The sequence below is a fragment of the Pleurodeles waltl genome, chromosome 9 (genome assembly GCF_031143425.1).
Source record: "Pleurodeles waltl isolate 20211129_DDA chromosome 9, aPleWal1.hap1.20221129, whole genome shotgun sequence".
NCBI classification, from domain to species: domain Eukaryota; kingdom Metazoa; phylum Chordata; class Amphibia; order Caudata; family Salamandridae; genus Pleurodeles; species Pleurodeles waltl.
The window spans coordinates 1,120,758,288-1,120,902,466 of NC_090448.1; the positions used below are offsets into that span (position 1 = coordinate 1,120,758,288).

At 45.5% G+C, this 144,179-nt stretch overlaps 1 protein-coding gene across 3 annotated transcripts; it reads left to right on the plus strand.

Moving 5' to 3' along the window:
• The first annotated feature begins 17,335 nt into the window (after positions 1 to 17,335).
• Positions 17,336 to 99,138, plus strand: LOC138258788 (serum amyloid P-component-like). Of its 3 annotated transcripts, none has more exons than XM_069206028.1 (4): positions 17,336 to 17,433; positions 20,801 to 20,872; positions 45,563 to 45,610; positions 97,117 to 99,138. In XM_069206028.1, the coding sequence occupies exons 2-4, from the start codon at positions 20,815 to 20,817 to the stop codon at positions 97,782 to 97,784; spliced, it is 774 nt and encodes a 257-aa protein (XP_069062129.1). In that variant the 5' UTR covers positions 17,336 to 17,433; positions 20,801 to 20,814; the 3' UTR covers positions 97,785 to 99,138. The 3 variants fall into 3 exon arrangements, with proteins under 3 accessions (XP_069062129.1, XP_069062130.1, XP_069062131.1); XM_069206029.1 differs by having other exon boundaries at positions 45,569 to 45,610; XM_069206030.1 differs by lacking the exon at positions 45,563 to 45,610.
• Positions 99,139 to 144,179: the final 45,041 nt, after the last annotated feature.

The window sequence follows — 144,179 nt, forward strand, 5'->3', positions numbered from 1 at the left end:
GGCCACCTGACCAAATGGACAACCCTCACTAGAAATGACACAGCAGCAATCATACAGACCAACCACTCAGAGGCCCCACCGGACCCATGCCCCCAGCACATTTACAATCTGGGAACATCACCAATCAGCACAACTCTGAATCATTATCAGCACCTCCATCACGTCTGCCACTTTCCCAGATGAATGGAAAAATTGCAGAAATCAACGCCCTCCTCAAGAAGCCCACAGCTGACCCAAATTAAATGAGCATCGTCTGGCCCATCTCTCTGCTCCCCTATTCAGCGAAAGTGATTGAGAAGACTGAGAAGGCCATTAATAAGAAACTCACAACCTACCTTAAACCTCACCATCATCTAGGATTCTGAATGAACGACCGCACCAACACATCATTCATTGCGGTCATCAATTTCATCAATGACATTCAAAACATCCTGAATCGAGGAGAAACAGCGGCCCTTATCCTTCTCAACCTCTCCATGGCCTTCAACACTGTCTCACGCAACAGCCTCATTGGAAGACTCCACGAGATTGGCATACAGGGATCCACTCTCAAATGGATAAGTTCCTTCATCACGGAATAAACCCAAAGGGTCAAGCTGCCACCCTTTGCATCAGAGACCAAGAAACTTATATGCGGTGTCTAACAGCCCCACTGTTCCCAACATATACATGACACTGCTTGCCACCGTCATCTGATCACAAGACATGACCATCATCTCCTATGCCAATGACACCCAACTCATCCTTTTCCTGATGGACAAGACCACCAGAACCAACTTCACCAACTGCATGACCATGGTAGCAGACTGGATGGGAACCAACTACCTGAAGCTCAACTCCAACAAGATATGAGTACTGGCCTTCGGCAGCATGGCCTCCCCATGGGAATCCACCTGGAGACTGACTGAGCTAGGATCAACACCCACAGACCACACAAGAAAACTAGGAATCATCCTAGATCACATGCTCAGCATGATGGCTCAAACCAACGCAGTGTGCTCCTCCTGCTTTTACTTTCACACTCTGCCCCTCTCTTACTGCCCTTGTCAGATGAAATCAGGGTGCAGCTTTGGATCTTGCACGTTCTGGTCTGGCCAAGATAGGGGTGACCCATTCTGGCAGCCACTGTGCTACTGACAAGGTAGGTGCCAAGGCAGTCTGTGCCCTCCAGAAGGAGTCCCAGAGGAAAAAACTCCAAAGGGGAAAAAAACCTCTATGCAGGAACTCCAAGAAGCAGGGGAGAGAGAGAGAGTGTCAGGATACCAGGACTTCAAGGACTGGGACAACAGGAGGCTGCAGAGAAAACAAGCAGGAAAAATTATACAGGAGTAACAAGCAGGGGAGAGGACCACCACCAACAAGAAGTGTCGCAACGCAAAGAAGAAAAGAAGCCAGGCTCCTTATATACCGATGGTTAGGAAGTGACAAAAAGAAAAAAGCCATATTGGATTGGGAACGTGCCATAGAGAAAACTGGACAGGAAGCCATCTTGAAAAGGGAAAAAGAAAAAGTAAACAGTTCATGCTTGGAAAAGAATGCCGTTCTGGGAAAGAGAAACATGGTCCCAATGTCCGGGGGAGAACCGAGCCCAAGAACCCAAGGAGGACAGGTAACTAATTATGTGTGTGTTGCCGGGAACACCTGCGACGCAAGAACAGGCCGTGAATTATCCGTGTTGAGATCCGCGGCCCAAACCCAGGCCGCCCATCCTCGCGGCCGGGAAAAAGAGAAACGCTGCAGCCAAGTACGAGTTCCGCGTCAGGTCTGACGGGCCGAAAAGCAGACTGTGGACCTCACCACAGGCCGAGAATGTAACTGTGCGGGTTGAAAAACCACCCACGGCATAACATTTACATCCTAATTATGATGGGAAAGATCTTCAAATGTTTGCCTCATGACACCAGATGGACCAACACACAAGCACTCATCACCAGCAGATTAAACACAGTCTATGCCAAAATCTCTAAAGAACTCCTACATAGGCTCCAGACCAACCAGAACGCAACCATAAGACTCATACTTGACCTCCCATTCCACACCCACATCACACTGCCCCCCAGGATACTTTACTGGCTCCTCATTCATAAGCTCAGCCAATTGAAACTTCTCATGCACACATACAAAGCTATACACATCACAGGACCAGAATACCTGAACAGCCGCATACGCTTTCACCAACCCACCCGACACCTAAACTCTGACGCACTGTCACTCGCTCACACACCCTGCATCCGTAAAAGCAAAACTGGAGGTCGCTCATTCTCCTAAATCACACCCAAGACATGTAATGACCTCCATCAACACTTCAGAGCCTTCTCCTCAATTGTTGAGTTCCACAAGAAGCTGAAGATCTGGCTCTTCAGATATGCACCTTGGGACCACACACTTACACACCTTCCCAAGCGCCTGGATACGCTCTTGGGTGATTAGTGCACTATTCAAATCAACATAACAGAATAGAAGAGGGGGTAAGGGTGGCGCTGTGACTATGGTCACCATTAGAGATAGCAGTGGGGGTTGGAGTAGGAGTAGGGATAGGTATGCTGCAAGTGCTAGAAGTCAAGGAAGGAGTGGGACTGAAAGAAGCAGTAGGAGTAGGAGAAGTGATGGGATTAGGAATAGAGTTAATGGTAGGAGCGGGCAAAAGGGTATGAATGGGGATATGTGCAGGATAGGAATAGGTGTAGGGGTGCACCTCTGTTCAAGGACATGGATGCTTCACTGTCCCGTCATTGCAATGTAAGCACTCTTCGTATAAACAAATATTTCTAATATCAATCAATCAGTCATTTTTTGAGCCTGCTACTCACCCATAGGTTTACAAGGCTCTGATGAGCTAAGGAGTATGTCCTCAAAGTTCAGTCGAAGAGGTCCTTCCTGAATTGAGGTAGAGCTGGCAACAGTCTGAGGTGAAGAGGTAAGGTGTTCCAACCTTTTTCTGCCAGGTAGGTGAAAGATCTTCCTCCAGCCTTGAACTTCTTTATGCGGGGTATGTTGGCGAGAGATTGCTGGGAGGAACGCAGAGGTCTGGAAGGGGAGTACCAGGTGATGCAGTGGTAGAGTTTGCTGGGTCCAATGTTGTGGAGGGCCCTGTAGGCATGTATGAGGAGTTTGAAGTTGATCCTCTTCTCAGCGGTGAGCTAGTGGAGGTCTTTCAGGTGTTCTGTGATGCATTCACAGTGGGGGATGTTCAAGATGAGTCTGGCGGCGTTGTTCTGGATTTGATGCAACTTGCTCAGGTTCCTCCTGGAGGTTTCAGCATAGAGGGCATTGCCGTAGTCAAGTCTGCTCATGATTAGAGCGTATGTCATGGTTTTTTAGCACTCAGTTGTTATCCATCTAAAGATCCTCCGCAGGAGTCTGAGGATGTGGAAACAGGTGGATGCAACAGAGTTGACTTGTCTGGTCTTGGTGAGCATTGAGTCGAGGAAGACGTCAAGGTTTCATGCATGGTCTGTGGGAGCGGCAGGCTTGGCCAGTTTTGAGGGCCACCAGGAGTCGTCCCAGGCTGAGGGGAAGGTCCCAGGATTAGGATCTCGGTCTTGTTAAAGTTCAGCTTTAGGCAGCTCTCCTTAATCCAGGTGGTGACTGATTTCATCCCGTCCCTGAAATTATTCTTGGCTTTTGCATAGTTCTCGGCCAGGAAGATGATCGGCTGGGTCTCATCAGCATAGGAGACGATGTTCATACTGTAGTTCCTGACGATAGGGGCAAGCGTGGTCATGTAGCTGTTGAACAGCGTGGTGCTCAACGATGATCCTTGGGGTAATCCACAGCTAACCTCGGTGGGTTCGATAGGTATGGCAGAAGCCTGACTTTCTGTGTCCTGCCTGTCAGGAAGGAGTGTATCCATCTAAGGGCCTTGTCGCATGTGCCTGCTAAGCGGAGTCTGGCGCACAGGGTGCAGTGGGACACTGTATCGAAGGCGGCTAAAAGATCTAGCAGGATGAGGCCTGCTGTTTGGCCACGGTCGAGGAGGGAGCAGATGTCATCTATGGCGGTGACCAGAGCGGTTTCAGTGCTGTGGTTGGTTCTGAATCCTGATTGGGAGATGTCCAGGAGGTTGTTACCCTCAATGTGCTGGTTCAGCTGACTATTGATTGCTTACTCGGCAACCTTAGCTGGGAAAGGCAGCAGCAAGATGGGGCAGTAGCTCTTGAGATCCGTTGGGTCAGCTGTGGGTTTCTTCATGAGTGTGCGGATCTCGCCATGCTTCCAGGCCTCGGGGAAGGTTGCTGACTCTAGTGAGCAGCTGATGGTCTTACAGAGCTCGGGCGCGATCGAGGCGCTCGCCTTGTTGAAGGTGTAGTGGGGGCAGGGCTTGGTAGGGGCTCCAGAGTGGATGCAGTTCATAATGGAGTGAGTCTCGTCGATCGTGAGGGGGGGTCCAGGCATGCAGGAGTCATGGTGGTTCAGTAGATCCTGGAGGTGAACGCGTGGGGGGCTATGATGTCGATGATGGAGTGGCTGTAAGCTGGACTTGGTCCGGGTGGTCTGTAGATGAGGGTACCACGAATTGTAGTCTTAGGGGTGGTGTGCTCTTGGAAGTGGAGGTGCTCCATGAGGGGGGAGAAATTCTGTGTGTCGATCGTTAATCAGAGAGTGGACTTGTGGGCAATAGCTATGCCGCCTCCTGGTCTGGATGAACACTCCTTGCGGAACAGCTTAAAGTTGCTGCGGATGGCGATGTCCTGTCCAGATGTTGTGTTAGTCCATGTCTTGGTGAGGAACGCGATGTTCAGGCGGGTGGGGTCTGGCAGGTCTTGAATCTCCACAGCGTGTTTGGGCAGAGAGAGGACTTTGAGGAGGATACACTGGAGGTGGTCTCACGGCCGTTCTGGCACCATGAAGTCTGGCATTTGGTGTGAGGAGAAAGTGAGATGGCAGTGGCAGCAGGAGAAAGGTCCATGGGTGTCCTTGGAGGAAACAGGATGGCAGGTGCTCCCACATTCTGGGTTCAGTGCGTGGAGAGTCGCAGCGTCGTATCAGTGGATGGGGAGAGATCCAGAGTCTGTGGCGCTGGGCGCGGTCCAGGCGCGGACAGCGCAGACGGGCTTACCTTTGGTGCGCCTTTGGCTGGGAGGTGGGAGGGTGGAAAGTTCTACGAGGCCGGGGCAGGGCTGCGGGGGCAGCAGTGGCAGGGAGCAGGGAAAACGCGGGAAGCGTGCTACTGGTAGCACAGAAAAAATAGAGAAAAGAGTGAAAAAAGGCAAAAACAGCAAAAGATGAAAGAAAAAGGCAAGACAGACCTGACACAGATAGCCATTAGGCCACCAGGGTTGAGGTGAAGGCAGGTGCCTGCAGGTGGAGGTGGGTCTCGAACACAGAGCCGGCAGGCTCTGTCTGCCGTAGCAGCAGTGGCAATGCAGGGGGAGCGATGGACACTGGCCAAAAGGTCAGTGAAGGTCACCCCTCACTGCGCTGCGGCCACCCCTAAGAAGGGGAGGGGGGGATTGGTCATCTGGGAGGTGGGAGGGGGGAAGCGATGTGAGGGCGAGGGTGAGGCCACGGGGCAGCAGCGGCAGGGAGCGGGGAAAAGGCGGGAAGCGCACTACTGGTAGCGCAGAAAAAAAGTGAAAAGAGTGAAAAAAAAGGCAAAAACTGCAGAAGATGAAAGAAAAAGGCAAGCAGACCTGACACAGATGGCCACTAGGCCACCAGGGATGAGGCACAGGCGGGTGCCTACAGGTGGAGGACGGCCTCGAACACAGAGCCGGCACAGAGCATAATTGTGAATAGGAAATAATCCTGAACACTAATTTAAAATGTGTATGACACCTCAAGAAATCGCTGAAGGGGACTGAGCTAAAGCAACAAATTGCTGAAGCAGGCTGACCCAAAGCCTTTCTCTTTATATTTATTTTGTTCATCACATAAGCCCAGGCAGACAGCTAAAGCAGTCTGTAGGCCAGTCCTAGGAGAGGTGGCAGGAAGAAGGTGTGCTTGTGATGTGCGTTTTTCAGAGCACAAGACAACCGTGGGAAGTCGTTGACTAGTGCTGTGATTTTACAGAGGTAAGCATTGCTGTTTGGTATGCACAACCATATAGTGGTCCTCAGTGACTATGGTGTTTCTCTTTATACCTTCGGCATTAAATAACACAGCCATATATAAGAAGTATCTGATGCTGAACTCTGCCATAGTTGTGTCAAGGCCTTCTCAGAGGAACATAGAAGCCCTGGCCAATTGCAACTGGTAAGCTCTCTAACCCTAACTTTAATACTAAGATATAGACCACTGGCCTTCAATGAAATCTAGGGGCTGGATATCAAAGTGGTGCAGGTAACGTCCGGCAGGAGGAATCCTTAGTGAGTCTCAGGGTCTGCAGAAAAACTCTGAATCATAAAACAAATCATTCATTTAAAATAAGATAGTAGAGAAAGCCTTGTCTAGTCTGTGATGATCAATCGGTTATGCCTTATGAATCATCAACTGGACACTGTCCCACTATTAGCAGTTAGTTTCTGTATAAGGATTTTCAGAAACTCAAGTAAAATTATTTTTTGCAGTTTGGATGTCTACCCTCTTTTATCAACAAGTCATTGTTTTTGGCCATTTATTGCAACCTGGCAAACTCTAGTGTCCTTGTTTAGATGCCCTCTGAGCCAAATGGCCCAGTGGTCCTAGTGTAGCAGATGTCCTGCTAACAGTAGGTGGGGGCATTACTAGTACTGACCTGTTTATATATTGCATAAAAAAACATAAATTATTATCAGAATGAAATGACAGAATATTCAATGATCTATTATTTTGTGACAAAGAGATTCTGAATTCAGGGGCTGATTAACAAAGGCATTTTGAAGTATGTAAGTTGGACTCCTGTTAGAAATGACCATCTTTTGCATGCCATTCATCCGGATTTGTCTTCTGTGGCTGAACCCATTTTTGTTGGCTTGGAACTCTATGCACTTTACCCCCTGCCAAGCAAAGTTCTTGTGCTCTCCATTCTAAACACGGTAAAACATGCATACAACTGGCATACAACTGATTGACACATTTAATTTGCCTGTAGGTCCCTAGTATATGATACCACTTTCCCCCCCAGTGCCTCCAAAATAAATGGTACTAGTGGATTGCAGCTGCATTGTGTCATCCCCTAAAGTGACACTGTAAAACATGACTGCAGACTTTATTACGCAGTTTTACATGACAACGTGAATTGGCCTCAACAGATCTAAATGGAAATAAAATGGGAATGTTCAGGAAATGTTCATATACGCTTTCTACAAATAGCAAGAACAGCACCCTCTTAGCACTTTTACTCATAGGGAGTTAGTCGTTTTGGAGCTGATTCACAAAAGAATGTAAAAGTGCATAAATGATTACTCATGTACTACTACTTCCTACACAAATACTTTTGTGAATCCACCCAGGCGTGTGTAAAATATATAAACTGGCCCTGTTAAATCATTTTCTGGTAGTGCTGACATGCCACGAAAGTCTAGGTAGTCTAGCATCTTCCAGCAACTGACTATGGAGTCATATAGCTCATGATTATACATTCCATATGACTTAGTAAAAAATGTCCATCACAGAAAATATCAAAAACGGCCATATTTCCCCCCCCCCCCCACCCCACCGTGCCATAACAACTATATATAAGATACATGATGTCTACAATTCTGGGTGTTTGGAACATGAGTAGTATGGATAAATGACAGAATAAAACAATAATAAGTATACTTAAATATATATAAGCAGAAAGATAAGGGCCCTGTTCTCTCTGGGACTCATCACAAAGACCAAGGGACTAATTCACAAATGCATTTTCCTCGGAAAACTGTTGTGTATAGCCGTAAATACCTCATTTATGCCTTCCAGCAATTCACAAAAGGATTCCTAGCAGGCATACATTGATTTACTATTGCAGATTCCTTTGCCATAATGGCAGATACATCTGCAGCAATAAATCCCGTACACGGGGCGGGCAATGGCCATTATAAGGCATGATTTGCTTTCTAAGTTTGGGAACGCTCACACACGTTTGCACCACACTCTGATCCAACCCTTTCCCACCCTGGAAGGGAAGACAAATAGATCACATCCAGATTTGGTGGTGGTAGAGAGGAAGGACTGCCAGCATGAGTGCAAATGTAACCTTCACAGAGAAAAATGTGCATTTGCACAGCAGGCACCATTTCCTTTATGTTTAAATTTCTGCTATGTAGATGTCCATATTTGGAGAATAGGAATCCTTGGGATATGTCCTAGTAGTATGCCTGGAAAACTCCTCCTTAAATGGCGCAATCACATTATGGCCTCTTCCTGATTTCTGCATAAATGTCTTAGCTACCTCCTTCAACCCAATCCTTTGCTCAATGCCTTTTAGCAACCACAAACTAACATTTTAGGACGTTTCTTCTCAATAATATCACAATTTCTAGCCAGGTGGCCAGCATCACTTGCTCTTGCTAATTGTTATGAAGGGTTATCCCAAAATCTCTCGTGTTTTCATCCAAGTAAATGCTCACTTCGTATTGCCGCGTGCATCTATCCCACAGTTTTCCCTCATCCTTGTATATCCAATTAGATCATTCTTTCTCTTCCCACAACCTCCAAGATGGATGTTAGGTGTCAACAATTCTATGTTTTCCACCCAAAACACTTTTTGGATTATTGTCTAGTATAGTGAACTCAGAATCAGCGAAGGTTAATATCATTTTCATCTTACCAACTTCAATCTCACATTCTGATACCAACATATTTTCCTCATGCATTTCAATTCCATCAACACTCACTCACAGAATAACCATTTTCGTTCCCTCTCGTCACCTCCTCCTCTCGTTTTACCCTACTATTCTTGAACACACATGTATAATGGCTGTATTGGACACACGTCATGGTGGACAAAAGAACGATGGGATGGAATACTGCTCTGAGCGATTGCCAGTGGTTAGACTTATTACAAGAATTCCTTTGATCACCTTTTGTGAGTCTGATGTAACACCCTAAATGGCCAAGGGTATGCCTCGACACGGGGCACTTGCTCACTATGCCATTGAAAGCAAGCTACATCTGACTAAAGAGGCCTAATCAGGCAGAAACCTGTTTTGGGTTGCTTGAGTTCTGGTTTGCAGTGGACCTGGCCTGGCCGTTTGGGCTGGATTGTTCCTATTGGAGCAGGACCAATACTGATTAGCATATGACTGGGTCTAATCTGAGATGGCATGGTGGACAAAAGCATGATTGTTTCGATGCTACCAGAGCAATTGCCTGTGATTATACTTATTTCAAGTATTCCTTCCATGTCATTGTGTCACCCACTAAAGTAGCACTGTCAAACATTACTCAAGGCTTTATTATGCAATTTGACATGCCAATGTGATTGGCCACAACACATCTAAAAAGGGAATAAAATGTGAATATTCAAGTAATATTCATATATTTGTCAGGGCACACCTTCTACATAACATCAGCAGTAGCAAATGTGCCTTGAGCTTCTTGTGCCCAGCTGCCATCCAAGGAAGACCAGAGTTCACTGTTGAGCATCAGCAGTGCTGGTGAAGACTTAAGCAGAGTCAACCAATGCTTACCTTGTCCACCTAGTAAACACTAATGGTGGTAACTCTTGTTTAATCCATTCACCTGCTGAGATTACACTTTCAGAAAAGCTGCCACTCTGATATGCACACCGTACCTCACGGGTGTACCTTTGTCAGTGAAATTCAGGAGGGGGATATGAATCTCAAATTTTCCAAGATAAATAAAGCATTTGGCTGCAGGGTTCAGGGGTGTGATGACAAAGGTTTGGGATGGACTATTACCTGACAAACAGGGTCAGAACAGATTTGCATTAGGTGGGCCTCCATCCAGAGTGGCACAGTAGGAAACAAACGATGGGTTGGAATGCTACCCTGAGTGATTGCCACAGGTTAAACTACTTGTAAGCATTCACCATATCATCTTTACAGTGTTTGATTGCCAGTAGTATGCCTGGAAAGGTGAGACTGATCCAGCTTTTCAAGCCTACTACTGCCAATGTTTGTGAAATCTAGAAAATAGTAAATTTGCACCCATGCGAAAAGTATTTCTACAGGTGCAGATTTACTACTTTTTTGTTAAACCGGTCACTATATATATATTTAAGACCCCGATCCAAAAAATTAACAAGTTAAAACCGCTTCGTGAAATGAGAATGAGGAGAAAAAACAACACATGCATAGAAGAACTAACTCAGGGCCCAAAGGCCCAACAACCGAACCAAGAATGCATTTGAGGGGTGTCACGCTCCAAAACACATCTGCTAAAGCTATGCTCCTACCCATGCCACCTGTTCCTGGTGCTTCTACCTGGAAGCTCATGACTTTGTTAATATACATCAAGGTTGCTTGGAAATGCTGCCCTGCTATCACTTAATTTAAATGTATTTTCACTGCAATCTGTGCATGTAGTCACAACTCCGTGTTTCAGGTACTCAGTTTTCACAAATCATTTTATCAAGTGATTAACAGCCCCCATGTACTAAGCCCCATGTACTAAGCCTGAGTCGCAACTATAGACACACAGACAAATTAATAGGGCATGCCAAGCCAGAGACAATCCATTTGTCTGGCTTGGCTCTAAAAGTCCTTGCACGAGCCGAGGTGTAAAAATATTTGGCAGGTTTATCATGCAAGAAAAATAAAGTAAAAGTGTGATGCAACCTCTTCAAAGTTCAAGAAAGTGTATTTCTTTGACATGCAGAAGAGTTTCACCTTAGTACATCAGATTATATCACCACATAGACATTTATTACAATTGCGAGTTTTTAGAAACATTCATGGCTCGCCCCACAGCGACAATGCCATTAGTGAACTAAGGGCCTTATGTTCGTAAAATGCATATGTAAAAGAGGTGACAATTTGTCAGGCCAACTTTGTATTACGATCACCATCATTGTTCACACAATATGCAATGCAGTACAACTATTAAGCCGTGACTACCCCTAGATCTAGGGTTGGTCCTTTACAACAACATACACACAGACACAAACACACAAAATTCTATAATTATTTTTACACATATATTCTGGGGCGTGTCCCATTCTAGTTTTTTTCTGCACCCACCTGAATCATGCTACTTTGCTAGCTTCTTTTTTAGGATGAGCTAGGCAGTGCGCAGGCGTTGACTTCGACATGCTCCCATCTGATGTCCATCGCTTTCATTCATTCCTTGGCCTGCCTTTCAAAATTCCCTTGATTTCATAGGAAAATACTTCACGTTTGTCCCGCCTTGAGGCGGCTTTGTTGCCTCCTTGCGGACTGACCCTGTTACGTGGTTGATTGCAGCGATTGGCCATGTCTCTAACTGTGGCACACTATTTTTTTATTTTGCCTCGCCACTTCGCGCTGTGTTGCCGCATGCTGTTTCTTCCTCTTCCTTGTTTTGGGCATACCTCTGTTTCTTTGTGGTATCTGAGCGCTTCACATAACAACGAGGAACTTCATATAGCGCAAACTCGATTAGAAGAGCGCTCTACATAACTACGCACACAGTGCAAACTCAATCGGAAGAGCACTTTACATCACTATGTGAAGTTACACATAGCGCGACTTCCGACTTATTTTTATTTTCAAACAGCATATTACTCTTGTCTCCCCTCCCTCATAACCTGAAGGCATTGTGTAAAACTTTTCAGAAAACGGGCCCTGTGCTTCATTTTTCTTAATGGCACCTGAAAGTCATTAGGGATGTCTTCATTTCACAATTGCAGGGTGCAGTACCTTATTTGGCCAAAAAAGGTCCCAAGCGACGCCTAGGGTCCGCCTGTGGTACTGCAGCCTTTCCCTGCTTCGTGCACATTAAAACAGTAAATGTGCCACGTTTTTTTCAGCCATTTGCTTTTATGATTGTTTGCTTTTACATAGGATTACAAATGCTTGCTCGTATTTTACTTGTATTGTTTATTTTGTCTAAATACTCAATTCACACATTTGGAAACAGTTTTATTACTGGTTTCGGAATGTTTCGTTTTTGCTGGGATTGTTATTCTGTGCTTATATTGAGGCAATTCCCAGTCAGTCGGTGCTCACGTTGCTACAATTCCGCCACAGTAATCATCTTCTGTGCGTGCCTTTGTCTGATTTGCTTTATTTCAACATTTTTCTACCTTACAATAGAGTCAAAACTTTCATTAGACAGATTTTCAATCCCTCTCCAGAAACAACATTAATCACAGAGTTATGTTGACATTTTTAAAGTTGCCTGAAAAAAGCAGGTGGTAAAAAACACCAACAACAAGGTGCTTTTAAAATTAGAATAAACTTGCAAAAACTGCACCCCCACCCGAAGTCAACACCTGGTGTGGTGGCATTGGTCACACCTCCGTTCTTTGCAGCAAGCATATTAAACCTCTGTGTTACTTTGCGATAGAGTCAAAACTTCCACTAGACAGATTTCAGATCTCTCTCCAGAAAGAACATTAATCTTGGAGTTATGTTGACATTTTTATTGATGCCTGAAAAATAGCTGGTGGCAAGAAACAGCAACAGTAGGTGCTTTTAAAATTATAATACACTTGCAAAAACTGAGCCCCCACCCGAAGTAAACACCCGGTGTGGTGGCACCTGTCGCACCGCAGTTCTTTGCAGCATGAATATTAACCCTCTGTGCTACCTTAAGATGGTGTCAAAACTTCCACTAGATAGATTTCTGATCTCTCTCCAGGAAGAACATTCATAACAGAGTTATGTTGACATTTTTATTGTTGCCTGAAAATAGCTAGTGGCAAGAAACACCAACAGCAGGTGCTTTTAAAATTATTATACACTTGCAAAAACTGCGCCCCCACCTGAAGTCAACACCCTGTGCAGTGGCACCTGTGGCACAGCCCTGGAGCCAGCACTGTTTACAGCCTATTCACTGATGGAAATTTAGCAGTCTCTCGGGCAGCTTCATTTCATACATTTTTAGATGGAGTTTTCAGCTCAGTAGGCTATATATTTTTTCAAAACTCATGTTGCTGTACTTAGAGCTTCCCGTTTGTGTTGTGTGTGTTTTTTAGTCTGAATTGCTTTTTTAACACTGTCGCTGTTTCTAATTCATTTTTTGTGTTTTGCAAATAAACTCTACTGCTTACATTTTTAGGATTTACCAGTTTCAGGAACAGGGCGTTTTACAAAGTAAAGCACTTGGTTGTTAAAATGGACTAAACACTCTTTTTTTCTGTGTTGGTGTCACTGTAACATAGTAGCTTATGTGGGCAAAAGAGGTCCCAAGGGACACCCAGGGACAGCTTGTGGTCCTGCAGCCTTTCCCTGCTTCGTGCACACTAGAACGGTAAATGTTGCAGGTTTTTTTCAGCCAGCATATTATAAAAGCGTTGACATAGCTGTTCCTGCTTACATTTCACATGCTTTACTTAAACTTACATTCTGTATGAGTGTTTGCTTTTTCCAGGATGTTGTCACTTACAATTTTTTGTCAGCCAGAATATTACTCTTGTTTGCCCTCCCCCATTACCTAATTCCCATTTTCTGGTTGTCCAGAGCCGCAAGGTCATACGAATGGCAATAGCGCTATGCAAATATCATCACTACACTACTTACAAAAAACAAAAGTATAAAAATGCAATTTTCAACGCCAAGAGCTCTAACTTTCACAAATGCGAGACCGATTGCTTTCCAAATGCCTGTTCCCACTTGATTCCCATTCACAGTGCATGGCTGTCATGCCTCACTCTCCAAGGATGCTCTTCAGTTCCCCAGTATGTCTCAAAGCATGCCCTATGTCCCCCCTAAACGTATAGTGTGCTATCCCTAGACCCCCATACTTTCTATTGTAAAATATAAATATCTCAGCCCACTGGCACTGTCACACACTTTGTATGCTCCATATGGTGACATCTCAGCTCCCCAGCACTGTGTTTAACTTTTGACAACATTGCAGTGTATGAAAACGAGCTTCCCTGAACTCCTTAATGCATGCCTGACCCACAATATGTTTCAAGCTCTTGCAAGATCGCAGCAGATCTCTGCATCCATCTTGGGTGTGGTCAGTATTTAAACCATGCCCAAGCCCTGCTCACCTCCATTGTCTCAAGACTATTCCGAAAGAAGGATCTCTGCTCCAGCACTTCTTACCAAATGTTCAGGATCAATGCCCCTCTTCACAGGCATAGCTATGGATAAAGAGACCCCGAAAGTGAGATATAACTTTGTTAAAGATCTACCAGGGTCTTCGTTGGAAGGTTTCTGCAAGACCATCATTCAGTAAGAACAAATTAACAGAAACTATAAGTTCAAGGACACTTGAGAAGAGGCTGCCATTTTGTTAAAATGAACTCATTTGCTGAATTTGTGCAATGTAATATACTTATTCAGTTGTGTTGGATAGGGATTGCTAGAAATGGGGTCTCTGGTTGGCAGTCAGTTTGCACTCTGTCCAAGCAGAGACCATCACTCTAGTCAGGGCAATGGAGAAACGCACTTATATAACCCCTGCTTACCCCCTTGGTAGCTTGGCACAAGCAGTCAGGCTTATCTCAGAAGAAATGTGTAAAGTATGTGTACCAACACACACAGTAATACAGTGAAAACACAACAGAATGGACACAACACCAGTTTAGAAAAATAGGCAATATTTATCTAAATCAAACAAGACCGAAATGACAATATTCCAACATACACAAGTCAAGATATGAATTTTTAAAAGAATAAGACTCTTACTCCATAGAAAACAATGGAAATGTTAATTTTACACAAAGTACCTGGTTTGTGTCAAAAATAAAGCTGCACGGGAGAGCGTGCGTCGGAAAAGTCAGCAATGCGTCGATTTCTTACTCACAAGTGAGGCCGTGCATTGGTTCTTCTCTGGTTGGGTAGGCAATGTGTTGTTTTTCTCCCTCACAAGAGAGCGGTGCGTCGATTTCCGGACGGGGCAGCTCGGATCGGCACAAGTTCACAATGCGTGAGAAATCCAGTTGCACAGTGTTAGAAAACCGCACTGCGTGGGGTTTGAGTCATTATTAGGAGCCGCAAACGGGTGTTGTGTCATTTCTCCAGCTGAGATGCGTCAATTTCCCAGCCGCGAAGCAGGTGGTGCGTCAAACATTTCCACGCATGGTGTTCTGTGCGTGGATTTCAGTCCTTGTTCTGCTAACTTCATCTTTCAAGGGCCCAGGCATTGGATGGGGCACCACTTGGCAGGGCAGGAGTCTCAGCAGAGAGTCCAGGTGCTGGCAGTGGAAGTCTTTGATAGCTCTGAGACTATAAAACAGGAGGCAAGCTCAGTCCAATCCCTTGGAGATTCTTCTCAAGCAGGAATATGCCACATAGTCCAGTCTTTGCCCCCTTTCACAGGCAGAAGCAGCAACTGCAGGATAGCCCAACAAAGCACAGTCACAGGCAGGGGCAGCTCTTCTCAGCTCTTCAGCTGTTCTCCTTGGCAGAGGTTCCTCTTGAATCCAGAAGTGATCTTGAAGAAATCTAAAGTCTGTGGTTTTGGGTCCACTACTTATACTCCTTTCTGCCTTTGAAGTAAGCAAACTTCAAAGGAAAGTCTCTGTTGTTTACAGGGTCCTACCTTGCCCAGGCCTGCCCCCAGACACACACCATGGGGGGTGTAGACTGCATTGTGACAAGGCAGGCACAGCCCATTCAGGTGTAAGTGACCACTCCTCTCTCCACTATAGCATAGTTGGCTCATCAGGATATGCAGGACACCCCAGCTCAATTTATGTCACTGTCCAGAGGATATTCACAAACAGCCCAACTGTCAGTCTGACCCAAACAGGATATCCACAAACAGGCAGAGTCACAGAATGGCTAAAGCAAGAAAATGCCCACTTTCTAAAAGTGGCATTTTAAATCTAACAATCTAAAAAACAGCTTCACTAACAGGTGTATTTTTAAATTGTGATTTCAGGGACACCAAACTCCATATTTCTATCTGCTGTCAAAGGGAAACTGCACTTTAAGGATGTTTAAAGGCAGCCCCCATGTTAACCAATGAGAGAGATAGGCCTTGCAACAGTGAAAACTGAATTTAGCAGTATTTCACCGTTAGGACATGTAACACACATGAGTACATGTCCCACCTTTAACATACACTGCTTCCTGCCCATGGGGCTACCTAGGGCTTACCTTAGGGGTGCTTTGCATGCATAAAAGGGAATGTTTTAGGCCTGGCAAGTGGGTACATTTGTCAAGTCAAACTGGCAGTTTAAAACTGCACATACAGACACTTCCGTGGCAGGTCTGAGCCATGTTTACAGGTCTACTAATGTGGGTGGCACACGCAGTGCTGCAGGCCCACTAGTAGCATTGGATGTACAGGCCCTGGGCACCTCTAGTGCACTTTACTAGGGACTTACTAGTAAATCAAATATGCCAATCATGGAAAAGCCAATTACACATAAAATTTACACAGGAGCACCTGCACTTTAGCACTAGTCAGCACTGATAAAGTTCCCAGAGTAGCAAAAACAGAGTCCAGCACACAGTCTAAACATGGGAAGCAGATGCAAAAAAGACAGGGAGATCATGCCAAGGGTGCCAGGTCTAACAGGGATGCTATCTAAACTAGTTGTTATATCCATTGTAATCCACTATTTGTCGTTTGTAAGAATTTTGAGATCAGAATTCCCATACTGACCCAGGTCCATGGAAAGTATCTGGAATCTTATTTATGACACACACCCTTCCCATACAGAGGAACCAGAGAAGATGTTAGAACCCTTCTTACTACAGACGCCTCCCACAAGCCTGAGACAAGGGATCACAGATAGGGTATGGGTGAAATTTAAGGAACCATCACAAGTAAGTGAAACAAGGGACGAAGGGGTGACCTTACGGTAACTATATCCTCCTTACTAAATAAGGTTTGACAACCACTTTCAGAGAGCATAGGACAATGTCCAGGCCAAAACCCTCTTCCTTAGCCCTGACAAATCTCGCTCGTTGATTCAAGAAACTACGAGTGAAGAAAGCAGGCCTTTTTCGGTTGGATCCATATTGTTTCTGCAAAGCTACAGTGTGGCTCACAAGGTAAGAACCGCATTGTTCAAATCTGACAATGGCAGAGCTTGTGGATAAGCTGATTACCATGCACTGCCTCCAGCAGGGGTCACTGAGCCCCCGTTTGATGGCAACACACCACAGGTCCACATAAATATTCTCCTCCTCACTGGGTGACTGATCTGTGCTCATCAAAAAATGTAAAACATAAACCCTTTCCAGAGAAGTACATACATCGGTTACATTTCTCAAGAAGGGATCAATCAATCTGTTTACATCCTTGTTATCTTTAACTGGCTTGTTCCTATCTAAAGTCCTAAACTTTCAACACTTCCTTCTACATGGATTAAATAACATGCCCCTTTACCCCTGTGACGTGTACTAAGCAGATTGGATGACCTGTTCCTTTTAACTCTCAGCAGGACACTTTGCTAGCAATTTCATCTTTGACACTGAGAGACTGTAATTGAAGAAAAGACGGTTGTGGAGCACCGGATATGTAAGTCGTGATATTACATTAGTGTCATGTAATATGTATTTTGTATGTTCATTTTTTGTAGTAAGATATTGAGACCTAAATGTTCTTGGAAAGATGCAACTAACTGGTTCTTCCGGTAGGACTAGCTGAGAATACTCTGATAGTTCACTCTTGGGAAACGAAGTTGCTTTAATGCATCCCTTAAGAGCCAACAGATTACAGAAGCAGGTGTAATGATGGTCCTTTGCAATTAATATGGTGCAACACATAAACTTTAAATTCAAAGGAATTCATCTGGAAAATTGATAGTAATTGCAGAAAACTGATAGTTCCTCAGATACTGATTTTAAACTCATTCATATGTTACCCACGCCTCTGTTTGCTGGCCACCCACAAGCTGGCTGAATGTATACTTTGAGAAAGCTTGTTATTAAATGTATATGGATTGGTAGATTTAGCACGTGGTGAAGACAGAAAATCAAACAGAAACCCAGATTCAAAGGTCAAGTAGAAAATACACATTTGCTATGTTTGGAGAACATTTGTGATTCTGCAGGATCTCTGAGCACTCCCGCAAATCTCTGCCAGTAGTAGATTGCCAGGAGTACTAAATGGTGTAACATTTATCTATGCAGAATTTTCACTGTTTGGAATGTTCTGGGTAAAGAAATGTGACACACATGTGCACATGTGCATTAAAATGTTCTTTTGTTCTTCTTGAGGAAACTATTTTTTCCTATGGTCAAAGCTGTTTCCTTAAATCCCATACGATTTGAGGATATTGAGTCACAATTCCCAGTATTCCTACCCATTAGGCAACTGTAGGTATGGCATATTGTAAGATGTTAAGTACAGATTATCACCTGAAAATGCAAAACTTCGAGGGGTTAACTCACAGCTTTTGCAGCACAACATTCAAGAATGACACCCTGTCTGCCGCAGTTGTGCCTGCGACCAAGAGTGGGCTTCCCTCAGCTCCGACATTCAGAATAATATGATAAGGATAGGTACGAGCTACTAACCATACACTTGCTTGTCATGTTCCATAAGAAATCATATAGTTCCACAGAAAACTCCAAAGGCAATAGGCTGTATAAAAAGTGCCTTTTATTTGGATAATGTAATCCTCAGCAGCACATCAAACAAACAGCCAGTGTGTTTAACTCTTTCAAAAAGAGCTTCTTCAGTGCTAGAAACATAATCTGACCCTTTTCTCCACTCAGCTCCCTCCTTAATCTATTTTTCAGGTTGTGAGGCTAGAAGTGAGATTTACTTCGGTTTTTGCATCTGAATGCCTGTTTGGTTGGGGTTGCTTGCAACTTTTCTCTTTTCTGTAGGTGTGGTGCATGGGACTTATAGGTTGTTTCTAGTCTTCTGTTTATTGGTGACCCTTGCTGCCTCTTATCAGTTATATGTTGGTTTCTGTTTACCGTGGGAGTTTCTGAAATGACCTGGTTAGTGTCTTGTCTTTTCTGGTAAGTTTCAGCTTTGATCAGCTTGAGTTTTTGGGTTGCGGGTTGCTGGTGGGCTTTTCCTGTGCATCTCTAGTCACTAAGCAGAAATTAATTCTAGGTTGTTCTCCCCCTATTCCACTGCCTCTCCAATTAGTTGTTTATGGCCTTTTGTGTGGTCTTTTCTGGGATTCACTTGCCTCCCTTTTTATTTTTTTCGAGCTTGGGGAATGTCATGTTAAGTGTGATATTTTTGTATGACTTCTTTAACCTGTGCTTTTTTAAGCCTTCCGGTGCTGGCCTTTTGTGGGCCTTTGGCTGCTGTTTAAGCCCAGCCTCCTTCATTTGGCCCATCTCTGCTTCTGATTTGCCTTATGGGGGAAATGGGGCTATCTAGGACCTTGCTCCTTGGGGACATTCTGCATTGGACCGTTTTCCCTTGTCCCCCTGTCCTTGAAAGGTTTGGGGAATATTCAAACAATACTTGTCTTTGGCTAGTTCTCTCTTTTTAAAATCAGTTTCTGTCCTTCTGTGTTAGCATATGGGTGTGTGGGGGTTCTCTGATGACTTCCCTCCTTGTTGGGGGACAGTGGTTTGCATTGGAGAATCATTGTTTTTATTGCTATGTTCTCCCTACTGTCTCCCCCTCTTTCGATTGGGGAACGCAGCAGGAACAGGAACGCCACACAACCTGTTAGGGTTGTTGGAAAGTACCTGTGAGTTTCCGAGTTTCCCCATGAGTTCTCATGCTTATGGTTTCTGAGGTGGGTCAACACAACCCAATTAGTTGAAGTTGGTTCTTCAAGGCTTGCCCTTCTGCTTCCCACTGTGCAGTACTTTCTTGATTTGTGCTGTGAGTGGCTTCTCCAGTGGGCCACGACTTTGTGTGGTACTTCTGGTGGGTAGAATAACAGCTAACCCCACATCATTGAATAAAAAGTAGCAATACAGATAAGTGGAAGATGTTTCCTTCCATTGGATTTTCTAAACAAGCGTATGACACATACCTTCGTAGTTGGTACAATGCTTTATCCCATGGAGTCATAGATTATTGTATAAACAGTGTATTAAATTCTTAAAATTGATCTCCAAGAATACACTGAAATGAAAGACGATGCTGCTGTAATCATCACACAAAGTCTATACAATTAAGATAGCGGGACAAGAGAGCAACATATAGAAAACACATGGAGATCTGTGGCCCAGTTTACTAAACGTTTACTCCACAAAGGAGATTGCTGCACTGTGTTCCGTGAAAGGGAGAGAGCAGAAATAAGCAGTATTTAATGAGATATGACACACTTCTGCCCTCTCCTTGTGCTGGCACACTTGTGACAGCCTAGCGCCAACAAAGACACCTTTCCATCAAGCCGCAAGGGTTCCTGCATTGTGGTCAGGATAGTTTTTGTGCCGGAAGGGATATCTTCATGCACAAAAACTATCCTTAGAGGCATACTCCTCTTTGGATGTGCACTGCAGAATGCAGCATGCAGGAAATAGGAGGTAACGGAGGAAATATAAATATTATTCCTTATTACGACAAGGTGGGTGAAGTTCACTATTTGGGTGCTAGCCCAGGTTTCCTGACTTTAGTAAATCTGGGTTTGTGTCACAATCCATGAATGGATGCATGGGAATTCCTGTGCTCCACCCATGTCACACTTCCGCGACGCCGGTAATGCACTGCCTTGAGTTATTTTGCGGGTGCAAAGTGATGCAAAGCCACACAAATATCGATTTGCGTGGCTTTGTAAATGTAATGTCAGCACTTGCGTTAATTTGGGCGATGCAAATACAACACAAATGCTTAGTAAATCTGGCCCTGTGTCTTAAAAACCACAACCCCGGTGAGTCAAGATTAAATGAGCATGTGGTCATACAGATCGTATTTACATAAATATTCTCATTAATCAAAACATATATGCTTTCTGTTGTAGAAACAGATGAGAGAATGAAGATGTATTTTCTGCTACTGATTAGCATCACAGGAGCCATTTCCCATGCAACAGGTAAGTTGTATGAAAGCACCAGTGGTTAATTTTAAAGCCTCAAATTAAGTGCTAAAAATGGGCTCAAATTTTATTTGGGCTGTTTTCAACAATAGCGCCAATAACAAGCTTAGTTAGGCACCTCCAGCAGGGCATTTAGAAAATATATGGGACGTTTCATATCAGAAATATGATATATTTAGCCCATGAAACTGATTGTTTTATCTTCACAGAAATCTGGAAAACGCAGAAAACTTTGGAACAAGTATTGGCAAAACCTACAGTTCACAGCTCCCAAAAGCCAGGCTTCTGGTTTGCTAATTCCTTTTGGAGACATCATTAAGACGCATGCACAAGAGCTGCACTTTTTCAGAAACCATGATTCTGGTATCCTATTATACTGTGCATCATATCAGGCTTTGTAGAATTAACAGAACAGAGGGGGCACAGATCCAAGGGAGTAGCCAGAAAATTTAAATACCCTCACCCCCACTTTGAATTAAAGCTCTACTATTGGCACCAAGCCACTAAAGCAAGTCAGCCCAAACCTCCCTCGAATAGATCTCTTGTCTCCCTCATCCAAGCATCTATGCATTTATCCTTTCCCCCTTTCACCACCCACTGATATCCACTATTTCACCTTTACATTGTGCCACTTATTCGTTCTTCCATCTATCATTCAATCTTTCCCTATTCATCCATCCACCCTCCCATCCATCCATCCACTCTGCCGTCCTTCAATCCACTCTGTAATCCACTCAGCCATCCACTCACTCAGCCATCTGATCATCCTTTCATCCACTCATCCATCTATCATCCCGTTGCCATCCTTTCATCTGTTCAACCATATTAGAAATTGGGTTATTGTTTGACTGGGGTCTGAGCCCTGGTCAAGCAGCAACCACAATCTGTGTCAGGGTAATGCACAAGAAAACCCCAAATTACCTGTACTCAATCCCCAGACAGCTTGACACAGACCATTCAGATGTAACTTAGAGGTAATGTGTAAAGTATTTGTGCAACACTTCAAACAGTCACCTATGAACACACCACACAACTAGATCCCACTCTAGGTTGAAACATAGACAAAAATTTTAATAAATAAAACAAGACCAAAACAATAAAAATCCAATCATAGAACCAGAGTTATGATTTTTTTTAAAGAATAAATTGTACAATAGCACCTAGAGCCAGCAAGCACCAACAATGGATATCTGGTTGTGCTAGACCTGGTCAAAGTCAAAAGTTCAGGCCGACCACGATGGACCATGGCTTGTATACAGCTCCAGATTAGTCCCACTGAAGGATTACCTTCTCAAGTTTTGTGCCAAACGTTCCTTTCACATGGAAGAAAGTAGCTGGGAGAAAGGAGAGTGTTTCTGGCAGTGATCGGCATGGGGCAAAGAGCAGGGCAGGTGTCACCGACGGGTGGGCTGGAGCTTTGCACTGGTGGTCCCCCAAGGGCTGGCAATGGTGCTGTGTGAAGAGCCCACCTTGCTGTGGCTCGCACAGATTTTCCGTGTGAGCAGTGCATTTTGTGGTGCAAACGGGCCCATTTGCGTTTGCAAAGAGCCCACATGCTTCAATTTGAGAGCTCAAGAGCCACTCCAAGGCTCCAGTACCTCAGGGAGCACCTGAGGATCAGGAACCTGCTGAAGACAGGTCCAAGAGCTGTGGGAAGCCTGTTATGTTCCTGAGGTTTAGATCAGGAGAGCAGCAGACAAGCCCTTTAAGTCACTCTGGAGTTATGGGTTCAATATGGAGTTGCAGGTCCAGTACTTCTTCCCCAGGCAAGAGGGCAGCAGGCAACAGGTCAGCACAGCAGTTCTTTGTAGAGCAGCAGTCCAGAACAGTGGCAGTCCTTGTAGCAGCACAGCAGTACTATCTGGTAGAGTATCTGCAGGTCCAGAAGTGTACTGAAGTGGCGTGTCTGAGGTCCTTCTTTTATACACTGGTGCCTGGTTGTGGAAGGTGGCAGAAGCGTCTAGACAGTGGACTTGAAGTGTAGGAAATTTCCTGCCTCCCCTACCTCAAAGCTGTCTAAAGTGACAATGCATGGTTGGTAGGCCTTTTGTGGGTAGACAGGACACACCCTATTCAGGTGTAAGCAAGGCTGAGCTCTGCTCCTCCCTCCCATCCTGCCAGTATAGCCCATCAAGTCATACCTAAGCTCACATTGTGTGTGGCTGTCTAGAAGGATTAGACACAGCCCAACTGTCAACTACACCCAGTCAGGTGACCTAGGCAGGCTGCAGGCACCAAATTGCTAAGGCAAGCAAATGCCAACTTTATAAAAGTGGAATTTTCAGGATTTTAAATTAGGATTCCAGAGACATCAAACATGAATGATTCATCTTTTACCATCTGGAAATTACACTCATAAAATGTAATAGGCATCTCCAATGTTAACCTAAGAAAGCGATGGTCCTTGAAGTAATGAAAAACGATTTTAAGAGTGTTCCACTACTACGACTTGTAAGACTTAACATGCCCCCAGCGCCCTCCAGGGTCTACCCAATAAGTGACCTTTGTATAAAAAGGGAAGGTTTAGTCCTGGCTGGAAGCTTATTTTGCATTGTCCAACGGGCAGTTAAAATTGCACACACAGGCTCTACAGTGGCAGGCCTGAGACATGTTTAGAAGGCTACTTAAGTGGGTGGCACAATCAGTGCTGCTGACCCACTAGTAGCATTTAATTTACAGGCCCTGGGCAACTGTACTGCCACTTTACTAGTGACTTACAAATACATTAAATAGGGCAATTGGGTTTAAGCCAATTCTAGCATGTTTTAAGCAGAGAGCACAAGCACTTTAGCACTGGTTAGCAGTGGTACAGTGCACAGAGTCACAAATTCAGCAAACTTTAGGAGGAAGAAGGCACAAGGTTCGAGGACCCTGCAGAAAGGGCCAGGTCCAACAATCAGCCTAATTATCCTTATACTCTGCCAACCTTTCACCTGCTCATTCACCTTTCCATCCATCCCTTTACTTTACCATCCATCTATCCATTCACTCACCCTTTCACCTGCTCATCTATCTACCCACGTATTCATCCACCCACGCATTCATCCACCCACTCATCTACCCATCATTCCTTTTGACTTTTCTTCCAGTTCAATATTCCTTCCTTCTTTCCCTTTTCTATTTACCCATCTTTCGTTCTACATTGCTCCTGCATTCTCTTCTAATGACGCGGTTAATTATGAGCTTTTGTCTGCACATTGCAGACAGAAGAGCCCCTTAAGGAATCGCATTGCCGCTGTAGCTGCTAAAGGCGGGGGGCATACAACGCCCCTACTTAGATCCATCATGATTTGTCAGCAAAAAATCTGTCCTACACCACACCTGGGGCAGATGGTACACCGGATGCCAGCATCACTTGCAGGATTGTTCATATTTTTTTCTTAATCAATCTTTTTATTGATATTGTCACTCTTATATATATATAAACAACTGTGGTATCTATTTTGCCCACCTGGAGCAGAGTTCTAGTGCTGTTCCCAATAATGTCAATGTTTACTGAAATCACGAAGGCACGGACGGCCATTTGGCTTCTCGACAATCACTAATTAACTGATCTGTTGAAGGCATTGTGTATGAGTATGCGGCATATCTGTAAGATTCTTTTCTCTTCAGGGGGTTCATTGCTATATTTCTGAGGACAACAAATGGGCTAATGCGCACCTTTATTCTTTAGAAACAAAGAAACTTTTCCGTCTGATTAGAATGAGGAAATATTGGATGATCTATACCACATAATTAACATTTCACACGTTGGAAGGCAACAGTTTCTATATTTTGTCTTGAAAAAGTTCCAGATTGGAACTAAAGGTGGGCTGAAGTGTATTTTTATATGATTGAATAAAAGGCATGGATGGAAACTATCATCAAATATATGATGACTCTGAGTTTTTAGCTGAAGTCGAACCATGAATTAAAAAACTATTAGAGAGCACAAACCTAAGGAAATAGAAGGAAAGGAACTCATCCGGCAATAGTCCTCATACTTGTGGACTGGGATGCCTCCTCCATCAGGACCTAGCTCTAGGAAGGACTTCATTGGGTCAAAGTCCCAGACATCGCCCACCCTTGATGTACCTATGGTACACCAGTGATGTCCCAACTGGAGAATCTACATAGTCTATTGACTTATTCCTGCCATATCCTATGACAATCAATCAATCAATCAAAAAATGTATTAAGCGCACTACTCACCCAATAGGGTCTCAAGGCGCTGTGGGGGGGAGGGTAGAGGGTTGTCGTTTACTGCTCAAAAAGCCATGTTTTGAGGTGCTTTCTGAAAGTTAGGAGTTCCTAACACGATAGAGCAGTGTCGCTCGTGTCACACGCTCATTACAACCTGTCTTCTTATGCCCATTGTGCCAACAAAGACAACTTTAGTGATTTGGGGCAGGAACATTGCACTGTCCTCCATAGCCAGTCCATAGCCAGTTCTGCCTGCTTTACACATGTTGCTGGAGCCGTTCTCTGTCCAAGCAACCAGTCGTTAAGCATGGTCATTTGATCTGACCAGTAGCAATGAAACATTAAGAATCGCTTGTCCCTCATTATACCCTGTCAAAAACATTTGTTAAACGCTACACTGAGTATAAAGGCCCAAGAATATTCATGTGGGTTCCGAAAAAGATTTTGGAGTTTTGAAGGGATGGTTGTGAAAGACATTTAAATGTTGAAGTAAGAAGAGCATCTTAATTGGGGTACCCTCTCAGCGATTAATATGGGGAGAGAGGACCAGCAGAGCAAATGCACATGAATAGTCTTCAAGAAATTTGAAGCTGTTATGTGCTGTAGTCAGCCGGGTTCACCAGTTTATTGTAGGCCTCCTCTTTGTACCTGGTAGATGACCAACATGTCCCGATGGACCAATCAACACAATACTTACCCGAAATTCTCAAGCAGTTGTCTCCCACCCACGCTTCCTCCCGCCTCCACTCATTCACTGGGCCATCCATTCTAATCCATGCAGCTAGGGCTTTGATGGGCAGTACAAATAATAGCTGTGAGAAGTGCAGGATTGTGTATCTGATACTCTACCTTTCTGCCTATGTATCCCTAATTCAGATCAGTCTGCAGCAAAATGCTCTTGCATGAAGGAAGCAGGCAGCTACAGGCACTGTGGTCACTGAGCTGCTTCTGGGCGTGAATTGTTAATGGTACATGCAAAGGCAGTCTATCATGGGTTTATGTTGTGCGAGCTGAACCCCAATGTTAAACTGCACCCCCAATATTTTCGTTATCCCAAAATTTACCTTTATGCTCAGCTCCTGCGCCGTCGATTTTGCAATAAAAGTCCCCACCCTCCTCGACATCCAAAGTCCATTTCAAAGGCGAGGACGCTACCAGGTTGCTTTTATACTCTCCATCTGTGGTTTAAATAAATCCTACCAGCACAAGAGAGGCTTGGAGGGGGCAGAGTTTGATAACAGTAATAAAATAACTAGCACAGATTGCAAACAGCAGGGAGAGGAGTTACAGTGCTTTGTACCTTTGCATCCAAAGCAGACAGGTGAACAGAAGGATTTTCTAAAGTAATATCAAGATTACATTTTATGCAGGAACAGCATTCTTCCAGCACAAAATCCTAAGCTTTGACAACATTAGCACTTTGTATGTGTGCTGCATGGTGCAGCGCACATGCAAAATTGGAAAGATTTGGAGAAAAAAATATTTTCTCCAACATTTCACCTTCCCTGAGGAGGCATACTTTTTTATGCAAATCTCGTTAAAGTTAGTAGATTAGCATACAAATCCATGGATAAGTGCATGGGAATGTCCCTGTACCTCCCATGGTATGCCTTCTTGACATAAAGTAGTGCTTCGTGCTAAGTGTTACTTGAAAGCTACTGTCCAATGCAATGCAGGATTTTAGCTGAAAAGTAAGCCTCAAAATAACACTTTGTACAAGGTTTGCTCCCTGTTTGTTATGCAAACAGGAGAAAATTGTTAGTAAACCAACCCCAATATTTTAAAACAATGAACGGGGTGTTAAACTTTTAAAATTGAATCACTACCCAACAGAACCCTTTTTAGCAACCATAGAATAAGGAAAGATTAAGGGATAAAACAAGAAAATTCTAAACCTATGCCTTTCAACTTGCCAGTTCATAAATCACTGTGCTATTTTAGAAGAATTTTACTTATGAACTCCAAATAACAAGAAGATCTCTGTTACAAAAGCAATAACCCAGTAAGCTTTACTTTGCAGCAGGAACATTAACCCCCTATGCTACAAAATCATGAGTCAAACTGATTAGACAAATATCTCTCCTCTAAATCCTTTAACCACCAGAGTTATCATGATGTTTGTAAACATCCCCTGAAAATTGCTGGGCATACAAAGATCTCTGCAGGCTGCTCTTATCTCAGATTAGTCTGTCAAGCAGAGGGAGTCCTCTAGGCCTTGGCACTCGGTGCACTGGTCGCACCGCCCAAAAGCTGGACCTGCATGCAGGTGCTTTTCACTTTCACCAAAGCTGTTTTACAGTGGGAAAGGTTTTGCCACTACACTGGGAGTCCTGAGCTTGAATCCTGATCTCCCATCTTCATAATGAATAAAAAATTAACCAGGAAAGACTGAAGTGCTCGATAAGAAGAAATGCTTTGAATGTAATGTTCTTAAGAGCACTAAAGTTTATAACTAAGGCAACAAAACCTAAGGGCACTTACCAGAACCAATAAGGGGTAATTGACCCTGCTGGTTTCCATGGAGGTAGGCGTAATAGAGTGGATAAGGCATCGCCTTTCCCACAGGAGACCTAAGTTCGATCCCCAGCCTCTCCACTTCTGAGCCTAGGGAGTCAAAATAACAAACACAAAAAACCAGGGCGAAAGGGAAATGTTTTTTTACTAGGCAGCTCCAAACAACAATAACCTACTAGGTAATGGCTGCTTCTAGATACATGGAAAGCCAAAGAATCTACAAACAACAAGTCTCTGAGTGACAGCAACAGGACTTTCAGTATGCTAAGGTGAAGTATCACCTAAGAGAGAAAGGTGTCAGAGCTTGAATATTCACTCCCTTATTCATTCACCTATACATTCCTCTCAGTGAGTTAAACACCCGCTCTAGAAATTTGTCTGTAACCTATGTGTCACTCATGCCTTAACTGTGCATGGTCTGTGAGTGATGAGCACTTTTCCCTGCTGAATGAGTTCTGCAGGGAATGATTGTTTGGACGTGTTGCTTTATGTGAGAGAGGGAGGCTTGCATCACTACCTGCAGGATGTATATAATCTATGAGGAAGTAAAGTCGACAGCACTGCTACCTCATTTGTACATAGCATGTGATGGGGAAAACCTGCTGCTACTGTCCTAGCTTCACCTGTCTTTTGATGGAAGGAAGTTTGCACTGTTTCTGCCCAAAGTGTACAGGTACCATGAAGACAAGGCTTTTTCCTCCACTATTGTCCCAGACCGCTTGTCCAGAGGAAAGCAACAGCTCATGTAGGGGCAATACTTGCATGTCAAAACATTTAACCTTGTTTCTCTATATGGTTATGGAACTCCTCAGTGACTTGCAATATCCTTATAATGTATGGCAGGGGGATACTTTACCTCCTATGTATATGAGAGTTTACCTTGTAGGAAGGCTTATAAACAGCATAGTGGGTCTCAGTTGGTAATGATGAGAAGACAGCGATAACAGACCCGATTGGTTCACTAGGAAAAATTTATCCAGTGCCATAGATCTACTCCAGTGCTTCCTAAACCTTTTAGAGCCACAGCTTAATTTTTAGAACAACAAACCTTTGCAACCCACCTAGCTTTAATGGACATGAGGCAGGTGTGTTTTTTAATACAGCTAAAGCATTGTGTGGTCTTGCACTGTTAATTACAGACTCCACATTTTCCATTGAATTGCCCACCATATTTGCACAGAAATACAGTTTTAGTGCTAAAACTATATCACACAGAAATGATAATGTGTGGAAATTGTTTTGCATTTAATATTTATCATTTGTGCATGTGGAAATTGTTTTGCATTTAATATTTATCATTCGTGCATCACCAAGTTAAGTGGCTTGATTTGTTCCAATCCTAATAAAATCTTTGTTTCCATTACGCATCAGCACTGCAAACAAAATATGCTTTGTTTTTTCTTTCCAAACTACTGTATGTGTACAGTTCATTTACAGGTATTTATATTTTGTTGTGTATTGCACAAAATGACATCCTACTTTCCTTTCACACTACCTGTACCTCAGAAAGATTGTCACATAATTTCACTTTACTTTTCATTCTAGGACTGCAAAGAGAGAGTTTGTAAACACCGACCCCCATAATAAAAAACATAAGACGCAATTTGTCCGAAGACATACCCTGACATTTTACCTCTGTCTTTAAAGTGCACTAAATGGGACAAGATAAATGCAGAATTTAAAGGCATCTTTATTTATTGTTTGGACTTACCCGATCCACCAAAAATGGTCTCTTTTCCAACTAGTGGATGGTAAACCCACAATTCGGGAAGCACTGATTTAATCTGTTAAATATGAGAAGTTATGATAAATGCAGTGCGTCTGACATATTGATTGTGAAGTGTATATGTTAAAGCCAATAACCATTTATGGATGAATTGTTATTTCTCTGTATTAAAGGCATTTTGTTAGATGAAATGTCACAGATTATCACAGAATACCCTTTTAAGGAAGGATTTTGATGTTTGTTACCGGCTTTGAGCAGGCCTATGGGGAGAAGATTTTCACTGTAATAATTCTTGCGATAATCTCTTCTTAGCTGTCTGCCAGGATCTTGTAAAAATGAAAATCATTAACTAATATATTCCTAATGATGACTAATCATGACTAATTGAGTTCGGAAATCGAACAGTGACACAACAGACACTTTCAATTCATAAGCCAGACCTGGTGTCATTGCCAATGCTTGTTTAAAATAATCTCCCCAGTTGTTAACATTCTGCTGGGCTCGGGACTAAAGAGAACAGCTTCCAAATCTTGTCTGTCATAAAACAAGGTTTTATTACTGAGCAAAATCTTGTGAGAGTTCCTCCAGGAAGAGTCTTCGGTGCCTAGAAATGGGAGAAGAGGAGCATGGCTAGAGAGATGGAGGGTGAATCTGGTACAAAAGCTGTTGCTAAAAAATAATAAGTAGATCAAGAGTTTGTGACTTGGTGAGATTTCTCTTCAAATCCTTATACTTCACAACAGGAGCTGCAGGATATGATCAATAAAGCTGTGGCCTTAAAGAGCTTGAAACACACGAAACTGGGGAACAATATTATCCTATTGTTGAAGAGTCTGAGCAATTAAGTCATTACACAGACGGCCTTGACATCAATAAAGTTCTCATGCATATTATGCAAAATTAAAATTTTCATGATCCTTAAACATTGGAGGAAGATTTCTTTAATCACTATCAATGGAAGGAGCTTAATTCCATGCCTGTGTATGCTGCCTTCAACAAAGTCCTTAGAAAATAGTTTAGAAACTTCGAAAAACAACCTTGTCCTTGTATTCGGGTTAAACTATACCCCTTAAAGAATTTCCTTCTTCTGGTCAATTGGACTCTCTTATAACTGAATTAGTGCCTCAAGGCTTAAAACTGTGGGAGGAGGCCACTCTTACCGACTGAGGTGACAAAAAAGTGGAAGCAGCAGTCAAGATTTTATACAACCTCTAACTTTGCTGTGCAAAGGTTCTGACATCCTTGAAATGGCATTCCCCCAAACTTTTTGCCTTCACCTCCTTATCTTGCTAAACTATTTTCTGTTGGCATTAGCTCTGCTAACCATTGATAAAGTGCTTGTGCTCTCTCCTTCAAACTTGGTAAAATTGTACTACACCTAATTGGTAATGAGCATCACTCATTATGCCACCACTGACCACCACTGACCTAGCCTATTGAAATATGTCTCAGGCCTGCTATGTCTCGGGTCCTTAAATGAACCCTCATTGAGAACATCAACAGATCCTTGTCCACAGGAGGTACAGGCTGCACAGCAAGGCACACGATTGGTGCACATTCAGAGGTACACCAAATGCAGTGGAAAACCAGCTGTACACAGCCTAGGATTGATCTGAATGCCATTGACCAATTATGCTCCAGCTCTTCCAGCAAGGAGGCTCCGAAGTACTGCATCATGAGATCACAACACATCCAAGTTGAGGATAGCTCCATTACTCTCCTTTGATGGTATAGGGCAGCCTCTCCGTAGAAAAAATAATAGCAGCAGTGTACTGCCTATTAACGACAAAGTAACTGCAAATCCACCAAACACACCAGAAAAAAGTGAGTGTATGGCCAAAAGGGATGACTCCAAACATGGTCTGGAAGATACTGACACATTCAGAACCGACAGCCTTAAAAAAGTGCACAATCCCTGTATTGCTCGCCGTGTTAAAAATTCTGCTGACCAACTATCCAAAGTACTTGGGGAAATTGGTATTTGATAGGGACTGTATCTCGGCTGATGACCTTGCTATCTGGAGACCATACGTCTCTCTGGCGGATGTCAGAGTAACTTGTTTGTGGGACAATAACGCCCTCAATCTGCTAAGCTTGACAAAATTCACAATAAAAGTAGCAATGTGAAGCCACAATTCCTCTTCTCTTATCTCTTGTGTGGGGGGTAATTAAATATGGCTGCATCAAGTTACAATTTGAGAAACCAAAACTTCATAAAGAATTTCAGGCTTCATGCCGCAGCAGCTTTCTTCATTCACAACCAAATAACTTCCATTTGAAAGTATCTGAAATACTGGACAAATCATAGGGACAGGTGTACCCTTCGGATGGCATGCCAAGTTGGCGACCTCAGCATTGCAAAGGCCTTGCAAGGATACCTGCTTACAAATCATAGAAAAGACTCAGAAAGACCTCTGTTTCCTCATTTAGACATTTGAATTTGAAAGGTAACTCCCACACTTTGTGGATGTGACTGTCGCCTAGCTTCTCATATCAGCCTACAGCAAAATGTTTCAAACTGTTTGTGAAATGAAAGGTAGAAATGGACAGATTTATAACCCCATGTATTAACCACACTGCTGAGGGAATTTCCGCTACAGTGAAAGGCAACTTTTCTCGCTTTTCAATGTTGAGCATGGTGAAACTAGCTTCTTTATTAGCCATCGTCTGTTGCTGTCTGATAAATCAACAGCGGCGAACAAGTCACTACTATTAATGAACTGCCATGGCAAACTGCCATGAAATCAGAACTTGCAATGTCCAACATAACCGCATGATGGAACACAGTTGACTCTGCCTGTATTGTAGAAAGGACATGTCATTCTGAATGATGTCAATTGGAGATTGCACTATATTATTTAGGGTGTATATTCCGTTGGACAAAGTGTTCATGCCATTATCGGCAACAGCTAAAGCCTGTTCCATATTTTCCTTATCTATATGCCTTAAAGGTGCAGCAGTTTCCATCTGAGAAAGCTTTTAAATCTCACTATATATGGCTTCCTAGGACATACCAAGAAATCTTTTAAGTCTATGTCCCCAGAAAGGAGGCTAAGATGTTGTTTCACAGCTGCTAAGTAGGAAGAACGTAACCACTGTTGGCACAGTTTACCCACACTGTATGTAGTAACAATACCAGAGTGTTCTTCCGAGACATAGTGAGGGTCTGGACGGCCTGCTTTGATGCCGCCTCAGGAATTAACAAACTGTGCCTGGCAACCATTTGTGTCCTTTGGCCACAATTACCACCCACTGGGACTCGAAAGTGAGAAATTAATGGTACCGTTCTGAACCCAAGCTGTTAGCTGATCCTCCATGATATTTATAAGTGTTTGCCAATTTTGAAATTTAGTAGGTGTGGGGATGCTGGGCACGTTCATTTCCTTTATTTTTGCTAACCCAAGCATGACGTTTGTTGGACTGTTTCATTTAAAAATACAATTTGCAAGGGAATAAGGGATGCTCAAAACAAAGCTTCTATACCATGTATTTGCCAATCTTTAGTTCCCCGTACACTCTTCACATCAGTAGTATTTTTCCAATACCCATAACCTGAAACAGCAAGCCGGGAAACAAAGGAATCTGAATAAATCAGTTTTGTATCTGTTAGCAAGATTTTCATAATTTTGGAAGGTAATAATTTGAAATAGTATGTCTCGTCTTTTGTAGAGTAATGGCCACTTAAGTATGTAAACTTTTCAATGTATGTTTTTGAGCTCCTCAATTGCGGAGTTGGACAATGCTCTCACTGTGTGTAATTGAAAATTAGGTTTACTGGCTCGGTGCAAAAAGTAATGTCCCCAGTGGTTGTAACAGAACATTTCCCCATAATTCACTGTATTCATATAAACATCATCACTTTCAAAAACAGTGTAGTAGACTAGCTCAGCAGGCTTAGAATCAACCACTTTAACATCCCATCGGAAACACCTGGTATTAAGATCAGTCATTGATATTTTAAATACATACCAAATTTGAATTACCTCAGTAGGGCCACATATGTCAAAGGGCATCTCATCCCAAACAATCCTATCAGGAATCGGAACTGCTGAAATGTTCACTAGGGACAGGCCTCTCCGAACTCTATGAGAAGATAAGTAAGGTGCTAAAACCTCATCCACTGGCTCATTGGCAGAACGTTCAGGAAGATAATGTCCATTTAGCAAAAGAAAGAAAACAATGACAAAACCCACCCAAAGCAGAAGCCCAGCAAAGTCAACAGTATCCACAGATAATAACATGGGTAAACAAAATAGTCATTTTTAAGCTATATGTACAGCTTACATGTGTTTGACACAGTTTCTGTTGCAGAATCAGATGAGTCAGCAGAAAAGTCATCAATATCAATGAAATAGCCAGAAGCAGTCTGTGCAAACACAGGAGCCAGTGCAGAGCTGGTAGATGGTTACACTTGTTTTGGAGGTTTAAAGTAGACAATGCTGCCTGTCTGTGTTAAATTGGAGTATAGTCCCACATCTTAGACATCTTGTGACTGGATCAGCAAAAGCTCATTCTCCACTCTCCCCATGCTCAAGAAGGCAATTGTAGCATTGTTGTACACATTGGTGCTTGCAAAAATCTTGTTTGCTGCTTGTAGATGTATGTCCTGTTGGGTAGTGAGAGGGGTTCGGGTACTATCCAAAGGACCTCATGGTCTACTGTGCAGGATCAGCCACATGATGCATTTTGATGTTGTCAAGAGAGATGATTCTGTTCCCTTTGGATCTAGGCAAAAGTGGTAGGATGACAATTCAGATACTGTGTATTCCCAGGACTGGAATTGGTGCTCTATGGGATGGGCCAAACTCCTTCTTCACCGCTGTCTTTTCACGAACCAGATACCCAACTTTAGGAATCCAGCCGGGAGAGGTTGTTGGCAAATCCCTTATTTCCAAGGTTGTGATACAGGCAGATGAACTGTCATCTTAAAATTGCTGTAGCTCTTGTAAAACAGCAACATGTTCATTCATGTCAAATGGTGTGTCTGTCGCAACCAATCCAGGACTATCAAGATCCGGGACATACATAGGTGTCTCAAACAACACCTCATATGGAGTGTGGCCTCTAAGGACCTTCTGGGCAGATTATTTAATGCTCTCTGGACCCCATACAGGTGATGAAGCCAACTATGGCCTGAACCCAATACTGTTGCTGTTAAGGATTACTTCAAGTCCTGGTTCCTCCTCTCCACAACTGAATTACCCCCAGGATGGTAGGGTGAGGAGTAATGGAGTTCAACACCCATCGTGCTCATGGTGTCCCTGAATGCCGTGGCATTAGCCGACCGTTGTGATCATACCCACAGGAATCTAGAAGAGAAATCAACAGCGACTAAGATTTATTTGTATGCACCATCAGGTTGTAGGGGAGCACAGTGGTCCTGGGACACACATTGTAGTGGTCTATTCAACACAAACAGGGATGCCTCCGGTGGGCTTTTATTGTTGGATCCCTTTATTTGTTGACAAATATCGCAACAAAGGGGATCTTGCTTGGTCTGTTAAGGGCTGGCCATCAGCCGAGGGTTTTACGGCAGCCAGTATGTCATCATCCAACCTCATATGAGAATGAGCAAACTGCAGCAACGGAAGTCGTAACTACTGTGGATTTGGCTGCTTCATTGACCAGGGTGTTTCCTGCAATGTGTATTCCTACACGTTGGAGGCTCAATGTATGCACTACATGAATATCTGGTAGTCTGTCCTTCACCCCACAACGTTCTGTGTTTGATGGTGTTCCCCTTGAAATCTCTGAACCCGTCCAAATGCCAGTAATTAAGATAATCATTGTAGGACTGGACACAGTCATACGAATCTCACAGAATAAGTGTTGGCTTTTTTGGATCCATATGTTCCAGTGCCAAGATTAGAGTCTTAAGCTCTGACTGCTGTGCAGGGCAGTCCCCTAGGGTCTGCGTGTAGTATTCTGAGGGTGAAATACATTATCCCTCATCACACCGCTTACGGCTGTGCAAGCGGCTGAATATTGATGTTTTGTGCTGATAGCAGGTTGTGCTGAACCAGCAGTATAAATTGTAGTTTAGCATTGATCATGTGGAAGTATATTGGTAGGTATGGGGTACTCCGGCTCATATTGGAGGAATTCTTGTGTTTGTAATTTCAGGTCAAAAAGGTCATTAACATCAGCAGCAGTCAGGGAGGTTGCCCACTGAATCCAGCGTGGATGTAATGCTTTAGCATTAGGAACACTTACTTTTGTAACAGCCCCTAAGGCTGGCACCGGGGTAATGACACCAATACATTTCCTAGAGGCTAGTGGCCTCTTTTTTATGGCAGCCATCTGTACATCAGTTAATATTTTTTTTGGGTGCAAAACGTTGTTCTGCATTAGAATACAAATATGATTTGTATGCTATGGGTACCGTATCACCCTCATTGAAAGTGACATAGATAAACCCAATAGCACCAGCAATTATTTTGATGACCAAGTTTGTTTTGTTGTTGGATGTGTGTCAGTGTTTTGCTTCTAGCATGTCCTGCTGGAGGTATCTGAGGATGCATGTGTGTTCAAGTGTCCAGTGTATGTTTGAGAAATCTGGACAAATTAATTCATAAAGAGGTATTATGCCTTCTGCAAAGTCTGGCATGCATGTTCTGCCAAACCCAAAAATAAAGAAACCCAGCAATGACTGTAATTTCGTGATGTATTTGGTAGTTGAAGTTGTGAGCATTTCTCTAGAAAGTGTGGGGCCTGGCTCTTACCTTCATCTGATAACTTGTATCCCAGGAACAGGGCACTGAGGAAAGCAATTTATATATATTTTTTCATTGAATTTATAGCCCTGGGCAGCGAATCCAAGAATGATCCAATCGACCCTGGCAAGATGAATGTTGAGGTCATCATCTGTGAGATAAATATCATCCACATAAGATGATGCCTTTGGGTCAATATCATGTAATACTGACGTTACACCAGCTGAAAACAACCCTAAGCTGTTCTTAGACCCCTAGGGCAAACAACAAAAGTGCAGCTGTGAGCCTTTTGTGCTAAAGGCGCTATAATCACGACTTTCATGTGCTAGGTTTTGGCAGAATAAAACGTTGGAAATATCCAAGGTTGTTTTGTATTTTTTGCGTACTATATTGTTAAATAGTGCTGTGGCGTGTGCATTTTTCATTGCATATGTGCGTCTGTGACTGTTTAAATGTCTGTAATCTAAGACTATTCTATACGAATGGTCTGGTTTTGCAAGGTGGAATAACGGGTTATTCATTGCAGAGACACACGGTTTAATTACTACCTGGTATTTGAGTTTTGTGAGAATCTCTCTCACCAGGGCTTTAGCCTCATGTTTAATACCATATTGAGGTTGAGGCTGGGGTGTGGACCTAATAGGTATTACATGGTAGGGGAAACCTTTATCCCATCCTACATGGTTGAGCTACAGCGCCGGAGCCTGTGCTAAAGCCCATTCAGCAGCAAAGGCTTCCTTTACCTCATCTGGAACCAGGGCTGAGAAAGAAGGCAAAATGACATCTTCCCCATGTGGGAGCTTGCGGACAAATTCAGGTGGCCAATCTTTTTCTGCCAATGGAATATCACAGTTCAAATTTTCCCAAAATATTACTTCAATAGTGCGCTCTAAGGGCCAGATGTATCAAGCTTTTTTGCATTCACAAAAGGTGAAAATTGCAAAATTCGGACGTTTGCGAATGCAAAAATGCCTTTCACAATGTATGAAAAGCATTCGCAGTGCAATTTTAAGGAATCACTAAAATAGCAATTCCTGAAAATTGCGACCCCATTTAGAGAATCACAAATTGCGATTCTCTAAATTGGAAATCGCAATTAGGGAATTCCTATTTGCGATTTCCAAATCAAATGTATCAAGCATTTCCAAAAAATGAATTGGGCATTTAGGAAATGAAATTACCACAAATAAAAGTTTGGTGGTAAGCATTTGCGAATGTTAAAAATGCATTATAAATGCATTTTTAAAATTGACATGTAGCGCACACATGCCCTAAGGCATGTGTGCTTCACATGTCCGTAAAAATATTTTTGGGGTGCAGCAGAGGGGGCCTTAGGCCCCCAGCACCCTGGGATTTGCATTTCCTAATTTGTGAATTACTAAATAGAATTCGCAATTTGGGAAATGCAAAAACATTTGCAACAGGCCCATAGGTGCGAATGGGGTCGGATTCTCTATTTGCGATTCGGTAATAGCATTTGCGAAGTTTTAGAAATCGCTATTACCGAATCACAAAAATCATACATACCATTTTGCATTTATTAAATAGCGATTTCTTAAAATTCGCTATTTAAGAAACGCAAACGCAAATTGGTTGTTTAATACATCTGGCCCTTCAATTTGGATGTTTAATTCATAAACCCTATCGGGTGGGGAGACGTTCCTATCTGCTGTCTCTATGAGAAAGTTGTTAGTTGCTGTCACATCCAGATAATCTATAAGACTCTGGTGACAAATCGTGGCTTCTGACACGCTGTCTAGCAGAGTCGCTTCCCATGTCCCGTTCCTCAGTAATGTTCTCAACATTGCTGGCATGTTTAACGGAAACTGCTGCCACCTTTTTCTTTTTGCTTTTGTTGGAGAGATTTAGCCTTCTTTTTAATGTAAGCTTCTGAGGAACGCTGTGAGTCCTTCTTCTGTTTTGTGTAGTTAGCATGGTGTTCAGATTGGCCCACTCTCTCACTCCATTTATCCGGCATGTCCTGAAAGGAAGGAGAGAGACGTGTATCAGTACATTGATATCTATCAGTTGTTTTTAAAGTTTCTCTATCTCTGAGATTATACCTCCTTTCAGAGGTCTCCAGGTTGGGAGAGTCTTCTGTCTGACTTCTTTTGTCTTTGTTTTGTTTTTGTTTATCCCAGCGTTTTTTTTAACCTTCTTGTGCTTGTTTGGTACCTTCCTTAGGGGTGGTACTTAGGATTTGTAGTTTAGTTGGTCTGGCCCCGTCCCCCAGACTGTCCCTTCCCATACTACTACAAGTTTCGGAGATATTCTTTAGCAGCTCACACTCCTAATTCTGTTGAGGACTCTCCCACAGCCGTTGGCAAATTGCCAATGCTGCTGCTTCCCCTTTAATATTACTTAATATAATTGAGGAGAGTGTGTTGAAGTTATGCATCATTTTCATCACCAAATCCAGGGCCAGGCCTGCCCCGTTTTCATTTTGAATTTGTTTTAACACTTCTAGGAAATCGGCAAGTGTCGGAGTACCATGTGTTGTTGTGTAAATTGTGGCGAAGACTATACCCCAAGTGGCACTGTCCTTTACTGAGGGAGCCATTCCAAATGGCAAGCACAGAGTGAGAATTCTATGTTTATCTTGGGGTCCCGTATGGGGAAACACTGCTTCCAGCTGATTTGTTTTTTGTGCTATCCAGGACGGAATCTATTGCCGTTGCGTGGATGCTTTGCCCATTATTGAGTGTACTGTTTGTGGATCAGGGGCCAGATGTAGGAAAGCATTTGCGAGTCGCAAACGGCAAAAATTGCTGTTTGCGACTCGCAAATCGCATTTTCCTATTCAGAAATGCATATTGCGAGTCGGGACCGACTTGCAAAATGCATTTAAGAATCGCAAATAGGAAGGGGTGTTCCCTTCCTATTTGCGATTCAGAGTGGTGTCGCAGTTACCATCCACTTCAAGTGGATGGTAACCCACTCGCAAATTGGAAGGGGTCCCCATGGGACCCCTTCCATTTTGTGAATGGACCCAAAACAATTTTTTCAGGGCAGGTAGTGGTCCAAGGGACCACTGCCTGCCCTGAAAAAATACCGAAACTAAAGGTTTCGTTTTTTTTTTAAAGTGCAGCTCGTTTTCCTTTAAGGAAAACGGGCTACACTTAAAAAAAAAAAAACTGCTTTATTGAAAAGCAGTCACGAACATGGAGGTCTGCTGACTACAGCAGGCCTCCATGTTTGCGAGTGCCCATAGTCGGTATGGGGCCGCAATTTGCGACCCACCTCATTAATATTAATGAGGTGGGTCATTGCGACCCCATACCGACTCGCAGAAGGTGTCTGAGACACCTTTCTGCATCCCAAATTGCGACTTGAAATTTGCAAGTCGCAGGGACTCGCAAATTGCAAGTCGCAATTTGGGAGTTTGCTACATCTGGCCCTAATTCCTGTAACTGCCAATTGATGGACAGCTGGAGGAGCCCTCGCTAGGGAGGTGTTCAAGGTCTGCATTACGAGCTGAATTAGTCATCCGTATATTACTACTAGCTCATTGTAAAGTGTGCATACGTCAGCTGCTTGCATAGCCTGCACTTCAGGGTGTGGTGTATATGTGGGAAACGTGGGGCACGTTGGTACGTCATTACTTAAAGGACCTAATCTCATGGGTTGCATTACATGTGGAAGTGTGCCATTGAACCATTTTTGGTATTCTTGATAAGAAAGTGGCATTTCCAAGTGTTGATACGCTCGGTACCTCTGTGGTTCATTCGCTATTCTGTATGTGTGAAGTGTGCACGAATTGTCATTTAATTCAGGAAAGGTGACCCAAGAGTAAAATGTTTCTGTTTGGTATGCTTCATGAGCTTCCACAACCAATGTGACTTCCCCACCCTCATATATTAAGCCATTGGCTAGAAGAAACTGCGTGAGTGCTTGTCTGCAGTTCTCCGGAATGTTTACAGCATTTGCCTTGTTAGGTAGGAGTTAACAGAGTAGGGAACCTCAACGGGGAAAAAAAAACCTTTTAACATTCAAGCTCGAATGACCTACAGCTTAAATAGGTGCTCCCTATTCAGCTGAGGAGGATTATCCCTAAGACCATGGGCGCCTGCATAAAATGGTACTTAGGGTGCCTTTAGTGTGTGTGAGACAGAGATGCTCAGGAGACTCTTAAATCAGTGCCTACACCATCATTGGCGGCACCATGTTGTAAGAACCTTTGTATCTCTACAAGACTGCTGAATCCAGAAAACAAATGCAAAAAGAACAGATGATGGACGGAATGTGGAACAAATCAAACATTCACCCCCAGTCACAGATCTGGGTTTAATCCATCCATTTTTTTGTTTCCAGTTTGGACCCACCCATGTGCAAATCAGTCTTGACCCTGTTCCCCATGGAAACAGTCCAGGCCGAACTACCACGCCAGGTCCTCCCTGGACCAGAAACAAGCATCCTGGGACCGGTTTCGGGGTATCACCCCTCGTCAGCCAGGCTGACTTGAATCTGGTGGCATAGCAAGCACGGAACCCATGTCTGGGCATACCCTTCCCACTTAGGAAAACAAATGCAAAAATAACAGATGATGGACAGAATGTGGAATAAATTAAACATTCACCCACAGTATCAGATCTGGATTTGATCCCTCTGTTTCTTGCTTGCCATGCCATTCCAGTTTGGACCCAGCCTTATGCAAATCAATCTTGACCCTGTTCCTCATGGGAACAGTCCTGCCTGAACTGCCAGGCCAGGTCCTCCTTGGACCAGAAACAAGCATCCTGGGACTTGTTTTGGGGTATCACCTGTTCTCAGCCAAGCTAGCTTGAATCTGGTGGCATAGCAAGCACGGGACCCACGTCTGGGCATTCCCTTACCACTTAGGGAAACAAATGCATAAAGAACAGATGATGGACGGAACGTGGAATAAATCAAACACTTACCCCCAGTCACAGATCTGGGTTTAATCCATCAATGTGTTGCTTGCCATGCCATTCCAGTTTGGACCCAGCAATCTGCAAATCAGTCTTGACCCTGTTCCCCAGGGGAACAGTCCAGCCCAGACTGCCAGGCCAGGGCCTCCATGGACCAGATACAAGCAACCTGGGCAAGCATCTAGGGGTGGCAGCACCTCTGATTGTAGGCAGCTGAGTCACTCCCACAACAGGTGACAACTGTCAGCCCAACTCTGCCGGCTCTCTAGCAGCACCTCACCTAAACATGAACAGTAAAGGTGATTCCTGCCAGCCTAGCTCATGGACTCTGAAATCCTCTCAGGGATTTGAGGTGCAAAAAGTCTTACCCTTTTCTCTCATTAGAAATGGATCTCTTAGACACACAAAGGCAAGAAAGAAGATGTAGGAATGTTTTCAATATATTTATTGAAAAGACTGCAATCTATGATAAAATGCATGAGCTGCAATGATTAGGATAATGGCAAGACACAGAATTGGGATTGGGAGCAAAAGTGATGAAAATATGAATAATCCCAACATACTTCAATAAGCATGAATATACAAAATTCTTCCCTAAAACATATTGTCTACACTAAAAGAGAGCAAGGTGTGATAAACCTAATCTCACCAAACCATGTCCATGAGAAGCGCCCCAACCCCCATTACCTTGGAACAAGATCGGCCTCCAGTCTCCAAATCAGGCGATGTAGAGATGCAAAGGCTGAGGTCTGCTGCGAAAGGACGTGAGTGTAGATGGAATCTCCTGGATGGAACCCCCTCTAATGACCTTGCCCTCACAGAGTGTTTATATAGACCCATGTTATTGTTTGTGCAGACATTCTGACGTGGTTATGTAACTAAGGGGGTCATTCTGACCCCGGCTGGCGGCGGACGCCGCCGGCCTGGCTGGGACCGCCAGAATACCGCTGCGCGGTCAAAAGACTGCCGCGGGTATTCTGGGTTTCCCGCTGGGCTGGCAGGCGACCGCCAGAAGGCCGCCCGCCAGCCCAGCGGGAAACACCCTTCCATGAGGATGCCGGCTCCGAATGGAGCCGGCGGAGTGGAAGGGGTGCGACGGGTGCAGTTACACCCGTCGCGATTTTCAGTGTCTGCATGGCAGACACTGAAAATCATGGTGGGGCCCTGTTACGGGGGCCCCTGCAGTGCCCATGCCAATGGCATGGGCACTGCAGGGGCCCCCAGGGGCCCCACGACACCCCATACCGCCATCCTGTTCCTGGCGGCCAAAACCGCCAGGAACAGGATGGCGGTATGGGGGTTGGAATCCCCATGGCGGCACAGCAAGCTGCGCCGCCATGGAGGATTCCCCAGGGCAGTGGAAAACCGGCGGTACACCGCCGGTTTTCCGTTTCTGACCGCGGCTGTACCGCCGCGGTCAGAATGCCCAAGGGAGCACCGCCAGCCTGTTGGCGGTGCTCCCGCGGTCGTTGGCCCTGGCGGATTTTACCGCCAGGGTCAGAATGACCCCCTAAGTGTTAAACTGTATGTGCAAAGTTGGATCGTCAATACCATAACAAAATGTGCCTGACATGTTTGTATTCTATGAAATGAAAGGACATGATGACAATCCTAATGCATACATTACTGATAATGACGCTGTCACTAAATGGCAAGTGGTTATAACATAAAACATTTCTTATAAAATGCAAGAACTGCAAGTACAGTTAAAAGGAATAAATAAGATGTATAATAAAACAGAGCATGTTAACCAGCTAAAAGGGCATAGGCCTGCAAGTCAAGGATAAGCTAAACTCCTGTACCCAGGCAAACTAAAATAGCTCCATGACACTACCTGTTATGAGAATCTTCACTTGCAAAGATTGTGTCTTAAGAGCAGCCTAAAAGGGGCATTTGAAACAGACAGAACATCGGAAACAAAAAATATTGTGGGGCATAATAGTGTGTCAAGAATATTAAGGACACAAATATTGTGATGGTACGTTTTTATAGGTAACCAACGTTTTACTATATATGACTCCATATATATGTACCTTGATGATATATATATCTTTGAGGTACATAGATGTGGAATTAAGAATAGTAAACCTATACTTACCCATTTGCACTTTCCTTTTCAATATTTTGGTACCACAATATTTTTGTTTCTGATATTCTGTCAGTGATCCAAAGAGAACTAACCAAACTCGTTCAGAAGCCTTAAAGAGTGAATTCTCATCCCATCTGGAAAATGTGTATAAAAGTAGCTTCTAAACCACTCCACTTTGGTCCAGTTCCACGTTCTTCATAACCAAGGAAGTGAGTTCTCACATAGTAGTCAATGTTTTCTGTGTAATAAGGGCTGGTGTCTACCATGCATACTGTCTCCCAGGGGTGTGGGTGGACATAACTTGTCTGCACTTTCTACTGGGGGAGCTGGAGGGTTGCCTAAAGAGCCTAGAAGCCAACCCGCTTGCTGAAATAGGGAAGGAGTGTGCCTGGTACTGAGGGAGGAGACACTGTCCATTAGGACTGGATGAGAGGCCCAGCATGCTCCTGTTGTGAGGAGATCCCTGAGAAATCCAATGAACCCAACAATAGCCAGGAGTGACTTTTACTCTAAAGTGGTCCTCTAGTCTTGCTGCACAGTTCCTGAGTGAGCGGTCACATGACTGTACAAGTGGTAGCATTCCTTTGCTGCCTGTCCGACTGTTGCAGGCCAGAGAGTCTGTTGCTTCTGATGTGAACAGGCAGAGTTGAAATCATGTCTCTGCCAAAGTGAAAAGGCCTGATTGGGCTAGTGGCTGCAAATGCCCCATAAACACCACTGCAAATGATGTGGCCCAGAGGGCACAATTTCCACATTGTTTGCTGTCGGTCAGGAGGGCTGGTGCTGCTGAAGACAATTGTTAACACACAGACCGGTTTCATCAAGTGCATCCTGTTAAAATTGCTCTGAACAAGGCTGCAGCCCCTGCAAGAGACATATCAGTGTCGTAAGGGCAGGAGCATGACCCACATTTGCAAAACAGCCCAAACTGTGACCAAGCATCCAGCAGAAAAAGCCCAATGACAATTGCGTGCAGGTGAGTCTGCTATGTCCACTTAAGACTTTTCGCCAAAGTGATGGAAAAGGCATTGAACTGAGTTGTGTCTTTAACTAGTGACGGCATTTGAGCCATTAGCTCATGGTAATTCAACAGACAAATACCATTAGTTGCATTGCATGTGGAAAACATTTTAGGGAATGTTCTGCTTAATTTTTGTGCTTGAAGGTGTATGTGTCTTAATGTCACCTTTCATGACATTTTTTTAAATTGTACTTATTGTTGTCTGTCAGTTTGATTTACTGAAGAGTTGTCAAATATTTTGTAATGTTCCTACCCATTAGATATGTGTATAATGCTTCATTTTTAAGACTTTTTCAAATCTGTATCTAAGCACCTTTTTGGCATGGTTACCCCCCACTTTTTGCCTGGTAACTGATGTGATTTCGTCTGAAAGTGCACTGGGTTCCTGCTAACCAGGTTCTCAGTGCCAGATCTCTTTCCCAAAATTGTACAGTTGTTTCCCCAATTGGCAAAACCTTTAGCACCCTCTGCAAGTCCTTAGAAAATGGTACCCCTGGTACCTAGGGTCTGATGTACTAAATAAGGTCCCGAGGACTAAAGTACAAATTGTGCCACCCTAAGGGACACCTAACCAAGCACACACAGTGCTGCCATTGCAGGCTGCGTGCCTTGATGTAGACAAAAATGAAAACATGACCTGTCACACATCCCCATGTACCAGGTCCCCTACAGCTGCGTCTGATATTGTAAATCAGCTCTACAGAAGGCTTTCCATCCCTAAGGAAGGGTGCACTATATCACGTGTGAGATCATATCTGCATGAACAGATATGCCCCTGCTATGTCTTTATACTATGCTATGTCTGTATTACTTGTCTTAGACATAGGAAGTGGATAGAGAAGCCATTTTAACTTCATCTGCTGGACACTGGTCAATACGAGTTCCCCAGCTACATGATGGCTGCACTGAAACTAGGGATGTTTGGTATCAAATATCTCATGTTAATAAACCCTCACGAATTCCAGTGATGGATGTATTAATACATGCACCCAGAGGGCACCTCAGATGTGCCCCCTGAAAATCTAACCAACTACCAGTGTGTTGACTGACTGGTCTGAACAGCACTGCCACACTAGACAGATTTCTGACCTCCTGAGGTGAGAGCCAGCGCTCTCTGAGGCCAGGAACAAAGCATACTCTGGACGGACGCATTATCACCTTTTCCTGAGAGAATGGACATTCCAGGGTGGGAAGCGTAAAAGTATCAGCCGCCTTTGTTAGGTGACCCAGGTCTCTCCAGAAGGAAGAGTTGACCACCCCCCTGTCCTAACCCCACTTCTTGACTCTCTGCACAGTGTACTTGTTTTAGTGCACAACACAGAGAGCCAGATTCCTACAACTTCCAGTTGCACAAACTTATCAGCTTGAGTTTTGTTCTTTGAGTTGGTAATTTGGTGACAAAACTGGTGTACTAAGGTTGCGCTTATATTCCATTGTCACTGATTAATTTCTTCATGTTTTTAAAATTTTAAGTTTTGTTCTGGCAATTGCTCAGCTAGCTTACCTGCATTCTTGAATATTTTCACAAATTATTTCATGTTCTTTTTGATAAGTTTCAGATTCTGACAAAATCCACTCCAGGGAAATAAATTGTGAATATGGTAAGTGGTATTTTGAAACATTCTTTGTCAAACCTGCTGTGCAGTAGGATGTTTCTGTTGATACGTTTAGTGTTTAAGGTGGGAACCCATTCAACATTTCTGTAGTGCACCTATACATCTAAGAATGAAATCACCTATTCACTAACTTTAAATGTGAATGTGATTCTGTCATAGGTATTGCTTAGTTGCTCTGTATTCACCATAACTTTTCTTTGACCCTGTCCCTACTAATATGAAGTCCTTGATGCACCGGGGAGAGACTTTGCTCTTTCTGTCAAGATTCAACATCCAAAATATTATCCTGCTTAAACTGTACCCCCTCCTGCTTGTCCAGCCAACACCAGTTTGTTCACATGGGCATCTCTGTGTCCCAGAAGCATCATCTTATCTGCTGATTCCTCCAATGTTTCATCTCATCCCCCACCATCTTCAACCTCTACATGGAGCTCTTGATACTCTATTTTCCAATAACAGCATCAGAATTAATCAGTTTACTCTACTTGAAAGTCTCCTCTGCTCCAGGCATCTAATGGGCCACCTCAACCAGACCCATATGCCCAGTACCCACCCGAAGCTCAACCCACCAATATATAAGCTGCTACTCTCCAATACCAATAACCAGCAACTGTCTCAGCTATATGAACCTGGATGGATTTCAAGCCAGGTTTCACCCAATGCCATGTCACTCAATTCACCACGGTGTTCTCAAAGAATTCAACAATGAGAAAACAAAGAAAGGCTGGTACCAGCTCACTGTCATAAATAAAGAAAAAACATGCCCCCCATAAACCAACTTCAGAACCACAGTTCAAGCCCTTGCACTCAGTGACATCATGACCCCCACTACTCCAGCAGCTTGAGCAGGGGTGGGGGAGAGGGTGGACTGGATCCACAGAGAAATTTGTGCAGAACCGAGAGGATTCTGTCATTGACAGAAAGCTCTTCCTAGTTCGCTTGTGGCTGTGCATGAAGTTTATGGAGGTCAAAGTCCAAAGGCCTGTTAATCTTCAAGGAGGCTTGCCTGTGTAAAAGTACAACCCCAGAGGAGCTCAAAGTACCAGCTCATCTTCTAAGAGAAACTGCAAGACAAATTCGCGGACTTCCAACTCAATTTCAGCTTGCATAACAAAGTCTTCTTTTGTTTTAGCCCTTCCCTTGCTGAGTTTGGCTGGGGCTGTTTCCTGTCATGGGCACTAAGGCCCTCATTCTGACCCTGGCGGTTCCCTACCGCCAGGGCCAACGGGGGCGGGAGCACCGCCGACAGGCCGGCGGTGCTCCCTTGGTCATTCTGACCGCGGCGCTTTGGCCGCGGTCAGAACGGGAAAACCGGCGGTCTCCCGCCGGTTTTCCACTGACCCTTAGAATCATCCAAGGCGGCGCAGCTCGCTGCGCCGCCGAGGGGATTCTGACCCCCCCTACCGCCATCCTGTTCATGGCGGGAAAGCCGCCATGAACAGGATGGCGGTAGGGGGGGTCGCGGGGCCCCTGGGGGCCCCTGCCGTGCCCATGCCCATGGCATGGGCACGGCAGGGGCCCCCTAACAGGGCCCAACTAGGCTTTTCAGTGTCTGCGATGCAGACACTGAAAAGCGCGACGGGTGCTGCTGCACCCGTCGCACGCCTTCCACTCCGCCGGCTCGATTCCGAGCCGGCTTCCTTGTGGAAGGCGCTTTCCCGCTGGGCCGGCGGGCGATCTGAATCAGATCGCCCGCCTGCCCAGCGGGAAAGTCAGAATACCCCTCGCGGTCAATTGACCGCGGGGCGGTATTCAGGCGGATTCCGACGGGCGGGCGGCAACCGCCGCCCGCCTAGGTCGGAATGACCACCTAAGTCTACTCCCACAAGTGAAGTACCATTTTTGTTGGAATACTTGGGGGAATACTGGGTGGAAAGAATTGTGTGTCTCCCCACAGTTTCCAGAACTTTCCATCACAGAAATGTGAGGAAAATGCGAGGTTTGAGGTTTGCAAGCGATTCAGGGCAAAAAATAAAAGGGGGAGTGAGCTATGCAAGTCAGCCCACCATGGATACCCCTACGTATCCAGTTTTTAAAAATGTACAGGTTGGCTAGTTTTTCTGGGTGCCGGCTGAGCTACAGACCAAAATCCACAGCCAGAAGCATTGCAAAAAACGATTCAATTTCAGTGGAAAAATGAGATGTGTCCACATTGCATTTTGGGGCATTTCCTGTTGTGGGCACTAGGCCTACACACACAAGTGAGGTACCATTTTTATGGGGAGACTTGGGCGAATGCTGGGTGGAAGAAAGTATGTGGCTCTCCTCAGATTGCAGAACTTTGCATCACAGAAATGTGAGGATATTGTGTTTTTAGACAAATGTTGAGGTTTGCCAAGGATTCTGGGTGAGCGAGAGCTATGCAAGTCACCCCATCCTGGATTCCCCTAGCTGACTCATTTAAAAAAATTTACAGGTATGCTAGGCTTCTCTGGGTGCTGACTGAGCTAGAGCCCAAAAGCCATAGCTAGGCACTTTGAAAAAAAAACAAGTCAGTTTTCAGTGTTAATGTGATGTGTCCACTGTGCGTTTTGGGGTTTTTCCTGCTGTGGGCTCTAGGCCTACCCACACAAGTGAGGTGCCATTTTTATCAGGAGACTTGGGGGACACAGAATAACAGAGCAAGTGTTATTACTAAAATTCTTTGTCTGCATTTGTGCCTTCCAAATGAAAGACAGTGTGTAAGAAAGAAGTAATTTTGAGAAATGCACTGTAATTCACATGCTAGTACGGGTACCCCCAAATTCAGAGATGTGCAAATAACCACTGCTTCTACTCTCCGTTTCTTGTGCCCATTTTGGAAATACATAGATTTTGTTGATACCTACTTTTCACTCTTGCTATTTTAGCAAATTAATTGCTGTATGTCCAGTACACAATGAAAAACCATTGCAAGGTGCAGCTGAGTTTATGGCTCTGGGAACATAGGATTCTTTAGTGAACCTACAAGCCCTACATATCCCGAAGGGTCCAGAGGACGCAACAGTATATTGCTTTTGGAAATCTGCCATAGTTAATAGAAGTTACAGATGAAAATGTAGACACAAATAGCTGTATTTTTTTCAACTCAATTTCAAGATTTCTTTCTGGGATCCACCATTGTTTTCACACCCATTTCTACCACTAACTTAAAGGAGACTGAAAGCACCAAAAATAGGAAAAAATGGGGTATGTCCCAGTAAAATGCCAAAACTGTGTTGAGAAATGTGGTTTTCTGATTCAAGTCTGCCTGTTCCTGAAAGCTGGTGATTGTAGCACAGCAAGCCCTTTGTTGATGCTATTTGTAGGGGAAAAAAACAGATGCGTTCTTCTGCAACACTTTTTTCCCATTTTCCCCCCAAAAAACAACTTTTAGGTGTATTTTGGCTAATTTCTCAGTCCCCTTCAGGGAAATCCGCAACCCTAGGGTACTTTTAGGATCCTCAGGATGTTGGAAAAAAGGACACACATTTGGCTTGGATAGCTTATGTGGGCAAAACGTTATGGTAGCCTAAGCACGAACTACCCCAAACATCCAAAAAAGGCTTAGCACAGGAGGGGGAAAAGGCTTAGCCACGAAGGGGTTACACAGCATATGTGTTGCAAAGTAGGATAGTTGTGTGGCAGCCCAAAACAGCTATGCTCGCGTTCTGAATGTGAATTAAATGAACAAACTGTTAAATGTTACTGGTATCCTGTCAGGTTTGCTGAACATTTAAAGACAGAGATCAAATGTCAGGCTGTTTCTGACAAATTAATGTTCATTCTTTAAACATGCAGCTTGGCCTTTACTTTTCTTTGACTGCAAAGCGAGAGGATTCTGAAAAGTGAAGCATTTGGCAACCTTGCTACTTGTGTGAAAGGAATGGCTGTATGGTGTAATTTTTTTAAACACAACAAAATGTACCTATAAATTAACTGTAGGGTGTTTAAAATGTATTAGCTGTCATGAATGCACAAAACAGTTTTTTCTTTAATTGGAAGTGCAATGGGAAGAATAATTTTAATAGGATCAGAACAAGTCAATTCCTTTCTGTTGTACAAATGACAAACATTCACTGACACCCACTTACAAACATTATCATTTGTGCGCTATATAGGTTTATGAGTGAAATGTCTGTACGAATGAGTGGCAATTTCAGTGGAAAATGTGCTGTCTATAAACGATAATAATATATTTGTGACAGTGTGATAATAAACATACCGCCAGCTACATACCACATCCACACCACTTTCTAACTGAATAGACATGGTTCATTTTCAACATTTGGGTGGTGATTCCTATCTCGGCGGGCGGCGGGAACCGCCAGAAGACCGTACCGCGGTCGAAAGACCGCGGCGGTCATTCTGAGTTTCGCGCCGGGCTGGCGGGTGACCGCCAGAAGGCCGCCCGCCCGCCCAGCGGGAAACCCCCTTCCACGAGGATGCCGGCTCCGAATGGAGCCGGCGGAGTGGAAAGGGTGCGACGGGTGCAGTTGCACCCGTCGCGATTTTCAGTGTCTGCATAGCAGACACTGAAAATCTTTGTGGGGCCCTGTTAGGGGGCCCCTGCAGTGCCCATGCCAGTGGCATGGGCACTGCAGGGGCCCCCAGGGGCCCCAAGACACCCGTTACCGCCAGCCAGGTTCTGGCGGTCAAAACCGCCAGAACCAGGCTGGCGGTAAGGGGGTCGGAATCCCCATGGCGGCGCTGGAGGATTCCCTAGGGCAGCGGAAATCCGGCGGGACACCGCCGGTTTTCCGTTTCTGACCGCGGCTGTACCGCCGCGGTCAGAATGCCCATGGATGCACCGCCAGCCTGTTGGCGGTGCATCCTCCGTCCCCTACCCTGGCGGTCTCGGACCGCCAGGGTAGGAATCACCCCCTTGGTCTTTGTGTGACACGGGAATTTTTCACAAGCTGAATGAGTTTAGTGATGTAAGATTCATGCCAACACTCCCACACTGGCAATTTCTCCAGTACCACTGTTTGAAGGAAGATGTGTTTGACAAGAGAGCGAGGAGACCACAGGTGCCTTTTTCTCCGTCCACTCCTTTAAGGATGTGCATCAGCTGGAGTATTTTGTCCATGTAGGAAGATTGACCTACATAGTTCAAACCTGTTTCCTTTAGGTTGAAATTAATGTCTACTCTTTGGGATAAACTTCCCCTGTGGGAGTTGTTTTGGGGGCCTTTTGAGAGTTCCTTATCTGTACGTTTTTCTCCCCCCTCTCTCTTTGGTTGGGAACCCTGACCACCTTTGTGGGTGTCCCCCCCAGGTACCTTTCTGGACACTCTGGTGCTAACCCAGACCTCCGCCTCCTCAGCAAGCTTCCTGGGATCAGTCCACTTACTGTCTACTAAGTTCTGGTGCAACTCTGTAAAACAAATACTGAGCATATGCTCTCTCAGAATCAAATCATATAATCCTTTGTAATCATTTACTTTGCTGCCCCGCACCCATCCATTCAGTGCCTTATTGGAGAAATCAAAAGAGCCTATCCAAGTTTGTGTGGAAAGTTTGGTGCTGTCCCTGAACGTCTGATGGTATTTCTCAGGAGTCAGCTCAAACTTGGCCACTAAAGCGGCTTTCATGGGTGCATATTCATTTTGATCTGGTGGATCTAGTGTAAGTAGTGTGTCCCTCCCCACTAATGGTACATAAAACCACAAGGCCGCCCCCCCCATTGCTCCTCAGAGACCCCATGAGCCCTTAGTGCAACTTCATAGGCAGCCAACCACTTATCAATGTCATCTCTCACCACATAACTTGGCACCACACCTTTGGGTATACGTACCTTTTTCTCCCCAACAGGTCCTGCATGTATGCTGCAACCATCACTGGTGGACTCAGCCTTGATATCCAGCTCCTTGAGACTCAGTTCATGAGCCAACAAACGTTTATTTTCAGCCAAGGCTTTCTCAGCTGCTGCTTCCGCTCTGTCAACTTAAATTTTTAACTTTGCCATCTGTAATTGGAACTCTCTCTCCTCCCTCCTTTCCTCTGTGGTCAGGCAGTGGTCAGAGACACTGCTCCCTGGTTTCGCAGGGATCACAATCACAGTGGTAACATCCTCCACTGATGGCAAGAAATCCTCTGAGGGGCCATCCTCTGGATCCTTCTCCTGAACATCCTCCTCTGATTGGGCTTCTGCCTGGGCCCTCCGCGCCATTTGGAATTCCTCCTTTCCGGAGGCACTTTGGGTAGGTACTCCGATATCCTTGCAGAACCCTTTCAGTTGTTTAACAGTATAGGTCTCCAACATGGCTAGATCAAAATCTTCATCTACTGCTTGACACCCAGCCAGAGACATGTTGAGTGAGGATTAGTTGAAAATGTCAGCCAGAAAACGTAATTGCAGAAAAAGATAAAAAATCAAGTTGACCTTCAACTGTGGGTAAGTAGTGAACACTTAGCTATTGTATGTCAGTGCACAAATACAAGTCCTATCCCACCGCTGCCACCAATGTTGGAAACGGGGTCTTTGGTTGGCAGTCAGGTTACCCCCTATTCAAGCAAGGACCCTCACTCTAGTCAGGATAAGTCACACACAATCCAAATTATTCTGTGCCCACCCTCTGGTAGCTTGGCACTGAGCAGTCAGGCTTAACGTAGAAGGCAATGTGTAAAGTAGTTGTGCAATACATCATGCAATAACACAGTAGAACACCACAAAAATACACCACACAGTGTTTAGAAAAAATATAACATTTATCTGGTAAAATGTAGGTCAAAATGATTAAGATGCAATAAGAATGTGTTGAGATATCACTCTAAAAATGAGATAAAGTGTCTTCAGTCTCTTAAAAGCAACAAATGTCTCTTGCAACCACAAAGTACCTGGTTTGCATTCAAAATCTCCGCAAGGAACTGCAGAGGAGGAGATGCGTGGAAAACAGGGAGGTGTGTGCCTATTTTCCCGGCGCACACGGGCGTTGTGATGTTGATTTTTCACGCACTGCAGGCTGTGCGTCGATTTTCGGCGCGTAGACTGGGATCCTCTTCGATTTGCGGGGTTTTCAGACATCCCGTGGACGATGTGTTGAAATCCGGCACCTGCAGGACGAAGTCACAGGGGCTGCGTCACTCTGGTGGGCGATGCGTTGAAAGTTCTACCGCACGGCAGGTGCTGCGACGATTCCTCTCAGGAAGTCGGGCTGCGTCGTTCCGGCTCGGCTGGGCGTCGATCCAGTGGGCCGTGCGTCAAATTTCCGGTCGCTACACTGGCGCTTCGTCAATCTTCTCCTATCGAAGTCGGGCTGCGTCGTTCCGGTTTGGCATGCAGTGAATTTTTCACTGCGGTGCATCGTTTTCTGCACGCTGTGTGTCGATTTACGCCGCACAGGGAGTTCTTCTTGCAGGAATAAAATCTTTTTGGTCCTGAGACTTCAGGGAACAGGAGGCAAGCTCTATCCAAGCCCTTGGAGAGCACTTCTAAGCACAGCCAGAGAGCAGCAAGGCAGCAGGGCAACAGCAAGGCAGCAGTCCTTCTCAGAAAAGCCATCCAGGTGAGTCCTTTGGGCTGCCAGGCATTTCTTCTTGGCAGGTTGCAGGTTCTGGTTCAGGGTTTCTTCTCCAGTGGTGTCCTGTCTAGATGTTTCTGATTTGTTAGGGGCAGAGACCCTGTTTAAATACCCAAATGTGCCTTTGAAGTGGGGGAAACTTCGAAGAGTGGCTTAGAAGTGCACAAAGTCCCCTTTCAGTTCAATCCTGTCTGCCAGGGTCCCAGTAGGGGGTATGGCAGTCCTTTGTGTGAGGGCAGGCTACTGTCCTTTGGCATGTAAGTGGCAGGCCCTCCACCCTCCCAGCCCAGGAAGACCCATTCAAAATGCAGATGTATGCAAGTGTGGCTGAGCATCCTGTGTTTGGAGTTTGTCTGAGTGAATGCACAAGTGAGCTGTCAACTGAACCTAGCCAAACATGGATTGTCAGGCACAAAAGTGGCATTTCTAAAACAGTAATATTAAATCCAACTTCACCAGTCAGCAGGACATTGTATTACCAATCTGTCCATCCTAAATATGACCTTCCTACTACTTTTAGATCAGCAGCTACCACTCAAACGGTATATGAGGGCAACCCTAATGTTAGCCCATGAAAGGAGCAGGCCTCACACTAGTGCAAAACAAATGTAGGAGTTTTACACTACCAGGACATGTAAACTACACAGGTACATGTCCTGCATTTTGTCTACACAGCACCCTGCCCTATGGATTACCTAGGGCCTACCTTAGGGGTGACTTATATATAGAAAAAGGGGAGTTTTAGGCTTGGCAAGTATTTTTAAATGGCAAGTCGAATTGGCAGTGAAACTGTACACTCAGGCCTTGCAATGGCAGGCCTGAGACATGGTTAAGGGGCTACTTAAGTGGGTGGCACAAGCAGTGCTGCAGGCCCACTAGCAGCATTTAATCTACAGGCCCTAGGTACATATAGTGCACTTTACTATGGACTTATAAGTACATTAAATAAGCCAATTGGGTATGATCCAATGTCATCACGTTTAAGGGAGAGAGCATATGCAGTTTAGCACTGGTTAGCAGTGGTGTAGTGCCCAGAGTCCTAAAGCCAGCAAAAACAGAATCCAAAAGTGGAGGGAGGAAGGAAAAATTTTAGGGGTGACCACCCTAAGACTGCCAGGTCTAACACTAACGTTTGGTCAACTCACCACAAATAATACATGTATTAATTTCTTCAGGCGTACATTTCGCACAATATTATTAAACAGCACAGCTTAACATGAGGCTGTGCAAGTAGGCCCAACCCTTGCTAACTTAAGACCTACAATTAATAAAGCAAGATACATAACATGTAATCATCAGTATAACATATTACTACATTTGTCTTAATATGAACACTTCAACTAATATTATTATGCATTTGATAATGATAATAGTGATTACTGAAGGCCACTCAATTGGGCACATTTTCCAAGTCGCACATTATTTTCTATGGTAGGCAAATTCTGTGCAAACTCTTAACTCAAAATACATTAATAATTATTAGTAATAAACTCAGCGCTCACAATCCCTCCTCTGATGACTAAATATGTCATCACACTTTGGCTTTGAGCCAAATTTTTGTTCACCTAAACTTTGGCCTCCCTCAAACGTTTGTTTTTTCTTTGCCTTTTCGAATTTTCCCTGAATAATCTTTCCATTTTAATTTCTTCCGTCCTCTGATCATTTTTCATCTTCATTTTAATGACATACAATTTACGTATTCCCCATGCTCCAATTATACAAATCACAATAATCAATATCACCTGTATTATTCTCAATAATATCACTTTCCCTAGGTTGCCAAGCCAATTCCCCACAGAAGCAAAACCTTTGCCAACAATTTCCCAAACTCCAGGCTTTCATTAATCTAGCATTAATCAGCACTATTATTAGTCAGATTGTTAATAAGGCTTCTAATTTCTTTACTATGGTTAGGTATATATGAGCAGCAATGTTGCGGATTCAGCATTTTACAAACGCCGCCCTCCTTTGCTAAAAGGATGTCTAAAGGAAGCCTGTTCTGAAGAGTTATAGATCTTTCCGCAGCCATTTCTGTATCCATTAGGATCATGGCTCCTGAAACATTTGTCAGCATGTTATGCACAATAGTAGACAACTTTTGAATTTTCAAAGAATTCAGAAAAACTCCTACTGAAGGACTTAATGCTCCAAATATGTCTCCAACTATGCCAGAATATACATGATTCTCGCTTTTGTCTCACATGATGTAATTTAGTCACGTTAGTTAGGTATCAGATTCTCAAGCTGATAAATCTTTGGGAAAACTATCCCCAAGTAACATGTGTCATACCATCCTCTAGGAAGATGGTAATACGCATTTGGTCCACTGATGTAATAAGCTCCTGGAATTGCTGGGTCTTGTCCATTTAACATGAATGTCCATTTACTCTGAAACAGTAACACATGCCTACATTCACTCGTTCCCACAAACAACATATCAGTTCTAGATTTCGGTCTATATACACACAGCTTTCCTACGTGTTGTGCATCTGAAGCTAACCTCCTATGTGTCTTTATGTCACTAAGTGCATGATCATTTCTAAATGTCTGTTTCTCTAAGCCCTTTTCTAATTTCTCCTTTAATGCTTTTCTCCTGTCATCTGTTTGATCTAAAAAGCTCTTTTCTAAAGGTGTAACAAAGCATGTTAAGTTGTTCCTATGTGCATAAGCTGTGCCAAATGTCAAAGTAGGTTCAAAGAATCCTCTTACTAATTCTATATTATTTTCTTTAGCTACTCTATTCAGGTACCTAATTATGGGGACAAACGAAAACACTACATCATAATTTGAATAGAAATAATGAATATACTCTTGATTATAGAATCTTGTTAGTAACAGACTACAACTTATTCCATAAGTAAGGGGCAAACTTTGATAGGTAACTCCTTCTTCCACTGGTGAAGGAATCTGGGTACAGATATAACAATCTCTCGCATTCATCATCTCAACATACTCTCGCAATAAGCGATAGAAAACATAAGAAGAAAACTCTCCTTGTGTACCACCTACGTGCAAATATTTCTCATCTATCCGAAACCTCTCCATTTTTGTGAGTGCAGTAGTTGTCTCTAAAGCTAGGGTATGGTTGGCCTCAATCTTAACAATAACAGTCATACTCATAATCAACACCAAACACAATATCATACATACACTCGCCAAACCAATACCCATATAGCTACAGCACCTATTTTGCCTACTCTCCTTGCTAGAGTTGCTCATGATCTGTAAAGAATCAGAAAGTAGAAGAAAAATGTATAACTATGCAGTAAAAATCAAAAACCAAAATCCTCAGTCTTCGTTTAGCAGTTATTTACAGCTGTGAGTCTTTCTAACAGGACCCTTTTTCACCAAAAATAGGTTGCTTTGTCAAAATCAGTTTAGAAGCTTGTCAAATCAGGTTATTTCAAAAGTAGTTTCCCGTTACTGTCAATTGTCTCTCTTTTGGCACCTTTCTGAGGTTTACAGCTTCCAAATTTCTGTTCATTGATCTTGTCATGTGCCAAAATATTGACCTGGATTATCTCGATCAAAACAAAAAGACAAAAAATCACTTTGCCATTCCACTTGTCGTTGCAATACCACCCATTCAGGACCAGCGTACCTTTGAATTGCAATTTTCTTTCTTTTCAAGCTTTGATCTCCACTTAACTCTCCATCACTCAAATCCTCCTTTCTTGTTGTGTCAACTTCCTCCTCAATTGTTGTCACTGTAATTGCTTCTTTACGTCTTGCTTTAGTTTTTGGCCATTATCTCCTTCCAATGTCAATCCTTCAATGTCAATCTTTCGTCATTGTTCTATTCAGTGCTGGACTTTTGCCTTCTCCTTGATCCGCAGGATTTTCTCTTGATGTACCTGCAGCTGGTTCAGGAGGAGTCAGATTATTTTGAGTTTGATCGGCCTAAACTCCTTCCCCCACGGGGTCTGTTGTTTGTTCTGTTTGCCTTTCGTGATCGTCTGCTTCTGGGAGAGCCCTCCTCTTACTAGACTCTCCTGCTACCTCAATTGAGGTTGGTTCACTGTCACTCTCCTGTATTTCCTCTACTTCATCTCACACAGGAGTGTTTGCACTGGATGCGGTCTGCTCAGATTCAGTCTCTGATTCGCCTTCTCCCCTCTGTGGCTTTGGAGTTGGTCTGGACGTCGTTGGTACTCTCAACAACCTTTCTTCCTCATCCAAAGTATTTGGTACTTTCCAAGTGTGACTGTCATGGATCCAGTTCAGAACTCCAGAGCACTTCACAGCAGTAGTAGTAATCAGTACTGCTTGGTAAGGGCCTTTCTACTAAGGCTCCAAACAAGTCTTCTTCACATGTTTTCTGATCACAACACAGTCTCCTGCTCTTAGGGTGTGACCCTGAGCTTGAGACAGTAGCAGTGTGGTGGCTTCCAACTGATGAGAAAAAGAGCGGACCACATCAGCCAGACCTTTTCAGTAGTCCAACACCATATCATCTGTCATGTTCACAAGAGCATTGGCAGGGACCTCTGCAAACCTCATTGCTCTTCCCATTAGGATTTCATGCAGTGACAGTCCTGTTTTCCTGACAGGTGTGTTCCTCATAGTCATCAGAGCTAACGATAGTGTGTCAGGCCATTTCAGATTCGTGGATGGACACATTTTCGCCATTCTCGATTTCAAGGTACCATTCATCTTGTCCACAAGTCTTGAGGCTTCAGGACTATGACTACAATACAATTTCTGCTCAATGTTTAAAGCTGAACATAGTAATTTAATTACTTCATTGTTGAAGTGACTTCCTCTATATGATTCTAAAGAGACCGGGAACCAGAAACGAGGTATCAGTTCCCTAAGCAGTAATTTTGCTACTGTAAGGCTGTCATTTCTTCGTGTAGGGTAAGCTTTAATCCAGTGGCTAAAGATACAAACATTTACCAGCACATATTTCAGTCCTCCACACACAGGCATTTCAATAAAATCCATCTGCATTCTGCTGAATGGACCTCCCGCTCTTCCTATGTGGCTCATATTTACCTCAGTCCCTTTACACAAATTCATTTGCTGACAGATAATACATCTATGGCAAACTGCTTCGGCACCCTGTCTAAACCTTGAATTGAACCAAAATTGCTTGAAGCTACGAACCATAGCATCCCTCCCAACATGTGCTTGACAATGATAGTACCTAGCCATTTGAGTCAACAGACTGTTGGGCAGGATCACTCGTCCCTCTTCTGAAACCCATACATCGTCTTCACGCTGAACACATCTCAACTTTACCCAATCCTTCCTCTCATCCTTAGTAACATTGTCCTGTAATGCTTTAAATTCTTCCATGGTATCTACAACATGCAATGCATAACCAGGGCACATTTCTTCTTCATCAGGTAACAATTCCCAGTTATCTTTCAATGATATACAGTTAAATGCTCAAAACCATGTGACTTGATCCGCATATCCATTTCCCATTGACATAAAATCTTGTGATTATAGGTGTGTACTGCGAATCACCACAGCAATCTTTTCAGGCAATTGAATAGCTTGTAACAACTCATGAATCCTCTCCCCATTTCTAACTGGTGAACCAGAAGAGGTCAGGAAACCCCTCTGTGACCATAGCTGCCAAAGTCATGGACAATTCGAAATGCATACTGGTTGTCCTTATAGATGGTGACTTTAAGCTGTGCGGAAACACGGCATGCTCTAGTAAGGACTACCAACTCTGTTACTTGTGCGGAATACACTTCCTGAAGCCAGGACGCTTCAAGTATATCGGAAATTGGGCACACAGCATATCCTACTCTCAATGCTCCCGTGTTATCTCTTTAGCATCAACAAAAATAATCTGGTCATTTTCTTCCAATCGAGTATCTCTAATATCAGGTCCCGGTTTTGTGCACAAATCAGTGACTTCCAGACAGTCACTGTCATTCAATTTGTCAATTTCAATATTTCCTTTTGGAAGCAAAGTTGTTGGGTTAAGCACTGTATAGCTTTTCAACGTCACATTCGCGGAACCCAGGATGACAGTCTCATAACGAGTCAGCCTGGTGTTAGTCAGATATTGCGTCATGGCTCTGTCGAGTAAAACTTCAATGGAGTAAGGAACCATAAAAGTAAAGGATATCCCATCACAACGCTCCCACTCTGAGTGAGGCTCAGTCCAACTGCAGCACCTGTCCATATATAGCCTGGTACAGCTGCTGCAACTGGATCCAAAGTAGCTGAAAAATATGTTACTGGGCAGTTTACACCATCATGGACTTGCATCAGAACAGACATGGAACAATCACGGCCATGACAAAACAACATGCAGGGTTTTGTGTGGTCAGGCATTCCCCAAAGCCGGGGCTTTGCACAGACTCTCTCTCAACTCGGTGAAGGCTTTCATATAGGCTGGATCTAGCACTAGGGAATCAGTAACTTCTTTGTGAGTTAGCTTCTGCAATGGCTTTGAAATGACTGAAAAATTGGGAATCTTCTGACGACAATAGCTCACCATTACCAGAAACATCCTGACATCTCTATCTGTGGCTGGGGGATTCATCTGCAATATAGCTGTGAGCCTCTCTCTGGAAATCTTCCTAGTGCTCTTCTTAATTAGGTGACCCAAATATTTCACTTCTTTCTGACAGTACTGTAATTATGCTGGGGCACACTTTATGCCCGTTCTTTCCTAAATGATTTAGCATGATTTAGCAAGGCAATAGTATCATACTTGCATGCTTTGCTCGTCTTTGATGCAATTAACAAATCATCATTGTACTGTACCAATGTCGACTGGAAAGGCATTTCCAATGACTCCAGGTTCTTTTTCAGGATCTAATTGAAAATGGATGGTGAGTCTGAAAACCCTTGAGGAATGGTACAAAAACAGTAGACTCTATCCAAAAATTTGAAACAGAAGAGAAATTGACTATCCTCATGAAGAGGTACAGAAACTAATGATTGTGATAGGTCTACTACTGTGAAACATTTAGCATTGCTTGGGATCTGAAACAAAATCAGTGCTGGATTGGGCACCATTGGACATCATTTACTCACAATGTCATTTACTTTCCTAAAATCCTGAACAACTCAAAATTTCCCACAGGGCTTTTGCTTTTGTTGTACAGGCTGGAAGCTTTGCACCTGATTCACATTACTTTTAAAATTTGAATTCTGACCCCTCATTCTCGGTCCTCTCGTATTTGGGAACTGATTTTGTTTGTTTGCTGACAACACTTTCCTGGCCCAACATTGGACACTTCTGCTTCCAATGTCCGAGGCTTCCACAAGCGTGACATGGCAACAATCTCTTCCTTGCACATCACCCTGAACAACCACAGTATTCAAATCTGGACTACGGTTCCCGTTTTCCATTTCTCCACGAACTCTACCTCTTGCTTGATTCTGGAGCACCACATTTCCCTGTTGCTGCTGTGGAAACTTTCCCTGCATTCCTGTGTGTGCCACTATTTTGCATCACCATTGCCTTCTCCTTCAACTTTCTCTGCTTCATCTCAATCTCATCACTACAGTATTTTGCATACTGTAATACCTCATCAATGGGCTTCGCTTGCCAACAAATCAAATGGCTTTTAATCATCTGGCTAATCTCTGGTCTCAATCCTTCACCTAATCTGAACACAAACTGAATCTTTCTTTCGGAGCAATTGTTTCTGTGCCACTGTAATGTTTGAACGCCTGCAACAGTCCCTCACAGTATGCATGTATTGACCTCTTCACTTCCTGAGCTGTCCTGTCTATTCTCTGCCAGTCAATATTCTTGGGCGAAATTCTCGTTTTAAAAAATTCAATCACTTTATAGTAATATTTCACTACATATGGAGACGGTGCACCTGTTACTGGATATCTCTGAGGGTCTTTTGTCGGTCAATCTACACTTGTCTTGCACTCAACCCATATGTCTGCTGGAACCACTATCTCTAACAGGGTGTTCAAATCCTCCAAAAGACATTTTGCACGTTTCACAAACCTATCTGCTTGCTGGTACCATTCCACTGGCTTCTCTCTCAACCTGGGATAAACATTTGTAAATGACAGAATGTCACTTCTGCTCCAAGGGATATGCACAATATTTCCTCTGGGAATCTCTCTCATTGGTAGAGTTTTCACTGGATCCTCAGCCTTCTGCACATTTGCACTGAGATTTGTGGAATCCCTTTTCCTCTTTTCTCTTTTCTTCACCCATCTGCCTTCCCATTTATCTAATGCTCCCCATGTCTGAATGCTCTGAATCAATTCCCCAATGCGAGTTTTCATTCCCGGGACTATCATGTTTTCAAAATCCTTTGTGTCAAATTCTAACCTGTAACTCCTCTTCAAGTGCTTCGTCTTCTCAATCTCTATGTCTTATTTCTCTGCTAAGTCTGCTAATTTCTGATGTACCATTCCTGCTTTGTTAGTAATCACTTTGGACAAATACCGTAACTCGTCTTCTCAGTACGTGTCAATCCTGTCCAACCCCATCTTTCCCTCAATCAGGTCTTCTGCCTCTAGTCTAAGTCTGGTCAAACGTGGGGCAATTCTTCCACTGGAATCTCCTTTGGTGCTACTCAGTTTTTCTAACCATTCAGTTAACTGCTGAGCTGTCAAACCCTGAAATGAAAGATTGTTATTGCTCACACCTGGTACTTGTTGCAACGTTAGATTCAGGGTCTCTGGTGTCACCATACTTGGGTTAGGACCTATATATGATCTCACCCTCATGATTTGGAGTAGTCCTAAAAGGACTTAAATCAATTTACGGATCTGTTCCATCAAACGTCGGTCTATTGGGAGTTATCAATCTCGCACTTTCTTCAAGTCTTTCCCTCGCTATGCTCTGGCTCATGGCCAATACTATTCTTATTGTTTCCCTGTGTGAACAACGGTCTGACTAGACCTATGTTAACTGGTACTGATACTGCATCTGGGCTGGGTCGGGCATTTGGGTCTCGTGGGTGCATTACTCCTGTATTCTGGCTTATCAGTGCAGATATTGCTGTCTGCGATCCTGTTATAGGGGTGCATCTAGGGACCATCTGTGACTGTATCGGGGACATCAAGTTAGGGTTAGACTCTATCTGAACCAATGTCGGCTTCTGGTAAACCGGTCCTGTTGGCACTATCAGGTTTGTTGCGGTATCTATAGTAGGTACATCTGGGTTAATTCTGGGAACATGCATCTGCTGCATAGGCCTTTGAATCCCTGAAGTAGCTGAGATATTATGACTAACCTGAATCTGGCTCTGGGTAGATTCATTGATCCCAGAGCTGTGGGATATATACCGGTGCTTGAACCTTCCTCATGTGCTGCATATGGTGGGGGACGATTTCTCAATAACTGTAAAATAAACTCATTATCATCTGACTCTTCATCGTGTGTGAAAGACTTCCTAGACTCTGGATTTCTGCTCTCTCTCGTGTGATTGGTAAGAATTCCTTTTCCTAGTACTCCTCTTAGCCTCCTCTCCATTCTCTTGTGTGATTGCAGGAAACAGATTAATTCCCTGTAAAGTCTCATTTCTCCACACTTTCTGCTCATTATCCCATCTAGCCTCTGCTAGTGTCTTCTCAGTTTTTCTCCTTCTCCTCTCAAATTTCAGCTGCTGTTGTTGTCTGGATACTAATTCTAAAATTGCTAATGCCTCAAATTGTGGTGGTCTAGGAGGAGGTTTTAAATCATACATTAGTCTCCTCAAATGCTCTAAAATTCTCAAATTAAATGTTCCATGAGCAGGAAATGCTAAACTCCCATCTTTCTCTGTCTTTTTGCACCATTGTTTCAGCCAAAGACATGGCGCAGCACCTTGTTCCTCAAATAGGTAACTCCCCTCAGTGCGCTCTTTAAAGCTTTGAAATTTTCATCTTTGGTAATTTACGATACTTTTAATAAAATTAGGAATTACTTAAATCCCAAATTCCCTTTCGTCTTCCTTCTCAACCAACTGCGCTTCACGGATGTCCGCCAATCCGTTCACGACCCTTCTCACTAACCAACCTATCACAGTGTGGCTCCAATGACATCACACTCATGCGCACAGCGGCTGACAAAGTCCTTGGGATTGTCCTCCTGAATTCAGATTAACACAAAACTAAATGCAAATAATTGCGAGCACTAAACAAAATCAAAACCCCAGAATTGTCTGTTTACCACAGGTAGGTAACAATCGCTTCAGAAACCATACTGATTTTTCACAGACAGCCTTTTGCTCTAACTGCTACTCTTTCTTTCTCAGTTTCCCAGATTCACAAGCAAGTTCGACCTGCAAATTTTACTCTCAACTGATCAGTGGGTCTGTCCTGGTGCACACAGGACTCCCCAGATCTCAGTCGAAAAACCTTTCACTCACTTGAACATGCACTCTCGAGTTTGTCAACCACGCACGATTGACCTACTAAATAGACAAATTACAACAAAAACCAAGTGTCTCATACACTTTTCAATACTCCGGAGTCTTAGACCTCGCAGGCTCTGTATACCAACAACCACGTGGACAATTTGTGAGCACAAATCGCCACACACATGTGAAGTTCGAGGACTTCCCTACTCTCACACTTTGGAGTACCCAAACTCCCTAAACAACTTCATCTGGAGTACACAGACTCCCTAAAGCCCTCACAAACATCACAATTCACCTGTGATTTGCTTAGGCTGTGCAAGCGCAAAACCTATTTAATTCACACTGTTGCTAGAACTCAGGGAACATCTTCAAACAAGCATTAGCAAGCTCCAAGATTTTGGGAAAGTCATGGTGGGTTCTTAGGGAGACATTCTCTCTCGACTTTTTATCATTGAATCTGAAAATCTTTTACTTTTGCCAATTTCTTTTACCAATCTGTGAACTATACTCTGATCTCTTACGGCGAGTACCCATCCAACTCTTTTGTCATTTCTTGAGGAAGCACTTTATAATAAGACGTAACCAGTCTACTTCCACACCTTTTCCAGACTTTATGGTGGCCTCTTAAGGAGACAAACCATCTATACTCTATTACCATTCAGGGTGTCTTATGATGGGCTCTTAAGGAGACAAACCATCCTACTCTGCTATCATTTCTGTTAGCGCATCAGACCTTATTTGGTTTCTTGTCTTTAATTCATAAGGGGACGTATTAGAGGTTCGATGGACCTTTTGACTGCGCTTAGAGTGGTTCCCACCACAAACCCCAATTTCAAGAAAGATTCACCAATAACTTCAATAAGCAAAATCAATTATCTTGGGAGTCAGTAATCTTCACACACCATGAACCATTTGGTCATGAATAACCACACCTTTATGTAAAAGTTATAATGATTATTTCCCCATATTAATAATGCAAATGTCACGTAAATTAAGTCTCAAAACCAACTGATAAACATATACGAACAACACCAGTTGACCAAACCTAAAGAATCTCAATTTTGCAAGGGCGTTAATTACTAAACATTCAACAATCACAGTACAAATTAAGTGCAAGAATAACTGCTAACAGAAATTGCATACATTTAGATTCAGCCAAGAAACAACATCAATGATTATTGATTAATTAGCAAACATTCTTTCAGGGTCTCCCTAGCTAACCTTGTGATTGGAATAGCATGTTTGGGCTTCATGCAAAAATAGTTTTAGTCAAAGTTAATTTGCAAAACATCTAACTATGGCTTTATCAAAACAGTGGTTGGTACCTAGAAACAAAGAACATAGTATACAACAAATACATTAGCATTTTGTTATACCTCTCCTCAATATGGATCAGCAAGCTGCAATTCTGTTCGTCGGTTGGACATCAGTAAAAGGGGAATGGTTCAGAATCGGGGACTCTAAGCTTTCCGAACCATTTAGCATCAAAGTTCAGGGATAAAGCTAAAAGCAGAACTATCATCAGAAACTTGTTCAGCTCCTCAGACAGAATAAGAATAAGAACACCGCTCAGGATAAAGTCAAAGTGGGAAAAAAAACATCATGTCTCTCGATGCAGGTGGGTCAAGTTAGAATCGCCTAAAAGATTTCCCACATTTCCATTGGTCACAGAATCATACATTTACCATTAGTCCATTGAAGGCAGAACCTCAAATCTAAGATATAACTAAACTGTCTTTCACATGTTGATTATTGACTCCTCTTCTCCTGTTCCCATCGTCAGACTCATCAGGTAACAATTTTTGTATCCATCCGTACCCCAGTCAATGCATCCATTGTCAGCTCCTGGCAACATCGCTGCCTCACGCTTCTAACTATACATTGTATCAGCTACTAATACAAGATCTTCTAGCAAGCATTTCCCATGAGAAAGTTAAAGACATCTGCTAACGTTTGGTCAACTCAGCGCAAATAATACATGTAATAATTTCTTCAGGCATACATTTCTCACGATATTATTAAACAGTACAGCTTAACACGAGGCTGTGCAAGTAGGCCCAAACCTCGCTAACTTAAGGCCTACAATTAATAAAGCAAGATACATAACAAATAATCATTCGTATAACACATTACTACAATTGTCTTAATACAAACACTTCAATTAATATGCATTCAATAACACTTCGTGATTACTGACGGCCACTCAAGTGGGCACATTTTCCAAGTCGCACATTATTTTCTATGATAGGCAAATTCTATGCAAACTCTTAACTCAAAATACATTAATATTTATTAGTAATAAACGCAGTGCTCACACAGGCCACGTTGCTGCATGCACAGTGAAAATCTAATTGGCAGCATCAAGCAGCCGGTCCATCTTTCACTAATGCTCTGCCTTTCAGGGCAGGAACGAGTTATCAGCTTAATTAAGGACAATGTATCTACTGTAATAGGAAGCACTGTCTCGGTCTGTACCAAAGGGCATTCAGTTCAAGGTGCACTGTGGTGCAAACAAGAGACCACATTATTTTCGTAGTACAGGATCAGATTTGCTTTTAGTTCTGGTTCGGGTAAATGCAGAGTTTTGTAGCCAGAGGGTGGTTAAGGGTGTGTGGCAGAACACCTGTTTAATTAGCAACAGTAGGCATGCAGGTGAGGCCAGGCTGGATATGGCTCTCCATGACTACTTCCCTGCCACACAGCCGATGTCAGCAGGGGGGAAATACAATTGAGGAGCCATGGAATGCATACAATAAAGATGGGTAGCTGTGCATAAAGAGGATGTTTTCCAGTTAGAGTTCTGAGTGACATCATAGACAATTTAAGTTTTGCTCTTGTCTATTTGTCACTCAGAACTCGTTGGTAAAAAACATCCACTAAATTTTGATATATACAGCTGCTTAAGTGAAAGTTTGGCTTGATCATAATTATATAGGAATACTGTGCACACTTACACAGTGTTATTAGCACTGCCTTGACCTGGTAGCTACTTTCTAAATTTGGGCTGTTAGCATGCTGTGTGATGCAGCCTCAAAGAAAGTACTATAGGTGCCCAGTGGTAAGCCAAAGTGGCTGGGCATGGAGGAAGTGCTAGGCAGTGATTGTCTCCTTTGGTTGTCATTTGCCTGTAGAATCTGCAATGAGACAGAGTCTAGACCATGAATGGTTACTAGGTGTTCTGGCATTCCTGTTAAGCTGATGTGTTTGAGTTACATGACCACATGGTTGGTGTTGATTGTAGGAATCAGCCGGGTTCATAGCATATAGTTGCTTTAATAACAAGGAAGAACCCAGCAGCCTTGAGTAATGAGTAGACTTGCTATTGTGTCTTGCTTCTATCTCCATCTTTGATGTTTTTTTGGTGTACTGACCTCACCTCCTGGAGTGAATGGATTTAAAAGGTTGCTTTTTCGCCCCAAAGTCCAAGAGGCTAAGGCTATTGTGAAACTTGAACAGAAGATCATGCCAAAAGATGAGGGCTAGAAACTCTGAAGTGTCTGCCTCCTCTTGATTTAGAGTTGGTTCTGGGAATTTATAGGGTGTTTGCTTGTGAGTAACTGAGAGAGTGACCCAGTTGGTAGAATATTTATTTTGTATTCAAGCAGTTGCTGAGCCTTGCAGGCATTTGTAGGCGAGGCATAGTATTTTGAAACTGACTCTACCCTAAATATGTAGGCAGTGTGGGTTTTTGATGTGTCTTAATGTATCCATGAAAGTAGGAGCCACTTACATGCCTACCATAGATGTGGCTCTGGGATTTTCTGCCTAAAACAGTATTGGCTGAGCTACTACTGTCACAAGAGGTGGTTGTATAATCCCCCCTGCTGGTTACTTTTATACCAGTGGGACTTGCCGAGCCAAAGTCTGTGTCTTCCACCTTCTTACCATTTTTATTGTGGACTTAATATAGGCTCCTTTTTTTAGTGTCGTATTTATGTCATTTTTTGACGCCAAAGCGGCGCAAACCTACAAAATACAATTAAAAACCGGCGCAAATGCGGCGCTAAAAAAGTATAAATATGGGCCTAAGAACGGTCACCAGGGACTTCCAGTGTTTGGAACCAGCTGTCCAGCTCTGGGGTGATGGCATCAAGGTCCTCTCCCACCCCCAGGCCCTTATCCGGTGAGTCAAGGATACGATGCAGCAACACCACAACCTGAATCATACTCATACATTGAAGATACCTGCGCCTTCTCTTGGAGAAAGCTGGGACCGCCGGATCATCATAATGGGTCGCACGAAATCCGCCTCCGGTGGGTGAAATGCCCAGTCCCGTTCCTGACCCCGACTCCAGAGCACTGTATCTCCCCCACAAACATAACCCCCCAAATGGACAAATTAGACATTATCCTTCAGGAAATCCGAGACTCTTGAGTCTCACTTGAGCAACGATTGGGAACCATCACGGCAGACATCACTCTTCTTAAAGACAACCAGTGCAGACTGGGTGAGAAAGTCAGACAAATTAACAATTGTTATCCACTATAACTCCAAACCAAGCCAAACACTCCGCACAAGTGGAGCACCTACAAGATCACGTAGGAATATTATTTGCATAACTGGAGTCACGGACGGCCCCCCACCTATTCCTAGAGGACTGGCTAAAATCATTACTGGCCCTGCCGGAATTTTTAAACCTGTTCTCAATGGCGAGAGCCCACAGAGTGCCCACGAGGAAACCAATACCAGGTGTGCCACCATGCCCTATGGTGGCCAAAATCCTGCACTATAAAGACAGGGACGCACTGCTGCGAATGGCCTGGGAGAAGACACCTCTCTACTTGGCAGATTTCACAGTCTTACTATTTCCGGACTACACCCTTGCAATGCAGCGAAGGGGAATAAGAGCAATCTAAACAACTTATTTTCTCTACTACGGACCCTGGATCACTCCATGTAATGGATATGAGCCTTGAGGTGGCTGAGAGAGGTGGCTGTTTGGACTCTTATCTCTTGGTCGAATGTTGAATGTATGCACAATCCCCCCCCCCTTTTTCTGGGAATGCCATGCTTGTGTTTACTGATTCTGCCCACTTACATGTAAAGTATGGCACTGTTCCTGGTTGACCTGGATACGAGGTTCAAGCTCTCATTTGTTACACCTCCTAGGAACACTGCCTTCAGTGGCACTAACCCCCTCTGACCACCCCCCCCATAGCAGAAGCACTTGATGTATCATTAATTGTAAAGTTCTGGTTGGTTTCATAGTTTGGACCATCAAATGGTTCTTGATAGAGTATTTTATGGGGGATAGACATGCACATTTTCTCACTGTCACTGAATATCATGAAAGGTAGTGTATTGTTAACGATTGTGGGAGCATGGGCGCCGGAGGAGAGGAATTATATTGTTGGGATAGATGTCATACACACTAAATGAATACAATATATTCACATGGAATGTGCGGGGACTGGGCTCAGTACATAAAAGGTACCATCTTGGTGTGCCAAGCAGAGATACTGAGAAAATGGATAACTGGATAGAACCTGTTGGATGTTTGGCGTGAGAGGCTTGTAGGAGACAGGGAATACTCCTTTTACTTCCCCCTCATGAATTACACTCACATCTAGATAGAATCCTATGTCCGGCATACCTCCAATCCTTCACAAGGGGGACCACGTATCTGGTGAAGACAATTTCCAATCATAACCCTCTAGAGGTGAGGCTTTCCTGTGGCCACATATCAACACCCATTCCAACCTGGCGTCTGCAACCGATCCAGCTGGAAGACACTGTATTCAGGGAGACACTTGCGACCACAATAGATACATGTTTCCTCAATAATGAGGGCACCGTCTCCACCCCATTCACAGAGAGCGAGGCCTTCAAGGTGGTGATTCAGGGCACCTATATCACCACGGTGGTAGGAGCCAAGCGGAAGGTTGAACGGGACCTTTCATGTATAAAAGGCAAACTTAATGCATTAGAAAAGGCTCCTGCGGAAAACACTGAAGCTTTACATGCTTTACAAGAAGCCTGTATTACACATGCCAATCTCCTTGAACGTCTCTGCGTCATGGATTATCGCACTTATATGCAAAAGACACACACAGAAGCGGACAAATCAGTGACGCTTCTAGCATGCTTGATAGGACCAATCACCTCACCCACCCCAACACTGTCCATCAATAATCCTCCCCGGGGGGTTGATCACTACAGAGAGCGGGATCAATTAAGCCTTTAGGGATTTCTATACCAAACTGTACACTGCCCCAGACTCCCCAGACCCAGTATCTGTCACTAGGTTTCTTTACCAGATCACACTACCAAGAGTATCTGTTGAGGACAAGGAGATCCTCAGGGCTCCGATCTCAGGTAATGAGATATGGGGAGCCGTATGCGAACCAGACAGAAACATAACACCTGGTTCGGAAGGGCTGCCAGTAGAGTTTTATTCCACCTACTCTGCAAGGTTATTCCCCAAGCTGGAAAGATTCTACTACGCCTCATTAGATGTAGGTACTCTCCCACTCACCACCAGGGAGGCATTGGTTACCTCCCTGTTGAAGCCTGGCAGACCTCCTTCTGAGATCTCCTCATACATACATTTTTCTATTCTAAACACAGAAGATAAAATCTTGAGCAAAATTCTTGCCTGGAGGCTCCTCCCTCTGCTCCCGCACCTTTTACATATAGACAACTGCTCTTTCATTCCCCGTTGCAGCACTTCTTTAAATATATGCTGACATTTTAGTATAATGGAAGCAACACTGGAGAACTATCCATATGTGGGCTGCATATCACTAGATGTCCTTCAAGCTTTTGACACTCTGGGATGGGATTTTATGTTAACAGTCCTGCCACGGTATGATATACCCCAAGCATATACCCAATGGGTACATCTCTTATATTCATAACCCACAGCAAGATCCTGGCCTGGGGGCCTGATTTCACAATCCTGCAATGTTTATCAGGGGACAAGGCAAGGGCCCCTCTATTATTTGTGCTGGCAATTAAACCTATAGCACAACAGGTCGGTAGAGCTCCCCAAGGTGGGGAGTACTTGTAGGCCACACAACACACTCCATATCTCTGTTTGCTGATGATATGATCCTTTACATCAAGGACCTCCTAAGGGGACTGGGAGGAACCAACCAAGTACTTACTACATTTGGAAGGATATCTGGCCTCCACTCCTGCGATCCCCAGTCTGCGCCTTGGCCAAGCAGACCTCCAGGGTGCATCCCACACATTCCGATACCTTTGTATAAAAATGTTTCAGGAATCTTTAGATCTACTGGAGGGTAACCACCTGGGAGCGATGAACTCCCTTAAAACACAAATAGCTTTCTGGATCACCTTACCTTTGTCTGTTGCAGACCGTTTATCCATTGCGAAAATGGTTATGCTTCAAAGACTATTGTATTACTTTACAAACCTTCCAGTGATAATACCGGCGTGGGTGTTCCGATTCCTGAACAGCATGTTGGTGTAACCCGCTTGGGGATCAGGACGCCACAGAATTAGCCTCCCCCGATTGCAATTGCCATCGGATGGTGGTGGAGAGAGAGCCCCAGACTTCAAGGCCTATTGTCCCGCAGGACAACTACAGTGGTTGTCTTTCAGGCTCACCGGGCACAACGTATCAGAGAGTGGCTACACACTGGTACGATTGAACAAAGGTCAACTACATAGTCTGCTGTGCAATGACAAGGTGTTGCCCTGGCACACTCCTCTGTTACTACATGTGGCCCTCACCTACGAGAAGATAGCACAAAAATACACTGCTCCGATGCTTCCATATGCACTGAATGTCCCACTGAGAGAGCTCCCCACGGCATTGTTTGCTACGTGCTGAAACATTCAAACTACATCAGGCCTACATGCCATGGGTGATGGAAGACATCTGGTCCAATGGTTGTATTGTGGGATCAAAGCTCATTCAGGGACACCCCTTCATACATTAAAATGCAAGTGGGAAGAGGACTTGAGCCTTGAATTCTCTGACTGTGACTGGACTCGAATCCTGGAATAGCCAAAAAATATATAGCGTAACACAAGATTCAAGCTCATACACTTTTTTTAATTCTGCATAGAGCATATCTAACACCACACAGGTTTAACACAATATTTACCCTCAACATAATGGTATGCCCTTGATGTAAAAGTCCAGACGTTGACTTACTACACATGCTAAGGGCCTGCCCAGATCTTACCTCCTACTGCATGTGTATACCTACAACTCTGTCAGATATTACAGATTTAAACCAATGGAACACCCCTGTACAATGCCTATTGAGGTTACACCCCAGGCCTGGGGATCCAAAGTAGTGATTTGATTTGCTAACTTGGCCTTACTACTAGCAAAGAGATTAATAATAAGAAATTGGAGATCCTCAAAGGACCCCCAAGTGTCTCTTTGGTGGGAGGAGATAGAGTGCTGGGGACTGGCTGCGAGTGTAGCCTTGCGCAGAGAGGAATACAGGGGCCTCCGTAAATGACCCATTTCACTGGAATGGGATGCACTGATGGAATCCCTCAAAGCACAGGAAACAGACACCAAAATGGAGACTTAAACAACTATATTCACAAAAACCTAACACAAGTTCAAACCACCCCCACGCCCAAGACCACCACATTTATTCACCCACTCCACTTCACAAAGTCCTTCGTATACGCCTCCCTACTAGCAATAAAGTGATTATTCTCTCTTAGGTGACAACTTTTGTTAATTAGAAGGGTGGGAAGGAGGACTGGGATGTTTAGAAGGTGAAACTATTGGAATTATTGGAATAAATGGCAAAGTGCCCAATGAAATATACATGTTAACTGACAAAATGATTTAATTCCTTGGCACAATATAATTGATAATTATTCCATTCTGTGATGTGATAACACATGCATCTATACCAAAAACGCCAATAAAGTTTGTGTTTAAAAACAAAAAAAATTCCTTCACCAACTTGTAACTGTGACATACCCTTTTAGTGTCACGTTCTTTTAAAAATTGATGGATACAATTAAAAGGCCAGATAATGGAAACTTGATAATGTACAATACACCATTCAATGTTCATCCAGGTGCATCTCGGCCCATAAAATCTATCAACAATGTAAAACCATTTATTCTCCATCTTTGGACCATATTATGAACCACAAATGGCTGGTCTAAACTGGTAATCTCTTCCAGCCGAGCGCAAGCATTTAAACTTGGGATGGAGAAGGATCTAACAATTTATTCTTTCTTTTTAAAGCCCAGAGCAACATCTTGTATCTGCCTTTCTCTGGGGGACCAAATCTCTAATGTTATACTTACCGAGCATTAGGTCCATAAATTTTAAATGAAATAGTCTCTCCTTATAAAAACGCAATGAAGAATGTGCAAAATTGACAAAACAGTAGAGGCTTAAGTCAGGGAGCCCAAGCCCTCCCTCTTCAATTCGCACATATGACATATGGAGCGCCAACTACTGTACCAACATTTTTATTAAAGCAATTCTGCCTATAATAGAGAGGGGGAGATGGCTCCATTTAGAGAATAGTGATTTAATACGATGAACCAAAGGTATAAAATTCAAATTGTATGAGTTCTCAGTATTGGCCATTGTGAAAATCCCAAAATAGCGCCTAGGATTTGATTTAATTAATGGCTGTAGCTCTGACATTCATGTTTATAAATTGCAATTGCAAATTAAAATCTAAATTTTCCCTCTATTAATCTTATACCCACCTAATTCCTGAAAGTGAACGAACAACAAAAAAAACTTTTTTTGAACTTCCACCATAGGACGTAAAATTGGCATAATATCATCACTGGCTAGAACTTACTTTAAGGAATCCCATTAAATGGACTCTTGATTTGATTATCTAGTCTAATCGCTATTGCAAGGGGTTCTATAAAAAACGCAAATAAAATCAGAGAATGTGGCCCCCCCTGAGGAGTCTCTCGCCTCACTTTACAAATACCGTCTTCCACAGAATTTGCAATAAGCCACACACATGCCCCTTCATAAAGATGGCTTAATACATTAATAAATTGTGTTGGAAACTTAAACATTGCCAGAATGTGGAAGAGACTTTCCCAGCAGACAAAATCAAAAGCTTTTTCAGCGTGTAGAAAAAACAGAAACCTGGAACCCCGTGCAATATTAAAAAAGTGAAGCACCTCATTCAAAAAATGTGTATTTGTCGATAATTGGTGATGTGCATTGAACCCATTTTGATCTCTGTTGTCAACTGGTATACAATAGATTGTATTCTATTAGCCAGATTTAAAAAAAACTTACTACTACCACAGTGTAAGAGACTGAGGAATAGACCCCCTCTCGTACAATTTCATTAGCTAATAGTACAATATATGGAATCAAATCTTGGTGAATGTTTCTTAAAACCTCAGCAGGTAATCCGACTGCACCACATGCTTTACCATTTACCAAAGATTAAACCACATTATCCACTTTTTCTATTATACTTTGGGACACAATGGAGCACCTGGCTTGTTCACCTAAAGCAGGAATGTCAATGTAGTTAAAAAAAAGGCCTGCATCCTTTCCAAATCTAAAGTTTGTGTATGATCGTGTATGTTTCTCTAATGCAGTTGCAATTTATTTTTAATTTCCTGGCTGCTGACTATCAGCTTGTTAGTCTCCTTATTAATTAGCGCTCTGATTTTATTTTTAGAAGCTTTTTCCCAGCCCGCATATTCACTCTCCTCTAACACTTGCTACAAGTATGCTCATTAACTCTGACTAATCACTTTATAATAATAATCCCTCATATCTTTCTTAGTCTGCTCGTATAAATAACTGATATGGCTACTTTTACTCTGAAGAAGTCCTTCTGAACGTATCTTAAAAGATCCACCAGGCTTTGACTTTCTACTCTTGAATCCTGCTGCCTAGACTACTTCCAGGTTGGCAGTGTGCATATCAAAGAGGAAAAACAGTGAGATTTTACTCCCCATTGTTTCCACTCAATTCTCATCCTCAAGTAATGACCTATGAAAGACTCACCTATGCAAGAAAGAAGGTTGTTCAGTGTTAGGTATATGCATTTCTAGCATTGCATGGTCTGGCAAACCATTCAGTGACATATGTACTGCTGAAGCACCAGATTTTCAGCGACCCAAAAAAATCTAGTCTAGCCATGGATCCATATCTGGCAGAAAAACAAGTGTAATTACACTGCGTGGGAAATTTCGCCCTCCAAGGATCATGCAAACTCAGGCTTTTCTTAAACTGTGTTAAGACATGGACAGTTCTCATTTTATATTTAATGTGATTCTTTGCTGTGGAGTCTAAGCCTGTAGAACCTGAACCTGGGAACCTGAAGAACATTAAAGTCCCCCTAAGATAACCGCATCCGGGAGAACCAAGAGTGACTGAAACAGCTCTTCCAACGGTTCTGGACAATCTAAAATAGGTGTATAAACTGCAGCCAATGTGCAACTGTTGGAACCAGTAACACACCACAATCATAAATAAGGTCCAGTCAAGTCTCAATAAATTAATCCATGCTCAACCCTTGGCAGCTTGGCTGATGGGCAGTCAGGCTAAACTTATAAGACATGTGTGTAAAGCTGTTAATATCAACAAAACAGTAAATAAGTAAGACATAACAATGATGAGTGATCAGGACCTCGGATCCACATTTCAGTTCAACCATGGCGGCCTGCTGCAGCGTGATGCCTCGGTGAACTCCTGGAGATCTTCTCTTCGTCATCAACAAATGGGGAGCTCCGGAGCTGTCCGCATGACAAACCAGTGTGGTCAGGCTGAGTTACAGTTTGATTTCAGCATCTTGACTATCGATGACCACCTAGTTGTTGTGTCGACTTTTTTCCCAAAAATTGCCAAAAGGTTCCAAACTTTCAGAACTTCTTCTGAAAGATCCTTTGAGGGTCTTGAAGGGTCCAAGGGTTAAGCAGGGCAATCCTTCATCTCCCGATGTTTCTAAGCAGGGATCTGAGGTACAGTGCAGCTCTCCCATATTTTTGCCAGATTCTGGGCTAGCAAGAGGGGGGCACGTCAAACCATTGGGGTTCAAGTTGCCACCCTTTGTTATGAGCACTTCCTGGAAAGTGTGCCACAGTTCTGTCCCATAATGCATATCTCTGCAAAAATTAAAATGGAGCAAATCTCTCCTTGGCGTTCAGGTCTGGCTAACCCATTCCACTGGTGTGGCTAACTTTTCCATACACTTCCTATACAGCCTCTCTCCTAATCTAATTAGAGAGGCTCCCACCTGTCTGGGGGTGGAGGAAGTGGAGGTGGGCCTATGTTCTGTGCTTTCTGTGCTTCTCCCTGTGAAGACCAGTTTGGATTCCCAGCCCTCTTCCTGTCCTGGCATCTCCAGGCAGTAGATCGCCATCCCTCTGATGACTCTATAGTTTGAGCCCCACGCCTCTTCACATCTATTTAGGGAGCAGCCTGGCACAGGCTCTCAAAGGCTTGTCAGTCAGAAGAGGCTGCTACAGGAATGTTTTAGGTAACTTCAGGAAAGCAACTTCTAAAACTACTTTCCTGCAATAGTTATAATAAATCCGACCTTGGCAAGTTGTTGGACTTTTATTTTAATACTTTGAATTAAGTTGCTAGCTCACTCCTGTCAAAAGTTAGACTTTATTAAAGTTTAAAAAAGCTTTCACATTTTAGCTGATGGAGTGAGCAACATTACAGTGGGGGAAAAGAAAATTGGCAGTTTTTCTCTCACCAGCACATATAAAACATATTTTATAATGGCCATGCTTTTTATAGTAGGGCACCCTACTCTTGGGGCATCTAGGGCAGACTTTAGGGGTGACATATGTAATAAAAAGGTATTTTTAGACTTTTGAAGTACTAACGTTGAAATTTTAAATTTTATGGAAAACCCAGCCTGCAAGACAAGGCTAGTTTTACAATGACAGCAGACCCCACAGCAGTGCACACGTAAGTGCATTAAATCCACTGCGGTCTCTAAACCTAAATTCCCTACCATATACTATGGCCTCACAGGTAGGTCCAGTAGGTTGTCTGCACCAATTGTAATTACACCAATTACCATATACATTTTAAATAGAACATTGACACTGGGCCTGGTTAGCAGAGCCCAGGTCACAATCAGAGTCACTAACCCCCAGTATCAGTCATAAAAGAGGGGTAATCAGAGCAAAAAGGATAGCTTTCTCACATCAATAAAAGCCGGCAATTGAGCCATTAACCCAGGTGCACCTATGCTCTTTATTTGCTTGTGAGGCGAGACTCGAGAACTGTAAATGCTTATTAATGCAGATACTCACATCTCTCCGGGAGGAATTTGCTGAAAAATGACACTCAAATCGAGACAATGTGAAAAACATACTAAAATTTGATGGTTTTGAACACCGCATATGAATTTTTTGTTTAAAATGATGGACCAAATTTAGGAAGGGCCTACCGCCAACTATCACCACATTATTGTAATTTTTAATGGTAATGTGGAGATAGTGTGGCAAAAACGCTGCACCATATTTACAAAGTGGTGAAATGCACGCATTGCGCCACTTTGTAAACCCTTGCATCAGGCATAATGTATGCAAGAGAGCATTGCCCCGTAGAAAAGGCGCGGTGGAATCTATGAGATTCCACTGCACCATTTTATGCAGCATTTTTAACGCCTGCAGAGAGCAGACATCATAAGGAGGCACAACATTTTTTTAATGGGCCACTATGTACTTCGCGGGAGTAGCACCAATATTTTTGGCGCTAATCCTGCAAAGTACAACAATAGCGTAAAAAACGATGATGCTATTGTCCCTAACTTGCACCATGGTGCACCCTATGTTAAATACAGCGCACACATGGTGGGGTTACAGAGGGCGCAGTGGCCCCAAGAAAAGTGGCGCTTCATGAAATGAAGCGCCTCTTTCCTTAAATCAGGGCCTATAGCCTTCGGTACTCCAATATCCTCTTCTCTGCTGCCAACTTCTTGTTATTTAGTCCATGCGCCTTAAGTGAAAGAACCTTTAACTCCCCCCATTGCCACTTATATATAATCAAGGAATTAAAAAGTGCATAGTGCCTAAAGTGAATCATAAACCTAAAAGAGTCACTATCTCTGAGCGGTACTCCTTGATAATAAAGTGCAAGACACACTGAAAAAGTGCAATAAGTGTCAAAGTGCAAAGGCAGGGAAAAGTGCAAAAGAGCTTACAAAGTGCTTAAATTCGTGAGTGCTTGAATGCCTCAGACATTCAGTTATCTAGTATCTACCCCACATCTTATCTGCTCTAAAGAGCCCTTCCATCTCTCCAACTCACTACATACTACCATATTCTGAAGAATTTCTCTTAAACTGTGATTTTTACCTTTTTTCCTTGCCAACGGTCCCTCTCCCAACTGCCATGTGCATACCACGCCATCCCGACCTACACTGCCCTCACAAACTACCGAGGGACAATGCCCACCTTACCCCACTGTTATTGTGAACTGATAACTCACACCCAAGCCCTTAAAGCCGTCTGCTGTAACTATCCAACATTATTAACAGGACCATTTCTCTTACAGTTTCTATTTACAATGATCATGAAGCCATTCAAGTCTTGTAACAATCTATTCCTGCATAGTTAGTTAACCACCTCTGAAAGCTACTTCAAGCTCTCCACACTCTGAATTGTTTTCAAGAATGCATGGGTGTGCCCAAATGAGGAGGAAATCTAAATGCACCAAATGATTTATGTTGCCTGGCTTTGATTAAAATCTGTTCTTTTATACAAAAATCCGAAAAGTTCGCCAAGACTGTTCGAGGAAACTTTGACTGCGTATTGTGAATTTGGCCAGGGACACAATGTGCTCTCATGATTGTGAGGTCCATTGTTAAGTCAGGCAAAATTTATTTTCAAATCAATATCTCAATCAGTGGTAACCGCCCCTTCCGCACCTTCAATATTTTTTGGCACTCCTAAAAAATGCAAACTGGAGAGGTGTGAGTTATTTTCAATCTCTTCTTGCTTTTTCTTCAGAGTATTAATGTCTGTTTTTGAAGCATTCTGTATTTTTCTAAAGATGTCCCTGTTGATCATCGAGATCAGATATTCTCCACTTGCTTCCTCAAGCCGATCGGGGATAAGCTAGAGTTTAGCTTCAATCCCTGCCAGTTGATCTTTTAGGTTTACCCACGTGCTATAGACGCCCTAATTACCTTACATGGAGAGGTCTGTGGTATTGGGGAATATCCTCCTAAGTGAGATAGGGAGTACCTATTTTTGGCTATAGAGTGTTCAAGCTTGAACCTTAAAAAACAACAGGGTTTACAAAGTGAAAATTCAAATTGAGGGAGAAATAGAGCGCACTATTAAGGCTATATTTTGGGGTTATGAGATCCTCCTGACAGCAAAAGATTGGCCACTTGAATTTGTCTGTAATCTCCCAAAAGGGGAAGAGATAATTTTTCCTTCTTTCTGGGTCCTTATCCCAGCTACATTAAATGAAGATTGGGCATTAGCAGAAATCCCAGCACTGTACTGCAAGCATGTAGGGTGGGATAAAGATCCCCCCTACCATCTAATACCAATTAGGTCAACACCACAGTTTCAAACGCAATACCCCATTTAACATGAAGCTAAAAAAAAAAGTGAAAGAAACACTTGGACAACTCAAGTTCCAGGAAGTACTTGAACCCTACTTATCTCCAATGAATAACCCTTTGTTTCCTGTAGCTAAGCCAGACCATTCATATAGAAGAGTCTTAGATTACAAATACCTTAACAGTCACACATGCACATTTGCAATACAAAATGCACCCAACACAGCACTGATTTACAATATAGTGTGCAAAAAATACAAAACAAACTTGCATACTTCCAACACTTTTCTTCTGCCAAAATCTAGTGCCTGGAATTTGGGATTTGAGTGCTTTCAGTGCTCTTGTCTCTCAAAGAAAGTTGTGTCACCCCACACAGAGGTATAAGGACAGTGCAGGATTGCTCTCAGCATGATATTGACCCCAATACATTGTCCTATGTAGATGATATCTACTTCACAGATGATGACCAGAGAACACACCTGACATGGGTGGACCACATTGTTGTGGGATTTGCTGAATTAAGCTACAAATTTAATTTCAAGAAAACAAAAATTGCTCTTCTCTGTGTCCTAGTTTTGGGATACCAGTTATCAGATGAAGGAAAAACTCTGGCACCCCTCTTTCTAGAAAAACGTGATAACAAAACAAACATGGTCATCAGAATAATTGCTGGGGTGGCATCGGGTTAACCTATGTAACATTTAGTGAAGGTAACACCATTCCTATAGCATACAAATCACACTTATACTTCAAAGCTGAAGAGCGTTTTGCAACCACTGAAAAGATTCTGACAGCTGTTCAGATGGCTGTCATAAAAGAGAGACCACGTGCCCTGGTTAAACTCATTATTGTTGTTTACCACAATACCAGCCCTTGAGGCTGTTACCAAAGCAAGGGTACTGAACGCAAAACCATTAAATCCACGTTGGATCCGATGGGCAACGTCTCTGACAGCCAGTGAAGCTGATTATCTTATTGATACAAAACTACAGACACAAGGATTCCTACAATGTGAGCTAGAATACCCAATGCCTGCAAACATTTTGCCTCTTGATCAATACCAAATAATGATATACGCTGATGGTTCAGCCCAACCAGCTGTAGCTACTAAACATCAATACTCCACCGCTTGTGTAGCAGTAAGCGGGGTACTGAGCAATGGTACTTTCCACCCTCAAAAACAGCTACATGTACACCCTAGGGAACTGCACTGCACAACTTGCAGAGCTTAAAGCTCTAACTTTGGTACAGGAACACACGGATCCCGACCTTTCTACATGGAGTGCTTGAATGTCAAGATGTTTACCAAACTAGTGCAAATTATGGGGGTGTTTTGTTACCATCATTACGGGCTTTATTTTCTGCAGAAAGCTAGCACACCAAGAACTGTTTACAATTACATGCAATGGGGACATTGCCCAAACCCACCAGTGGGGAGTTCAAGAACATGTATTCAAAAGTTTTCATATTTTACTGAGCATGATATTAAAAATGCTGAGTCCTATTGTTTTAAATTGTCATCTGCAAAATCACAGAACATTTTGCTAATTGATACCAAATTAATTTATTCTGATTCCTTTGTTTCCCAGTTGTCTATAGAAGGCTATGAATATTGGTTGAAGTCAATTGACTTAAAATGTGTGGGGAACTAGGGCTTGGCAAATACAGGGTGGGGAAGCTTTATTTAGAGTATGACTTATTCAGTTACAAATTGTATTTCTTAATCAGACTGTACAGCTAACAAGTTGCTTCGGCTAGGCGAAATTTTAAGAACTGAATGTGCTCAGCATTCCCTCACCAACTAAATTTGAAAATTGGCAAAAGATTTTGAATGTCACAGAAGAACAGCTCAACGGATGGGTCCAGAACGGAACGTATAATTCATCACTTTCAGGTCCTAACGGGTGGTTATTGTGGCCAGTGGACACAAATGGTTGTGATGCACATTTTGAAAACTCCATACGGGGTTTTAGAGTGAGCCAAACTGACCTTTGTTACATCACTGCACAACATTCTGGTATTGTCACCACATTAGCTTAGGTCCATTATGCAGTTAGGTTGGGCGTTACAAGTTCTAAGAAGTGGCTGCATGCCCTGTGTGCCCCTGCAACACTACAACTCCAGGGAATTGTTTGCTGCATTTATTTTGACAATGGAACAACAGATAATGGCTAAGAAAGAAGCAACTTATATTATGCTTAACATCAAAAAGTTAGAAAAGTTGCCTTTTACTGTGGCAGAAATAGCATCTGCAGTTTGGTTAATACACATGGTTATTAATCTGCCCATTTCAACATTCCAAATAAGTTCATACTTAAAACACATCCTAGTAGGCAGATTTGAGTGGCTATGAGATAGTTCCATTCATGAGGTGTGGGAGCTACCCTTCACGTACAGATGTTTTAATGACATGAAGGAGGTCTTTCTTAGCGGTAGCGAATGCAAGACTTCCTGTGAGCAATTCACTGATTTGTAAACAGCTGTCCTTGCACAGGGCATTGAACGCTTCAGTAGCAAATTTAGCTTGTTATCCTACATGGTTTAGGTCTCCAAAATTGTGACTTGTTGCGGGAATGTGCTTTTTCCCCCCACACAAAAGATAAAAGTAGCAGACATATGGCCTCATATTGCTACCTCTAATGTAAATTTTGACAAGCTAGGTTGACTGAAGGCTCTTTTGTTTAAAAAACACGTGACACTTACATCTGTGCACAAGACCTATGATCTCCAAATAGCAAGGTCGTCCGCAGAGGTACAGTCCCTTTTTAAATACCAACTTTCCAAAACATTTTGGTGAATTGATTTCTTACTTTTTTAATGCATCTAACACCATTGGGATTGTGTACTTTGTTAAGGCTGTTGGTTTTGGTTTTGCCAGCACCTTTCAAACTGTATTTGACATAATACCTTCAGCCATACATTCACTATTTGTGAGTGTCTTTGGAGTATTCCCAATAACTTTGGCATTAATTTGTGGTATTCTGCTGTTGACATTTTTCTTTTCATTTGCAATGGCTATCCAATCACAACAAAGCTGAATCATGGCGATTCCACCAGCACTATTGTGTTGTGAACGCATGATGCAGTACGTTGGAGTACCACTACTGGAAGAACTCAAGTTGAACTGGTCAATATCATTTAGACCGGGTCTGAATTGCATGCAACCCGTCTTTCGGTTCTTGCAGTGCCCATTTGAACATGCACCAGAAGTGTGTCTTGCTCTGAAGCGCATACCATCTTTGGATGGGAGTCTGCTGGTGTTCTCGATGAGGGTTCATTGCCAGGGATGCTCATTGACACTGTGGTTGCTGCAGCATGCTTCCTGTGAGTCGCCCTTTGCAGATCTTGTGGCTCCTGGTGCTATGACACATGGCACTGCATGGAATGCTGCCTCCTCAGCCGGACCTATGGTTGAGGTACCGGAACATGAGTGCGTCCTCATTCTCCTTGCCAACGAGCTGGTCAACTTTTATCGCCTGCCAGAGTGGGATCTTTCCTGGATTCAATCACCAATGATAACATTGGTGATTGTTTGCAGAATCACGACTATTGCTGAACATTGATATTTGACATCAATTCACATCTTTTCCATGTTCTGAATTGGCTGTTTTTAATTCTGCCTGTCTGTGGTCTGTCCTGCTTGTCAATATGGACATTTCATCTCTTTAATGTAGATTTCTAGCCAGCTTTTGAATATTTGTGTATCAATTGTGCTTTTAGTATAGGATTTTTAGATTTGACCTCTGCACTTTTGCACCAACAATGGGGAGGGTGCCGTGAAGTTATTTTAGCGCTTTGCATGGGCACATTTATTTGAGCTCTGGGCCTAAGGCTTGTGCCCTTTCACCTAGTTTCATTTTATGTTACTCATTTTATTATTTTAGCAAACAATTCATTGCTGTTTTATTTATTTTATCAGTTGCCCTTCCATGCAGAATTTTTTATTAGTTCTATGAATGACATTTCATTTTGTGCTCAGCCCAAGGCTAAACAAAGTTGTACATGATAATTTACCAAGTATTGCCGACCCAAGAGTACATTGTCTAATCTAAACTGAAAAAGATGCATTATCACATCAGGGCAGTTCTCAGAACAATAACACATTTTATTATGAAACAACAGACTTCCCCTAACCTGGTTAGAGAGGAACCTTCCAGCCAGCCAGCCATCCTATGCTGTACCATATCATCGCATAGCTGCTAGACTCAGCCTTGTCGCTCTAAACACCTGGGAGGACTGCCAGCAGACCAACCGACAACCCCCCTGCTCATTATTCAGGTTAAGGGGGTGGGTCTTCCCCGCAGAGACCATGTATGGGCAGATAAGGGCTAACATTGCTATTGCTCTCATGAAGATTTTTAGTATTGCAGGTAAGGATTTTAGATTCACTACTGTGACATAGGGGGTGATTCTAACCCTGGCGGTCGGTGATAAAGCGGCGGCCAACCCGCCAACAGGCCGGCGGTCCAAAAAATTGAATTCTGACCCTGGCGGGAACCGCCAACACAGCCCGCCACATTAACACTCCGACCGCCACGGCGGGACCGACAAACAGCGCGGCGGTCACCGCCAACAGCCAGGCGGCAGACAATGTACCGCCCACACTATCATGACCGGCCAATCCGCCACCTTTTCCGGGGCGGGAGCACCGCCGATAAAAACACGGCGGAAACAGACTACGAACGGGAAAACGCGCACCTCTACGCACTCCACGAGGAAGGAGGACAGCATGGAACCCGAATTAAACATCCTACCTGCTCTCGTCTTCCTGCTCATCTACCACGAGTACGAACGCCGGCGCAGACGACAACGGTGAGTACTGCACCTACGACACAGGGGAGGGGGGAGGACGAAAGGTCACGTGCACACACATACGCGATACACCCACCCCCCCAAACCATGTACACACCAATGCAGAGCAACAAGTCACAGTGAAACCACCCAAACCCCTGTAAAGAAAACAAGGACATAATTAAATAGTGACTCGAAATTTATGGGAAATAAAAACCACTGATAAGTCACGGTCAAATAGCAATAACAAATCAAAAATCCAAATTCAATATCCAGTGCATACGATAAACCGAGGCAATAAGTCCTGCACATCTAACGAGATTCCAAGTGTCCGTGGGCCAAAGTGTAGCAACACAAGGGCAAAGCCCACACAGGAGACCTGAGTCCTTTGGAGAGAACACTGCAGGGGCATCTGATGAAAAAAACACAGGCACCTCAGGGGGAAGGTAAGGGGGGGGGCACCACAGCCACATGATTCCACGACGCCAGATCCACGAAGGGGCCACCATACCCACTCGGCCATCCTGGGGAGTGCAAAGCCACAGTCTCTCAAGTCTCTACAGTGGGTGGCTTGGCCACTCGGCCATCCTGGGGAGTGCAAAGCCACAGTCTCTCAAGTCTCTACAGTGGGTGGCTTGGCCACTCGGCCATCCTGGGGAGTGCAAAGCCACAGTCTCTCAAGTCTCTACAGTGGGTGGTTTGCCCACTCGGCCATCCTGGGGAGTGCAAAGCCACAGTCTCTCAAGTTTCTACAGTGGGTGGGTTGGCCACTCGGCCATCCTGGGGATTGCAAAGCCACAGTCCATCAGGTGGATAACAGTCTCCACTGGTCAAGGAGGAGGCATGGTGGGCACAGTGAACCGTGAACAGTAGCTCGAGACAGATCCGGCACTGTCATTGTGCCAGTGGTGCTTGAGACGGCGGGGCCCAGCGGAGCGGTGCATGAGACGGCGGGGCCCAGCGGAGCGGTGCTTGAGACGGCGGGGCCCAGCGGAGCGGTGCTTGAGACGGCGGGGCCCAGCGGAGCAGTGCTTGAGATGAAGGGCCCAGCGGAGCGGTGCTTGAGACGGCGGGGCCCAGCGGAGCGGTGCTTGAGATGAAGGGCCCAGCGGAGCGGTGCTTGAGATGAAGGGCCCAGCGGAGCGGTGCTTGAGACGGCGGGGCCCAGCGGAGCGGTGCTTGAGATGAAGGGCCCAGCGGAGCGGTGCTTGAGATGAAGGGCCCAGCGGAGCGGTGCTTGAGATGAAGGGCCCAGCAGAGCGGTGCTTGAGATGAAGGGCCCAGCGGAGCGGTGCTTGAGACGGCGGGGCCCAGCGGAGCGGTGCTTGAGATGAAGGGCCCAGCGGAGCGGCGCTTGAGATGAAGGGCCCAGCGGAGCGGTGCTTGAGACGGCGGGGCCCAGCGGAGCGGTGCTTGAGATGAAGGGCCCAGCGGAGCGGTGCTTGAGACGGCGGGGCCAAGCGGAGCGGTGCTTGAGATGCCGGGGCCCAGCGGAGCGGTGCTTGAGACGGCGGGGCCAAGCGGAGCGGTGCTTGAGATGAAGGGCCCAGCGGAGCGGTGCTTGAGATGAAGGGCCCAGCGGAGCGGTGCTTGAGATGGCGGGGCCCAGCGGAGCGGTGCTTGAGATGAAGGGCCCAGCGGAGCGGTGCTTGAGATGAAGGGCCCAGCGGAGCGGTGCTTGAGACAGCGGGGCCCAGCGGAGCGGTGCTTGAGATGAAGGGCCCAGCGGAGCGGTGCTTGAGATGAAGGGCCCAGCGGAGCGGTGCTTGAGACGGCGGGGCCCAGCGGAGCGGTGCTTGAGACGGCGGGGCCCAGCGGAGCGGTGCTTGAGATTAAGGGCCCAGCGGAGCTGTGCTTGAGATGAAGGGCCCAGCGGAGCGGTGCTTGAGACGGCGGGGCCCTGTTCAGCGGTGCTCCTCGCCACTGCGGGGCCCTGTTCAGCGGTGCTCTTCTGCACGGCGGGGCCCTGTTCAGCGGTGCTCCTCGCCACGGCGGGGCCCTGTTCAGCGGTGCTCTTCTGCACGGCGGGGCCCTGTTCAGCGGTGCTCTTCTGCACGGCGGGGCCCTGTTCAGCGGTGCTCCTCACCACGGCGGGGCCCTGTTCAGCGGTGCTCTTCTGCACGGCGGGGCCCTGTTCAGCGGTGCTCCTCGCCACGGCGGGGCCCTGTTCAGCGGTGCTCTTCTGCACGGCGGGGCCCTGTTCAGCGGTGCTCCTCGCCACGGCGGGGCCCTGTTCAGCGGTGCTCCTCACCACGGCGGGGCCCTGTTCAGCGGTGCTCTTCTGCACGGCGGGGCCCTGTTCAGCGGTGCTCCTCGCCACGGCGGGGCCCTGTTCAGCGGTGCTCTTCTGCACGGCGGGGCCCTGTTCAGTGGTGCTCCTCGCCACGGCGGAGCCCTGTTCAGCGGTGCTCTTCTGCACGGCGGGGCCCTGTTCAGCGGTGCTGTTCTGCACGGCGGGGCCCTGTTCAGCGGTGCTCCTCGCCACGGCGGGGCCCTGTTCAGCGGTGCTCTTCTGCACGGTGGGGCCCTGTTCAGCGGTGCTCCTCGCCACGGCGGGCCCTGTTCAGCGGTGCTCTTCTGCACGGCGGGGCCCTGTTCAGCGGTGCTCTTCTGCACGGCGGGGCCCTGTTCAGTGGTGCTCCTCGCCACGGCGGGGGCCTGTTCAGCTGTGCTCTTCTGCACGGCGGGGCCCTGTTCAGCGGTGCTCTTCCGCACGGCGGGGCCCTGTTCAGCGGTGCTCCTCGCCACGGCGGGGCCCTGTTCAGCGGTGCTCTTCTGCACGGCGGGGCCCTGTTCAGTGGTGCTCCTTGCCACGGCGGGGCCCTGTTCAGCGGTGCTCTTCTGCACGGCGGGGCCCTGTTCAGCGGTGCTCCTCGCCACGGCGGGGCCCTGTTCAGCGGTGCTCCTCGCCACGGCGGGGCCCTGTTCAGCGGTGCTCTTCTGCACGGCGGGGCCCTGTTCAGCGGTGCTCCTCGCCACGGCGGGGCCCTGTTCAGCGGTGCTCTTCTGCACGACGGGGCCCTGTTCAGTGGTGCTCCTCGCCACGGCGGGGCCCTGTTCAGCGGTGCTCTTCTGCACGGCGGGGCTCTGTTCAGCGGTGCTCTTCTGCACGGCAGGGCCCTGTTCAGCGGTGCTCCTCGCCACGGCGGGGCCCTGTTTAGCGGTGCTCTTCTGCACGGCGGGGCCCTGTTCAGCGGTGCTCCTCGCCACTGCGGGCCCTGTTCAGCGGTGCTCTTCTGCACGGCGGGGCCCTGTTCAGCGGTGCTCTTCTGCACGGCGGGGCCCTGTTCAGCGGTGCTCCTCGCCACGGCGGGGCCCTGTTCAGCGGTGCTCTTCTGCACGGCGGGGCCCTGTTCAGTGGTGCTCGTCCAGTAGGTCAAGGGAGCCAGACCTGGCCTGGACTCCCTGCTCAGTCGCCCTCCGACCGTGCTGTTGCTGGACCCTTCGGTGACGGAGTCCTGGGCCCTTTGGTGTCCTTCCTAACACCCAGGATGGGGCTTGTGGGCCCCTCCTGCTCCGCGCCCCTGCTGGCTGACTTTTCCGCCCTGCTGCCCTTTCGCTCCTTAGATGGGGCTCTCGGGCCCTTGCCTCCCCTAGATGTTGTGGCTGGTGAAGTGGGCAAACTTTGCTCCTTGGGGGCAGCCGTGTCAGTCCTCTCACGGTGGCCCTTTAGCTTCCTGGTCTTCTTGCCTGGTGGGGGGCTGGCTGTCCCCTTGCTGCTGATTGAAGTGTCACTGCTGGCAAAGGGTGGGCTCCAGAACCCAGGCACCACAGTGACACTCGAAGCTGGGCTGGTGGTGGCTGAGGTGCTCTTGGGACTCTTTGCAGATGGAGGGGGTGGGTCAGTGGAGGGAAAGAGGTCAAGATTAGCAAGGAAAACTTTCTTAGGACCAAGGTAAAAGGTAGGAGAAGTGGTGATGGAAGTGGAGGAAGAGGATGTGGTTGTAGGAGAGTCAGGTGTGCTGTCTTTGGGTGCAGGTGCTTGTGCTGGAGGCTGTCGTGAGGTGGATGGCTGTTGGGTGGGTGTCTGCCTGCGTTTGTGTGTCTTGGAAAAGGGGGTGACAGACACTGTGGGAGAGGACACAGGGGACGTGTAAATGGTAGTGGGGGTGGTGACTGCACGTGTGCGGACTGGACTGGAGGGTGTGCTGGTGATGGAAGCACTGGCTGATGGTGGTGTGCATGCAGGTGTGAGTGTAGACGTCACAGGGAGGGAGGAGGGAGACGAGGAGGAGGGGGACACAGAGGTGGTAGTGACTGTTGGAATGTCTGCATCTGGGTGTTGCTTGCGTGAATGCTTGTGGGTTCTGTGGTGCTTATGTCTGGATGAGCTGCCCTTGGGTGTTGAGGTGTGTGCAGGCTGGTCTGATGGTGTGGATGGGATAGGCTGAGGAACAGGAGACAGAGACAGGCTGGAGGCAGTCAGAAGAGGGAGGCTGGAGACAGGGACAATGGCTGCCGTCAGTGCTGAGGCCAGAGCATTGAACGATCGTTGATGGGCAGCCTGACCCGAATGAATGCCCTCCAGGTAGGCATTGCTCCGATGCACCTCCCTTTCTACCCCCTGGATGGCATTCAAAAGGGTAGTCTGCCCAACAATGATGGTCCGCAGGAGGTCAATGACCTCCTCACTGAGGGCAGCAGGGGTAACAGGGGCAGAGGCTGAGGTGCCTGGGGCGAAGGAGACGCCCGCCTTCCTGGGCGAGCGGGCACGGAGCGTAGGCTGAGGGGCTGCTGGGAGGGCGGGGCTGGTGCGCTGGGTGGCGGGGGGCCCGGATGTTGCCGCCACCGCTAGGGAGCTCCCACCCGAGGACGTTTCGCTGTCGCTGGTGTCACCACCAGTCCCCGTTGTGGTGCTCCCCTCGCCCTCCGGATCACTGGTGCCCTCGGTGTCTGTTCCTGGTCCCACCGGGGCCTTGTGACTTGCAGCTCCCTCGTGCTCCGATGCCAATTCTCCTCCGCCTGATGATGCTAATGCACAGATGCACAAGAAGACGAAGAAGAAGGGTGGGGGGAGAAAAACGAAGACCAGGTTGAGTGCATGCAATGTCAACACCGTTGGCAGAGAGGACAGACACAGGAGCCTCATGCACTAAGCCGCGCATTCAGGGTACACTACTCAGTACTTCTGACTAGGACAACAGGTCTAGAGACGACAAAGGCGCACATGTGTGATGCTGGACCATCGATAGCTGTACTTGTCACCCTACAGAGGTGGGGGCCGGGAGCACAGGGCCATGCCTAAAGGAGAGGACTACACTACAGAAAGCGCCCTGGCCTAATGTCACCCCCAACCCTCCTCCCCCACCCAGACGCCTCCACTGCGCAGAGAGATAGCAGAATGTGCTGATACTCACCCCCTTGTGTCTGCTGTGATGTCCTCAAGCGCCCATCCAAATCAGGGTAGGCCACCGCCAGGATCCGGGACATCAGGGGGGTCAGGGTACGACTGGCACCCCTCCTAGGTTGGGAGGCCATCCCCAGCAGTGACTCGGCGGTCTTCCTGGTCCCGCGGCGGATGTCCTCCCACCTCTTGCGGCAGTGGGTGCCCCGTCTGACGTGGACCCCCAGGGCCCGGACTTCCTTGGCGATGGCACGCCAAATGTCCACTTTCTGATGGGCGCTGACCTATTTGACATGTACAGGGTAGGAAGGAAAAATCATCATATTTCTGCATGTTAGATGCGATTGGCCCCCCCTCCCCAACCTTGCCATATGGCACATGCTCTCATCTGTCGTGCGTTGCACTCCTCATTCGCCCCCCACCCCACCAACTTAGCATCCACCCCACTCCACACAGGCATAGCCCATTCAATGTGCACCCAGTGTACTTACCTGTTGGTCTGGAGGACCGTAGAGTAACGCATACTGGGGGAGGACCCCATCCACAAGTTTGTCCAACTCCTCAGACGTGAAGGCAGGGGCCCTTTCCCCAATCGCAGCAGCCATTGTCACTTCCAGACCGAGGTCACAGCAGCACTTGCAGTATAGGTCCTCTCCTGTGGATGATCAGGTCTCGAGTGATTAAGCAGATAGAAAATGGCGGTCACGCCCGCGGCGGTGCGTACCGCGACCGCCGGCGCACCTCGTCATTGGCTCCTGAAACCCATAGGCCTCAATGTTAGCCAATGCGGCTTCGTATAGCGGTCTTCGACCGCCTACCGCCACGGTGTGCCACGCCAGCGCATTGACCTCACATCCCATTGTCCCACTTCACAGGTCAGGCAGCCGCCATTTCAAGGGCCCACATGGCATTATTTGTACTGCGTCACACAGGCCTAGGCCTTGCATTGCCACACATACACGCCTTTCAATACATAGATAATCGTGTGCTATGCATGCAGTGGTGAACGTACCTGTGACTTGCTTGACTCTGTGCTCCATGTTGTCCTTCCTAGGCACCGTCCGCTGGGACTTGCGAGGAGAAGGATGAATCCTCGCGTGTACCGACCGCTGGTGGACCTGTCGACAATGGAAGAACGCCACATCATACTACGATACCGACTTGACCGAGCCACTATACATGAACTGTGTGCCCAGCTGGAGCCAGCCCTGATGTCCCCCATCCGCCAACCCACAGGAATTCCCCCTCTAGTGCAGGTTCTGTCAGTCCTCCATTTTTTGGCAAGTGGCTCATTCCAGACAACAGTGGCCATGTCATCTGGAATGTCTCAGCCTATGTTTTCAAAAATCTTGTCTAGAGTGTTGTCTGCCCTGACGAAACACATGCGGCGCTACATTGTATTCCCTGAGGAGGTTGATTTGGCCACTGTGAAGGGTGATTTTTATGCCCTTGGACATATCCCCAACATAATTGGTGCCATTGATGGGACCCATGTGGCTTTAGTACCCCCAAAAGACGATGAGCAGGTGTACAGAAACAGGAAAAGTTACCATTCGATGAACGTTCAGGTGGTCTGTTTGGCTGACCAGTACATCTCCCATGTGAATGCCATGTTCCCTGGGTCAGTGCATGACGCGTATGTGATGCGAAATAGCATTATCCCTTATGTGATGGAACAGCTACAGAGACAACGTGTGTAGCTAATTGGTGACTCTGGTTACCCCAACCTACCTTGGCTATTGACCCCAGTGAGGAATCCCCGGACCAGGGCAGAGGAACGGTACAATGAGGCCCATGGGCGAACTAGGAGGATCATAGAAAGAACCTTTGGCCTCCTGAAGGCCAGGTTTAGGTGCCTACATATGACAGGGGGATCCCTGATGTACTCACCAAAGAAGGTGTGCCAGATCATCGTGGCATGCTGTATGCTTCACAATCTGGCATTGCGACGTCAGGTGCCCTTCCTGCAGGAGGATGGTCCAGATGGTGGTGTTGAAGCAGCTGTGGAGCCTGCGGAGAGTGAAGAGGAGGAAGACGAAGAGGATGACCCAGACAACAGGGACAGAGTTATCCAACAGTATTTTCAGTAGCACACAGGTAGGAATCACCCACGCCATTTAACATTTACTGAATGCCCCCTTCATCTTTACTTTTTGTATTTCTCCCCAGTTCTTTTAAACTGAAGTTTACTTTTCCCTTCCCTTTTCAGTGCTGTATGACCCCCTGCGTGACTTCTGCTTGGTTAGCCCATGGACTAATGCTTATTGACATCGGTATGTTGTCCACACATAAATAACAGAACATTATTGATAAGTAATGTGTTATACATTTGTAATTAATACAGGCTGACTCCAGAATGATTTATGTGCAATGAGTGATTTATTTTTAGTGCTATATATTGGTACATGATATTAAAACGGTGATGGGTGAGGGTGGAGTTATGTCCATGGCAGAGTCCAGTTCTCGGTCGCACAGGTGCATTGTTCATATGGCTGTGGAAGGATGGAGCAGGGGCAGTTCAAGGTTGGACAGGGTGACACTGTGGGACAGTGGAATGACATCGGGGGGGATATTAGGCTGGCGGGGGTCTTGGCATCCTACTCTGTCTTCCTTTGAGATCTCAGGTTCCTCTTGCGGGGTGGTTGTTCTTCAGCAGGAGGTGGGGTTCTGGTGGCCCGTCGTTCTGTGGGGGCCTCCTGGCCACTAGCGCCGGCGGAGGTGGTAGGCTGTTCCTGGCTAGTGACAGGGGCCCTTTGCGGTGCCACATGGTCCCGCAATGTGGTTTCTATCCGGTTGAGGGCCTGGACTATGGTCCCCATAGCGGTAGCGATGTCCCGGAGTTCATTGCTGAACCCCATGTACCGTTCCTCCTGCTGTGCCTGGATCTCGGTGAACCTGGCCAGTACCGTCGCCATCGTCTCCTGGGAGTGATGATATGCTCCCATGATGGTGGTGAGGGCCTCTTGGAGAGTCGGTTCCCTGGGCCTGTCCTCCCCCCCCTGTCGCACAGCAGCCCTCCCAGTTGCCCTGTTTCCCCGGGCCTCTGTCCCCTGGACGGTGTGCCCACTACCACTGCCCCCAGGTCCCTGTTGTTGTTGGGGTGTTGGGTCAGCCTGGGTGCCCTGTAGTGGCGGACACACCGCTGATTGACGCGTCCGCGAGACAGAGGCATGGGCCCGCTGGGTGGGAGCTGTGCTGGTGTTCCCAGAGGGGTTTGGGTCTGCTGTGGCCTGTGTCTGTGTGTGGGGAACCGACTGTCCAGAGGTCCCCGATGGTCCGGGCTGGTCGTCAGGTTCTAGGTCGACAGAGCTGCTGTCCTCGCTGGGGGCCTGTTCTGGGGGTGGGATGGACAAATCTGGACCCTCCGTGGCGGTGTGTTGGCGTTCGGGCCCTGCAGGGGTAAAGGAGTATGGTTATTGTTTCTGTGTGTGCCATGGCGTGCATTTTGAGTGCCCTTGTCCCCCAGTTCTGGCATTCCCTTGTGGGAGGTGTTGTGAGGGTTTGGGGGGGATGTATGGGTATGTGCAATGGTCATGCTTTGGTGGTGGCTGTCTATGGTTTGTGTTGGCATTCAGGGGTTGGTGTTGTTTAGGGTGGGTTGTGCTGGTGAGACATTGGCAGGGAGGTTATGTGCTGGGGGGTGATATTGGGGTTGGGGGGGGTGAAGTAGTTGAGATTCGACTTACCAGAGTCCATTCCTCCGTGTACTCCAGCGAGGCCATCAGGATGCAGGATGTTTACCACCTCTTGCTCCCATGCTGTGAATTGGGGTGGAGTGGGTGGGGGTCCGCCGCCAGTCTTCTGCACAGCGATGTTGTGCCTGGAGATCATCGAGCGCACCTTCCCCCGTAGGTCGTTCCATCGCTTTCTGATATCTTCCCGATTTCTGGGATGCTGTCCCACAGCGTTGACCCTGTCTACGATCCTTTGCCATAGCTCAGCCTTCCTTGCTATGGTGGTGTGCTGCACCTGTGTGCCGAAGAGCTGGGGCTCAACCCTCATGATTTCCTCCACCATGACCCGGAGTTCTTGGTCCGAAAACCTTGGGTGTCTTTGGGGTGCCATGGGGTGGTGTGGATGAGGTGTGGGGTGGTGTTTGTGGTGATGTGCGTGGTGATGTGTGCGTAGATGTGGTGTGGGTGATGAAGTTGGGTTCCTGTGTGTGTTGGGGTTTTCTATTGCTGTGCTCGCTCTCTCTATCTCTATCTCTCTCGCTCTCGCCTTCGCTCCGATTTCCAACTAGTGGGGGTTTGTGGGTGATGTGGGTGTGTGTTTTATAGTTGATTGGATGTGTGGGAGTGTTGTTTGTATGTGTCTCAGGTGTGCGTATTTCAAAATGTCCAATGTGGCAGTGTTTTGGAGCTGGGTGTGTATTTTGAGAGCGGCGGTGTGTACCGCCAATGGAATACCGCGGTTGAAAGACCGCCGCGTGGATTTGTGGGTCAGAATGGCATGGGCGTGTTTGTGTTGGCGTGACGGTGGAGGTTTGGTCATCTCCAGTTTTCCGCGGCCCGCTGATGTGGCGGCCTTCCTTGGATGTCGGATTTTTGGCGGTTTCACAGTTGGTGGTCAGAATGACCGTGGCGGTTTACCGCGGACGCGGCAGTAGACTGGCGGACTTCTGACCGGCGGTAAGGGCCTTTTACCGCCGAGGTCAGAATGACCCCCATAATGTTGGGACTTTTCATCTGTTTCTCATTTTTCATCACAATGATAACAGTGTTATTTTAATGCCCCAATAATTGCAATTCATGCTTCATTATGTAGAAAGCAGTTGCTTCAATAAAATATATTGAAGCAAGTCCTGCTTCTGTTTGCCTTGTGCATGTATGCGACTTATATAACTGAGAGAAAGAGGTAAGTTCTGTTCCACCACAACTTCCCTGAGAAGTCATAGAGTGTCATGCGTTAAGCTGCCACAAATCACCTTTACTTCTGGGCTTTGGTGAGGTGCTGCTAGCTAGCCGAAAGGGTTAGGCTGACAGCTGACAGACCTTGTGCGATAAGACTCAGTCCCCCACGCGCGGTGGTGCTGATGCCCGAATCCAGCAATCTCGTCCCCATTATGAAAGTCCTACGCCACCGTATTTTCACCACAGTGGCTGGCGGTAATCGATTCACCAGCATCAGCTCCGGAGATTTCAAATCTAGTGGGTGCGATCAACAAGCTGCAGCGGAGCTGCCATGCTGCATTCTTCCTTCTCTGCGTCTCCACTCAGTAGTGGTGGATAGCCCCAGGCCCAATTGCAGCTGTCAGATGCAGATTTTGCATTCACTGTTTTACATATTGAAGCATTATAGAACAAGCATTTGCAAAGCAACAGGTCTCGCGTTTGTGAAAGTTAGAGCTCTTGGCATTGAAAATGGCAATCGTTTTTTACTTTTGTTTTTTTGTATGCAGTGGAGTGATGATATTTGCATATTACCATTGCTATTCGTATGGCCTTGCGGCGCTGGAGAACCAGAAAATGGGAAATAGATTATGAGGGACAAGAGGCAAGAGTAATATGCTGGCTGAACAAAAAAATAAGTAACAACATCCTGGAAAAAGAAAACACTCAATGCAACATCAAGTAAAGCATGTGAAATGTAAGCAGGAACAAATGGTTACGTTAATGTTTTTACTCTTATAATATGCTGGCTGATAAAAAAACTGCAACATTTACTGTTCTAATGTGCACGAAACAGGGAAAGGTGCAGTACCACAAGCTGTCACTCGGTGTCACTTTGGCCCTATTTTGGCCACATACGGTACTGTACCGTGTAATCTTGAATTCAACACAGCCCAAATTACTTTTGGGTGCTGTGCTGAAAAATTAAGCTAGGCGCCCATTTTGAGAAAAGTTTTACGCTGGGCATTCAGGTTATGAGGGACGGGAGACAAGAGTAATATGCTGGCTAAATTTATTTTTAACAGCATCCTGGAAAAGGTAAGCTCTCATAGAGAATGCAAGATTAAGTAGAGCATGTGAAATGTAAGCAGGACGTTAACACTTTCACACGGATAATACGCTGGTTGAAAAAACCTTCAACATTTACTTTTCTAACAAACTACTCCCAGCTGTAAAACAAATGTTCAAGCCATGACAGAGCTTAAAAAGAAACTGAATGGTGGGAGAAGTTATTATTTTGGAGTCCCCTCTAACCTAGTGTGGGGACCCAGAGGTGATCACGCAACAGCATGTCATGGTGAACGTTTTGAAGATGGTCCCATTGTCCTAGGAGCACCAGAGGCTATGATATTGTATAAAGTTTTGTAAAAAGCAATGCCCCGCAAAGCACTATGGGGCGAGTTTCCTGAGTGCAGAGAATATTGTAGTATTGGCTCTCCCATTGTGCCGGGAGAGACACTTTGAGGGTTTCTGTGTTTTTACCTATAAAACAGTTGCAGCGCTCAAATACCTCCCATGAAGTTTGCACTTCAAACTGCCATGGCTGCCATGGAGCGCAAAGGGGAGAGACAAAAGCAAGATTGAAATGACTCTGAATTGGTAACATTGTGAACAACGTAACGTAACTGGTAGTCATGCAAGCGCTCCAAACTCTCTGATCAAAGTTCACGCTGTATGACAGTTCAAAGTGCCATGGCCACCATGGAGCATGGAGAGGAAAGACAAAAGAAAAAAGTAGAGCGCCCATACTAAAGTATATGTCTGATCGGAGAATAATACATGTAACAGGGTCAGTCTGCAAGGTGTAACAAAACAGCCTCAAGGCAGAAAAAACATTAGGCATTTACCAACAACATCAAAAGATTTTTGAACGGCAGGCCCAGGAACGAATTAAAGTGATGGGCATAGTTAAAGCCCACAGAATAGATTACAACATGTCAAAAAGTATTGCTTGAATGCTGCTATGCTCGTCCTAAAAAGGGCTGCATGTGATGGTACATTAGCATGGCTACGTTTTTTTAAATTCAGGACCAACATGGAATTTGCATGCTTGTAAAAATTACATATTGGAGTATCAGAATACCTAATATAATCTCTTCAGAATTGTCTGTAAAAATTATTTATTTTCCAGTAATATATTTAGAAAATGTTGCTGTAATTCACCATATGGTCCTACTTTTCCCAAAACTTAATTGTGAGAGAATCTCCAGAAACCCCCCAGTAGCACCAAGGGCCTTCGTTAAAGTGAGCAGATGTAGAAAGCCCTTAAGGATGGTTAGGTTCAGTAAACAGACTACTTAAAGTCCATGCTTCTCTAAATGAGTCGGGCTGGCCAAGGTTTTGGTGGGCAGGGTCTTCCTTTGTGTTTGTGACAGAGTATCTTGTCCGCGAAACTCTAAAACAGGCCATACGTATGTTAAGGGTACTGCCAAGGGTACTACAATGGGCAGTATATATGGGCTTGGCATTGGTCTTATGCTTGCATTCACTATAAATGGAATGCTGCTTAGTTTTAGTACTCTGATTTCACTACAATAGCTGTATTGTCTTTGTTTTCTTAATTCAACAACAGAATATAATTACTGCATGTTTACTCCTTCTCAGAGATGTCTGAGCTGGTCAAAAATCTGACATTCAATGCCATGTAAAACACAGAAAGCATATAAATGCATATTCACTTGTGCCTTTAACTGCCACCTTTCATGATGTCCTTGTTCCATTTCATTGTGGCCACTTTTCTTCCTCCTGGTCCTTACACCAGTGTCACATTGATATATCCCACTCACCCCATTGTTAATGCCACTTGCTCCTGTGGCTTCTCGACTCACTATCTATGAAAATCTATCCTTTTCTGTTCCCCTTTTTCTGATCTTGCCATCTTTCATTCCCTTTCTCTTTCACACTCCTGCTTGCCATTTTTGACTTCCAGTACTCCACACTATTCCATCATCTTATCTTCTTTAATTTCCTCCCTTCCCTGTGAGTCCTCCTGTACCACTAACCAGTTCTTTGCACAACGTCATCCGCTTTGACCCTCCACCACAGTCTATTCTACTAACCCATGATCTCCAGAGAGCCTCAACATGGTCTAAGCAGCTGAAAGGAGAAATCATTGTGTGTGTAGTGTACAAATGTTTTGCATAGTCTACCATCTTATTTTTAACCACGAGAGGCTTAACATTTATTTTCATATCTCCTTTTCTTTTCCACAGACCTGGATGGCATGATATTCCTTTTCCCAAAGGAATCAGTCACTGACTATGTGATACTACAGCCAGAACTGGGCACCCCTCTGAAGAGTTTCACCATCTGCCTTCGTGCATTCACAGATCTCACTCGTTCCATTGCATTCTTTTCTGTGAGCAGCTCTACTGAATTCAATAATCTCATACTTTATTATGATCATCTTTCAGCAGGTCCTTATTCTCTGTATGTGGGTGGTCAATGGAGGAATTTCAGAGGCATGGGAAATGCCCCTGAGAGGAAGCATCTATGTGGCACATGGGATTCCTCATCAGGGGTAACACAATTCTGGCTTAATGGAGAACCATTGGTCAGGCAAGTTATGGCAAAAGGGCACACCATTGAAGGACCATTGAAATTTATACTTGGACAGGAGCAAGATTCATTTGGGGGTTCATTTGAGGCTCGCCAGTCATTTGTGGGTGAGATGGGAGATGTTCATTTGTGGGATTATGTTCTGTCACCTGAAGACATACATCAGGCCTTCATTAACAACAAGCACTTTAATGGCAATGTCATCAGTTGGAGGGCCGTGCGCTACGAGATACAAGGAGATGTCCTTGTGGAACCTATGCATCAGAGCGTCTCAGAGAATCAGGCATTTAGCAGCGTGCAGCCAGAATCTAAGTCAAAGTAAGCTGGTCAGTACCCTGCAGCAATCTAGCAAGTAGCATAAAGGAGTGTCTTCTAAGAATTTGCTGCATATTGTAAAAAATATGACAAAAATGCAAACATATTTTTGGTGGGTCTATCCCTAGGTTATCTCAGCAGATAACAATCTATATGCACCTGTAAAGAGGTTGCCATTGCAATCAACCTCGTCGCCCTCATGATAAGCTCATTTTGCTGGAACCTCAAGAACATCTGGATACAAATCAGCTGGTTGGAGGGAAAACAACCAATCATTAGGATGTGTCTTAGAGTAATGGGGTGCTGCACTCATTGAGTGGCAGAAGGCCCAATGTATTCTAAATGAGAGTTAACTACAAACACATGACGTTAATACATCTGTTAGCAGACATTGTAAAACTAACCTGAGACTTTTTAACAGTTCAAGATGAGCATATCTTACATAGAACTCTTGAGATGGAGAATGTTGACACTCTCTTCCACCACATCTTTGTGACCTTATGTGAACAAGACCTTATTAAGGAGACATGTGAGGGAAAACTGCAGGTGGTGGTTCCCATCAAGCCAGGTACTGAAAGGACATAACATTGGCAAATTCTCCAATGCATGCCGGCAAACTGTTATTCTGGGGAAGCTATAGTTGTTATCTTAGCAAATTTCTTTTCACACTTGTAAGATCACTTTTCAAAAGCCCATTGTCTCAATGAAAATCAATGGGGAATTCAGAACTGTGTTTTCACCACTAAAATCTCCCACGTAGGTGATATGTTGCTTCTTCTTGCCAGAAGAGACCGTCATATATTTGAATCACACATCAGTCAATTTGATTGCGTCTCACTTTTCACATTTGACGTTTCCATTTAGACATCATGTTCGATCCAGGTCTGTAGATCAATGAGTGCAGATTTGAACTGGGTCCATCACATCCAAGGTGCATTATGAAATATGACCCAGTTTATCCTCATATCCTCACTTTCTGTCCCCCTTGACTCTCCATCCAGCCATCTAGTATTGCTACCTGGCTGCATAAGGGACAAATGTGGATTTGGTTGATTTTTGTGCTTATGTGTTAATTTAAAAAACACCATGTAATGTTAGAGATGAGATGTCTATTGACTGTACTATCGCCATGACTGTCAAGACTTGAGCTCTCATCATGTTTCTGGCACTTGTAATGTGTAAAAATATGTGCAATGCAATTGTATATTCATATACTGTAATGAATTTCAAATATGTAATACCACACTTGATGCTCACAATCTTGTATTGTCTCTTAACCCCTTTATCCAATTGATGTACAGCCCTCAGTTGCTTCCAACTTGGATGTGTGCTATGTAAATGTGATTGTCAATACAGTGTAATAGATGTCACTTAATAAATCAAATTCACTGCATCAAGGTTGATCATTTATCCTGAAAGATTGTAGAAACCTAATCCATTCAACATGTAAACAAATTCCATTTCCATTGCCCTAAAACTAGCCTGAGCCAAAGGGAAACAAGACCTCTTCTACCAGTCATCTTCTACCGAGACACAATGCTCAAGCTACCAACAAAACCAAAATGATCTTTCAAGTAGTAGTCCACTGTATCAACCCCATCTGTGCACTGACACAACTGACAACTTAGTCATGATTTCCAAACCATATCTAAATGAACTCGCCCAAACCTCTGACTCTAGATAAGCTCTCAAACATAAAACCATCTCTGAAACCCAGCACTTCCATTACAACTTCTTCTTTCATGTCATATGCATCTCCTGAAGTCCTAAAATCCTTCCTCGCTCTCATCAATTCCTCTCTCAGAAGAGCCACACTCCCTCCTTTCTCAAATTCTGTCTTTGCTACAATGTCCTGAGGTATATTAACTCAGACCCCATCCCTGGGCAAAGAAACAGAAACACCTGCATCAGCGCAAACTCAAGCCTACGTCATCCACCATCAACTACTCCAGGTTTATGAATCAGGATTCTACAGTTTCTGCAGAATAGAGCCAGCCAGTGCCCAGGGACTTTTGAGAGAGTCTACCAGCAGCACACAAAGAGATCCACAAGGCAGACTCCATCTAAGCTGTTTTTCCTCATGAACTGTGACCATACAGGTTTGATGTACCCCCATCCTTCCCAGCAGACAAAACTTTGTACATGCCTGTTATCTTCAAGATTCCCACACTTCACTTGTTTCATTCCTCAAGGTCCAACATCTATCCAATTGTCTTTAACTATGCCACATATAGCTTCTGGATGCCCTGCTCATAAGACAATAGTTTTCACTACAGAGAAAAGCTGAAAATGTTCACATCTAGCATGACTGGCCAGTGGTATGCAGCAAATGAAATCCTGCAGCAGACTGCATGGTGAAAGATTGCTAACAATATCACTCCCAAACTGAATGATTTACACCATCTCTCACTTCAAGTTTACATACATTACATGGTCTTCTGCTTTCTCTTGGTTTGAAAATGGTTTACATTAAGAAACATATATCCACAATTCAACATATCACTTGAGTACCTGTCTTCCTTGAAGGTAGAGGAGCGGGGGAGTGATCAGGTGGGCGGAAGCACGTCACCACATATCACTGTGCACTCTTTTATTGAGTCAATGACTATCTTAACAATGATAGCTTTTTAACTTGTATCTCCAATACCTCAAAGCAGACTACATTGAATCTAGCCCTTGGCCTGTCCAGTCAAGCAGATAATTATTTGGGTCAATCTACATGTAAGTTGAGTGATCAAAGAAGGGAAGACTCATCTCGCATTTGGTCTGGTTTCTAATTGCCAGCTTAATTACTGCTACACCACCTACCAAGCAGCATGGTATATGTATATAAAGGGGCTTAGATTATGCTGGCTTGTGACTCTTTGTTCACCGAACTAACACAACTTAACCTACTGAGAAGTAAATGCTCTTTTGTACCCAAGAGCTCTGAAGAGACAGAAAGACAGCATTTAAGTACTCTAAAACATTCAGCATTTAAATAAAATCCAGCTTGACCTAGTAAGGCCTCCATTATGTGTAATTTTGAGAGTGGTGTGCTACTTCTAACACCATACCATGGGATTCCAAATTCAGCATTTGCAATAATTAGAACCTTTTTACAAGTTGAACCCTTAAATAGGGGCAGCAAAATCTGAATGTCATGTTATTACTAGACCATTTCTCCTGTTCCATTTTAGCATTATGACCTGGTGAAATGTATCAGGTTTTAAGTCCAAAATTTCAGTCTGCGCCAGCTTTGATAAATATTGCACCACTTGTAATTGTAGTTCCTGAACAAATATGTGTTTAATAGTTATTTGTTGGAAAATGGGTTATTGGTAGGGCAGGTAGGTACCTACACCTAGCAACAAGCCACAAACCTCCACAAAAGTACAGTTAGGTCTCAGTAAATTAATCCCAGCTCTACCCTTGGTAGCTTGGCATCGAGCGTCAAGGCTTAACTTAGGAGACAAAGTGTAAAGCATTCAAATATCACACAACAGTAATTAAATAAAACACAGGAAACAGTTTAAAAATCCAAAACCAATTTATAAAAATAGCTTATATTTTTATCTTTAAAATGACACAAAAACGATTAAAATCGGTTCAGGGGAACCGGAGATATGAATTTTTAAAGTATTATTATTTTCTAGCGCATAGAAACAAAAAGCGCCAATCGGGTCATCTGGTTGCACCAGGACCGGGACAAAGTCAAACTTTCAGGCCGACCGCGATGGAGCCCTGCTCGGCTACAGGTCGCGGGAGGCCTCGGTTAAAAAGTTACCTTCTGACTTAGTCTTTATTTTGAAGTTTTTCTTCACCGGGACGAACCTGCCAGTTGGATCCGACCTCCTGGAGCCCTTGTCCGGATACGCGAAGTCGGTTTCCTCGGTGGTGATTTCTACCTTCGGACTTAGTCGTTTTTTCGAGATGAAAATCCTTCGACCGGGGTAAACCTGGATCTTGATCCGACGTCCGTGGAGCCCTTCTCGGATACGATGGCTGGAAGGTCCCGGTCAACTTTTTACGTTCGGACTTAGTCTCTTTTTCGGATGTTTTTCTTGACCGGGACGAACCACGAAGTCAGGCCGGGTCGCGGTTGAGGCAAGCCGGCTAGAATTTCCGCGTCGAGTCGGTCACTTTATGGAGCTTTTTTCTAAAATTTCTCCAATCTTTTCCAAACTTCTGGGGCTTCATCCAGATGTTCTTTTAAGGTTCTTTTGGGGTCCACAGCTCACCCCAAGGGTCCAGAAGTTCTGTGATGGTCCTTGGGAAGTGCGGACTTCAACTCCCAGAGTGCACCTGGCGCAAACTCCTTTTTGGCCACTGGGCAGTGGTCAGCTGGTCACTTTTTCAGGAGTTGGTGCAGGGGACTCTGGTTAGCAATTTTTCACCTGTAGCAAACAGGGAGTCCCTCCTTGAACCAGTTGAAGCCAGGCAAAGTCCTTCTTGTGGTGAAGCCCAAGTGTGCAGCTGGTGCAGTCTTTCTGAGTGCAGGGTCCAGGTGCAGGCCAGGGGTCCAGCAGGGCAGTCCTTCTTCTCCTTGTAGTTCTTTCTTCTTGAAATTTGGTGGGGATCTGAGGCGTGGGTGCAGGTCTGCCAGTTTTATCCTTGCTCCTGGGTGAAAAGCAGGGGGGCCCTGGTCCTCCAATCAGGGACAGGGTCGTCCCCCTGTGATGACCACTTCCTGGGAAGTGTGGCAAAAATCCATCCCAGAAGGCAACAGTCTCTAAAAATCCAAAATGGATGAATCTGATTTTTAGAGGAGAGATCTGGCTGAGCCCACCCACTGGTGTGGCTAAAATCATAAACACACCCCTCTCCTGTCCTCTCCTAATCTAATCAAGGGGGCACCTAGCTGTCTGGGGTTGCAGGATGTGGGGGTGTTGCTGGGTGCTCCAGATGTCCTTCTCTGCCTTTGAAGACCAGTTTGGCAGCCCTCCCCCTTCCTGCTTCCCCATCTGCTGAGGGGAGATTCTCTCCCCCAAGCACATTCCTTTGTGTGAAGTCAGGCCACTTCACACCTCATTAAAGTAGCCTGGCAGAAGCTGCTGCAGGCTGGCCAATCAGAGCACAGGAGCAAAAACAATGCAGAGCTGAAATTGGCAACTTTTTAGGTAAAGTCTAAACTTTTTACCTGCACTAGTTATATTAAATCCAACAACTGGAAGTTGTGGGATTTATTATAACAATCAATTTGATACCAAATTCTTGGTATGTAACATTTAAGGAGACTTTAAAATTTAAAATAAAGTCTGCCCATTCTAGCCTATGAAGGCCATTTACTTCAATGAGGGAAAAACGAATTTGGCTGTTTTTACCTCACCAGGGCTTATAAATCTATTTTTATAAAGTCCCTGCTTATAGTTACATGGCACCCAGCCCTAGGGGCACATAGGGCACACCTTAGGGGTGACTTATATGTAAAAATAAGGTAGTTTAAGACTTTGGAAGTACCTTTATTTCCAAAGTCGAATTTGCATATAACTTTAATTTAAAAGCAGCCAGCAAGGCAGGCTTGCTTTTAAAATGACACTGGGCACCTCAGCAATGCACCTAGGTGTGCACCACCTATGCTGTGGTCCCTAAACCTACATGCCCTACCATATACTAGGGACTTATAGGTAGGTTAACTTAGCCAATTATAATTAGCCTAATTTGCATATCCATTTTACACAGAGCACAGGCCCTGGGACTGGTTAGCAGTACCCAGGGCACCATCAGAGTCAGGAAAACACCAGCATAAAGTGGAAAATGGGGGCAAAAAGTTAGGGGGCCTCTGCAATCAGCCCCAGTTTCTCACACAACCCCCCCCCAGCCCACACGCCCAGGAGACTCAGCCCAACCCTGGGAGAGTCTTCCTGGCTTGTTAGGCGAGGAAGACAGTGAAGAAAACTGGCTGTCCCTTTGCAGGGCCTACTCTGCCTTACATCCTCCTGTCAGGGTCTCTCCCTCTGGGTAGTGAACCCACCCCAACAATGAAAGGACCCATTCCAAACTGAAACTTCCCTCTAGGGGGGTCTTCCTCCTCTCTCTCTGCCAACTTGGGTAGTGAGGTGCCCACCTCCCCTACTCCTAACTTTGCTAGGGCAACACCTAGCTTACCCAAAGAGGTCACCCAACACTTGAGCAACCCCACCATGACCAATAGGGTCAGGGGGCCTACTTTGCTATTGGCCCTGGGGTCTGCCTCCCAGGCCAAGTACAGTGCTGCCAGGAAGGCTAGCACCCAGCAGAGGCTACTGACAGCTGTCAGTACCCAGAACCACACCCTAAGCTCTCCACTGACAGGTGGCTGAGCTGCTTTAGGGGCATCTTTGGGGTCCTGGTACCCCTCTTGCTGTCTAGAGTGGGGGGCTACCACCTCCTGTGGCAGACACCCTCCTTCCACTCTCCCTTCTGTCAGTGCAGGGGCAACACCTTGCATCTGGACAGCTGCCTGACTACTCAGGACTTCCTTGGGGTCAGGTGAGGCCTCACCAGTGCCAACTCTGGGCTCCCCCCCTACTGGGGCAGAAGGCCTTTGGCTCCTTGGAACTCTCTTTAAGAGTGGCCTACCCTTCCTTTTCTTCTTTCCTTTTCTTGGGGACCCCTGTCTCCTAACTGTAGGGACTGACTCCCAGGACTTTGGGTAGGGGGGGCGCCCTGGGCGACCACCCCATCTGTGACCAGACTCACCTCTGGGAGGTCATTGCCCAGGATACAATCTAGGGGAAGGTCAGCACTGACTACCACCCTAATCCAGTCAAGGATACCCTCCCTCTCTAGGGGCACTATGGCTACAGGTTTGGAGGTGACCTCCCCTGTGGCTATCCTGACTTTCTTTGTCTTTCCTGGGACATACATGTCTGGGGTCACTAACCGGTCACTCACTACAGTGTGACTGGCACAGGTGTCTCTCAGGCCAGTGGTAGGGATCCCATTCACTTGAATGTGGTGGAAGTGCCTACTCCCACCCTCAGGGATCACCAGCTTACCATCTGGTCCTGTCTCCCAGCACAATGCTAGGAGGACTTCATCATCTGAGGAATCCTCCTCTATGGCTACACTGGACAGCCCAGTGCTAACCACCTTCTTTGGACAGGCTGCTTCTCCTCTGAAGTGACCTGTCTGCTGACAGTCAAAGCAAGCCCTACTGTCCAAGAGCTTTTTTAACCCTGGGTCTCCCTGTCTCTGCATGTCAGAGTGGGAGTGGGATTTACTCTCCTCCTTCTTAGGGTTCTGGGGTACAGAGGGAGTCTCTGTGGTGGGCTTACCACCTCCCTCCTTAGGTTTTTGGGGACCTGTCCCCCCCTTCTTGGAGTCTCCCCCCTGGGACTTGACAACCACCCTGGTTCTCAACCACTCATCAGCTGCCTCCCCTAGCTCTCTAGGGTTGGTCAGCTTAGAGTCCACTAGATGCTGGCGTAACCTTTCTTGGATACAATTGGTCAAGATGTGCTCTCTCATGATCAGATTGTATAACCCCTCATAAGTATTTACTTTGTTGCCAATAATCCAGCCCTCTATATAAGCAGGAACTACCCCCTTGGGTAATCTGGGGCAAACTCCCCCACCCATGGACACCTCAGCTTCTTTATCGCTGCTTCCATCTCTTTTTTCTTTGTATGCCCACTTTTTCTTCTCTAGGGCCAGCTTCTCTGCTTCCAAAGCTATGTAGGCTAGCTGGGCTTCCAGCTCTCTTTCCCTGATGGATGGGTTCTCTCCTCCTGAAAGGACCCTCTTCCTACCACTAGCTTTGGGTCTGCCCCTAGTGACTGTGTCCAGTGAGGACCGTTCCTCTTCTTCCTCACTTGGGGTCTGATGCCTTTCCTCCCCTGAGTGGTTAGAGTTAGCATCATCCTCTTTTGGTTCCTCCTCTGGAGCTTCCTCTGTCTCTACCTCTTGGGCCTCAGCCCATGCTGTCAGGGATTTAATCAGGATTTCCTTCCTGAGATTAGTGGTTGCAGGCAACCCCCTCTCAATACACAACCCCCTAAGCTGGACTACTGTCAGTGTGGGTAGGCTAGCCAGATCAAGCTCCATGGTTCCCTAGTTTTGTGTCAACAAAAACTTTTTGCAAAAATTGGAAACAAGAATTTAGAAAAATTACAAAAATTCAATAATTGAAATTAATCCAAATTAATTTTTTTTAAAAAAATTTAAAATTAAAAATTAAAAACAATTTTTGCACTAGGACAATTTAAAGGATTTTTAATTTGTTTTATCTAAAACTGTAACGTGATATTGAACACAAGTACAGGATCCCGTCGCTGCTTCCAATTATGTTGGAAAATGGGTTATTGGTAGGGCAGGTAGGTACCTACACCTAGCAACAAGCCACAAACCTCCACAAAAGTACAGTTAGGTCTCAGTAAATTAATCCCAGCTCTACCCTTGGTAGCTTGGCATCGAGCGTCAAGGCTTAACTTAGGAGACAAAGTGTAAAGCATTCAAATATCAAACAACAGTAATTAAATAAAACACAGGAAACAGTTTAAAAATCCAAAACCAATTTATAAAAATAGCTTATATTTTTATCTTTAAAATGACACAAAAACGATTAAAATCGGTTCAGGGGAACCGGAGATATGAATTTTTAAAGTATTATTATTTTCTAGCGCATAGAAACAAAAAGCGCCAATCGGGTCATCTGGTTGCACCAGGACCGGGACAAAGTCAAACTTTCAGGCCGACCGCGATGGAGCCCTGCTCGTCTACAGGTCGCGGGAGGCCTCGGTTAAAAAGTTACCTTCTGACTTAGTCTTTATTTGAAGTTTTTCTTCACCGGGACGAACCTGCCAGTTGGATCCGACCTCCTGGAGCCCTTGTCCGGATACGCGAAGTCGGTTTCCTCGGTGGTGATTTCTACCTTCGGACTTAGTCGTTTTTTCGAGATGAAAATCCTTCGACCGGGGTAAACCTGGATCTTGATCCGACGTCCGTGGAGCCCTTCTCGGATACGATGGCTGGAAGGTCCCGGTCAACTTTTTACGTTCGGACTTAGTCTCTTTTTCGGATGTTTTTCTTGACCGGGACGAACCACGAAGTCAGGCCGGGTCACGGTTGAGGCAAGCCGGCTAGAATTTCCGCGTCGAGTCGGTCACTTTATGGAGCTTTTTTCTAAAATTTCTCCAATCTTTTCCAAACTTCTGGGGCTTCACCCAGATGTTCTTTTAAGGTTCTTTTGGGGTCCACAGCTCACCCCAAGGGTCCAGAAGTTCTGTGATGGTCCTTGGGAAGTGCGGACTTCAACTCCCAGAGTACACCTGGCGCAAACTCCTTTTTGGCCACTGGGCAGTGGTCAGCTGGTCACTTTTTCAGGAGTTGGTGCAGGGGACTCTGGTTAGCAATTTTTCACCTGTAGCAAACAGGGAGTCCCTCCTTGAACCAGTTGAAGCCAGGCAAAGTCCTTCTTGTGGTGAAGCCCAAGTGTGCAGCTGGTGCAGTCTTTCTGAGTGCAGGGTCCAGGTGCAGGCCAGGGGTCCAGCAGGGCAGTCCTTCTTCTCCTTGTAGTTCTTTCTTCTTGAAATTTGGTGGGGATCTGAGGCGTGGGTGCAGGTCTGCCAGTTTTATCCTTGCTCCTGGGTGAAAAGCAGGGGGGCCCTGGTCCTCCAATCAGGGACAGGGTCGTCCCCCTGTGATGACCACTTCCTGGGAAGTGTGGCAAAAATCCATCCCAGAAGGCAACAGTCTCTAAAAATCCAAAATGGATGAATCTGATTTTTAGAGGAGAGATCTGGCTGAGCCCACCCACTGGTGTGGCTAAAATCATAAACACACCCCTCTCCTGCCCTCTCCTAATCTAATCAAGGGGGCACCTAGCTGTCTGGGGTTGCAGGATGTGGGGGTGTTGCTGGGTGCTCCAGATGTCCTTCTCTGCCTTTGAAGACCAGTTTGGCAGCCCTCCCCCTTCCTGCTTCCCCATCTGCTGAGGGGAGATTCTCTCCCCCAAGCACATTCCTTTGTGTGAAGTCAGGCCACTTCACACCTCATTAAAGTAGCCTGGCAGAAGCTGCTGCAGGCTGGCCAATCAGAGCACAGGAGCAAAAACAATGCAGAGCTGAAATTGGCAACTTTTTAGGAAAAGTCTAAACTTTTTACCTGCACTAGTTATATTAAATCCAACAACTGGAAGTTGTGGGATTTATTATAACAATCAATTTGATACCAAATTCTTGGTATGTAACATTTAAGGAGACTTTAAAATTTAAAATAAAGTCTGCCCATTCTAGCCTATGAAGGCCATTTACTTCAATGAGGGAAAAACGAATTTGGCTGTTTTTACCTCACCAGGGCTTATAAATCTATTTTTATAAAGTCCCTGCTTATAGTTACATGGCACCCAGCCCTAGGGGCACATAGGGCACACCTTAGGGGTGCCTTATATGTAAAAATAAGGTAGTTTAAGACTTTGGAAGTACCTTTAATTCCAAAGTCGAATTTGCATATAACTTTAATTTAAAAGCAGCCAGCAAGGCAGGCTTGCTTTTAAAATGACACTGGGCACCTCAGCAATGCACCTAGGTGTGCACCACCTATGCTGTGGTCCCTAAACCTACATGCCCTACCATATACTAGGGACTTATAGGTAGGTTAACTTAGCCAATTATAATTAGCCTAATTTGCATATCCATTTTACACAGAGCACAGGCCCTGGGACTGGTTAGCAGTACCCAGGGCACCATCAGAGTCAGGAAAACACCAGCATAAAGTGGAAAATGGGGGCAAAAAGTTAGGGGGCCTCTGCAATCAGCCCCAGTTTCTCACATTATTTAACAAGGCATTTCTACTTGAGAACCTAGGGCCTCATTAGGAGTGTGGCGGTCTTACCACTGCCACACTTGCGGTGGTGGTCTGACCGCCATATAACAACCCTGGCTCCGCCAGCTCCGCCAGGATCTTGGATGCCAGCGGTCTGGCAGTGGTGAAGATCCTAATACGCCAGGGCAGTGCTGCATGCAGCGATGTCCTGTGGATTACAACCTTGTTCTCCACCAGCCTTTTCATGGCGGTAACACTTGGCATGGGCAGTGCAGGGGCCCCCCTGCCCAGCACCTTTGCAATGTTCACTGTCTGCTTTGCAGACAGTGAACAACGCGAGGGTGCTGGTGCACCCTGCAGGCTACATCATTGCCACCAGCTCGATTACGAGCCAGAGACAATGCTGTAGCCTGTTTCCCACTAGGCCGGTGGGCGGAAACTCAGGTTTCTGCTGCAGACTTAGCGGGAAACTCGTAGTGACTCCGGCGGGAACGTCGCCACCTAGGTAGCGGCCACCCTGTCGGAAGTTTGGAGGATGGGCTTTTCCAGCCGCCAAACTCGAATGAGCCCCTTAGTGTCAAATAAGAAATTTCCAATTTGATGAAAGGTCCTGAGATCAAGATGGCTCGCTTTATGAATAGCTACAAATATTTTTGTAAATATAAAAAACTGATTTGGAGTGAAGCAGCCTGATCATAAGAAAGGATCTCTGCTTCCATTTGCTTGTCTTTCTATGAAGTGTTGTCTAGTTCCCCCAATAAATAACTGACAAAATATTCCTTTGAAAGTTAGATAGCATCACCTTCAGAGTAGCTTGTGGCCCTGAGTTAAGTTTCAAATAAACACAGGGTCATATTTTCCTTTTAAAGTTAAGGGAAGGCTGTGTTTATTTTGCATTATTATCATCAGGTTGAACATAGCAGGGCCTGGTAATGAGAAGTGTTCAGTCAGATGTGCTGCAGCTGGGGCACAGAGGTGAAAAACCTGAAGCACTGAAGTAATTAACTCTAAACTAAAAGGCCCTGTCCACTCAATATTGGAGGATGAGAACAAAAAGATGTTTCTGAATTCTGTTAAATGGGAGAACATTAAAATGAAAAGTGACCTTAATCATTAAGTTAACTCTTCATTATAATTTTCTGCCATTTCAAAGTGTCACATTTACAAACAGCAGCCCTCTTGTTCCTAGTGGCCAGCAAACGCTGTGTCATATGTATAACTGAAAAATACAGTGGGGGTCATTCTGACCCTGGCGGTCGGTGACCGCCAGGGTCACCGACCACGGGAGCACCGCCAACAGGCTGGCGGTGCTCCGTCGAGCATTCTGACCGCGGCGGTTCAGCCGCGGTCAGAAACGGAAAGTCGCCGGTCTCCCGCCGACTTTCCGCTGCTCGGGAGAATCTGACACCCCCTACCGCCATCCTGTTCCTGGCGGGTCTCCCGCCAGGAACAGGATGGCAGTAGGGGGTGCTGCGGGGCCCCTGGGGGCCCCTGCAGTGCCCATGCCAATGGCATGGGCACTGCAGGGGCCCCCGTAAGAGGGCCCCGCAAAGTATTTCAGTGTCTGCAAAGCAGACACTGAAATACGCGACGGGTGCAACTGCACCCGTCGCACCTTCCCACTACGCCGGCTCCATCCGGAGCCGGCGTCCTCGTGGGAAGGTAGATTTGCCCTGGGCTGGCGGGCGGCCTTTTGGCGGCCGCCCGCCAGCCCAGGGCAAATCTCAAAATACCCTCAGCGGTCTTGCGACCGCGGAGCGGTATTTTGTCGGGGGAAGACTGGCAGGCGGCCTCCGCCGCCCGCCAGTCTCAGAATCACCCCCAGTATTTTTTAAAAATAGGACAAATTGAAAGTGCTGACAAATGTTCCATATTTTTAACATTTTGCAGAACGTTTTACTGCACTTTCAATTTCTCCTGTAAAAAAAAAGTTGTATGTTTGTGTTATACATATTATGGTGCGACATATGGCGAACGGTATGTCCTGTGCCCACAAGTACATAGAACACAGGCTCCCAGTCACACATGTTCATATATCCACAATAGAGCACACTCTCATTGACACATATGGCAGCCCTGTCATAGTGCCCTTAATAAAAGTATTTTTTTCAAACCATATTATCTGGCTCTATGGACATTAAGCAGAAGCTGGCTGTGGGTTGTCTGGTATCAATACATGAGCTTTTTATCCTTAAGTAGGTCACTGTAATTTTCACTGATCCAAAGTAGCTCGAACTACAGAAAAGGTTAGAGTCCCCTGGTCTAGTGAGAGTAAGGCCTGGTGTATCCCCTTCATTGTAGAAGCAGATGTCGAACCTACTGTTGTGCAGTGGCATGCAAGAAAATGGTTCTTTGTCACATTAATCTGGCAACACTGTACATTAAAGAGGAGTAACATAATTAGAGTGGTTCAAAATTGGCAACTGGAATATTGTATTCACAATTGTTAATGTGCTCATACTCGGTTTACTTTTACTCGGTTCACTGGTGGTCTCTGTGCTTGAATCGTTACATCAACTGTGCATGGAAGATGTCTAAAATCCAACAGACATTATCCTCCTCATCTGAATAGTTTCTTTGTTTTGTTTACCTCTGTCACCTTCAGAGCTGTTGGGCTGATTTTTTGTCTGACTTGTTAACTATTGCATGAAAAACTCTTACTTCCTGTACCATCTCCTCCCTCCAAGGTCTTTCCTAAATACCCTACTTGGTTTCTAACCATTAATTAAATTAACTTATAAACTCTTTATTTATTTATTTCTCTCTGGCAATCAAATCCCATGTATTCAATGCTTCAGATTGTGTGGATTTAGGTAGTGGCTTTCCCTCATTCAATGTAAGTCAAGAAGTCTAGCCTTCTAATATTAAAAGCATCCTCTAAAGGAAACTGCAGATCTTTGTCACCATAAGCATAATCATGTCAGTCTCGTCTCCATTCACACATATATTTTTCCCCACAAACAATATCCTGGAAAACTTTGCATCTCTTTTTAGGTCGAGCGTTAGCGTTCAACCTGCTGTATACTTTTAAGTATACTATACTGTGAGTAACAGCGTTTTCATTTGTTGGTTCCAGTGTCCTTAAAAAATCCTTGCTTGCTAGTGGTCAGTTCTGCCTCTTTGTCCTGCCTTTTTCTCTCTGGGAGCAGCACAAAGTATTGTATAATTACGCTATGTCCTGTTATCTCTTCTGAAGGGGACTTTTTCTTTCAGTATTGGCCTGTTTGTCTTACAATGTGGTTGTATAATCAGCCCCTCCTCCCCACCAGCTCCCTCTGTACACATAAACCAACAGCAGTGAGGGGCTTTGCCAGGGCCAGCTCGCTCTCGCTCTCTTCCTCTTGTTATTTTCAGTCTGTGTGGCAAGAAAAGTCCAGTCTGTAATTTACAACGCTAAGAGCTGTAACTCGAGCAAACACAAGACCATTGCATTCCAAATTTATTTTTTTTGCTTTCTGCCTAATGTGTTTTTCCGATGGCATTAATTTACAACTCTAACAGCTCTAACTCCAGCAAACACAAGACCATTGCATTCCAAATGCTTTTTGTCTTCTTCGTTGCCTGCTCGTGTTCAGTAAACCTTCAATTTACATTTGCTTCGCTTCAAACAAGGCTGTAAATCAGGCTGTCACATTTTCTCTTCGTTGAGCCGAGTGTGCCTGCATGCAGTTCCTGTTTTTTTTTTTAGATTGAGCTTCTCTTTTGTTTAGTAGTTTAGAAGTGCAATCCGGAAGACTAGTGGGACATGGGAATGTATATGTCTTTGTGTCGACGTTTTTAAACTGGCAATGGAGAGCAGTCTTTTGTGGTCTGTGAAGTCAAGGGTGGATGAGAGTGAAAGAAGAAATTTAACTTTGTGTTTTTGAATCTGAGCATGGGGTGGGGCGGGAAAGCAGCAGAGTTCCGGAACGGCACAATCTCTGTTCAACCAAATGCCTATTTACTCAATTTTCTGTTTCCGGCTTTGATTTTCCCATCGCCGAGTTAATGGTTGTAATGGTTGTAATGGTGGAGTCGCAGCCCTTTCTCCTTATTTGGGATTTGCACCCTCTGACTCGTGTTTGCTGGTTCACTAGAAACGATTCCACAGAAGATAGGTCACTCACTGTACTGGCCTTTTCAAGACCAGGCATCTGCCCCCTGTACTCGTCACAGAATCCCTTAACCACTTCATGAAAGGCTCGCTGCCGTTCCGATAAACGGGTTATTTCAACTTTGCACAAACAGGTTCCAATACTAAAATGACTGGGTAATACTTCCTATTGCAAAAGGGGGCTGGGTGGAGGCACATTACAATATAGCCAAATACCCTGTTTGAAATAAGATTCAAAGAAATTCCTTAAAATCTTTCTTTACTGATTTTAAAGGTTTTTTTGAAGGAGGTTCTTCTATTAACGGTTCAGATAAATTGTACATTACAAAGACCTGTTTCTCCTTAGACGTTTTTATAAACCAACCAATGTACGATCTCTATAAAGGTGTGTTCTGAGGAAAAACAAGACTCTTCCACGATTCTTCTTACCATCACCATCTTCGCCCACTACCCCCGACATAAATAAATAAATGTGTGCGCTTTCAGCCACTAGCATCACACAGCATAGCTGGTTATATAAATCAGGAGGAGCCAAGATATGGGTGCCCACACGCTATTTACTAAAAAAGGAATTACAACACTATGGGCCTGATTACAACTTTGGCAGAGAGGGTTAAACCGTCCCAGATGTGATGGATATCCCGCCCACCGTATTACGAGTTCTATAGGATATAATGGATTCATAATACAGCGGGCAGGATATCTTTTGGAACGGATTAACCCCCTCCGCCAAAGTTGTAATCAGGCCCTATGTAATGTGCACTTGTGTCTACCTTTGGATCCCGGGCTCCACCTAGTGTCAAAAAGACTTCACTATCCAAGAGACTCGAGAAATCCACAGATTCGCACTCATGCCCGGGTTACAAGGTACGATAAATACTGATCTGTGTAGGCACATCATGTTTTCCATTTAGCAAGTGTCTAGTGAGAGAGGTTCTGGACTACTTTGCCTAGCACTATTGGTATATATTAGGTGCCATAAATATCTCGGCCCAGGAATGGGCACTCCTAATTGGCCCCAGGAGAACTAACTGATAAACGAAGCTAAATACACATATACAGCAGGTAAATAGAGCCATAGACCAAAATGCACAGCTACAAAACTTTAGCTTGGAACGGAAGTTGAGGATGAATATCCAATCATTGTAAAGCTCCCCGAAAATGGACAAACTCACTCCCATCACTTTCACTCGTTCGAGGGCTTGTACATGGAAGTCGTTTAGATATATGCAGGGCCTCTGGCAGGAAAAGACATTATGAGGCAGGGTTGGCCAATTTATGTGGCAAGAAAAGTCCAGTTATGAATTTACAATGCCATTATAGCTCTAACGCAAGAAAATGCTAAACTTATTGCATTGCAAATGCTTGTTTCCACATGTTGTGGATTCTAAATGTACTCTGTGTTTGTGGATTCCCTGTTTTTTTGTGAAACACTTGGAAATATGCGGTGTGCAAAAAAGCACATGTTGTTTTCCTAAGAAAGGCATCAAGAAAAGATTTGTGCTAAGATCACCTTCTTCCCAGCCTTCATGAAAAGTTTTTGCAGTTTTTAAAATGGTAGTCGGTTTCCTACTTTCTGAGGTTTCTTTCAGTTTGTGGTGGAACCAAGTAGAAAACCCATGGGTAAGCCTGGAAAGCTATACATTTCTGAAAAGAGACAAAATTTGGATTTCAGCAAAGTTTATTAGTGTGGCTCTCACATAATTATTCCAAATTATCAATTTTTTTTAAAATAAGCTATTGAAAATATGTGTCAAAAAACAGAAACAGGTGACAATACTTCTATTTTTGCCCAAATGGCTAATTGAAAAAAATAATGTACTGTTATGTTCTTTAGCTTGTTTTAGTCGTGTATATATAGAGTTTCCTGGTTGTCACAAAACACACAATACCCACAGTCATCAACTGAGCTGCTGCTTATACTGGTTTCTCATTGTGTACCAACCATGCATCGATTCATATGTTATTTGCACAACTCTGTATTTGGGGATACCTATGAGAACAAATGATTCTGATAGCATTTTGATAAATGTGTTCTTTCTGCACACTAGAATATATTGGAAGACAAAAATGGAGAGAAATTCAGATGATAATTTTAAAAGTTCTATTATGTATTCCAACACTTCTACTGATAACAAGTTGTGTGTCTGAGCATATCACATGTGATAGGAAAGACACAAGGAAACAAATATTTTGCTCCTCAAGGGCACCAAATCTGGCAATGTATGTAGCTATAGTATTTTTGACTGGACTTTGCTGGCAACCAGAGAAATCTACCAACTCCAGGCATTTCTAAAAACAAGACACCAAGGGGAGTTGAGGGTAGTGTGGCTTACTTGGATCCAACTACTTTTTCTTACCCAGAAGCTTCTGCAAACAATAAACTTTGGCTACAATCAGAGCATTATCTCACAGTTCTGTGAAGACAAGTTGTGGAGTTTGTGAGGATCCACAAAAGTCATACCACCCAGTGTTCCTACTCTTCTTCCGATAAAAATGATACACCGGTGCTTGGCTGGATCTATCATGCAAGACAGAAAACCTGGGCTGTGTGATGTCATTATAGTACCACTATGGTTTTCTCATTTTTTAAAGTTTATGTCTGTGTCTATCGTTGTTAGGCCCACCCAACACATTTGAGGCACTGTTGGAGACATGTGGGATTTTTATTTTCAATAGCCAAAGCTATAAGGGGCACCCTGGCTGGGTTCCTCGGTAGAGTGAGAATCCGTTGGAGACAGTGCCCTCCACTCCGACCCTAGCTGTGGGTTGTGTATAGAGCAGTCAAACCCATTGTATAAAGGTGTCCCCGACACCCACCCTGCTCATGACAGCCCATAGAATGTCCCAAGACAAGGAATCAAAGGCTTGTTCTATATCCAAAAAGGCCAGGGCATATGGGTCCTCCTCAAAAGTAAGAGAATGCCAGACCAGCGCAAGTCTCCGCAGGTTACAGATAGTATTCCTAAGTGGGATAAAGCCACACGCATGTATGGAGTAGGGCATGTGGGGTAGGAGATACTCTGCCAAAACCTTACTCAGGATCTTTACATCAACATTAAGCATGGAAAGGGGTCGATACGAGGCAAGCTCCTCAGAATCCCTATCAGACTTAGGGAGCATTACCACAATGGCTTTCCGCATGGAGCCTGGGAGCACACCTTTCTCGAATGCCTCTGTTTAGGCTTCCATAAGTTTTTCAGCCATCGTTCCTGCCCTTCGCTGATATAACTCCAAAGGTAGGCCATTGCTGCCCGGAGCTTTAGCCGACTTTAGCGACCGTATGGTTGACACTATCTTCTCCTTGGATAGGGAAGCCCCCATACTGTCCTTCTCGTCCCTGGTTAGAGAAGGCAATGCAAGCCCCTTAAGGTACAGCAGTCTCGACTACGTTGAGGAGGGTCTGGGCTGGCACAGAGCAACTCCAAATGTGAGGCAAAAACCTTGTTTATGCCTTGCTGTGTACAGGTCTTGACCCCTGACTTGTCGTAAATCCCTATTAATGTGGGAGCACAGCGTTCATTGCAGAGAAGAGTGACAAGCATCCCACTGCCCTTATCTCCTTCCTCATGGAGTCGCTGCCGATAGCTAGTATGGATAAATTTGTCTAACCAATCCCAAGTCTCCAAGAGTTCCTTCTTACATTCCTTCCACTCTGTTAGTGACCATGGCCGCTCCATGACCACACTTTCTAGTGTGTTCAAATGCGGTTCTAACAAATTCAGTGATCCTGAGAGCTGCCTCTACACCCCATACATTACTTTTGAAACCACCCTACAGAGCACGACCTTCATAGTGTCCCACTCGACTCCCCGCTTCAACGCACTTCCTCAGCTTTCCTCAAAGTAATGATCAAGGGTCTCACGCACGGTCTCATGGAACACCGGGTCTGTGAGGACCTCAGCACGCATGCGCCAAAGGGCTATTCTCAGGAGCTCACGAGACAATTTAAAAGTGACCAGCAGATGGGAGTTATCGAAAATATACCTAGTCAAATAGGTTGCTGCTGCCACACAGTGTGACATAGAACTAGTGGTCAAACAACAGTCTATGCGGCTATATGTCCTAACTGCAGGCACATGTCATGAAAATGCTTGAACCAGTGGATTCCTCACCCTCCACACATCCTGGAGTCCTGCGACAGTTATCATCATCCTGAGGGCACATGTCATAGTGGGCTTAGTATCCATTCTATGGGTGATACGATCCAGGCCTCTATCAAGTACCCAGTTGAGGTCCCCCAGGATAATGATCTTGAAGTCTAATTGCTCAGTCATGGATCCCAGCAATGTACCAAAGACGTTCCCATCTTCTGTGTTAGGAGGATAACATAACAATCACCAACTGCCCCTGGTGGTCAATTCTAGTCTCCCGGGTAACAAAGGGAACCCCAGGGTGCCTGGCGTAATTAGAATATGACGTGACCTAGAGTTGTTCCATCCATCTACGTCTCAGGGGTGAGCTGCAGTTCCCCGAGCTGTGCATCTATTGTAGGAAAGCGAATGACACCCCATATCAGCACATATATGAATGCACCCTGTTTCTTTTCTCAGGCAGTCCCAGTTCATGCACATTCCACGACATCATCTTCCAAGTACAAGCCAAAGTACTGTAGATCGCACACATCTCGTCACATGCTGCTTAGGTGCAAGCATACGCCAATATACTCTCTTGGTGACACAGCGAGGAGACCGGAGTACACCATGTTCAGTCCACCAATAACTATACTGCAACAATACCACAACACACAACAATTGTAGAAACCTATGTGCAGTGAGTCTAAACAACTGGGGCCCAAAAACATGAGGCCAACCACTAAGTCCCACTGCCCCACACTGCCCTTCAAACAGCAAATTATGGTTGTAAAAGACACGATTTGTTGTGAGTCTTGCATCCCATCAAGTGACGAGCTGGATGGGACTGCAGCCCACTTGGATCCCTGCACCATTAATCTCCCACGATGCTCCCATAGCAGCTTGTTGAATATAGGTACATCTTTGGAGCATCAAGTTGACTCCCCCCACATCTCTAAGCTGTGCATTCTGAATATATAGACATTGAGGACTTGGCTCTCTTCCACCAAAGTATAAACTGAAATGATTTCTGAATAGCTCCACACCCCTATATTCCCACCACTGTTATGTAATCTCAAAGGATGTAGTTAGCAAGCCACCTGATACTATAGTGGCACCAGTTATCAATCTGTGCCATCACTGCGGTAGCCTGCTCTGTGGCCCTGAAACAATCCCACAGTGTCTGGCACCCAGTCAGAGTCTGCCAAGATCCCATCAGGGCACACCTTGACTCCACCAGACCGTCGACTCCCAGCACAGTGGGTGGAGTCCGAAGAGTGCTTCCAGAGTCGCGTGCTCTTCCAGGGTTTCCCAGGGTCCCCTGTGCCAGGCAATGGCAGTGACCCAGAAGTTGTAGGGCCCAGGGAATCCAGCCAGTTGTGGGCCTTCTCCATTTCATCAAAAAGTAAAGCCCACCCCTCATGCTGTATTCTGAGCCTGGCCGGAAACAGGAAGCTAAATCTGATATTTCGGTCTCCAAGCCTTTCTTAACAGTTATGTAATCTCTGTGGAGGGCTTGGACTTTACGAATAAAGGGCCAGATGTAGCAAACTTTTGCGAGTCGCAAATGGCCTGATTCGCAATTTGTGACCCCGCAAAATCGGAAATGGGATGCAAAAATCCCATTTCCGACTTGCAAAATGCGATGCGAGCCGTTACCGACTCGCAAAATTCGCGACCCCATTTTGCGACCCGCAAATAGGAAGTCGCAATTTGCGAGTCGCAAACCATATGCAATAGCAACTCGCAAATTGCGACTAGTCGCAAAAAGCCCATTTTGCACTTCCAATTTACCACTAACTCAGAGCAGGTGGTAACCATTACCAAAGTGTAAAAGGAGACCCAGAAGGCATCTGGGTTACTCAAGATGACGGAGATATACCTGATAGCAGTGAGGAGGAGAGCCCACGCCTCCCAGCAGAGGAGGAGGAGGAGCCAGAGACAGGAGAAGATATACAGAACAAGGCAGACACTCTTCCAGCAAACTGAGGAGGACATTTATGATAAATATAGACTTAGCAGCGCAGCCATACCAGATGTAATAGAATTATTCAAACCACAGCTAGAACGCCAGACTGTGCGCGGCTGCGCCATCCCTATGCATGTGCAAGTGCTATGTTCACTTCACCTCTTGGCCTCGGGTAGCTATCAGGGGGTCATTGCTGTGGCAGGTGGGGTATCCCAAAGTGCACTATCACGGTTCTTTAGGGCATTCCTAGACGCCTTACTCACACACATGTCCCGATACATATACCTACCCAGGAATGAGGCAGAAATCAACAGCACCAAGTTGGAATTTTACAGGATTGCCAACTTCCCCCATGTCATAGGGTGTGTAGACGGGACACATATACAAATATGCCCTCCAGCAAACCTGGAATATCTGTTCCGCAATAGGAAGTGTACCTACTCACTCAATATTCAGGTGGTATGTGACGCCCATTATATCATCACTGACATGGTTGCCAAATTTCCAGGCAGTACTCATGACTCCTACATTTTTAGGCACAGTGGGATACACCAACGCCTGGAACGTGGGGAGTTTGGAGACGGATACCTCCTAGGTAGAGCTGAATACACCTTGAAGACATGCACACAGGTCAATGTGCAAACCACCCATGCCTTGCTAACATTGTTCGTTTTGTGCCAAACAGGTGACAGTGCATATGCACTACGTCCATGGATACTAACTCTGTACTTAACACTCAGCAATGATTGCGATAGGCGATACAACAGTGCACATAAGAGGACCAGGAACATGATAGAACATACCTTTGGACTGCTGAAAGCAAGGTTCAGATGTCTCCACCGAAGTGGAGGTGCCCTCCAGTATACCCCAATAACAGCTTTCAAAATAGTTGTTGCATGCGCTATACTGCACAACATTGCCACCCGACGTGGGTTACCTCTCACCCCTGAAGACCCAGATTCTGAGGATGAAGAGCAAGAGCAACCACATCGCCATCATGGGGATAGGAGCATCGCAAATCAAGGCAGACTGAGACGGGAACACATTGCAAACCAGTACTTTGGAAGGTACGTGCAAACTTTTACCATACTCACCAATGTAACACACCAAGAGTCCATGTGTTAAGTGGAAAGAACAAGTGATTTAATAAGTGCAAATAACCAAACTATGTACAATAGGAACAGTTCAGGGGCTTCAATAGTCCACCTGGCATGGGATACATTGACATCATGTGCCCCAAACCCAAGGACAGTGTGGAGCTCACACCCTACGGCGGGCTCGGCCAGCCTGGCTGGTACTAGGGGGGTCAGCAGTGCTCTGCCTTGTGCTTCCACTACGTAGCACCCTGGTGTCACCGGCAGAGACACTGCTGACAGTGGAGCCCTCCTCACTGTCCTGTGGCGTGTCGCCTGTGCCCCTGGCCACCTGCCGTGCCTCCATGAGGTCCATTGCATGGCTGAGACAGCCTAGTCCCCGTGCCACATCACCAGCAAAGTGGCCCATGTCCACCTGGAGGCTGACTGTGCGCCTAGACAGCCCTGTTGTGTTGACAGCCAGCCTAACTATAGAGGAGGCTATCCTGTCCAGGCGTTGCAGCAGCTGGCGGTCCCTGCGCCGCGCACTGTCACTCTGCGTTAGCAGTCCTGCCACTAGTTGGCGCATAGACAGTGCAAGGTCACCCGTGTTGGTACCGATCACCTGCAACTCCAAATGTACCTGCTGCATACTGATGGCATGATTGCATTCAAAGCGCCACAATACACCACTAATCCTCCTTAATAGTTGGGCCTCGGTTGGTGATGTGGAGGCATGCCCTGACTCTGCCTGCCGCTCTGGTGTTGATATTCTACGTCGCCTTCAAAGCGGTGGAGGCCCTGTATTGTCTGCCGTGGCACTCTGGCTCGTACCTGGTTCAGGCTCACACACCACTGTTGCAACAGGTGTTTCCTGAGAGGGCATGGTGTCGGTGGTGCAGGTAGCAGTGGTGGCTGGTCCTGTTGTCTCCTGTGTGTGCTGGCTGACCATTGGCCCCTGGCTGCTTGGGCTGGTGGGGGTGTCTTGTTGGAGACCTGTGGGACATAGGGAACATACTGTCAGTGTCTACTATCTGTTATCAACTTCCTAATAAACTATTGCCTATGAACTGCCTACTTGACTACATTGCCCATAATGCATAATTCTGGTGTTTGCTACTCTGAAATGGAGCTATCTTGGTTGTGCATGCCCCTGTGTACAAGGTGGGTGGGGGTATGGCATTGATGAGGGTACATGCATGTCACATGGTATTCACCGGTTGATGGTCCTGGCTCAGAGGTGTCCAGATCTCCCATCCCGCTTACAGCCTCAGGCTCTAGGGTCTCTTCTACCCTTTCCTCCAGGGGTGTGGGTGGTGGTACCATCGATGGTCCCCCTCCTGTGCCTCTCATCTCCCGGAGCCGCTCTGCCACCCTCTCCTTGGTCCGGGAGCGCAGGTCATACCACCTTTTCTTCAGTTCTTCCACACTCCGGTGGCTGACCCCCAGGGAGTTGACCTTGTCCTGGATCTCCTGCCAAATTATTTTCTTCTCTGTGTCTGGCACGGTGAGGGCTGCCCTGCCAAACAGCTCGTCATGGTGCTGACAGCACTCATCAGTCAGCACCTCCAACTCCTTTTCACCAAACTTTAGCTTCCTTTTCCTAGGATTGTCAGCCATGGTTGCAGGAGCTCTGATTGTTAGCTGTGCTGAAGTTGAAATGGGTGTGGTCCTCCCTCCTCCCAGGTGTATTTGTAAACTTCCTGGCTGTGATGTCATCATCATGTGCCAGGAAGTGTTTTCCTGAGTGTTCTGAAGTGTTTTCCAGAGTGTTCTGCAGCACCTGCATTCAATTTTCAGCACAGCCGCTATTTGCGACGCACACTCGCAAATTGCGAGTCCGTTTTTTGCGCGGTCGCAAAAAGCGACCTCGCTAATAGCGGACTCGCTATCTGCGGTGCGACTCCGTGTGCGAGTCGCAAATTGTCCTCGCACTTTCTACCTGCATTGCAGTTAGCGAGTCGGAAATTGAATCGCAATTTGCGAGTCGCTATTTGTTACCTACCTACATCTGGCCCAAAGTCTGCAAAAATCGTAATGTTATTGTTCTCAAAGTTGGGAGCCCCGAGTTCTGACATGTTGTAGTATCGCTTTCCTATCCTGGAAATTAAATAAGCGGGCTATAATGGCTTGAGGCGGGGCACCAGGCCAAGGAGTGGGCACCAGGGTGTGGTGAGCATGCTCAGTAGTGATATATTTTGGGGAGTCTTTTGGGCTGTAGGACTGTAGTAATCCAATCTTCCAGGAATAGTTCTGCATATTGCCCCTCAGCCCTTTCGGGGAAACCAACAAAGCATAGGTTGTTCGTCCTGGAACGTTCTTCCCCGCCCTCCACACGATCATCTAATGTGGCCGCAAGCGACTGTAGGTCAGTGACTGTATTTTAAGGGTGGAGGCCTCCTACTGGAGTACTCGTGATCTGTCTCCGTGACTCTCTCCAACACTTTCCTCTGACCAGCGCGCAGCAGACCCTCCTCGAGTACTGCAGAATTGATCTTGGCCAGCATCTGGTCTCTGGACCCCTTAATCTCTGCCATAAGGTTGGCAAAGTAGGGGTAGATGAACCCTCAGAAGGTGTCTGTTTGTGAGGATTCCCGCCCGCCCTACCCCCGTTGACATGGGTAGGGCATAGATGTCACTTCTGTTGGACTAGACCCCTTTCGCTGCTTTATCCTTAGCCGTCATGACGCCCGCAAATCCGGCAATACTGCTTTGTATCTCTGCCGCAAACTGTCAGGGCATCTCAGAAGAGTTAGAAGGATCAGTTCGCACTCCAAAGGCCATGTTCTGTCTAAAGCCCTCCAGGAAACCTGATGCCCCCAATGAGCAACACTCAGCACTCACTGACCGCTCGGTTGTCCTGCAGGAATGTCCAATATAGGCGTCAGTCAGGAGTCCCTGAATTGCAGACCATACATCATCAGTACATCCACTCACTACGAGGCCTATGGGGCACCCCGATGGCATATCACGTACAGGAAAGGAGGGGGATAGGGCCCAGCGCGAGCTCTCTGACATCAGTGCCTACCAGCAAGGCCTCCAGGTGGGCAGCCAGCCTCCCACGCAAGTACGTGCCCCCTCCCCTTCACAGCCCCAGCAGTATGCAGCATTGCCTCTTGCCAGCCTATCCACAGCACTCAAACACATCAGCAATCCTCCAGATCATGCCGCATTGGGCCATGGCATGCCGGCTGCTCCAGAACCGCAGTGGACTTCCGGATCTTTTACTGGCTCATCCCGACTCTGTTTCCTTTCCAATAACGGAGGTCCACAACCATGCAGCCTCTCCCATGCAGTGATCGCAGCCTCTGCTGTCAGGGCCATGGTGTGGGATCAGCCGCTGCCCCCCGCACCATGCTGCCAGGTCTTGCTCTCAGGGCAATGCCTCTCCCCTCACGTCATGGCCCATGGTCAAGTACACCAGGCCCGGCAGTGAGGTGGGTCTGCCGAAGAGCACTGTCCAGAGGTGCCTGGAGCTCACAGCGGCACAGAAGGGGTTACACTATGAGCCCAATGATGGTGTAGGCACAGCCTGTGGGGGGCAATCTTGAGCGGATTTTAACAGCTGACAGGGAGCTCTGAAAGGAAGCTACTGCTCGGCCATCTAGCCAGGGCACACCTCCCACAGGTGGGAATTTAGGAGGGTAAGATTCCCTAGAAGTGTCTTAAATATCTTCCACATGGATTTTGGCAAAATTTTAGTTTTAACCCAAACTTTGATATTTGCAGGACATTTTGGGTAGGAAAACACATGAATGCCATGTCATCCTCGAATCCCCTCAATTTCAGTGTTTCAGAGATGCCCAGAACTTGTAGGATTTGTTGGGTGTTGGTTAAAATAGGCCCAAATGTAGCAGTCATCTATCATTGAAAAAGTAAGGACATGTGTTTTAGGCAATTTTGATGTTTGTGTGCTGGGATCCATGTACGCCCCACTGCTTTGGATTCCCTGGGGCTCTAGGTTTCTGAAATGCCCAGGTTTGGTAGCCTTCCCTAAATAGCAGTCAACCAAAAGCTTGAACAATGAGAACTGAGAGGAAAGAGTAATTTCTTTCAGCATAGGTTTGACATATGGACTACAGAAAAGTGGTAAACCTTCTATTGCGACGGAGGCAGAAAGACATACTGGGGCTCAGAATTGTGGGAGCATCCCAATTTTGTTTTACTTTTTTTAGCCTAGTGGGATTTATGCTCCCTTGGAAAACAATTGGGAATAAACTTCCAATCCCCCAATTCAGGGTGCAGGGAGACTGTTTTGGGCCTTAGGGTGTGGGCAGTGGCCAACTCCAGGACTGGCCAGCCCACACCACATACATCATAAAAAAAGTAGTCATGAAATCCCTGGTGTCTAGTGATCCTTTCTGCCCCCAAGTGTGGCCAGTCTAGAAGTAAAGATTTCAGGCTACCTTCCAGATGGGAAGAAATACTATCTGGGCTCTGTGGAAGGAAGTGCACTGCCTGATACCAGTATTGGCATTAGAACAATTAGGGGCATATTTATACTCCGTTTGCGCCGAATTTGCGTTGTTTTTTTCGACGCAAATTAGACGCAAAACTAACTCCATATTTATACTTTGGCGTTAGACGCGTCTAGCGCCAAAGTTCATGGAGTAAGCGTCATTTTTTTGCGTGAACGCCTTCCTTGTGTTAATGATATGCAAGGTAGGCGTTCCCGTCTTAAAAAATGACTCCGATGCATATGCGTCGTATTTATACTCCCGGGCAAAAATGACGCCCGGGAGTGGGCGGGTCTAAAAAACCCGCATTAGCGCCGGATTTTAGCGCCTGGGTCAGGGCAGGCATTAAGGGACCTGTGGGCTCAGAATGAGCCCAGAGGTGCCCTCCCCTGCCACCAGGGACACCCCCTGCCACCCTTGCCCACCCCAGGAGGACACCCAAGGATGGAGGGACCCACCCCAGGGACATTAAGGTAAGTCCAGGTAAGTATTTTTTTTTATTTTTTTTTGTGGCATAGGGGGGCCTGATTTGTGCCCCCCTACATGCCACTATGCCCAATGACCATGCCCAGGGGACAGAAGTCCCCTGGGCATGGCCATTGGGCAAGGGGGCATGACTCCTGTCTTTGCTAAGACAGGAGTCATTTCAATGGGGGATGGGCGTCGTAAAAAAATGGCGCAAATCGGGTTGTGGCGATTTTTTTGCCTCAGCCTGACTTGCACCATTTGTGGACGCCCATACGCCATTTTCCCCCTACGCCGGCGCTGCCTGGTGTACGTCATTTTTTTCAATGCACACCAGACAGCGCCGGCGGCTAACGCCGGCTAACGTCATTGAATAAATACGGCGCCCGCATGGTGCTTCAGAATGGCGTTAGCCGGCGCTAATTTTTTTGGCGCAAAACTGCGTTAGTGCAGTTTTGCGTCAAAAAGTATAAATATGGCCCTTAATCCCTGTTGTCTCATAGTGCTTTCTGCCTCCTTGGGTCAGCAGGTTAGGAGTAAACTTCCATGTCTGCTTTCCAAGGGGGCTGAAAGACTATCTTAGGCCACAAGGGTGGAGAGATGCTGCCTGATGCCAATACAGGATATGCCTCCACCCCATATATAATAAGAACAGGAAAAAGTAATCCCTGGTGTATTGTTAGGTTTTCTGCCTCCCAGGGTGGACAGATTAGGAGTAAACATCCCTGTCTGCCTTCCAAATGGACTGAAAGACTGCCAGGGCCCTAGTTGTAGAGGGATGCACCCCAATGTCAATGTGGTGCTACACTTCCACCCCATACATATGCTGGCAGCATGAAAGCAATGTTAGGATTAGCTGGAGCACCCTGGCTTGGTGGTATGAGGCAGACTGGGAGCCTCTACCTGACATCTCCAACACGGCAACACAGTGCCGGAATGGAGAGAGCTCAGTGCGCATGTGTGTTTGGCCGGCCCCAAATGGCCTGCCAAACACACATGTACACTGAGGGGAGTGCTGTGCACTCCCCCTCCATCCCTGTCACGCCCCTTTAATAATAAAACAATAATAAGCATAGTTTATGCAGAAAGGGCCAGGCCCAACACAACACCCTTTCAGCCTAAAGCCAGGGTAGATCAATCAATACCTTCCCTGCTTAGGGCAATAGAACATGGACCCTAGCCCGCAACAGCAGGGTTATGTTCCAATTCTATGCCTTTCTGAACCCAGCGGGATTCCTCTGTCCATAATCTCAGGGCCCAATAAGCTAACCCGTGGTGAATCCTTCTCCTCACCTGCAGATCCCATCTGTGCAGCACCTAACCCTACTTTGCTCACTGATGTATCCCAGTAGGCAGACAGTACCACCATGGCCAATGTAGTTGTGTGTCCCATCCTACTTTTGGGGTGTGATTCCTGCCCCCAACCCAAGGGCAACAAGTCCACAAGGACAGTAATCCACAATGGCCACTGACAGCTGTCAGTGATGAGGATCCAGGCTTTAGCCCTTCCAGGGCTCTCTAACCTCTGTGGTTTCTCAGAGTAGGGGGCAGTAGTCCCAGGTGACTGTCATCCTTTGTCCACTCTCCGTCCCATCGGTTCAGGGGGTGGTATCCTAAGACTGGTCCTCCAACAAAGGGACTGTACCCTTAGGCTAGACAGGAGTCAGGGGCGGGTCCTTTTTTCCCCTGCCCTCCTTCCCGGGGCTCTTTACCCTCCTTTTGGGAGTGGTACCCCCAGAATCAAGAACTGACAGGGCACTTGTGGCAGCCATCCTGCACAATTCTTCCACCAGTTCCAGAGTGCTATCCTGCAACTGGTCCCACAACCCAGGGTCTGTACACTTAGGCTGGGCATGTGCCTGGCAAGCCAGAACTACAGGGGGAGTACAGCTACCCCCCCAAGGGTAGTCTGCCTGGTGCAGGTCTCCTGACCCCTGTCCATCTGACAGAGCATCAAGCCCTCCCAGGCCAAAAGTTACATCACTAGGGTCTTTGCTGGGGTGATCTTACCTCAGATCGGGCAACCCCTGACCCACTGGCACTCCCACTGGGGACTGTCTTCCCCTCTCACCCCTCCATCTGGACTTATACACCCTCCTCCATGGAGTGGTGCTGCCAGACCCCGGAACTGGTGGGGCGCTTGTGACAGCTGTCCCCCAAGTTCTCCTGATGATATCGACTTCCATCAGTGGATGGTCTTCTGGTACAGACCAGGTCCCCCTCTGAGAGCAATCCAAGCACTGGGGCTGAAGATAGGGCACCCTGGGTCTCTGCCCACTCCCACCCCTTCTCCTACTCATGGAAAGGACATGGAACCCTTCTCCCCCTATTACAATGGGACCTTTCTGGGTCACTGCAACCCCCCCCCCCATCACTGTGATTGGGAAACCTGAGCCATCCTCCTTGGGATCACTCCACAATGTCATTCCAGACACTCTGGGGCTCACCCAGAGGTCAGCCTCCAGTGCAAGCTCCCAGGAGTCAGAGAACTCACACTCCACCATGTGATAAACTGTGACTGAACATATGCTCCCTAGCAATCAAATTGTAGAGCCCCTCATATGTGTTAATCACACTGCCCGTCACCCAACCTTTCAGTGCCTTCAAAAAGTACCCCACATCTGGTGAGACAGTATCTGACTGCCATTCAAACTCAACCCAATTCCCTCTGGGGTGACTTCATACTCCCTAACCAGGGCTTCCTCCATGGGGGTATACCTCTCCCTGACACTCCCTTCTAGAGTCAGTAGACTAACCCTTCCACCACCAGGAACATGACTCCCTGTGCCAGTTCCCCAATCCACCTCAGGTACCTTGCGCATCTCTGGTGCTACCCCCTATGCCTGAGCTCACTGGTGTATGTCACCCTCCTCCTTAGAAAGCAAGCCTCTGGGTATGTGGGCCTTTTCCTTTAGTACTGGACATGGTACTTGTGCTGCCACCATCTGAGCTGAGCTCCTAAGGTAAAAGAGCTTTCTGTTCCTCAAGGGTCAGTCTCAATTCCTTCCAAGCTTTTTCTCTCTCCTGCTGCTTTAACCTCAGCTTTACCAGCTTCAACTAGAGCTTCCTGGCTCTCCCCCTATTCTCCAGCTCCTCTGGAGACTGACCTGGAGAGGAAACAGTGCTGCCAGCTCTGGAGGGAGCTTTTCCACCATTCCAGCTGGCCCCACAGGCGGTGCTGGTTCCTCCAGCCATCCCAGGTGTTGACTTTGTTCCACCTCCTCCAAACATCATTCTCATCCTTTGTGTGCTCACCAGCCTCCCTGGCTGCCAACCATGCCCTCAGCACCTTTTGCAGCTCCTCCTTCCTAGTGAGGCCTTTAATAGGACATTTGAGCTCCTAGCAGAACATTTTGAGCTGAGGTACCAAATAGGTTTCCAAACTTTCCTGCTTAAATACCAAATCTGCAGCTCCAACTAATGATTCACCAGACTGAAACATGATTACCAATCACTGTATGTAAAGTACAAATGTAAGTCTATCTTCACCACTAATAACCAATTTTAGAAATGGGGTCTCTAGGTGGCAGTGGTTTGAATCCTGTCCAAGTAGGGACCCTCACCCTGTTCAGGGTAAAGGAGTCACACAGCTAAGACAACACTAGCTCACCTCCTTGGTAGCTAGGCATGAGCAGTCAGGCATATCTCAGAGGCAATGTATAAAGTATTTATATATACCCCCACACACACACACAGTAACACAGTAAAAACACCACAAAAGTACTCCACAACAGTTTAGAAATATAGCCAATATTTATCAGAGTAAAACAAGACCAAAATGGCAATTCTCCAGCATACACAAGCACAGATATGAATATTCAAAGATCAAATCTTATGATAGCGCTTTGAAAAACAATAGCTCCAACTGGGGCTAGCACAACGTCTTGACGGAGTCGTTCCCAATAATCTGACACCACTCGCAAGGAGTGCGGGCCCATTATGGAGTTGCATGGACCCCAGGTACAGTAACTTTGGAAAATAAGGAAACAGAAACATTGCGTGGAGTCGGGGAGGTGAGGCTTCTCTGGAGCTGGTGCTGGAGCGGCATCGGTTCATTTCTGCTACCATGAAGATGAGGTGTCGGTTCCTTTCTGCTAGGCTGGGGAAGTGAGGTGTTGGTTCCTTATGGTTGCAGGGGAGGTGATGCGGTGTTGGTGGTGAGGTGTCAGCTCCTTGCGCTCCGGCAGGGTTGATGAACCCAGTAGGTCAAGGCATCGACTATGTGGTGTCACAATAACACTACAGGGTCACAGGTGCTGCAGCGGAGTCAGAGTCGGGTGTCACTGACGTCAGTGACATGGCACTCGGGACTCACACTGTTGCGGGACTTCAGAGGTGTTGTGGGGGCATCGGGCCTGCGACATCTGTCACAGTTGTTGCACTCAGTGGAAACTACTGGTCCAGTGCAGACAGCGGTTCAGAATCAGAGAGCAGTGCCAGTCCTGAAGCCTTTCTGGACCTCCAGCCCTAGTTTCTTCCTTGTTACACCAGAACTCACTCCCAAGGGCCAAGGAACTGGATTTGGCACTACTTGGCATGTCAGGACTCTCATTAAGAGAGCCCAGGCACTGTCAGGTGAGGTCTTTAATGTCCCGGAGACTTCTTACCAAGAGGCAAGCTCAGTCCAAACTCTTGGAGAACCTTTGGAAGCAGGATGTAGAAAGCTGATTCCAGTCACTGCCAGGACAGAAGCATCAAGCAGCAGGCCAGCAGAGCAAAGCAACAGGCAGAGTAGTAGTCCCTCCTACAGCATCAAGCTCTTCTTCCTGGCAGAATGTCCTCAGTTCAGAAGGATTCTATCTATGTGGGATCAGAGGTCCAGTACTTAAACCCATTTCTGTCTTTGAAGTAGGCAAACTTCAAACAGAAGTATTTGTAGTACGCAAGACCCTGCCTTTCCCTGCCCTGGTCTCAGACACACTCCAGGGGGTTGGAGACTGCTTTGTGTGAGGACAGGCACAGCCCTATCAAGGAGCAAGTGTCAGCTCCTCCCACCACTGTAGCTCAGGAAGACCCATCAGGAAATGCAGGGAACACCTCAGCTCCCTTTGTGTGACTGTCTAGAGGGAATTCACAAACAGCCCGACTGTCATCCTGACCCAGACGTGTATTCCACGGACAGGCGGTGGCACGGAATGGTTAAGGAAGAAAAAGCCCACTTTCTAAAAGTGGCCTTTTCAAACCTACATTTCAAAAACCAACTTCACCAAAAGATATTTTTTTTCAAATTGTGAGTTCAGAGACCCTGAACTCCATGTCTCTATCTACTCCCAATGGGAAATTACTCTTAAACGGTATTTCAAGGCATTCCCCATGTTACTCTATGGGAGAGATAGGCCTTGCAATAGTGAATAGTGAATTTAGCAGTATTTCATTGAGTATTTCACTCAGGACATGTAAAACACATCAGTATATTTCCTAGCTTTTAACTACACTGCACCCTGCCCATGGGGTTGCCTTTGGCCATACTTTAGGGGTGACTTACATGTAGTAAAAGGGAAGGTTTGGGCCTGGCAAGTGGGTGCAGTTGCCAGGTCAACAGGGCAGTGTAAAACTGCACACACAGACACTGCAGTGGCATGTCTGAGACCTGTTTACAGGGCTACTCATGTGGGTGTGACAATCAGTGCTGGAAGGCCCACAAGTAGCATTGGCTTTACAGGCCCTGGGCACACATAGTGCACTTTACTAGGAACTTGCTAGTAAATCAGGTATGCCAATCATGGAGAAACCAATCATCAATACATTTTAGACAGAGAGCATATGCACTTTAGCACTGGTTAGCAGCAGTAAAGTGCCCAGTGTCCTAAAGCAAACAAAGACAAGTCTGAAAAAATAGGAGGAAGAAGGCAAAACATTTTGGGGATAACCCTGCAAAAAAGGCCAGGTCCAACATTAGCACTGAATCCAAGGAGACCATTGACTAGAGTTTCATGGCTATGGTTTTCTGTGTGATAAAGAGGACACTGTGGCAGTTTTTGATTACGTATTATGCCCAAAACACTATACTCTGGCTCTATGTCTAGTTTGTCGCTATTAATACACTGGGAGTCCTTGTACATAGATATACCAAAGGTAAGTGTTTGACATTTGCCACATTTTTTTGTAATGAGCAGTTAGCTTTCTGTGAAGATGTAACGCTGTGTGGTCCAGTAATAAAAGGTCACCCTTTTATAAAAAGGAATGGATTGTAGCAGTGCTAAGCAGCAGATTGTAACAATCAGAGTTAGGCAGGAAAAAGATATTGGGCCAACAAACAACCATTTCCTCGAGTATCCACAGAGGCAGAGTATCATGTGATTCTTCTGTATTTGAGTTTGTGATTTAATATTGCCCAGATGTTGAAATGGAGATGAAACATGATGTATACTGAGTTACGCAAAGCACCCTTGTGCAGCAATGTAGCCAACAATGTGACTCATGGGATGGAACCGAATACCCTCAAAAATCCATAAACACACAATGGCGTGGCACAGCTGCACAGCTACGGGTGTGACTGACCTTTAGAGATTGCACCTTTACATTACTAGATATCTCTCTATAGGAACCCTGAGAATGTACTTTAGCCTCCTTGCTGTGAGCCCAGACAATGAGAGCCTTCACCTTAGATAGCCAAATCCCATCTCTGATAGAGATTACTGTTGTCTACTCCTGGTGGTCAATAGGGAAGCCTCTACCTCCTTGAGGAAAAAGCCTTTACCAAATCCTTCTGAAGGGAAGAGAAAAGTTATGGTCTTCCTTGAGCAGAAAGGGTGTGGTCAAGAATCTCAAATTCCTGAGACAAAAGTATGAGTTCCCCCTTCTACATGAATGAGTTATCAATAGCCAGTGCTTTAACGTTATCACAGCTAAGCTTGTTAGAGTCTGACACCAAGAGACAGACAGAAGATATTTACAAGCAATAAGCATATAACACAAGATAGTTAATTAAGTTTTCTGTGTTATTAACTACAAAGCTAGAAGGTGAGTCCTTTAAACATCAGGTTTATTGAAGTCATGTGAGGTGTGACCGACTTAGGTACATTGACTGAGGCGAATATAAGGTTACCCTTTGTTAAAATTATATACATTAAGGCCTTGTCTGGACAAAAAAGGAAATGATTGATGGATTGTACCTTGAGGACTGATAAAAAATGCAGAGGAGCATTGTTAGCCTAAGTCACTGGGAAAAAGCATAGATGCCGTTTGGGAGGGAACCTTTGTATGGGGACCCTGAAGCAAGATGAAGTGGACCTGCAGGATTGATGAACCCCTATTGGTCAACAAGAGTAGATTTTACATCAAGACAAACTTCGCCTAGGCAAACTTAACAGAAAATACAAGTCAACAATCAAAAAAGCAAAAAAATAGGTACTATTCAGAAAGAATTAAAAATTCTAAATCAATTGTCTTGATTGCTGTTTGGTTTGAGCCAGGTGTGTGCAGCTTTTTAGGTTGTTGTTTTATCTTTGTTCTCCAAGGTGCTTGTTTTCTTTTGTCTTGTTTTGTTGTTCTTAATGTCATTAGGACACCAAAAGCTTCCTGTTGCCACTCAAAGTGTTTTAACTGAATTTATTGTATCTAGATCTGTGTTTGTAGGTGGATGCATGTAAAGGCTTCTTAGGTGTGTTGATTTGTGATGTTTTATGTTGGAAAACTACCAGATGGTGGTCTGATCATGTGCCTGGAGTAATTATTTAAAAGGTAACTAGTTCTGGATTTGTGGCACCTTTTACTAGACTTAGGTTTAGTCATTTCACTAATCCCTTTTTTGCCAGTTTGCACAACAAGCTGACTGCACAAGTAAGGCATGGACTTCAAGGAGAGTTAAAAAAAAAGCCTTTCACGCTTGAATGTAGAGCCAGGCAAGGATGCATGTTGGGACCTTTGTTTTTTATTTTGTATCTAAAGAACAGTTCTCATGTACAGAAAGATTGTGCTGATATCCTAACAATCAATGTTTTTTTCTATCCCGGTACTTCCTTACTCAGATGACACAGTGTTTTGGTACACACCCTCAGCCAATGAGGGAGTTTGTGGCTTATTTTACTGGCTTCATGTCAGGCTTAGACATGATCATCAGGTGCCACATGTACAAAGCCCTGAATAGCGATTTCCTAATTGAAAAAATTTGCAACTTGCAAACAGGGAATTGCAAATAGGGATGTACAAGGGTTGCAAAGCATGCACGTTGCAATATAAGGAACCACATTTTACAATTATCTATTAAGGAACTGCATTCGCAAATTGTGAATGCATTCAAATAAACAAAGAAACACTTCTTGTAACATGGGCCACCCCTCACAGCCCAAACACCTGGAACAGGAAATGGAATTCAGTGTCTGCAAGAGAAGCTGAGAGAGAGGGGGAAGATGTGGCAGCCCACCCCGTGTGCTTATTACAGTGAGCCTGCAAATACAACATCTGAAACTTAAAGAAGATGGCAAGCCAGGAAGGAGAGAAGCAGAGGGCAGAAAGCGAAAATACAAATTCAACAAGGAGATTCAAATCCTGACAGATGAATGTTGCACCCACCACGGTTTGTTGTTTGGCAAGGCTTTCATGACTGTCCCTGAAGCCCAGAAAAAGATCTGGACTGACATGCCGGAAAAAATGAATGCTATTAGGGTCACTCAGCAGTCTGTAGAGGAAATACACAAGTGGTGGTATGACCTCAGGTCCAGGACAAAAGAGGAGTTGCCAGATACCTTGCAGAAAGCTGAGCAACAGGCGATAGACCCTCCACAATACCCCCACCTACATCTATAGAGACAATGGTGGAAGCCACCTTTGAGCCTGAGGCAATTTCTGGAACCTGCCTCTTGGACACCTCATCTCCTGATCCCAACCCAAGTAAGTGCTGCATGTAAAATGTATGATTAATGCACAAGGGTCACACACAGAGACATGTAAATATAATACTTACTGGTGCCATAGCCATGCATCATGGGATAAGTAGTACCAGACACACATTAAACTCAAAGCTTATTGTAACCAAAACACAAAGGTATGAGTAGTACACACACAAACTAATCAAAAAAGAAGTTAATTAGATTATTTTCAGTAAACACAGGTGTATCGGGACAGCACATAGAAGGGGAAGAGTCTGAGGCAGGTGAAGCAAGCCACATGGAGGAGGATAATGATATCAACAACCACAACATGGCACCTTCACATCACACAGTATCCCCACAAGTGCTGTCACTTCACACCAAACTGCTTCACCAGAGGAAATGAGGGTGATCCACAGATACGTCTGACTTTGACTACCATTGTGAGACCACGGCAGCTGCTTGTTATGGGATATGGTCAACAGTGATGTAGGGCCTGTGCCCCCACCACTTCCGGAAAGTATACAAGCATCCAATGACACATGTGTATTGTGGGCTTGAGAAATCAATGTTACAAATTCAGATTTTGCAACATAAAGAAATGAAGCAGATGAACAGAAAGTTGCACATCATGCATGACTGTATGGCAGTGGAGTTTCAGAATCTTGCCACACAAATGGGAGAGAACCAAAACCACTTCGACCAGAAAATGGACAGCATAGCAACTGACTTCAAGAAGCTGTGTCTAAAACTCTCAAACGCTGACTCAGGGCAAACACAGAGGGATGGACAAAGTGCAGCCAGGATGGACATCCTAAGCATGTCAGTCGGACGACTTGCACATGCTACTGCAACCCTGTGCAGATTGACTGTGAATGTACAGGTGCAGATGAGCCACTTTAGTGGTGATGTCACAAGGGGCCTGCAACAGATAACAGCTGCTGCTGAATCAATGCAGGCGGACAGCATTGCAGGGGTCATAGGCATAGAAGGGCCTGATAGTGAAGACAGATCGAACACCAGAAGTGTCTTAGCCTCAGATGCCAGCATTGTGAGATACAGCAGCAGAACACATGCTGCCTCCTGAAAGAGAGTAAGCCCATCTGGTCATGGGGGCAAGAAACATTGAGCTGTGCATGCAGTTTAGTAAGTCACACCTTTGTCAACTCCTACCTGGTGTATCAACCAGCAGAGTTATATTTTAATTTACTATTGTGTGTTCAGTTTAAATACAGACTATGGGCCTCATTACGAACATGGCGGGAATTCCCGCCATGTTCGGGCTGGCGGTCTTTCCATCGACCGCCAGCCAATGTTGTTGTGCGGCGGGCGCAGCAGCACCCGTCGCGCATGTCACTGCCCGTAAATTGGGCAGTCAATCAATCAATCAATCAAAAAAAGTTGTAGAGCATGCTACTCACCCGTGAGGGTCTCAAGGCACTAGGGGGGGGAATCAAAAAAACTCACCCGTGAGGGTCTCAAGGCGCTAGGGGGGGGAATCAAAAAAGGTGGGGGGGCAGGGAGGGTCACTGCTCGAACAGCTGTGTCTTACGGTTCTTTCTGAAGAGCAGGAGGTCTTTGGTTTTGAAAAGGTTGGTGGGGAGGGAGTTCCAGGTTTTGAGGGTGAGGTAGGAGAAGGACCTGCCTCCTGTGGTGGTGCGTTGGATGCGGGGGACTGTGGTAGGGCGAGGTCAGCTAATCGGAGGTTGCGTGTTGGAGTGTGGAAGTTCACTCTTTCGTTGAGGTAGGTTGGGCCGGAGTTGTGGAGGGATTTGTGTGTGTGGATGAGGATCTTGAATGTGATTCTCTTGTCTATGTGGAGCCAGTGAAGGGATTTGAGGTGTGGTGAAATTCGTTTGTGGCGGGGGAGTCCAAGGACGAGGCGTGCAGCAGTGTTCTGGATTCTCTGGAGTTTGCATTTGAGTTTGAGTGTGGTGCCGGTGTAGAGGGCTTTACCGTAGTCCAGTCTGCTGCTGATGAGTGTGTGGGTGACTGTCTTCCTGGTCTCTGGGGGAATCCATTTGCAGTGACATGCGCGACAGGTGCCTGCACCGGGGCCCCTGCACTGCCCTCCGCCAGCCTTTTCCTGGCGGGCGGCATTGGAAAACATTGTCCGCAGGGTAGCACAGCTACCCTGGCGGATGGTGTTTCCTCCCGCCACCAGGCAGTGGGTGACGGCTGCCGCTGGTGGCCGACAGCATGTTCTTTCTATGGCGTGCCCGCCATGCCGGCTGGCACGTTTAGCCGCCACTGCCGGCATGGCGGGCCGAACCGCTAGTTCGAAATGAGGGCCTATGTACCTGACATTAAAGGTATATTGATGTATATATCACCAGTGTCTTCCTTCACGTACACAATGCTTTAACATTGAAAACGCACCTCCCAAAGTATTGTGAGACAATGTGACCCCTGCACCTTCTCTCATTCACTTCTCTGCTCCCATCTTTGGGCTGGTGGCACAGGATCATCATCCTCTCACTATGACTCACTATGACTCTGACATCCCGATGTGGATGCCTCTCCTGGTGGCAATGTAGTGGAGGATGGCACATGTTGCTACTATTTTGTAAGGTATTTCTGGTGTGTACTGTAAGGCATCCGCACTCCTGCGCATGTACCTGAAATGTGATTTCAGTAGGCCAAATGTACGTTCGTCACACTCCTGGTGGGACGATGTGCATTGTTATATTGGTGCTCACTTGGGGATGTGGGAGTGAGGTATTTTGTTAAGATCCATGGACGTAGGGTATATGCACGGTCTCTTGCAACGCAGACATAGTTGTGAGCCTAAATGACATGATGATTAGTTGACTGCGCACATATATCTCAAATTTACTTTGTATTCAGTGCCTAAAAGATATCCATCATCAAATTTCCCTTGTTCCAGCCGTCTGTTTATTCGGCTGTGTCTAAACATGTAGGAGTCATGGGTCATGTGGTCCTCATTTTGTTGGAAGAGGGTAAGACAGACTCTGTATATCCATGCTTGTCTCCTCCTCCTCCTCCTGTGACCAGCCAGTATTTGCACCCTCCATTGAATAAGGTAAAAGGCAACCATTGTGGTAATTCCTGATTGATTCTGGTCCAGTTTATATACTCTGTACCCACTTACCACCTGTTTCAATTGTGTGCTAAATAGCAAGTGCAAAACCTCTGCTTTGCAACCATTTGCTATTTACAATGCATTGAATATACTATTTGTGATTCACAAATACTGATTTCCTATTTGTGAATTGTAATTTGCATTTGCTAATGTTTCGACTCGCATAACAGTTGCATCGTATTTTTAGGGTTTGCAAATGGCTTCTGTATATCGCGGAGAGTCATTTTTGTGGTCTCAAACCCCTTTGCGACCATTTTGCGAGTCTGAAAGGTTTTGTACATGTGGCCCCAAGTTTTGTAAATGATAGGTTATTTAATTTGTCCTGGATAGTTTGAATGTAAGCACATACAACATAGACAAAAACATATTAGAAAGTAAGTCAATTCTTTTTTACAGTACTGCATCTTTCTGGGTTAAACCTTTTGACCATTATCAGCAAGATAATTTAGAAGTGCAATTATATGTAGCTTACAATCTTCATTTGTCTTTGATGCCACAAGCAGGTTGTCAATGTACTGCACCAGGACTGAGTACAGGGCAACTGTAGATTCTTCAGATCTTTTCTTTAGGATCTGATTAAAAATTAAGCGGGTTTCAGTATACCCCTTTGGAATTCACATCAAAAAGGAACTTTATTTTGGAACTGAAATGCAAAAGGGAATTGACCATCCCAATGGAGAGGAATAGCAAAGAACACTTGGTATAAGTAAATGACTGTATATCATTCTGTGTCTGCAGGAACATGGAACACTATTACATCAGTATTTGTTGCCACTGCACAACATAAAATCACTATTTGATTTAATCTCCTCAAATCTTGCACAATTCTCAATTTACCACTTGTTTTTTTAATACCCATTATCGGACAGTTTCAAGGACTACCCAGCACCTCTCGTAGAATACTTTTTTCTATCATTTTTTAATGACAGGCATCATTCTTTGCTCTGCTTCTTTTGAAAGCTTGTATTGCCTAATTCTTGGAAAATCTGCATCCGTTTTAATTCTGACAGATTTTGCACTTTTTATCAATCCTATCTGTTTACCTCTGAAATCACATTGCTCTTCTTTGACATTATGTACTAAACCCAGAGGCAGATCGTCTTTTGTAAGAACTGGGGAAAACTGAACTCACTGAATCCCGTGATTTGAGTTCAAACAGTTTTCATCTTGAGTCTCAATTGCAGGCATCCTGTGTGCAATAAAGTATGCAGTTTATTCTGCAAATCATGTTTCTTCTTAGCAAGTTAACAGGACTTGAATCACACAATTTGAACTGATGATTACTCTCCATTGATCTTCTTTTAACCAGAATATCTTCTTTAACCTGGTTAAAAACTGTTTATTGCTAATGCCTACAACTTGGACTTCTCTTCCCAAGAGGGGTAGGTATCGGACCTCCAATGAATGAAGAATTGAACAGGTAGCACCAGTGTCAGCCATTCACCTCATCATCTACAAATAGTTTGTTTACCCTTTGCAGTTTCAAACAGTTGCAAGGAAGGTCAATATTGTTGAAAATAGACAATGTCACAACACAGATGTATACCAACAACCTAGATGGGAGCAAGAGAAATGTGGGATTTTTTGTTTGGAACACAAGATTGGATTAAGAGTGAAATATTTTCCAGGAATGCACAATGTTGTGGCGGATTGGAATTTGAGGAGTCAAACAGATTCCAGAAACTGGAAAATGAAATCTGTTATTTCCAAACAATTCAGAATCAAATGTGCCCTTTGAATGTGGATCTTTTCCCAACCAGGTTGTTCTTTCTGTTAGCAAACTATGGGGGTGATTCCAAGCTTGGCGGGCGGCGGGAGCCGCCCGCCAAGCGGGAACCGCCAGAAGACCGTACCGCGGTCAAAAGACCACGGCGGTCATTCTGGGTTTCCCACTGGGCTGGCGGGCGACCGCCAAAAGGCCGCCCGCCAGCCCAGCGGGAAACACCCTTCCACGAGGAAGCCGGCTCCGAATAGAGCCGGCGGAGTGGAAGGGGTGCGACGGGTGCAGTAGCACCCGTCGCGAATTTCAGTGTCTGCTAAGCAGACACTGAAATTCTAAGTGGGGCCCTCTTACGGGGGCCCCTGCAGTGCCCATTGGCATGGGCACTGCAGGGGCCCCCAGGGGCCCCACGACACCCCATACCGCCATCCTGTTCCTGGCGGCCAAAACCGCCAGGAACAGGATGGCGGTATGGGGGTCAGAATCCCCATGGCGGCGCAGCAAGCTGCGCCGCCATGGAGGATTCCCCTGGGCAGCGAAAAGCCGGCGGTACACTGCTGACTTTCCGTTTCTGCCCGATGCCCAAAGGAGCACCGCCAGCCTGTTGGCGGTGCTCCCGCGGACCACGGCCCTGGCGGTTTTTACCGCCAGGGTCGTAATCAGGCCCTATATCAGTTGGAGACTAGATCAGGGTGCAATGGCAGTGGACACATTTATGCAGGTTTGGTCATGGATGAAAGCAAATTTCCCCCTTTCTCTTGACAGAGAGTTTTGTTACAGTGCAGCAGATAGAATTGACAGATTGTCTTAGTGACACCTTTTTGGAAGATGCAGGCATAGTTTCTGACTGCTTTGTATTTAGTTATCGAGAGTCCTTATCTAATAAGGTACATGAAAGGATTGTTAAGAGGAGTAGAAGAGAGAAAGCATCCATTAAGTCTATCGGGTTTGCTCAACCTAGTTTGGAAAATGTTAGGGAATCAGGAAGATTCACAAGACTTTCAGAATTGGCTATGGAGGTTCTCAATGAGTCTTGGGTCCCAGGATCTAAGAAAATAGTTCTTAGGAAGTATGGGTACGTTAGTGCCTGGCAAGGGGTTTGGATCCCATGTAGGCTGATGAAATAGAAATGGCTAATTTGTTTTGTAGAATTATTTGATAAGGGACTGGCTTACAGAACATTAAATTGTTATCATTCAGCATCAGTGGCAGGGCACTCTTTAAGGGCAGCCCTTTAATTTGTAGAGTGGATTAAGGTTGAGATGAGTTCTAAAACTCATGTATCTGTCAATTTGGGATGTAGACTTAGTGCTGAAATTATTTCAGGAATGGCATAGTAACAAGCAACTGGGTGTAAAATAATTATCCTGTAGATTGGCAACTTTATTTTGTTTTAACTCCTTTAGAAGAGTTTCTGATGTTTGCACTTTGGAGGCGTCAAACAAATTTTGCCAACCATTATGAGTGGTGTTTAAGATTTCAAAAAGGACAAAAACTATGTCAACATCTATATTTGATCTAAGTCTAGATAATTTCCCAAAGCTAGGTGTGGATATTGAAGAGTATGAATGTAGAATGTTGGAAAAAATGAGTGTAGGAGTGGATTAGTTACTGAGCTCATATATAGAACATTTTCATGTGGTTATGAATGCAACCATTGCAATGAAGGACGCAGGTATTGACATGACAAAGTTTACAGCACATTCAGTAAGGGGTGCCATGGCAAGTTAGACCTTGCTGCCAGGGCGAAATTTGGATAAGATTATGAAGGCAGTGGACTGGTCTAACACAGATAGATAAATTCTATTTTAGTCCAATAGATCATATTTCACACTGCAATTTGAGAAACTTTGAGTGTGCATATTGCTAGCCTTCTGTATTGCCATAAAATGCAGATTCTTAAAGGTTTACTGTAAAGAATCACAATTTTATCAAAGACAAGGAGGTTAGCATTAACCTGCTCACTCTCCCAGGTTACTTGGAGGAAGTGGGATTGTTTTTATTGATAACATAGTTGCAATAATAAGAGTAATAGAATATTAAGTTGCTGACTGTGCAATTTGATACTAGGAAAAAGCACACATTTGTGCTTGCGTAGTTTTCTTATTAGTCATGTTGATGGTATGAAAACACAGAAGAGGAGGATAGGTTGGCGAAAAGAAACAAAAGAGGAAGAACATGGAAGTCAGAGAGATTTATATGGACTTGAGAGGTCTGTTTTCATTGTGATGTAGTTTGCATTCTGTTGTTGGAACTTTCAATGGCTGCAGCTCAAAAGGAAGTGGATAAAAGTTTATGCTTAATGCTCGCCTCCTTGTCTTTCATAAAATTGTGATTCTTTATACAGTAAACCTTTAAAAATCAACATTCTCTTCTCCTTGTCCTGTATCTCAAACAATCACCAACAACAAGCTGATTTGCTGGATAAAGTCAGCTGGCGTTTTGAGATATATTATGACATCATTTTATGGATGGCTTCTTTAACCCCCGCCAGCAGAAGCTTTTATCCCTTTTGCCAATTTACCAGAAGGTACCAATGTCAATTTAACAGAGGACATGGTTGCCCAGCAAATGTAAGAGGTAATATACGAGTGGTCAATTTTTCTACTGAGAGAACACCAGGAGGTGACACGCTCTAACTGGTGCTGCAAACGTAGCCTTTCCTTCTTCTGAGTAAAATAAGCACCACTGATTTGGGTACTCGGAGCTCCCCTTAACATTGCTACTAAGCTGCATACTTGTGTATTAGACCTGGCATGCTTGATGTGTTTTCCCCTAAGTGTTTTGCCTTCAGACCTCCTGTTTTTGCTGAATTTGTTTTTGCTGGCCTTAGGATTCTGTGCACTTTACCACGGCTGACCAGTGCTAAAGTGCTTATTCTGTTTCCCTAAAACATGGTAACATTCAGCTTATCCCCAAATGGCATATTTAATTTGCCTATAAAACTCTAGTCAAGTGCACTACGTGTGCCCAGAGCTTGTAAATTAAATGCTATTAGTGGGCCTGCAGCACTGATTGTGCTACCCTCTCAAGTAGCCCTTTAAAAATCTCTCTGGCCTGCCATTGCAGAGCCTGTGTGTACAGTTTTAAACTCCCATGTCGACCTGGCAAAGAAAACCTTTGCCAGGCCTAAACCTTCCTTTTGAATACATATAAGCCACCCTGAGGTAGGCCCTAGGCAGGCATAGGTACAGGGTGTAGTGTATTTAAAAGGTTGGACATGTACTTTAAGTTTTACATGTCCTTGTGGTGAAAAACACTTAACGTTGATATCCCTCCCATAGATTAAAATTAAATTTACCTTATTACACTTTATAAGCATAATTTCGTAATGGGAAGCGATAACTCCTCCAAGTTTGGTGTCTTTTAAATCATAATTTTAAATCCTAACTTATGGTGAAGTCGGATTTTAAATTGTAATTATGAATGTGCCAGAAAGTTGTTATTTTCTTGCCTTAGCCTATCTATGATCATTTGCATGGGTTGGGCAACAGCTGGGTTTTGTGTATTTCCCCTAGGCAGCCAAATACAACTGAAGCGTAGTTGTGACTTGTTGGGCCTTGATGGGCCATCCTGGACTGGATGGGAGGGAGGAGTCCGACACAGCTACACTTACATCTGAATAGGCTGTGCCTTGCCCCCACACAAAAGGCTGCATACCCTCTGTGGTGAGTCTGGTGCCAGGCAGAAAGGGAAGGATATCTGTGTACCTCAAAGGCATGTCTTTGAAGTCTCCCTCCCATCAAAGGCACCAGTGAGTAAACGAAATGGACCTCAGATACTACCACTTCAGTACATTTCTGGACCTGGAATACTCTGCCAGGAAGAAGGTCTGCTGTACTGCTGAAGGACCGCCACTCTGCTGGACTGCTACTCTGCTGGATTCCTGCTTTGCTGTGCTTACTTGCTGCCTGCTGCCCTTTTGCCTGGGAGTATGAATAACTAGACCTGCACCCCTAAATCCAGAGTGACTCTAAGGGCTAGTTGGCTGGCCTCCTGATTTGAAGTCTCAGGGATATGAAAGACTTCCAACCACCCTGCTCCTCCACCTGCACTCTGCCATCTATGAGTCTACCCTTCGAAGTCGTGCCACCCCAGTCCTGGACCCTTAGAAGTGGGTCTAAGTGTCGCGCTGCACCACGCGGCGCGAGCCGAGCATTCAGCTCGCGCCGCACAGTGCGTCCTCAGGACGCGGCACGCCCCGAGCCTTCTGTGCACCTCGCGAGGCCCCAGATTTTGCTTGGGGCCTCGCTCTGCTTTTTCTTGCGTCCCTGGTACCCCCTGACCCCTCCTTACCTGTTCTTTTTTCTTCTTTTCTTCTTTTCTTCTTTTCTTCTTTGAGGCATTTTATTGTACTTTCTTTATGTCTTTTCCCCCTTCCCATGTTACCTTTTTCTTCCCAGCATTCCTTGTTCCCTATTCTCTATGGTTCCTACTCTATTCTGTCCTATGCACTTTTCCCTATCTAAGATGGTGTCCTTTTACTTCCTGTTGGTCATTTCCTGTTTCTTGGTATTTAAGGGCTCTGTTTTCTTCCTTTCCTTGCGCTGCAACACTATCTGCTCTGATTGTGTCTTCGCTCCTGATTCTTTGCCTTCGGTTCTGAATCTTGTCCAATTTCGTGTTTACCTGCATTTTTGTTTCTTTTTGATTCCTGGTTTTTGTTCTTGTTTCAGGAATCTACTGTTTGGAGGTTTTTCCCCTTTTTAGTTTTTTTTTCCCTCTGGTGCTATTTCTAAAGGGCACGGTCTGTTCTTGGCGTTTCCATTGCCTACAGCACCGTGGCTACTAGAAAGAGTCGCCCCTTTCTGGGCCAAAGCCGAACCTTCAAGACCCACGGCACTCGATCTGCGGATTCCAGGCGTAAGCAGCACGTGAGTCATGACACTAAGGTGTTTGTTCCAGTGGAACCGATGCATCCGCTGCTGTGGGAGCAGAACTGATGCTACTGCATGAGTCCAAACTGTTTTCAACAGACTTGCATCCCCGCATCTTGGGACCGATGCATTGCCTTTGGAACCACCACTGTACAACACTTTCCCAGGCACAGGCTCTTCGCATCCCTTGATGATGGCAGCCTCAATGATGATGCTACAAGTCCACATTGCAGCCTCTTCACTCATTGAAACCAACGTATCGCCTCAGCCATGAAACGCATCCCTGATACTGGCCTTCACATCGCAAAACCTGTCAATGGGACCCTTGACGATGAGGCGACAGGATCTCCCACTTCATATTGCTGCATCTCGGAACCATCGCATCAGCTGCGCAAAGCATTTGTTTTGGATCCACACAACGTTCTCCACTGGGATTTGAGGTACGTTGGTTCAGCAGGCCTAACTGGGTTCTTGTAGCCGGTCCACGCTCCATCTTGGTCGGCCTGAACTTTTGTCAGGCGCAACCAGATAGCCCAAGCTGGAACTTATTGCTTCTAAGCACTATTTTACATATTATTCTTTAAAAGTCCATAACTCAAGCTCTACTTACTGGATTTTTGTCATTTTAGTCTTGTTCTGTTCCTTACATTAAGTTCTATTCTTCTAATTTGATGCAGGATCCTTTTTGTGTGGTGTTTCCACCGTTTGCTGTTTGAAGTGTTGCACAAATACTTTACACCTTTCCTTCAAGTTGAGCCTGACAGCTTTGTCAAGCTACCAGAGGATGAACACAGGTTCATTTGGGTTTTTCTTGTGCCTTACCCTGACAAGATTTGTGGTTGCTGCTCACACCTCAATCAACGAATAACCCAAATTCTCACACTGTGGTAGCAAGTGGTGAGTAGAAACACAAGAACAGGTAGACTGTGTCTGCATGTCTGCATATACACACTAACGTTTTTAAAATAAAATAGGGTTTTGCAAATTGGCATGTCACGTTCAGGCAGACAGAGCTTCATTTCCAGATTTCCCCTCCA

Excerpts from the sequence above, each read along its gene's own strand:
- LOC138258788 (XM_069206028.1), top strand. The coding sequence starts at position 20,815 with ATGAAGATGTATTTTCTGCTACTGATTAGCATCACAGGAGCCATTTCC. Across the intron at positions 20,873-45,562 it reads AGCCATTTCCCATGCAACAG|TTTCAGATTCTGACAAAATC; the intron begins GTAAGTTGTATG and ends CTTTTTGATAAG. Across the intron at positions 45,611-97,116 it reads GGAAATAAATTGTGAATATG|ACCTGGATGGCATGATATTC; the intron begins GTAAGTGGTATT and ends TCTTTTCCACAG.